This window comes from Rosa chinensis, chromosome 1 (genome assembly GCF_002994745.2).
Source record: "Rosa chinensis cultivar Old Blush chromosome 1, RchiOBHm-V2, whole genome shotgun sequence".
NCBI lineage: Eukaryota > Viridiplantae > Streptophyta > Magnoliopsida > Rosales > Rosaceae > Rosa > Rosa chinensis.
The window spans coordinates 51,140,419-51,272,912 of record NC_037088.1 but is presented as its reverse complement, the minus strand read 5'-3'; the positions used below and the strand labels follow the sequence as shown (position 1 = coordinate 51,272,912).

The 132,494-nt window shown below is 37.0% G+C and overlaps 6 protein-coding genes, 2 long non-coding RNA genes and 1 pseudogene across 10 annotated transcripts; 6 read left to right on the top strand and 3 right to left on the bottom strand.

Annotated features, from left to right (window-relative positions):
* The first annotated feature begins 6,275 nt into the window (after positions 1-6,275).
* LOC112181962 (abscisic acid receptor PYL3) lies at positions 6,276-9,326 on the top strand. The gene is made up of 3 exons (XM_024320366.2): positions 6,276-6,754; positions 7,343-7,558; positions 8,564-9,326. The coding sequence occupies exons 1-3, from the start codon at positions 6,632-6,634 to the stop codon at positions 8,777-8,779; spliced, it is 555 nt and encodes a 184-aa protein (XP_024176134.1). The 5' UTR covers positions 6,276-6,631; the 3' UTR covers positions 8,780-9,326.
* Positions 9,327-9,578: 252 nt separating this feature from the next.
* LOC112181961 (pentatricopeptide repeat-containing protein At4g01030, mitochondrial) lies at positions 9,579-12,763 on the bottom strand. Its single transcript, XM_024320364.2, has one exon. The coding sequence runs from the start codon at positions 12,514-12,516 to the stop codon at positions 9,787-9,789; it is 2,730 nt and encodes a 909-aa protein (XP_024176132.1). The 5' UTR covers positions 12,517-12,763; the 3' UTR covers positions 9,579-9,786.
* An 18,699-nt stretch (positions 12,764-31,462) lies between these two features.
* Positions 31,463-35,372, top strand: LOC112181954 (chitinase domain-containing protein 1). Of its 2 annotated transcripts, XM_040517186.1 has the most exons (9): positions 31,463-31,794; positions 32,039-32,112; positions 32,674-32,754; positions 32,856-32,940; positions 33,274-33,371; positions 33,561-33,648; positions 34,130-34,478; positions 34,620-34,844; positions 35,224-35,372. In XM_040517186.1, exons 1-9 carry the CDS (start codon positions 31,525-31,527, stop codon positions 35,229-35,231), a joined length of 1,278 nt encoding a protein of 425 aa, XP_040373120.1. In that variant the 5' UTR covers positions 31,463-31,524; the 3' UTR covers positions 35,232-35,372. The 2 variants fall into 2 exon arrangements, with proteins under 2 accessions (XP_040373120.1, XP_024176126.1); XM_024320358.2 differs by lacking the exon at positions 35,224-35,372 and having other exon boundaries at positions 34,620-35,091.
* Positions 35,373-35,554: 182 nt separating this feature from the next.
* LOC112181953 (rhodanese-like domain-containing protein 4, chloroplastic) lies at positions 35,555-39,166 on the top strand. Of its 2 annotated transcripts, none has more exons than XM_024320357.2 (8): positions 35,555-36,338; positions 36,989-37,091; positions 37,181-37,267; positions 37,682-37,756; positions 37,870-37,944; positions 38,222-38,302; positions 38,467-38,700; positions 38,825-39,166. In XM_024320357.2, the coding sequence occupies exons 1-8, from the start codon at positions 35,704-35,706 to the stop codon at positions 38,870-38,872; spliced, it is 1,338 nt and encodes a 445-aa protein (XP_024176125.1). In that variant the 5' UTR covers positions 35,555-35,703; the 3' UTR covers positions 38,873-39,166. The 2 variants fall into 2 exon arrangements, with proteins under 2 accessions (XP_024176125.1, XP_024176124.1); XM_024320356.2 differs by having other exon boundaries at positions 37,682-37,765.
* Positions 39,167-39,740: 574 nt separating this feature from the next.
* LOC112181952 (histone H3-like centromeric protein cnp1) lies at positions 39,741-43,418 on the top strand. Its single transcript, XM_024320354.2, has 8 exons — positions 39,741-39,981; positions 40,101-40,129; positions 40,532-40,574; positions 40,695-40,742; positions 40,870-40,994; positions 41,505-41,579; positions 42,732-42,807; positions 43,160-43,418. Exons 1-8 carry the CDS (start codon positions 39,918-39,920, stop codon positions 43,213-43,215), a joined length of 516 nt encoding a protein of 171 aa, XP_024176122.1. The 5' UTR covers positions 39,741-39,917; the 3' UTR covers positions 43,216-43,418.
* An 85-nt stretch (positions 43,419-43,503) lies between these two features.
* LOC112181951 lies at positions 43,504-93,582 on the top strand (annotated as a pseudogene).
* Positions 93,583-98,144: 4,562 nt separating this feature from the next.
* On the bottom strand, positions 98,145-99,891 carry LOC121051085. The gene is made up of 2 exons (XR_005805067.1): positions 99,858-99,891; positions 98,145-99,046 (listed from the first exon to the last, which is right to left on the bottom strand). It is a non-coding gene; the product is annotated as an uncharacterized LOC121051085 (long non-coding RNA).
* A 22,565-nt stretch (positions 99,892-122,456) lies between these two features.
* LOC112173281 (MYB-like transcription factor ETC3) lies at positions 122,457-124,369 on the top strand. Its single transcript, XM_024310889.2, has 3 exons — positions 122,457-122,766; positions 123,129-123,216; positions 123,973-124,369. The coding sequence occupies exons 1-3, from the start codon at positions 122,709-122,711 to the stop codon at positions 124,163-124,165; spliced, it is 339 nt and encodes a 112-aa protein (XP_024166657.1). The 5' UTR covers positions 122,457-122,708; the 3' UTR covers positions 124,166-124,369.
* Positions 124,370-127,006: 2,637 nt separating this feature from the next.
* Positions 127,007-129,213, bottom strand: LOC121051087. The gene is made up of 2 exons (XR_005805072.1): positions 128,962-129,213; positions 127,007-127,194 (listed from the first exon to the last, which is right to left on the bottom strand). It is a non-coding gene; the product is annotated as an uncharacterized LOC121051087 (long non-coding RNA).
* Positions 129,214-132,494: the final 3,281 nt, after the last annotated feature.

Genomic DNA, 132,494 nt, shown 5'->3' with positions numbered 1-132,494 from the left:
TAGTGTGAGTCTTTTCATGCACACGAAAGAATTTAGATGTTGCAGCATTATGCATGAGTGACTTTAAAAACATAATATGATTAGACATCACTTACAAGGCATTTACATACCAACTCCAAATACCGTAAACCCTAAATCGACAGTGTGTACGAGAATCAAAAAACGCTAGGTAGTGTAATTTTAACCACCCTAAAGACAATGTATTTTAGTAATATGCATATGACTTGACCTCAAACAATTTGAAATTGGGTGCAGGGTCTAATATAAATGCCCATTAATTAGGTCAAATAGAGACGCCAAAAGCCACATCTAGGATTTTTTTTTTTTAATTATGTATAAGAGAATGTCAAAGAAACATGAAGATTAAAAGCTTTTATCTCATTATATGACCTCACTTGCTAATACTCCACACTAATTAACATTCCTTAAATATTTGCTAAAAATTGCTATTATCATCATCACCTTTTTCTTTTTGTTAAGTATCTTCATCACTTTTTTATATTGTAAAATTGCTTTCTTGAAGAACCAAAGAGAAAAAAAGAAAAAGAAAATGAAGAAACAGAAATGGTCGAATTTGAGTGACTGAGTCCACATGCTGTGACAAGGACCTCAGAAACAAAGCAATGTTTTTTTTAACGGTCATAATTGATTATTGGACCGGTCTTAACCTAATTGCAAGGTCAAATTAATGCTTACTTCCATCTGTGTTCGTTGAATACTTACTTCCATCTGTGTTGTATGATTCATTGTATGTGGAACTGTGGATAGTCATGTGTCATGTGTTCTTCCATGGATATGCACACAACACGTGATAAACTTACCAATAACTTTTTTTGTCCTGTACGAAAGTCGTGAACCTCGAACTCTATATCAATCAAAAGTGCAACGTTCTATTTATTATATAAAAGAAGGGTTTGATTGAAATTGTTTTTCTTTGAAAAAGTTTATGCAGTCCGTAGCACCATTAGATATGAGATTTTTCTTCAAAAAGCACTAGCAAGTAATTTTTGGATTTGTTTTTCTTATAATGTGTTTGTTGTCTCGTTTCTATTTACCTAAAGATAATGTATCTATAAATCTGACACTTTTTTCTTTTTTTTTTGAGTGGAAGGCTACATAACTTCTTAATAATAATAAAGAAAATTATAGTGCTAGCATAGCAAGATGTGCATCACATACAGTAAAATCTCGATAAATAAATGTTCCATAAATTAATAATCTCAATTAAATAATAAGTTTCTCCAGTGGTGGGACTAGTATATATTACTAAGAACCTCGCTAAATGTATAAGATAATTATTTTTCTAGACATCCTCAAGGACCCAACAAATATATAAAGTAACAATTAATGAAATAAATGAAAGAAATATCGCAAAAGATATTAATGATTGGTTAAATACATATAAAGAAAAGTATAAAATATTCAAAAAAATATTAATTAAGTAACTTTTTACATTTTCTATTTTCTTAATTTAATTATTTCTCAAAGTATCATTTCATAGCTGTTTTTTTTTTTTTTTTGAATAGGAATTGATTTCATTAGTAATCAAGCCATAAAGACATGTCAGAGTCTACCAGAACTTATATAAGTAAATTGGTTGACAAGAAACTAGAAACCTACCTAAGCCAAACTAAACTCATTGAATTTCTAAGGGAAGCTCGCTGAAAGCAAGCCTAACTAAGCAGGACAAACCTCACTTTCAAAGGAAAAATCAATCATCTAGTCTACTTTGCTAATACGCAATTGTGGTACAAAAATCAACTAGAAACATCTTAGATAATCATATAGAGATTAAACCCTACTTAAAACAAGACTTGCATCCAGAATGTCTACTGATAAAAGAACCTAGAATAGAGCCAACTCCTTCCCCTTAGGGTGGAAGTTAGTACCATCTTCAGCAACTAACAATCTCGACAACAGGTTGGTCTTCTTGGTATTCTTTGTGTTCTACTTGTTCTGATCATGATCCTTCTTGACCGTTTTACTTTTACATGCAGTACCATATGGCACATTGTTGAGGCTTCTTACAGGACGACCATGCTTTCTTTTTGGTTGATCATGAACCCGAACATGTGCTTCAAAAAGACCTATAGTCACTGCATCTAGGTTTTTTTTTACCCACATTCAAACTAAGATGTAGCTTTTTGGGAGAAATAATTACCTCATCACCCTCTCGAGGGCGACACTGCCCGGTGATGGGTGGTACATCCTAGCGTGGCTCCTCAAGGTCCCTGATTTGCATATGTTGTCGAGCCCGGTGTATGTTCACCACAAATTGTGGCAGGAAACCTTTTGGAATAGAATGGGGGACTTAGGCCTAGAATACTAGGGTTTGACCATGCATCATAACCCTAGCTGCAGCAGCACTCGTCTCCGGTCCTCCACGCAGCACTACTAAGGCAGAAAGAGGTTCCACCGTACCCATTAGTCCCTCGACCTCCTCCATCAACTCAGGCCCAGAACAAGGCAATCCGACGTGAATAACAAGTCCACACCGCCTAAACATCTTATCATACTTGAACTGAACTAGAAACTAAACGTCGTCCTCCACCCAGAAACGACGCTTAAGCAGCAGCGGCGTTGCATAGTCGATCTCAACCTTCATTCACAGCACTCTGGTCCGGAAAGCTGCCCGGTCAAACTCCATAAAGTCCCCGATCGTGCTGCCAATGAGGCGCATGATCCGCTCAGATATGAAGGCCGAAGGAACTACCATCAATGTCATCCAATATGATGACTTCTGCAACGGTACTGTCATCACCGGGCTCACCCCATCATAATCCTCCAAGGCAATCGGGGCTCCATTGAAACCCCAAGGTCCTCTCTTCCAAACCCTAGTTCTGTCCATCGAGTCTGAAAATGAGAACAAAACACAATTATCCTCTCCAGCTTCGTCAACACGAAGTGTGCCATTGATCCTCCACGCTGACCTAAACATTCCCATAAAAGAACGGCGTGTGTACTCCCTTGCAGTTAGGAGTTTTCCAAGCATGAAAACTTCCGGCTGTTGTAATCCTTTGGATGGACACAGGTCGACAGACCATTTCCCTTTCGCAATGACAAGGAGGAGGCAAGTCGTGCTGCCATTGCATCAACAAAGGCCATTCTTGTTGAAAGTTTCTCACATATGCAAACTAACCCTATGAGAAAGCAGAGTTTTGCAGCTTCTGGTTTAGCAAAAAAAAAAATAATAATAATTAAGTTTTCATGTTTTTAAATTCGTTTGCTTTTTCCTTATGTCTACTTCATCCTTAATTTATTGCAATGCATGCATCAAATTGGTTATAATTTTTCATTTTGTAGTCAGTAGTTATTCAAAGTTATCAATGCTTGAAATGTTTGTTTCGAAAAATATTAGGTATAACATAATTGTCATTTGGATCTTGATTATCTCCTGTAGACAACATAATCAAATTAGACTATGTTATTAGACAACATAATCAAATTAGACTATGTTATATAATTCAACTAGTCAAACAAAAAAGAAATATAACCAACTAGGAATAACATAGAACTGTCTCTAAAGTAAAAAATATTCATTTACAGATAAATGAATAAATTATTTATTTATCGATAATATAATAACCCTTCTAAAGTAATAGTTATTCATATACCCTATATTATTCATTTATAGAGATTTTACTGTATGCCACAATAGTATGACACAATGGTGATACAGCTTACTAAACCATCTCAGATCTCACCATTTAAAACGATCTCGCCTTTTTTCAAAAAAAAAAAAAAAACGATCTCGCCTAGTATATAAGTAATCCCTCCACTAGACCGAAGTTCCCTAGTGTTGTAAGTACATGTGCAAATAGACTCAAAGATTTTAAAGGAAAAAAACCATAAATTCGGATCTTCAAACCAAACATTGTTATCAAAATGCTGGATGAGTGATCGCCTCAAATTGAATTCGCTATCGCATTTTTCTGCTCATAATTCCATTACTCGATTTTAAATTTAGTTTATACTTCAAGAATTTACGTGTGCCCCTTTTAAGGGAATATTAAAAATGAAGGAAAGAATCTAAATTCAAAATGTGTTGTTGTGTATTTATGAGTGAAAATAACTGATATCACGAGAAAAGGATCGACACACTAGTAGAGCAAGTTGCATTTGGGGGTGGGGTTGCATGAACGAATGGGATGAGAGAATAAGTTAGAAAGTGCATGAGCAAAAAAAAAAATCACAAGATTTATAAAATGTAAGGAAATGACAAAAAAATATCTACCCAGAAGAAAAAGGTTTGTTACTTATTGCTAAAGTGACTCATCTTTCTTGTTTTTAATCGATTATCACATGGCAAGTGTGATTGAGAAAAGCAAGCAAGCATTACCTAAAAACGAGATTGAAGAGAAGCAAACCTTAGTAGATGAAAATAGTCGCACGTCTTTTCTAGTGTTCCAAAGGAAGACGGTAGGAAAGGTTTTCTTTGCTGTATTCATTGAATTCTATTTCTAGGTAAACACAAAAGGATAAACCAGACAATGGTGATCCCATGACTGAAGGGATCGAACGACTCTCGATCATTATCTTATCTCAACGACAATGCAACTGTCTTATCTAACTACATTATCTAATTAGTAGTCTTGAGGCTTGCTTGAAATTACTTCTAAAAAACTTAAAAGCGCTTTTTAAGTTTGCAAGAGAAGAATTAGGAGACGGCTCCAATATTGCTTTGGTGCTCTTATCTTAGGTCCATCCTAAGGGGGTGCATCAAAATTAAATTGTTTGAAGAATGACATTATCTTTGCCCGCTCTATTATGTGACCGAGCTTTCCCTTACGGGTTCTAAAAAAGTTACTGATTAGTTATAGTCAGTTGATTCTTCAAAGAAACACACCTCTCCTCAACGCAGCAAGCTGAAGAAGGCCATACAAGATGAATGACATGGTTTTGAGTGATTGCATCAAGAGTGGAGGAGGTCGGGATGTCTTTTCCATGCTCCATGTTTGTGTTATACATCCTTTAGTGCTTTTGGGTTGTAAGATGTCGATAACAGTTGGAACGTCCTCACAATAATTTCAACCAGTACCTAACGTTGCTGGTTTCTTGATGCAAAGGATTTACTGAAAGTTATTCAATGAACTGTATATAACTACAATTGAAATAAAATCTTATAATCTACCATGATAAATCTATATCAACTCGGAAAAGTCTCTAAATTTCTATATTAGATAAATCTACTGGTACTTGACCTAAAAACGCACAAGTGGAGATTTTTTTCCCATCGCTCTGCCTAAATTGGTAAAATATGAATTCTTTTTATTTTATGGAATCTAGTAAATTCAATAAAACGGTCATTGATGGTAGCAGAAGCATAAAACGGAAGGATAAAATGTTTATTGAGTGTGACAGTCGAATAAATGGTTCTATCCTATGTATCAATGTAGTGTTTCTTTACTATAACTTTTTGTGTACCTGTAGATGGTTGCGGAAAGATATGTAATGATCATTTTGGCCTTATCTTTATATTAATGAAAATGTATATGATGTTTTACTAAAAAAATTAAAAAAATTTATCGATCTCTGATAAACACTATACCGACCTTCAATAAACTCCTTACTGATCTCCAATAAACACTTTTCAGATCCCAATAAATTTTACAGATCCTCAGCCAACAATGTTTGGACTCCTATGTTTTGTCCTTTAAAAAAAAAAAAAAATTAAAATCAACATTCACATTAGAAAATTCAGAAAAAAACAAATATTTTGTGAGAAAAAAAGTTCAATGTTTGTCATTTTGGACAATCTCCCAATAAAACGAAAACTCTTGCGTATCACTTTCAGTGATAGAAGGGATATATTGACCTCATCCACTCCCAATTTGCAATTGTTTTTTTTTTTTTTTGTAATCCACCAAGGGAGGTCATTGTTTTGCTAGGAAGTCTATTTATTTATTTATGATGAACTTTCCAAGGAAGTTTATACAGTCATGATCTTGATCAACTAAAATATTAAGAAAGATGATCTGGAACAGTCATGGCAAGCAACTAAGGCAAAGCAGCCACTAGCAATCTAGCATCATCTTCCCCCCAACCCCACTTCCCAAAATTTTGACTTTAAAAACCATCCACTTGCTGGGTTGCAAATACAAACAAAAGCCAACAGTGGCCGTACCCACTTAGGCCTAAAAGAAAAGCACCCAAAAAAAGAAAAAGCACCCCACTACTAGCCCACCAACCCAAACCAATGGTAAAGATTGGATTGTCACCACCATCCCCCATCACCAACAGGTAACCCCCTCACCCTAAACCAGAACTCCAACCAACAAGATAAGCTGGAAAATGAATAAACCAATAGGTAATCGCAGCTTTGGCCTTTAAAAAATTGCCATTGTCGGTGGAGAGTGGACTCCCTCTCTCTCCCTCTCTCTCTCTCTCTCTCCCTTCACAGATTTATGATAACCCGCCAAGCTAAGCTTAAGGTGAGCTAAAGCTTGTACCTTTTTTTACACCAAAGCCTCTCTCTTTCGAATAATAAAAAACAAATAAAGGAAAAGGCTTTTTCACTCTTTCCTCTCTGGAAGTCTCTCCGTTTTGCTGTTTTGGGTTCTCTGATACCTCCTCATTTGTGGGCAAAGGAAGAAGCTTTATTGGGAGATATTGAGAGATTTGGGTTATCAGAATGAGCAGCGTTGGAGGTGATTCAATGGAGGCCCAATATATAAGGAGGCATCACAGGCACGAACCCAGAGAGAACCAGTGCACTTCTGCTCTGGTTAGGCATGTTAAAGCCCCTGTGCATCTTGTAAGTGTTTCTGTCTGAATTGGTTGAGTTGTGGGTGTTTTGGGTGGTGTTTATTTGTTTGACTTTTGTTCAAGATAGGATTTTAACGATTTTTGGGTTGTCGTTGACCTTTGGAGATCTGGGTGATTGGGGGTTGTTTTGAGCTGCTTTTGGTTCTGGGTTTTCTTTGTTGTGGCTGAATTGGGTAAGTAATCAGCTTCTTTTTTTTGGGGGGTATTCGATTTTGTTCTTGGGTTTGGGGTTTGGATTCAACTGGTTTGGTCTGCTTGTGATTTTGGAGGCTTGAACTTTTGGAGAATTGAATTTGAAGTAATTGGTCATAAAATTGCTTGCTCTTTCATTTTGCTGTGGCTTATCCATTGGATAACTGAAAAGTGAAAGGGTTCTTTTACCATTTGTTTCCTCACTTCTATGAAAAGTGGAACATGTTTGGTCTGTATCATTCCTTGGACTTTGGACTTTCTCAGTGTCCAAACAGATTGTTGATGCTTTATGGCATAGACTAGTTCAAATTTAACAATTGGGTTTCTTGTTCATGCCGTATTTGTCTTGGATTGGCTGTTGAGTTGAATTGGTTTTCTTTTTTAGGTATGGTCATTAGTCAGGAGATTTGATCAGCCCCAGAAGTACAAGCCCTTTGTTAGCAGGTGCATCATGAAGGGGGACCTTGGCATTGGGAGTCTTAGAGAAGTGAATGTTAAATCTGGGCTTCCAGCAACAACCAGCACTGAGAGGCTGGAGCTTCTCGATGACGACGAGCACATTCTTGGCATCAGGATCGTTGGTGGTGATCATAGGCTCAGGGTAAGTAGTCTTCTTGTCTCTATTCCCTTCTGATGTGGTCTTCCTTGTATCCTCTTTATTATATAAAGGGAAGTACTCGTCTTTGAAAGAAATATTTTAGAAGCACTTATAAGTTAGCTGCAATCTGCTTTTACTCTTACAGTCTAATGTGTACCATCGATGGCTATAATAGTTTGTTGATCGGTTAAAAGTAAAACCAGTGGTATGCATGGCAGTACTGAAGTAGAAAACTATTTGGGTAGAGATTTTAATTTTGTTTCTGTACAAAAATAGTAACAATAGTTTCTTGAATTGCTTGCTTGGATATCTGTGCTTTCTTTTGAATATTATCCATTTGGGGCTTAGGGTAATCTTACTTTTGGTCCTGACACCCTTATCATCTGGGGCTAGAGTGTGGACTATGAACTTTAACCCTTGTAGGCTTGTAATGCATAAAACTTGGCAGCAAAATGACGCTTTGGTTACAGGTAAATGACATCACTGCTCATTTGCATGGTTATTCCGAACTCGTGGAAAATGAGGTTTACTGCACCTTTCCATGCTTGGAAAAGTGGTATTTCATAGTTTCACTTTCTATTTCTGGAAAGAGTAAATTGAATATTAATAGGATACTAGGTACAACAGCTTACAGGTGACAGCCAATCATACAGTCTTCAAGGGGGACGCATATTGTATATATGCTAGGCCCCATTCATTTAACTCACATGTTACATACACATGGATGATGTATACAAAGTGATATGTGGCCCCAAAAAATGGCAGATACCTGCAGATTTGTACATTGTTGACTGGCCTAACTATTCTGAATGTGTCTGGAAATATAATCGGAAAACTGTAATTAAGAGAAGAAAGAGTTGTCTGCTTTAAAGCATCTGGGCATCGCATGTAATAAATATATAGATGGTTTATATTTCTCTTTTCCCCTTGAGATTTGAAAAATCATTTTCATTCTTGTAATGTTATGTGGTAATTTCAGCCTCATTTAGATGATCTTGAAACTTGCAGAATTACTCTTCAATTATTACCGTCCATCCTGAGGTTATAGATGGGAGACCAGGGACACTAGTTATCGAATCCTTTGTGGTGGATGTGCCTGATGGAAATACCAAGGATGAGACATGCTACTTTGTTGAGGCCCTGATCAGGTGCAACCTCAAGTCTTTGGCTGATGTCTCGGAGAGGATGGCTGTCCAGGATCGAACAGAACCTATCAATCATTAGCGGATTTGGGGGACGAAACAGGAGCGCAATGACTATAGTTATACCGGTTGTCGTTTTTGTCTCAGATGCTGTGTAGAGTTAGTAGGAGCTTTCCTTCCATTCACAGAAGTTTTGGGAACATCGCTGGTTTTTGCATTTCTGACCGATGAAGATCCTTCTCTTTTCCAACTGCTCTTGGATGGTCTGTCTTACACTGAAAATGATCCTTGTGGTTCGTCGTACTTGTGTTTGAAGGATGGACTTGTAGGTTGTTATAAGCTCTCCATAATTGGAAAGGGAAAGTTACTGTGAATTTTATTTTTTTCATGGTGGTTTTGTGCATGGTGGTACAAATGTTAGTATGACTCTGCTCTGTAAAAATTTGTCTTGGCAAAGAGATGGTATCTATGGGCTGGGGTTTTCATCTTGTAGTGCAGGAAGGATATTCAGGAGAAGCACCACGCTGCTTTGTTGTTTGTTTTGTATATACTTGTGTATTTGTATTCGTATTTGTATTCGTATGCGTAATAAATTATTGTAATTACTCTACGTCCGTTTTTCTACCGACTGGATTACAATTATTGTAATTGCTCAACGTCTGTTTTTCTACCTACTGGATTACAACATGTTGAAGTTTAATAAAATCAGATTCTTTCTTACATAAATTCATTGTTGTGGAGGGGGACTAAAAATATACACTGTACAATTTTGTGAAACATGAAAACCACAGTATTCGTTCTAGTTCATGTTGTGAACGACTAAAACTAAAAAACTTGGATGTACGATTCGTCAAAAGAAAGAACTCGCATATATGAGGGCCTTCACTGGAAACATGAAATCCATAATTTGATTTCTGTTCGTGCTGGTCAGCCATGTGTATGCTCCATGTCTATTAACAACTAAGTTGTTGAAACTTCATACAGGTGAAAGAGCAATGTTTAAATTTGACAAGCGCTGAACTCTTGCTCATAAGTTGTGCATCTGTTGGGGTCAAACTCTCATCTTATGTGCCTTCCTCTTAGCTGTCTTTACCAGCAGTCATTGCAGGTGCACTTCCCTTCCCTGAAGTGGTGAAACCGAGTACCATCCTTGAGGAAAATCTCGCATTTTCGCACCACTGAAATGTATTTTGCTGCAGTATGACAATCAGAACAGACCCTTGTGTTATTAACCACCCTGATAGGTTCTCCATTTTTCATCTTCATCAGTCCATAGGTAATGGCCAGTTTCTCTGTGTGACTCAGCAGCATCTTCTTCTTCTCTACGGCATCAATGTTTTGATGTACACAGCTAATGTCAGGCTCATAGCCTAATTTCTTCATTTCGGAAACCAAATGATACAATTCAAAATATATTTCTCCCAAGTCTGGATGAGGTTTCCCTTCTGCGCAGAACATATGGATTTTCTGATCAATTTGTGTCCAGCTCCATACAGGGCTGTGTTTCACCCCTACTTTCCTCATCAAATCTTTAAGGCGTTCGACATCCACCCATCTGTTTGATATAGAATATAAGTTCATCATCAAGACATAATTGGCTGGATTATGAGGTTCCAACTCAAAAAGATTCTTTGCTGCAGTCTCTGCAAACTCCAAGTTCTTATGGGTTAGGCAGGAGGCAAGAAAAGCACCCCATATAGAGGCGTCCGGCTTTAATGGCATCGTTTGAATAAAATCCCAAGCTTCATCAAGATAACCAGCTCTTGCAAGAATATCTACCATGCAAGAGAAATGCTCAATAGTTGGAGCTATGTTGTAATCTGTGCTCATACTATCGAAGAACTTCCATCCTTCATCGACTAAACCTGAGTTCTTGCAACCAGAAAGCAAAGCTGTGAAGGTTATAGCATCTGGCTGCAGACCAGCTCCGCGCATTTCATTGAAAAGAGAAATGGCCTCTTTTGCAGAGCCATAAGTAGCAAATCCCATAATCATGCAATTCCAAGAAGCTAATGTCCTGTTTTTAATCATCCTAAAGACCTCATAGGCACTTCTGAAATTGCCTGCCTTGCTGTACATATCGACGAGTGCTGTGGCTACAAATACATCCTCAATGAAACCTTTCCGTATGCTGTGACAGTGTATCTCTTCACCCTTACGCAACAAAGATAGTCCTGCACAAGCTTTAAGTAGGCTGGATATGGTGGCAAAGTTTGCCCTGATACCATCTTCTTGCATTTGGAGAAAATACTTGAGGGATTCGGCATGATTCTCATTTTGTGAACAACCTGATATAAGAGCAGTCCATGAAACCACATTAGGGGTTAACCCTGAACTTTTCATCCGATGAATTGCTGCTATAGCTTCCTTATGGCGACCCTTCATTGCATACCCCAAAATCAAACCATTCCATGTCACCAAGTCCGGTTTGATTCCTTCTTGACTCATACTGTTTAATAGCTGTTCAGCATCTTCAAAAAGACCCTCGAAGGAATACCCTGATATCAAGCAATTCCAAGCAAAAATGTTTTTGTTCTTCATGTTATCAAAGACACTTTGAGCAAAGGACAAACAATTATTCTTCACATACATGTCTACTAAAGAAGTTCCTACATAAACATCATAGTCGAGTCCATTTCTAATTACAAATGCATGAATTTCTTTCCCATGTTTCAACAAACACAATTCAGAAACTGCTTGAAGAACACTAGTAATGGAACTTGAATTTGGCTTGAACCCGGCATCTTGCATTCTCTTCAAGATGGCAAGTACTTCTTGATACGAGCCGTGAAGAGAATGACCGGACAAAAGGCAATTCCAAGTCACAATGTCCGGCTTGACATCAGACAACTCCATTTCATAGTAAACAATCCAAGCATCATTCAAGCAACCAAGTGCAGTATAAGAAGAGATAATCGAGTTCCATGACGATAAGTTATGATCATTCATTGAATCAAAAACAGCTTTAGCTAATTCTAGCCTGTCATTTCTGGAGTACATGCTAATAAGGGAATTGCATATTGACAAATTCGATTCTAATCCCCATCTTAAAACATACCCATGAATTTGCTTTCCTTCATTGAGTGCTCTCACTTTCCCACAAGCTTGAAGCGCATTGATAATCGTAGCACTATTGGGTTTAGCAAATGACAGCTGCATATTACTGAACAATTCTAGAACCTTCACCCATCTCCCTTTCTTTGAGTTGAGCTTAATAACCTCATCCCACAACATATCTTCTTTCTTATGCATTTCATCAAATAACTGGTTCGAACTTTCTATGCCCAAACAAGTCCCATAAAAATTAATCAATGCACAATTCAAATATACATCCAAATCAAATCCCTTTTTGATCAAATAAGCATGCATTTCCAACCCAAGCCACAACTCCTTCAAATTCCCACAAAGTTTCAAAACAAAACCAAGAACTCTGCTATCAAACACTACTCCCCTATTATGAAACTCAAGAAAGAACTTGAGAACATCTTCTGGGTCATTCCCATATCTTCTAAACTCTTCTAGAAAAGGACTCCATGGAAGATAATGTGCAGAACCCACAAAGAAAGCCATTGCAGCTGACCTAGAATCACCAAACTCCAGGTAACAAGTGGCCAAAGATTTTGCCTTTATATCCATTTTGTTGTTGTTGGACATTTTTATCATCTGGGCATGGACTGCTTTCACTGAACTCAAAGTCTTGAGCTCACCCAAATGACCCAAGTCATCCAACAAGGTAAGGGTTGAAGACAGTCTAGGCAAAGATGTTGGCTTGGAGCTTAATGGGGTTTGAAGGAGGTGAGATGGAGCTAGTTTGGCCATGGAGGTGTAATAGTTGAGCCAAGAAAGCCAAGTAGTTAGGAGAAAATTGGAGGGCTTTCATTTGGAGTTTAGTATTGGATAGGGTTCATTCCGTTGCACAATTCTGTTGAACCGGCACGGTCAGACCGGGCTAAGCCGGTGAAAGCCCTTGTAGTGCCATTGTGGCATTGTGCCTTGATTTTGATGGCAGATATTGCTAATTTTTTTTTTCTTTAAATTTTGCTAATCAGCCAGATTTTGTGGTAGGAGGGCAATGATACAGGGCCTCAATGAGGCCTAAGATTATTGGCCTTAAATCTTAGATGTCATGTCATGTAAGCAAATATAAATTTTATTTTTAATTTCACATAATATATTTTGTCACATCATACTATTTTTTTGATTTTGTCACAGAGAATCCAAAGGCTTCCTAGGCCAGAGATAAACCCTTTCGGCGCATGTGAAATGCTTCAACTGTGCATTGCAGCGCAGTGCCACATCATACTATTGCAACACTAGTTTTACCCTTTTATATTTCCTTTTAGATGTTAGGAGGTGAATCAATTACATTAATGAACTTAATTAGATAACAAAAAAATTATCTATTCATTTAAGAGATATGTCTGCGAATTATTTGACCAATATTTTTCTTCATCTAATTAAATTCTTTCCTATAATTTTTCTTTCCAAATAGCATTAATATATTGAATTAGGTGTCAAGAAATAGGCATTAACTTTTCTTTCCAGATATTAATTAGTTTCATCCAAAAAAAAACAGCATTAATAAATTGAATTTGGAAAATACCTATGTCTAAATTAAGAGGTAAGAAAAAATTGTTGCATCATCTACAATTTAAAATTAAGGGAAAAAAATAATAATAAACTCGAATATAACGTTTAAACCCTAATTGCATAAAGAGAAAATAATGAACAAAAAAATATATATAATCATATAAATATGTATTTTTCACATTACATTTTTAAAATTTACAGGAATCCAACAAAGGTTGAATTCATATACATGTGTTATGCAAACCCATTGATCAAATGTATGTGCAAATCTATTGATTGAATTACATGTTTTTTCTATTCTTGATTGAAGTAAAAAAAATTGTTGTTTAAATTTAAGCATGAGTGCAATGAAAAGAAAAAATGAATAAAACAAAGCCAAAAAAGAAATATATATATATATATATATATTTTTGTTTTTAGAAAAAAAGTCAAAAGAGTTATTAGATTTTGAAATGATCAAAAAGTCTTTTTTCTCAAGAATTACATGGCATGATTTGATAAATATGTGAAGACATGACATGACACCTAAAATTGAGGCCACAAATCTTTTTCCCAAAAGATATATATTCCAAGTTTTGTGGTCCTCCAATCCTTTTTTTTTTTTTCGTTTCTTTTTTGGTTTGTTAAAAATTTGATGCAAAAGAACTTTTATTAGTTCTCTGAGGTTTTGTGGATCTTCACTTTTCTCGTACGGTTTTATATGCTTATTATGCAAGGAAAGTCTAACGAGCATCGTTATATATATGATATATCCACTTGTTGCCCGCCTTTTCTTTTATCCTTTTTAGTGTAAAGATAATAAGATAATTTTATTAATAATTTGTTAACACTTGTACAGAACCTTCCATTAGCAAAATACGAAACCACTAGCAAAAGTAAAAGTACTCAAAAACATTTCACCTAGATCAACAACCACCACGATTCATTGAAAAAGTAAGAACACAAGGAATTCGCATGAACTCATGAACTGAAAAGATAAGACTTTAGGAGGAAGTTAACTTTCAATATAGAAGTTTCTCCTCCAAATTTTTACATCTTTTCTTTTCATAAAGCTAGAATTAATTAATTATTATTTTTGATCAAATAGTAAATTTCCATTAAGTTACTTGGTCCGGCCATTACAACCAGTCGGGCAAAAGCAGACCTTACTGCGAAAGGCCACAACCCTACAATCAACTAGATCCTCTCAGCCAAGACAATATCCTCCAGCTATGGAGGGCATGCTTCTTTTCTACTTCTAGCTGGCCAGTGAGCAGCATGAACGAGAATTAATATTAATCATCCTCTAAAAAAAAAAAAATTTAGGTCATAATCTGTATTTCTGAAACTTCGAAATTGTAAATGGAGAATACCAATATATGGGGTATTTAAAGAGTATGTCCCAAAGAAACCACAAACTCTGGTAACACTTTGAGATTGATATGATCAACAGAATAGAAAACCATTGGTCGTCTCCCAGAAAGATGAAGCTTGTGCTCGATCAAATTATTGATTTACCAGCCCTGAGATTTGTACTTCTTAAGCACAATTCATCCCAGCAAGGCGAGGAAATATAACTGTGCTTTTGTATATTGCACAGGCCTACATATCATGGTTGCTGCTGGTGCCTCATATATTATCTGTAGGTTGGCTGCCATTCATGGCTGGAGTTGCAGAATCAGTTCACTGATAGCTTCTTTGCCGTGCTGAAGAAAGCGTGTAATTAACTTATCAGCAGAGTAAGTGTTGCATTCACCTTCATATATATAAAGATATGCATGCATATGAACCATATATGACATCTTTAATTCTTAGCATTGGTGATTGAGAACATGCATGCACTGAAACGCAAAAGCAAATTAGAACAAAGAAGTTCTTGTCTAGTAATATAATCCTTCATATATCAACTAAGTAATGCAAGGTTATGAAAGTGAATGCAAATCTTACAAATATTAAAACTGCTATATACATGTATTTAAACAAATTTGTTCTTTAATTTGTATATAAGAACTGGGAAAGGAAAAACCATGACGGCCTGAAATTCTGCAGTAGTCTCCCCTAGCTAGCTAGAGATCGATCAAGGCACGCCTTGTCCAGACCCCCTCCAATGACCTCCGGCTCCATCATCTCACTTGGTGTATGGTGCCCACACACCATAAGAGGTGGCAAAGTCGGAAGCCCTTGAGGGGGAGGGAAAAGCCAATGCCTTGAGGTTCAACTTCATCTTCATGCACAAGCTACAGAGAGCTCTCTAAATTCTTGCTGCTTTTTCCAAGTGTGAGTTAATCACATATATATAGGCTTATACATATGTTTACACGTGTGTGCAATTGTATGTATGCGCCGGTAATGTATATTTTCTCACGAATTGTTGATATATAATTGCGAGAGATAATTTATATATAAATCCGACACATACATTAATTATTGAGGAAATTGTAGCTACGCAGGAAGGTGACATCTGTGGCACTTGATATGAGTGGAACAACAAGACATTCCTCTTGATTTTCCCATGAGGGTCTCTAAAGCTCATATGGACAAAAAACAATTGTCAATTGGAGCCTTTGTATATTGAAGATCGAATAAAGCGCGCAGCATGTATATTAGGCATATATCTCTAAACATAAAAGGAAAAATTATTTCTCAAGCAGTTTTCATGATCAGTTGAAATTCCTAATGCATGTCTTAAAATTTTCTTTAGTCCAGTCGCCATCAGTTGAGAGTTGACTACATATATCACTACAGATTCATATATATCTTAATCAAAATCTCGGATGAATTCGATCTGCGAATATATCCAGCTTAGAAGTAACTGATAATGTGTTTCATATACTGTAGAAGTAGAACAAAGCACTAACATTCTTAAAGAATAAGAAGCAGAAGAAGAAGAAGAATATATTCTGCGATCAAATCTATATAAACAATTGGAATTGAAGGACCTGTATCGTAGGTCACACATCTCCACACAATGACACCAAAGGCGGTTTAAAGATTGCACGATGTGCCGCATAGCACCTCTTCAGTTGAACGTTGAGTTAAACCAATTGATTTAGTCAAGTAGTAAGAGAAAGAATGATTAGTGGAGAGGTTTAGACACGAATAAAGAACAAATTACTATTTATATTATATTAACCTCATTATCTTTTATTCGGGTTGGACTTTATGATCATGACGCTCTACCTACTTGGATTACTTCAGCTATTTCATATCAGAACAAGTGATCGAGTGTCATGGTTCATGGGTAGAATCGAGTTATAAGTGTCATCAGTCCTGGGTAGAACCGTAGTAGATATATATATAAGTATGTTACTTAGATTATCCTTTTGTTTCATTCGAGTTGTAGTGTACTAGAAACCCTACCTACTTGGATTAATTCACCTTGTGTTAGCATCCATGCATCCGGCCATAGAGCTTCGACAATGAAGATCATCGAGGCGCCTAGGCCACTTCAAGATGGTGTGGGAGCTACAGAAATATAGGATAGGTGGCAAACGTACATGCATTTGGAAAGTACGTACATATAAGCAAAACAAAAAACTACTAATAACAAGTTATAAGGTCGTTATACGAGTAACATGAAAAGGTAAAATAATTGTTTTAATCCTTCGGAGGGAGATTGTAGCAAATTCTCTCCTTTGAATGAGAGGGATGAGTGCCATGGTGATTTTTCAGTTCATTGGAAATATTCTACGTATAATTGTTTCTCAATGGCAAGCATTGTTGTATGTCAAAAACTGTTATGTTGCTGCGTAGCATTGGCGCAAATCCTCAGGCCCTTAAGTAAGTTGATCTCGTTATTCAAAAAAAAAAAAAAAGGTACGTTGATCTCGGAGGAACAGCAAATTCTTTTCAAAAACTTATGCAAGATTAGAAGGACATAGAGGCTTCCCCGTTTCGGAGACCAGACTGAAAGCTTCAAGCCCTTGAGCAGCTTCGCCTCTTGACAGTGCATTATGGGTAGCATAGTTTTGTTAATCCTCGCTTTCTAATTAAGAAGTCCAATTAAGCCTTGAAGCACCCAACCTAAAGTTTTTAATTTGCAAAGCATGCACGCTCTGTCAATTACAGTCAGTCATGATCCTCAAAGAAGGGAAAGCTGGAGAAGCATGTTTGGTAGCAGTAAGGGCCATAAATTGGCTAAGGGAAATGGAGATCCAACACGAACGGCATCTGATTAAGTAGCTCCAGAATCTGCATTCAAAAATTACATCAACTCCATGCATGTGTTAATTTAAGTTAACCATTTTGGCATAACTGTGAGGCAATTAAACCAAAAAGGAAAGGGATTTTGTCCATTTACCCCATTTCTAGGGATTTTTTTCCCACTTACCCCATTAAGTTTTTTTAATTCTCTCTTACCCAATACACTCTAAGGGAGTCTTCCCTAATACCTTTTTTTTTTTTTTTAATTTTTTTTTAATACCATTTTACCCTCACTCCCTTGTTACTTAGAGAGAGAGAGAAAAAAAATAGAAGAGAGAGAAACCATGGGAGACTTCGCCGGAGCCCGTCACCGGCCGCCGGAATCCGGTCACCGGCCGCCGGATTCCGGTCACCGGCCGCCGGATTCCGGCCAACGTTCGCCGGATTCCGGCCAACGTTCGCCGGATTCCGGCCAACTTTCGCTGGATTCCGGCCAACTTTCGCCGGATTCCGGTCACCGGTCGCCGGATTTCGGTCACCTACTGCCGCCCACCGGAATTTGCTGAAAATCTCACCGGAAAGTTTTTTTGCCCCCAATAGACATCTATTGCCCCCTAGTAGATGGGCAATAAACCTCTATTGCCCCCCAATAGACGTCTATTGCCCCCTAATAGACGTCTATTACCCTCCAATAGACGACTATCAGCCATGTATTGCCCCCCAATAGACAACCATCAGCCATGTATTGCCCCCCAATAGACGTCTATTACCCCCCAATAGGACTTTCAGTTGCTAAAATGAGAACTAATCTCCAAAAATTTAGACAAATAAAACTTTGATTACAGAAAAAAACAAGGAGATTACATAAATTCAAAACGTCTATTGCCCCCAATAGCCGTCTATTGCCCTCCAATAGATGTGTAATAGACGTCAATTAGAGAGCAATAGACATTCAAAACGTCTATTGCCCCTCAATAGACGTCTATTGCCCCCCAATACAACTTTCGATCGCCGGAATGAAAACTAATTTTTCTACATTAAACAAATAAAACTTCCATTAAAGAAAAAAAACGCAGAGATTACATCAATTCAAAACGTCTATTGCCCTCCAATAGACGTCTATTGCCCTCCAATAGACGTCTATTGCCCTCCAATAGACGTCTATTGCTCCCAAATAAAACATTTTTTTTTCTTTTTTCTTTGATTATAGGCCTCCTGCCCCATGTTATCTATTAAAAAAAAAAAATTGTTGTCCAAAAAAAAAAAGGACGTCGTCCAAAAAAAAAGGAAAAAAGGAAGAAGAGCGGTCGATCTCAGACGGAAAAAGAAAATTGCAGAGGGATACAGTCTTCGTCTCCGACAAAGAGTCAACAGAAGATCCAGATCTGGAGGTTTTTGGAGGTTACTGGGCACCCAAGTCAAAAGCCGGCGCCGGTGACTCGGATTTGTGACTCCGAAACTTGCTTAGCAAGAACGAAAATCAAAAACGCTAAACGCACCCGTTGCGTCCTCTGAACGATGACGGCGTCGATGGTGGTGTTCTCGTTATTATCGGGGTTGATGATCGGGCTGGACTTGAGGCTCTTATAGGTTCCGTCGGCGTCGGGTGTGGCTTGGACGCGGCCGCGGAGGACGACTAGCTTGGAGGCATCAGACGGCTGCGGTTGGTCGGAGTCTTCGTGGATAAGGGAGCGGAGATCGGAGACTTTGACGGAGGGGGCTTGGCGGATCTTGCGGAGGGCGGAGGTGGTCTGGCCGGAGGTGGACTTGCGTGCAATGGATGCGTCGGAGTAGGATGAGGGGGTAGGCGAGTAGGGGTAGCGGTCAGGCTTGCTCCGAGCATCGGAGCTGGAGTTGCGGTGGCGTCCGTACGACGGAGTTCGTCTCATTTGATTTGGGGGTAGAGAGAGAGGGAGAGAGAGATCGGAGGAGGGGAGAGAGAGAGAGAGATAGAGTGATGTCGTGCTGGAGGTGGATACCGGAGGGAGAGGGAGGGAGAGAAGCTTGTAATTCTTTAATTAAGTTATGGGCAAAATAGTCATTTTCCTTAAAATTGGGTTAGTAGGAATGAAAAACTGTTGCTGGGGTAAGTGGGAAAAGTTTTGCTCATTTTGGTGCTTTTGGGCAAGGACCCAAAAGGAAAAGACAATTAACATTTATCAATTGTGATGGCTCAATCGAGAAAATATAGGCTATTTAAATAAGAAAAATGATTGCTTAATTAAAATTCATAGAAATTCTTAGATAGAATAGGCGTGTCACATATGACATAACTAGTTAGCTAGTACGACTAGCCAAACATGTTACTTTGTCTCTCAATTGTATTATGAAACTAGTCATGTCGATCACCCCGTGTCGAAAGTCTACAATTCAATTGCCAACTCATATTGTTTATTTAATGAGAGATTATTCAGCGCATCGCCGTACACTTGCACCAACATAAATGAATGGTTAGATTGCATTAAATACACTTTTTGTTTATTAAAAATAAAGTTGATAATAAATATCAAGGGTTGAGATTATTTTATAAGTGTTGGGTCACTTACACCGTCGGTGCATAGAATAATTTCCATTATTTAATTTGTCACATTATTTGACCTAAAAGTCTATCATATCCATCTTTAAATCGACGGTTCCTACTTATTCTAATCTTTACGCAAAAACAATTAATTCTAAAAGTTCTAATAAAAGGCGTGCACCGTACCGCATCAATAATGGTCTGATCACAGACTGTGCGGACTCCTATGTGCTCTGGCGAGGCCTCGTTAAGCTTGGCGTGAAATACCAAGAGATCCTCACTGCAAGTACCTCACTGATTACCTAATTTTTGTGCAGCATTTAGTCGTACAGTAAGTTCAAGCTGTTTTATAGTATCAATTAGGTTTTATTAATCAGGAAATGCATGAAATGATAGGAAATTTTAGTGTTTTAACAATTTTGTGGCTTTGTTTCAAGCTTTTCCTAGAGGATTTCTCAGCAGCCAATCAAACAGAAAATTTGATGATTTATTACTGTGTTTTGTTGTGTCATTTGGGAAATTGATTTTAGGTTGTTCTTGAATTGTAGTGAAATTGTTTAAAACATTCAGCAAGATGCAGTTGTCCCGGAAAATATATACGACTTGCAGACACTATACTTATCCTATATTAGCTCACATTACTCCATGGTATGTCTTATTGCTGTTTCAAGGTTAAATAGTCAAATTTTATTCTACATTTCTACCCCTTGATTTGAAGTTGCTGTCATGGGATGATCTGATTAAATATGGTTGGAATATATTTGCAATGTCAACACCCTTTTCATATTACAGGCATGAACCATGCCATAATATAATATAGCTCTTTTATAAAGGATAGCTAGATTGGAAATGTTGTTCTCTGCTGATTGGTGTGATACATAAATAATTGACTATATATAGAATGATGATGATGATTGATCAGCCAACGTCTTTAGAGGCAGTACTAGCCACTCTTAGATAATCAAGGAAAAGAAGGTATTTCCATGTAGCTAGGTTATCTGCTATTATATTAGTGATACACAATGACTTTGAAGAAAAAAAAAAAAAAAAAACGTCCAGGAATTAATTTTCTGTAACATGAAGTTGACAGGTTATCTGCTGAAAAATTATCGAGAAACTAGACTGGGTCTAAATGGAGTGCTATAGGAAGCTTGTACAGGTCTTCAGACTTCAGTCTATATATGTTAAAGGAGATTGCATTCTCTCATAGCATTTAATGATCTTTGATACTCATGTATATCCTCTCTAGTCTCTATTGTTATGTTTCTTTTCAATTGAAGAAAAGAAAGTGGAAGTGAACTGCTATATAAGGTAGAGGAGAGAGGCCTGTATAAACCGGGACGATATGGCTAGCATTAAACACTCCCTTCAACTTCTTTTAACAGCTTTTATTCTTTTTTCAATGCAATGCTCTATTTTCATTGAGGCCACAAAATCCAACTCTGGTTTTAAGAATATCACCGTTGCTTGCATTGCGGAGGAGAGGAAGGCCCTTCTTAAACACAAACAAGGCCTTAAAGATCCTTCTGGTCAGCTTTCTACTTGGGTTGGGGAAGACTGCTGCAAGTGGACTGGGGTAGGCTAGCTGTAGCAACCCAGGCAATGTTCTCAAGCTTGACCTGCCCGCATTCTGCAGTGGAGACTACGATGATCCTATGTGGGGATGCTGAAGTGGTGAGTTAAACCCTTCTTTGCTTAACTTGACATACTTGAATTACTTGGACCTCAGTGCTAGTGATTTCAAGGGAACTCCCATTCCAAGTTTCTTAGGTTCACTCAAGAAGTTGAGGTACCTTGACCTCTCCGCCTCAGGTTTTGAGGGGATGGTCCCTCCTCATCTTGGGAACCTATCAAACTTGCTGGTCTCTCAGCATACTCAGATATGTGGGTTTCAGATTTGAATTGGCTTTCTGGTCTCTCTTCCTTGCAATACCTGAATTTGGAAATGGTGAACCTTAGCAAGGCAACAACTCATTGGCTACATGCTGTTAATATGATTCCTTCGCTCCTAGAGCTGCACTTGTTTGACTGTGAACTTCATGGCCTCCCTCAAACTCTTCAACATGTGAATTTTACGTCACTTATGCTCATTGACCTCTCATCCAATGATTTCCATTCTTCATTACCCGAATGCTTATTCAATATAAGTACCCTTGTGACAGTAGATTTCTCTGAATCTGAATTTACTGGCTCCATTCCGGAAAGTGCACGGGAACATAACCATTGCAGCCTGCAAACTTTAGACCTCTCATATAATTCTCTAAGTGGGGAGATAAAGGAACTTGTCGAGTCTTTGTCCAGATGCAGTAATGGTAGCTTAAAAGTGTTGGATTTCACTTTAAACAATTTCAATGGGCCACTGCCTCATTCTCGCGGAATGGAAAGGCTGGGAAATGAAAGTTGAGTTGATCATTTCCTATGTTTGGCACACCAAAGGAAATGAACAACTTTCCTACATGAAGGGAAAATGGATCAATTACACACTCTAAAGATTAATTTAATGGTTGTTATTACCAAATTATCCAAGAAACTTTTGAATCTTGAATTGTTTATGTTTTGATAATAAGGATATTATTGGAAAATTGATGTTACATACTTTCCTAATCATGCACAAACCAAACATCAGAAAGGAAAGTAAAATACATTTTCTGATTTCTTTCTTTCTTGGTGTTTCCAAACATTGGTAGGGAAACTAGTGGGAAATTTACTTTTCCATGCTTATGAGAAAGACTAAGGAACCAATTTCCTTTCCGGCAACCAAACGATAGGTTCAAAGAAAACTCTCTCTCTGGTCCTCTTCCGGGCACAATAGGAAATCTTTCACATTTGCAGGTCCTGGACCTTTCCTTCAACATGATGAATGGAACCATTCCAGAAAGTATTGAACATCCACACATTTATATTTTTTAGATCTCTTGGGGGGTTCACGGGAAGGCATTATGCCTGATCGAAATTCATGTTCACAATCTCTCTAGTTTAACAGATTTTTCATTCTCTTCTACAAGTAGCTCTTTGGTTTTCCACACAATGAACCTGGATTGGATTCCTCTCTTCAATTGACTTTCTCTCATGATCAAAGATTGCAAACTGAATCCCACATTCCCAGCATGGCTCAGATCTCAGAGATCCCTCTATAATTTAATGCTATCAAATGTTGGAATTTCAGATACACTACCTGATTGGTTTTCGAGAATTTCTCCACATTATTACCTTTCACTTTTGGACCTTTCTAATAACCAACTTAGAGGATAGCTTCCCACCTCAATAAATTTTGGTTTAGGCGCACTTGTGAATTTGAATAACTTCTTAGAGAGTTCCCTTCCACTTTGGCCAAAATGTAACACAACTTGGCTTGGCGAGCAATAGGTTTTCCGGACCAATCCCCTTAAACATTGGCCAGGAGATGTCAAATATGGAGACCCTAGATGTTTCTAAGAACAATCTAAATGGTAGCATTCCCACTTCCATAAGTAAAATGAAGATTTTGACTTCTCTTGATCTCTCAAGAAATTATTTATCCAGAAATATCCTCAGAGATTGGAAGGGTTTACAAAAGCTGAATACCATAGATTTTTTCGATAACAATCTATCTGGGAAAATTCCAAATTCCATGTGCTCAGAAATACCATCACTTCACTGGTTGAGAATAAGCAATAACAATTTTTCAGAGGAGATTGAGCTGTCCTTGCGAAATTGTACAAAACTGTTTACTCTTGATCTTAGAGGGAACAAATTCTCAGGGACTTTACCGAAATGGATTGGAGAAACAGATCCCTGCATGCATCCTCATATCTACTTCTAGGCGCCAATATGTTTACTGGACATATTCCTCAACAAATATTTGTCCTCCCCTATCTTTAGATTTTAGACCTTTAATATGTTTATTGGACATATTCCTCAACAAATATGTGTCCTCCCCTATCTTTAGATTTTAGACCTTTCTCAAAATAAATTATCAGGCTCAATCCCCAGGTTGGAAGAATTAAAACACATGGTTACTGTTGGGTGTGTGGATCCGATTCCACATAGGATAAGGAATTGTTAATCCTTGATCAAAGAGGAGTTTTGATTGTTTCCTACCTGCTTACATAATCCTACTTGGTAATGGTTTCTATGTCTATTGGGAATAGGTTTCCAATGTCTTATAGGGTCTGGTTAGATATCTATAAATAGGGGCATAGGTTGTAGTAGTAGATCAAGTCTTTGAAGCATTAAACAGAGAGAGCAAGTGAGGTTTTGAGAGTTGGTGAGAACTTCTTGTGAGAGACCCTTGTATTCTTGTTCGTGTATTCTTCTTCTTCTATAGTGAAACCCAAGCAACCCGGGGACGTAGGCAAAGTTTTTTGCTGAACCTCGTTAACAAGTCGTGTTTTCTTTCTCGATCGTATATCTATATTGTTTTGCACTTGTCTGCTTCTGCAAGAGGAATTCTAGGTCAAATTCCGAACAAAGTGGTATCAGAGCTTAGGCTCTAGAGTGGAAACAATGAGCTTAGAAGACATTGAGAAGAGGGTCGATAACTTCGACGGTAATGACTTTAGCCTATGGAGGTCACAAATCGAGGACTACTTGAATATGAAGAAGCTTGCTAAACTTTAGAGGGCAAGCTCCCAAAAGATATGAAAGAGGACGAATTTGTCGAGATGGATAGGATGGCCCTTGGAGCCGTTCGACTATGTTGAAGGAGATTTGTTATCAAGGAGACTACGTTGAAGGGGATGATGGATAGTTTGTCCAACATGTATGAGAAGCCAAATGTCGTTCAACAGTTGTACTTGATGAGGCGGCTTTTCACTTTGAAGATGGGTAAGGATATATCTGTTCGCCAGCAAGTTGGGATAGTTGGTGATATTATCGAGCAACTAGCATCGGTGGATGTTAAATTCGACGAACACATCAAAGCTTTGGTGTTGTTGACTTCCATGCCTTCGGATTGGGATGTGACTGTGAACTCGATTTGTAGTGGAGCTGGGACTACGAAGAAGCTGAAGTTTAATGATGTGCGTGACATTCTTCTAAATGAAGAGACGCGAAGACAAAATAACCTTGAAGATCCTTCAAGTTTTGCGCTCTCTATAGAAAATAGAGGTAGAACGTTCAACAAGAACTCAAACAACAATCGTGGAAGGTCCAAGTCTAGGGCATCAGGAAAAGGCTGAAGCATGTCCAAGTCAGGAAAGTGGTCCAATGGGTGTTGGCATTGTGGGAAATCTGGACATGTCAAGAGAGACTGTAACCAATGGAAGGAGACAATGAAGATGGCAAACACAACTGAGTTTGATTCGGATGCACTTATACTAAGCGTTACTGAAGCTCCATTGGAGTCATGGATCATAGACTTTGGAGCGTCATTTCACTCAACTTCACAACAATAGCTCATGGTGAATTACCGACGTGGTAATTTTGGCAAAGTGTTTCTTGCTGATGGTGGAGCCTTGGAGATTGTGGGAAGGGGTGATGTGAAGATTTCACTGACAACTGGTGGAACATGGACCTTGACCAATGTTAGACACATACCGCGGTTGAAGAGGAATTTGATCTCTGTGGGTCAGTTGGATGATGAAGGATGTCACACTACCTTTGAAAAAGGTACGTGGAAGGTGTGTAAAGGAGCTATGGTGTTAGCTCGTGGAATCAAGACATGGACACTTTATACGACCTTGAATATTGAGAACAATGAAGGCACTGCGATCGTTGAGAAAAATGAAGATGCATACTTATGGCATCGTAGACTTCGGCACATCAGTGAGAAAGGTATGGGCGTGCTTCAGTCGAAGGGTAAACTACATGGTGTGGACTCAGTGAAGATTGGGCTTTGTGAAGACTGCATATTTGGGAAGCAAAAGGTTGTTAGTTTCTCAAAGGTTGGCAAGGCACCAAAAGATACGAAACTAGAGTTGGTTCATACGGACGTGTGGGGACCTGCACCGGTGCTTTCGTTAGGTGGCTCAAAGTATTATGTGACTTATATTGATGACTCCACAAAGAAAGTATGGGTTTATTTATTGAAAAATAAATGGAAAGTATTTGATACTTTCAAGAAGTGGAAGGTGATCGTAGAGAATGAGACCGGGTCGAAGATCAAATGTCTGAGGTCGGATAATGGAGGTGAATACTGTGGTAATGATTTCAAAGAGTATTGTGCAGAGAATGAGATTAGGATGGAGAAGACAATTCCCGGAACTCCACAGCAGAATGGAGTAGCTGAACGTATGAATAAGACTATGAATGAGCACGCAAGGAGTATGAGGATACACGCAGGATTGCCAGACATGTTTTGGGCTGATGCGGTTAATACTGCTGCTTATTTAATTAACCGTGGACCATCAGTACCATTGAATCATCTCCTACCTGAGGAAAAATGGAGTGGAAAAGAGATAGGCCTATCGCATTTAAGAGTGTTTGGTTGCATGGCATATGTTCACATTGAGTCCGGTGCGAGAAGCAAGTTGGATCCCAAGTCTCAAAAGTGCATATTCATAGGCTATGGCGGTGACGAGCTTAGCTATAGGTTTTGGGATATGCAGAATAAGAAAGTTGTAAGGAGCAGGAATGTCATCTTTAATGAAGAGGTGATGTACAAGAATAGGCAAGCAGCAGAGCCTAAAAGTCCTGTAAGAAAATATCGGCAGTTTGCAAGGTTGGAAGAATTGTCAAATGAAGATGTGTCTAAGGGAAATCAAGGGGAGGAACGACAACAACAAGAAGCTCTTGAGGTCGCATAACCTGAAGAACAAGTTCCTAGTGATGAGCCAGTGACACCTCCTTTTGTGCCAAGAGTATCATCAAGAAGTACTAAAGGAATACCAGCTGATAGATACTCTACTTGTGCTAACTATTTTCTATTAACTGATTGTGGTAAACCCGTGAATTATGATGAGGCAATGCAACATAAAGATTCTGCTAAGTGGGAGGGTGCCATGCAAGATGAGATGGACTCTCTCATGTCCAACAATACTTGGGAGTTAGCTAAGTTACCAACAGGTAAGAAAGCATTGCATAACAAGTGGATTTACAAGATTAATCAAGAAGTTGATGGGAGCAAATGTTACAAGGCAAGCTTGGTTGTGAAAGGTTTTCAGCAAAGGGAGGGAATTGATTTTGATGAGATCTTTTCGTCGGTTGTGAAACATACCACAATCGTGGTGGTGCTTGGTTTAGTGGAAGCTGAAGGTTTGTATTTGGAGCAGCTAGACGTCAAGACTGCTTTTCTTCATGGTGATTTGAAGGAGGTCATATACATGAAGCAACCACAAGGTTTGATAGTACCTGGTAAGGAGGACTTGGTATGCAAACTGCAAAAGAGCCTTTATGGCTTGAAACAAGCCCCAAGACAGTGGTACAAGAAGTTTGATGCTTTCAAGTGTGGAAGTGGCTACACAAGATGTCAATCCGATCACTGTTGTTACTTCAAGAGGTTTGACAAATCTTATATCAATCTTTTACTGTATGTAGATGATATGTTGATAGCTAGGGAAGACTTCAATGAGATTGAGAAGTTGAAGAGAGAGATGTCAAACTAGTTCGCGATGAAGGATTTGGGTGAGGCGAAGAAAATCTTAGGTATTAAGATTATCCGTGATAAAGTGGCTGGTACTCTGAAGCTTTCACAAGCGGAGTATGTTGAGAAGGTGCTTAAGCGATTCAATATGGATGAATCGAAGGCTGTAGGAACACCGTTGGCGGCTCACTTTAAATTGTCCAAGGAACAATCACCCAAGAGTGAAAAAGAGAAAGATTATATGAAGAATGTACCTTATACATTGGCAGTTGGATGCTTAATGTATGCTATGGTGTGTACTAGATCCGATATTGCTCATGTAGTTGGAGTTGTGAGTAGGTACACGAGTAATCCAGGAAAGCAACATTGGGAGGCTGTGAAGTGGATCATGAGGTATTTTCGGGGTACTACTGATATGTCTCTTTGTTTCAAGAGAGGTAGTGCTGAACTACAAGGATATGTTGATGCAGACTTGGCAGGAGATCATGATACTTGTCGGAGTACTATTGGTTATGTCTATACTATGGGTGGTGCTGCCGTATCTTGGGTCTCAAATTTGCAAGGGCAAGTGGCCCTGTCTACAATGGAGTCCGAGTATGTAGCAGTCTCAGAGGCTGGTAAGGAGATGGTGTGGCTAAAGGGTCTATTGGAGGAATTGGGTAAAAAGCAAGAGAATTGTGCATTGCACAGTGATAGTCAAAATGCAATTCACTTGGTAAAGAACCCTGCTTTTCATTCAAGGACTAAACACATTCCTATGAAGTATCACTACATACGAGAACTGGTGGAAAATGAAGTGTTGCAATTGTTGAAGATTCAAGGAAGTGAGAATCCTGCTGATATGTTGACTAAGTCTGTGTCAATAAGAAAATTGAAGCTGTGCTTGGCTTCAGTTGATCTCAAAGTTTGAAGAAGGAGATGTTGGCTGTGATAATGGGTTTTGTGTTGGCTATGATTGAAGAGTATTGAAGAATGTTAGCTACTAGCATAATCGGCTCCAAGTGGAAGATTGTTGGGTGTGTGGATCCGATTCCACATAGGATAAGGAATTGTTAATCCTTGATCAAAGAGGAGTTTTGATTGTTTCCTACTTGCTTACATAATCCTACTTGGTAATGGTTTCTATGTCTATTGGGAATAGGTTTCCAATGTCTTATAGGGTCTGGTACGACCAGTTAGATATCTATAAATAAGGGCATATGTTGTAGTAGTAGATCAAGTCTTTGAAGCATTAAACAGAGAGAGCAAGTGAGGTCTTGAGAATTGGTGAGAACTTCTTGTGAGAGACCCTTGTATTCTTGTTCGTGTATTCTTCTTCTTCTACAGTGAAACCCAAGCAACCCGGGGACGTAGGCAAAGTTATTTGCTGAACCTCGTTAACAAGTTGTGTTTGTTTTCTCGATCGTTTATCTATATTGTTTTGCACTTGTCTGCTTCCGCAAGAGGAATTCTAGGTTGAATTCCTAACAGCTACATGCCTGAGCTTATAGACAACAAGATCCAGCAACTTGATCTTGAACACATGGACTTAAGGGTGAAAGGAGTGAAGTATGAAAATACTAGTGATCATCTCTTACCACTCGTAAATAGCATAGACCTGTCAAGCAACAATTATTAGGAGAAATACCACAAGAGATGGCAAATCTCTCAGCCTCAGGTAGCTTGAATTTATCTCGGAAGCAATTGACTAGAAACATACCAGAGGCTTTTGGAAGCTTACAGTTGCTAGAAACTCTTGACCTATCAATGAACCATCTCTCTAGTTTACGACTTCACTGAGGAAATTGAACTTGTCTGGGTTGATTCGATCAACTCAACAATTCCACACCTTCAATGACCCGACCATATATGAAGGAAACTCAAAGACTTTGTGGCCTTCAATTGCCAAACCAATGCTCAACAACCAAGAATGGGAATGCAAAAGATGGAGTGAAGATGAAGATGACGATGTAGATGAGTCTGACAAGATATGGTTCTACATGAGCACAAGTTTAGGATTTATGAGCGGGTTTTGGGTTGTTTTCGGCAGTTTGGTGATAAGGAGGTCTTGGGGACATGCTTGCTTCCATTTTCTTGACAAATGAAACAAAGGATCACTTTGGTACTCAGTGAAGTTGAAGGACATTGAGGTATTGTTGTGTAAGTGGAAAACTTATAATTTTTTGTTTGTCTTTCCTTTATTGTTAATGTGGTTTTCATATAGAATCAAGATTGAAAGACTCCATGAAGATGGTAATTTTGTTGAAATAGGAATTCATTAAAATATTAGTGATTACAATCATTTAAAAGGGCATCCTTATACATCCGGGAGCAATAACAAACCATACTTGACTTTCTAACGAATGCGAAGCATGTTTTGCTAAACAATGTGCTACTTTATTAGCCTCACAAGGAGTATAGAGCACTTTAGGTCTAACTTACGCCTCAATATCTCTTTGACTTTCATGAAGATGGTAATTGATTGAAGATGAACTTCACTTCATTAATTGTATATAGTTGAAGTGAGTGTAAGGCTTGAATGAACTTGCTTAATGGAATTGTATTTAGTTTGTTTTCTTTGTATATATCATTTATAATGTAAATCATGGATCCAAATTCATGAGAGAGATGTGAATAGTGACTTTTAAGTACTTGCTGTTTTTCTCAATTTAAAGATGTTTAGAGTATCTCCAACAGTAGGAATTATTTTGTAGTTAAAATATAACTAAAATTGTGAAATATAGTTATTGATTTAACAATGTTGCTCCAGCAGTAGTAGCTATTTATAAATAATATACTATATTTTATCCAATCATAAACTGACATATGGACAAAAGAGGAGAGAGGAATATAACTTTTGCTTTAGCTATGCATGATTCTCTAGCTAAATATAGCTAGCCAATTTAGCTAAAACTAAATTTAACTTAGCAATAGCTAGTCTGTTGGAGTTGAATTTTGCTTTAAAAATAGTTATATATAACTAAAATTTGAATTTAACTAGTCTGTAGGAGATGCCCCTTATGATGCTTATCTTTTATGTTTCCTGACAAAGTGTATACTTTTTTGTTCATATTGTGTTAGAATGCAAATTGGGGGTGAAGAATGAGATGAGATGTATCATTATTGTGATTAGTAGTTTTATTTAAATTTTTATCAATCAATAATTTTAGAGAGATTGTGAATGATGAATGTAATTCTCAAGTCTGGAAATCAAACCAATCCGACTTTAAGTGTGAAAAAAAAAATCAATTTTGAGTTGAATTTGAACTTAAAAAAAAGAAACCTTAGTCACCTTTATATTGGCTAGCTTTAGCTGGGTTGTTAGCCTACTTTGTAGCACGTTACACTTTGATCAGTTTAGTGTGATGTGTGACACTGTGACATGTTGTTCTACTCAAGAATGCATTTGAATCAATAAAAAAATTAATTATAGATATAAAAAAATTACAAAAAAAAAAAATTGTGCCGTGGGTGAGAAGCTCTTGACAAATGCTTCAGTTGTTTTTGTAAAATTAAACAAATACTTTTAAATCTTTGAGAAGTAATTTCCAAAAGTCCATCGTCCTTTTGGCCGCGGTCAATAAAATCTGATTGGTGGACGAATCGGGCCATATGACGTGGCGGCCTTACTTAAAAGTTTCTCCGATCGACTTGCCCATTAGAAGAAGCCACTTCGGTCTCGTTTGGTTAACAGAAAGAAAAGTAATTCATTTGTCTTTCCCATGGGAAGGGAAATGAAATTTTCCAACAACTTTCTATTCTGATATTTGGTAAAGTAAGGAAAGTTATCAAGAAAGTTGTTAAAAAGTTTGTAAATAATGTAATAAAATAATATGTTATGAGTAATAAATGCAATGAAAAAAGGGGGAGTGATTCATTTGAGATTTGGAAGGAACAACTTTCCTCCTTATTTTCCATTCCTTCAGGAAACGATTTCATTTCCTTTTGCATCTAAAATGCAAGAAAAGATGATTTCTTTCCGCGAACCAAACGTTTGAATACTACGAAAAAAATAACCCTTTAAGTAAGACACGTGTCTAAGTTCTACTATAGCAGGTCGGACAAATCTACCCGACCCAAAATCTTCTCCTTCTCCTAGTTCTGAGTGACGACGCTAATGGCGAAGAAAAAAGACCGCCGAGTAGTGGCGCCGAGTTCCGAACGCCCCAAAGACCGAGCCGAACCGTCGCACCAACTCGCCCACTCAGCCTCATCCTCCTCAAATCGGAAGCTCGTAATCACCTTCGTCCTCTTCTTCGTCGTATCTTCAGCAATCTCGGTACTCGTGTACCGCCTCAATTATGCTCCGATCACAGACCGGATGGAGTCCTACGTGTTCCGGCGAGGCCTCGTTAAGCCCGACGTGACCTACCAAGAGATCCTCACTGCAAGTACCTCACTGATTACTTTAGCTTAATTTCGAGCTGTTTTATAGTATCAATTAGGTTTTGTTATTCAGGAAATGCATGGAGTGATATGAAATTTTAGTGTTTTAGTAACAATTTTGTGGCTTTGTTCTAAGAATTTTCTGATTTCTCAGCAGAAAATTTTGATAATTTATTACTGTGTTTTGGTGTATCATTGTGAGATTGATTTTAGGTTGTTGTTCTTGAATTGTATTAAAAATTCAGGAAAATGCAGTTGTTTCGGAAAATACGACTGGCAGGCACTATACTTATCCTGTATTAGCTTACATTACTCCATGGTATGTTTAATTGCTATGAGATTCTGCTGTTCTTTTCTATTTGAAAGCTTGGAAATCAAATTTTTATCTCGTCTGTACTGTTTCAAACCAAATACAGAAGGAATGTTCTTTTTCGGGGTTAAAAGACGTTATTTTGTAAATGACTTAACATGTTTGGAACAGAAATATTTAATAGCAGAGTTGAATGTTAGTTGTTTTGCGAATTGGAAACATGAGTGAAAATAGATTTAACATTTCAAACCTGATGGTAAAAGGATGTGGAATTCAAAATTTTGAATTGACTGATTCATTTGGTTCCAGACACAATGTTAATCTGGTTAAGAATGTAGTAGCGTTTGAACTGGTCCATTAGTTTTTCTTGTGTACAAAGAGTCATTTTTGGTCTAGTTTAGATACTATATTGTACTCTTTTATTGTTTTTCATAGTATTTTGGTTATGAAAGTTTGATTTTCTGTGACAACCTAGGAATATGGTTAGTACAGCTGTGTTGCTCGTGATAGATATATTTGCAAAACTGTGCTTGAAGCGTATGAACTCCTTTTCCATATGAATTTGTGCAGGAATTCTAAGGGCTATGATTTGGCAAAAAGGTTTAACTCCAAATTTACACATATATCTCCAGTCTGGTATGATCTGAAGAGGTATGCTTCCAGTGTTCTTCGTTTGATGAAGTGAGATGAGTAGTTGGTCTTTTCCCTAACCTATAATAATGAGTATTATATTCCGTCCGTTTCATGACCAGTCAAGGGACCAGCTTAATTCTGGAAGGCAGACATAATGCTGATATTGGGTGGATCTCAGACCTTAGAATAGCAGGAGACGCTTGGGTATGGAAAATAACTTATTCAACCTTTATGACCCCCAACCCCCCAGACATTCAATGACATATTATCAGCTTTCATATCCTGTAAGAATACTAGAACAGAATAGAAATCAGTCGTTTTCTCCTTATTTGCTTTATATGGAGCTGTAGCTTCAATGATTGAGAAATTAATTCAGTCAGGCATGTAATGAACTTGGACAGGTCCATTCATAGATTTTTGATTAGAAAGAAATTTAAATTTGTATTCCATGACATATTGTCCCTATTTTGCAGTTGAGGCACACATTAAATCTAAATGGATCAGTACTCTGATTGATAATCCTCTATACTGTTATAGGTATTGCCTAGAATTGTTCTGGAAGCTTTTCCAGCAGAGCTGCTTACAAAGAAAAAGCAGAGGAATAAGGCTATTGATCTTATAGTAAGCGAGTGCAAGTAAGCCTCCCATCTGACTATTTTCTCATCTTTATTTTTTTCAAGATATCATTCCCTGAATTGGCATAATTGGCTTCCAAGCGTGTTGGACATCACAGGCCTCTAATTATCTTGCAGTCTGTATTCTGTACCAATGTATAGTTCAAGTTCCTTCATATTTATGTAATTTGGGGCCTTCTTTCTGTCTAGGGAAATGGGCTATGATGGAATTGTGCTGGAATCTTGGTCAAGGTGGGCAGCTTACCGTGTTTTGCATGATCCAAAGATGCGGAATTTGGTAAAGGCCAACTTTTTCTCTTCACCTTTTAATAGTTACAATTCCTTTGGTTAATCAATCAAGTAGAGTGACATGTATGGCATGTTTTAAAAACTGTCATTTTGTTGAATTATTTTCACCCATAGTGAAGCCTTTCACAATTTCAGTCGTACATTGTTTACCCTTCTTTATTCATTTCAAGTTTTGCAAGTAACAGAACTTTGATCGAATGCAATCTGGTTGTATTGTTGTAAATCAGAATCTGCTTTGCTATCTGAATTTATACATATCTGGACACAAAGCAGGTAGACAACTAGACATACAAAAAGATCTTAGCTTCCTTTGAAATCTCTGTTTACAAGGTTTATTACTGGATAACAAGATTCTGTCTTGCTATTCAGCAGTACTGTTTGCTAGAAAGTGAAACATATATCTCTTCTTGCTCTTTCAAATATGTAAGATCTAATTATCTAAAGGAATCTTTATTGTTTTGCTAGAATAGGCATTAAAGTTTATAAAAGATCTTGGAGATGCACTGCATGCTGTGACTTCAGAGAGGAACAATAAGCACCACTTGCAGTTGGTGTATGTTATAGGCCCACCACATTCAGAGAAGCTCCAAGTACATGATTTTGGACCTAAAGATCTTCATAGCTTGAGTGATGCTGTGGATGGATTCTCACTTATGACATATGACTTCTCAGGGCCTCATAATCCAGGTCCCAATGCACCTTTGAAGTGGATCGATTCCACCCTCCAGCTGCTTCTTGGTACCAATAAAAACAGTGCTCTGGCCAGCAAGATACTTCTCGGCATCAATTTCTATGGAAATGATTACATCCTCTCAGGAGGTATTCTATTTCTCTTTCCCTTTGCATGTTCAATTCCTCTTGTTGATGGTTTTGAAAAATATCTTATTTGATTTATCATTTCTTAGTGGATTTCGGTTTATGAAGACAGTACTCTTAACTTCTATTAACAATGCAATGCAGGTTCTGGTGGTGGTGCTATCACCGGAAGAGATTACATCTCCTTGTTGGAGAAGCACAAGCCTGCATTTCGATGGGAAAAGAACAGCGCAGAACATTTGTTCTTCTACACTGATAATGATCATAACAATCATGCTGTGTTCTACCCATCGTTACTGTCAATTTCCATGCGGCTAGAGGAAGCTCGTAAATGGGGTTGTGGCATCTCAATATGGGAAATTGGGCAAGGTCTGGATTACTTTTACGATCTTCTATAAAACAGTCCTCATTCGACCTTCTACTTGTAACATATTTTGATAATCTTTGGTTCACCTTTTCTCTGCCGTAGGATAACAAAGTCTAGTTAGATATGAGAGTCTGTGACAATAGCTTGAAGAATTCTTAGAAGATTCTTAATAGTAGGACTAGGCCTTTCTATGCATCTTCAAGTACCGACAGCCATTTGGATTTCTAATCTAAAACAGACCTTAGTTTAGTGTAATGAGTAATGAGTAATGAGTAATGAGGGTGATGCCTATACGTTCTCTGAAAAGTTGGGTTTTTTTTTTTTTAACTAAAACGAGATTTCCTTTGGCGCCAGTTTTGATGTTGGAATATAATTTTACAGAGTGGTGAAATATGATTAAGGTGAATCTACCTTGGTTTAAGGATTCGTATTATCGCGAAATCTCTAGCAAGTACCACTGTACTGCTGCGTAGCATGTACTGGAGTCTGGAGACTTTCACTTCTGCGGACTTCTTTTCTCAACCACACAATGTACGAGGCAAAGTCTTGTGCTTTCAATCAACAACATAATTTATCAACAAACCTCTCAATCCCTAACACTACGTGTCATGCACCGAATGGCCAAGTTTCTCATCTTGCATGACACATCATCACCACCCTCCCACCCAAAGACCAAAAAGACACCAGCCAAGTTGCACCCACTGAACAAGCTAAGGCTTGTAGAGCCTTGTATCATCTTAGAATAGAAACAAAAAAATTCTGCGTAAACCCTCCATCTCTCATGGTGGTTAAGGCTTTTCCATCACTATTCTGAGACCCCCCACAAAGCCTTTCTGTGTTTTTGTCAAGTAGAATTATGCTATGGAGGCCCTCAATGCAGCAAGCTTGACCCCTATATCAGTTCTTGGTGACAGAAAAAAAGAACCCAGAAAATTCCCATCACTGCCCTCCATTTCGCTACCCAAGTTCTCAAGCTCCACTAGCTTTAGTGCTAAAGCTTCACAAGAGGGTTCATCTAAGAGCTTCCATGGTGGACTATTGCTTTTGTCTTCTGTTTTCAATGCTGGGATTGCCAAGGCTTTGACATATGAAGAGGTATTGGGGCAGTCAGTGAGTACAGCAAATGGAGACTTTGATTCAAGTGGAGCTCTTGACAATGTTATTAGCTTTGTTAATGACAACCCTGCAATTATAGCTGGTGGGTTTGCCATCTTGGCTGTTCCGTTGGTTTTGTCACAGGTGCTAAAGAATCCTAAGCCATTTGGTGTTGAATCTGCTAAGAGTGCTTATGCAAAATTGGGTGAAGATGCAAAAGCATTTCTTGTTGATATAAGAGCACCAGGGGAGATAAGGCAAGTGGGTAGTCCGGATATCCGAGGTCTGGGAAAGAAGGCAGTGCCAATTGTTTATAAAGGGGAAGATAAGCCGGGCTTCTTAAAGAAGCTCTCTTTGAAGTTCAAGGAACCAGAGAATACTACATTTTTCATCCTGGATAAGTATGTGTCTTCACCCAATTTTACAGTTTTACCTTTTCTCATTCTTTATATATCATGTCTCTCAATAACTTCTGTGAATAATGATTAGTTAAAAGAGAGCTTCAATAGAAAATTGTTTTTGTTTGGCTTTCAAAGCAGTCTCAAACGCTACTGAATGAAATGCCTGGTATTGAGATAACCAAGTCAGTACATCATTTTCAATCGAATTATGTAGGGATGATCTTCTTTATAGGGCAAAAGAATAAAGCAATTCACATAACCACCTTTTTTGGAGAAGAAACTAGTAACATAGAGTAGAATATTCATACGATACAAGTCGGTTCATAACTTAAGATCTTGGTTTTCATACAATTTTAAAAAAGTTGTCATCCGCTGTCACAACAATGTCAACCTTCTGAGTTCTGACAAGCAAGCTGAATTGGATAAATACAAGCGAATACACAATATGGAAAGAAACTTTTTGTTGACATTCCATTTTTAGTTCCATCATAAACTGGATTCTGATTATAGTTTTCTCAGTTTGACTCCCTTTTGCACTTGGTTTGCAATCTTGCGATAAATCTGTTACTTTCTGAGTATCTGACAGAATTTTTGGTATTTCAAAAGCCAATATATGAAGCTAATGTTGATAAATTTCTGATGGAAGCCAGGTTTGATGGGAACTCCGAACTGGTTGCTGAGTTGGTCACTGTAAATGGGTTCAAAGCTGCTTATGCCATAAAAGATGGTGCAGAAGGACCCCGAGGATGGGTGGTATTTCCCATTTCCTTTCGCTGTTACTCTTTATATTTATATAAGTCTTTATCTAATTGTATTACTTGACATGGATTATCATTTTGCAGAGTAGCGGCCTTCCTTGGATACCACCATCAAAAGCACCGAGCGTTGATTTTGGCAGTTTAGCGGATACTATTAGTGGTGCTGTCGGAGTAATTCTCTTGACTTTCTTACATGGGTTGATTACTTTATTTTCAAATATAATGCACAATTGAAAATTTATTACCAAAGTCCGTGAGCTTGGAAATTTAGCATATGCTACTAGTTATGCATTGAAGTAATTGACATCACTTGCATTGGTTGGGTGGTATAATTTCAATTGAACTATATCATATTGCTTGCTAGTCGATCATCTAATTAAACTAGAAGGTGCATACTCACCTAGCTTTTCTTTCAATCAAAATGGGCTAAGCGAGTCATTGTCAAGTAAGATGAGTTGAGACGAACATAATTATTGGTTTTTCAGTGAATGGTTTCTTAGTTTTGATACTGTTTGCAAGAATATTTAGTGTCGCTTCATGCTTTTAGCAGGATCTTTATATAGCTATGTGGTCAATTATGTGCAGGAGGGCTCAGGTGCCTTGTCTGTTTCCCTTGGTATTGCTGCAGCAACCGGGCTGGGTTTATTGGCTTTTACTGAGGTCAGGCTGGTCAGTCTATTGCATACTGATTATTCTCTTGTTTTTCCTTTTTCTGTGACATGGATTGTTGTAGGAAGAGTTTTCAAACTGACGTTTGCTCTGTATCTTTCTAGCTAGAAACAATCCTCCAACTTTTGGGCTCAGCTGCACTAGTACAGTTTGCCAGCAAGAAACTTCTTTTTGCCGAGGTAAGTTTTCATTCCTTCACTTTCAAGAAGTTACTTGAATGGAAAGTTTTCTTTGGTGATGAGTTCTTTCCTCTGAAGTAACTCCTATCTATTCTTATCTAATTGCCTGCCGCTTGCTATACCTCTAGTTAGTTATAATACCAGGCTTCAGTCTTTAAAATTAAGTTATTCTTGTAGAGATGAACATTATCAGAACTCCTTTATCATAGAGGATCCATTGTTTTTTAAGTCCTCTATTTTGAAAACTAAGGATTAACATGCAACTTTTCTCTGACAGGACCGGAATAAAACTCTACAAGAAGTGGATAGTTTCATAACCACCAAGGTTGCCCCAAAGGAGCTTTTGGGTGACATAAAGGTATAAGATTACAAATGCGGTTTCAACATTTTGAACTGGTTCTTGACTTAACCACATGATATCCAAGTAATTTTTTTTTTCTTGTTTGACAATTAGCATACACCAAATTCTATTATTTTGCCTCAAATTACTGTCTTTTTCCTTGTGTCTGCCTTGAATTTCAGGAAATCGGAATAGCTCTTCTACCTGTACCTGTGATTAGCAAGGCTCTTCCTGCACCTGAAGAGGCAAGTCCGGCCCCCACTGCTGCTGATACTGGAGTGAAAGCAGAAGCTGCACCGGAACCTAAAGTAGAAGCAGCTGCAGAACCTGCCCCTGAGATAAATTCCGTTCCCAAAGCAGAAGTTAAAAAAGAATCATTTCCTGGGATTTCAAAATCCCTTTCTCCATTCCCCTATGTAAATTCCTCACTTTACTTGTTACTTAAATTCCTCATATTTGGCTTCATCATTTTCATGTTTGCTTCTTTTGTGGACAAATTGAACAAGCCTTGCACTGTTTTGTTTCGTTTTCTCATTGCAGTATCCAGATTTCAAGCCTCCAACATCTCCGCGCCCATCCCAACCCTGAAGACCCGATTGTATTATATCTCACTGTCGTTCTACAACAGCATGCCGTTTGTCCAGATTTTTCCAAGCTTCGCTATAAGTTGTGCAACCTATGCTCCTGTTACTGTGTTACCTGAAACTTTCAAGGCTATATTTCTCTGATAAAAACACTGCAATGAGTTGGATAGCAAATAATTTTCCATTTCTTTTCTTTCACTGCTTATATACCCTATTTGTAACCAGTGGATCTTTTGTAGATGTGATTCATGTATTAGTTATGTTTGGCTTTACTATAAGCAGTACATCCTTGGGGTTCTGGGAATGGAACTCTGGCGTTTTTGCCCCACCACTAGCCTAAATTACTAACCTAAATTCTAGTTAAAACAACTAGAAAAGTATATATTTACCCCACCACTTTCAAAAATTACTCTACCAATGTTTTTTTTTTCTTTCCCTCATATCTTAACCATTAATGAAACTATCATGATGAGATATTCTCAAATAAAAAGAACGTCCTGAAATAATCATCTATTATTGATGTGCGTTGAATTTACCCCCAACAGTCAGCTCAAATTACCACATCTCTTTTATCTAAAGACATTATTACTTTCTATCTCGGCTTAAATTACCACATAACGGTAATAATTTTAAAACTCACCCAGCCCAGAATTCAGAGGGCTTCCAACGGTAACAAACACCCCACACGTCAGTCTCACGTAGTCTTTGGAGCTTCAGCGCCTCCCACTCTCTCACCTACCCTTTTTACCGTTACGAAGCAATCCCCAAACGCCGCCGTTCGGTTCCGGACGAAAAGCCTAAGCGGGAATTTGAAATTCTATTTCTGTTTTCGGGGGCACTATTTTAAATTCCAATTTAAAAAGAATTAACCATTGTTTTTTCTGTGTCTCCGATCGGAAATGAAAGCACAAATATAAAACCCGAAAATCTGAAATTAAAATCAAAACGAAAAATCTGAAGCGCTCTCTATCCATCTCTTTTTTCCCTCTCTTTCTGAAAAAGTGAAAACCTCACTCTCTCACTTGGTTTCTGTTGCTTGAGGCTCATCAATGGCGAGGGTCAAGCACACAGCTGCCAGGAAAGACCGGATTAAAACCGCTCGCCGGCAACCAGGTCTCTCTCCCTCTCTCTCTCTCTCTCTGTGCTTGAATCTGTTTCTGTTGAGGATTTTTATATTTGCTCTGTGTGAAACCCTAATAATTCTCTCTCTCTCTCTCTCTCTGAATCTGCAGGAGGCTCGCCGGCGCCGGCGCCGTCACTGGTACTCTCTTTTCCTCTCTATCTCTCTCATACTTCAAATTTGTCGTTAGTAATTTCTGATTTGGCTTTAGCATGCTTGTTTCTTTACTTGGAATTGGGGGGAAATTTTGAGGGATGTTCATGAAGTAGAGTTGACTGCAAGTCAAAATTTTGAGGAATATAGTGTTGATTTTGGTATATTTTTGTAATTTCGTTTCTGATTGAAAATTAGAACCAGGAGGTGACCTAATTTCTAGCTTGGGAACATGGAATTAGAATTGACCTAGGGGAGTGTTACTCCATTTCCTAAAATTAGATCAACAATACTTATCAAGCTATCTGCAATGAGGAAAATGCAATATGTTGATTTTAATTAATGTTCCTAATTTCTTTGGTTTTTTTTTTTTTTTTTGATAAATTGAAGGGACCTTCTGGAAGGCCTGGAAGGCCGAGGAAAAGTCCGACAAGTAAGTGCAGTTTCACTACATATTTTTCTGATTGTGTATTTGTTTGCTGCTGATGGCAGTGGTGGTGGATGGTAATGGGACTAAGTTGAGTTTGAATGATTGTTGTGTTTACAACTGTAGGTCCAGGATCACAGAGGCAGGGGACACCTAGGAGGAATGCCACAACAGGTGAATAGACTTTCATTGTTTACTTGTATGTTATTTGCTTTCATTTGTTTCAATCTGATACTGGTGGTGGTAATGGTGGTATGGGAAATAAGGTGATTTTGAATGATTATTGTTGCTATATGGATAGGTCCAGAAGCACAGACACAGAGGAAGAAGAGACGTAACAGGCCAGGAACTGTAGCTCTTCGGGAGATTCGTCACTTTCAGAAGTCGGTGAAGCTGGTTATCCCAAGTGCACCTTTCATCAGAGCTGTAAGTTCACTAACTCACTTATTGATGCATATAAGCACTTGCACCCACACATGTAAGTGCTTTTGCACGATACATGAGCCAGTGAGCCACATCCAGCAAGATGTTACAGATGGAAGAGAAATGTTAGGTAGTGTTAGTGATAAAAATTAAATGCTGCACCAGCTGTTTACTTGGCAATTTTTCTTTTTAAAATCAGAATGCTTATCTGTTTTGCCATTATGGTAACCAGTTTTGGTGGCATTCTTCTTATGATGTTCTTTTGGTTGTCAATATAGCCTGCATACCAGTGGACCTTTACATCTTTGCAATATACTGTAAAATACCCTTGTTTATGATTCCAGCATTCGTTACACTGAACTATGTATGTAGTGAGTTTAATAACTAGTGCTAACAACTTACTAGCCACTAACTAGGCTTTGTTTATGATGCTAGAATTTGGTCAAGTTCTCTGCAGTAATTATACTAGTGAGTTTGATTGCTCCATGCCAACAATTTTGTCGTTCATTGTAGGTCAGAGAGATCACCGGTACCTTGTCTAATGATGTTACGCGTTGGACTGCTGAAGCTTTACAGTGTATTCATGAGGTGAATAACTATTTTTCTTCAATTTAATGGCAATTGACCCTGGTTGAATGTCCACTTGCATGTAACAGAACAACCATGCCATGCTACTTTTCTTCCGCTGTACTCTTCAACTCCATTATTTAGATGTCTACTTTCTACTTTCAGTAAATCTTCCTAGTCTAAGTGTGGATGAATGATGCTATGCCGTATCTGTGAACAGTGTCTATAAAATAAATCACATGCTTTCCGAGCTGAATATTCCATTTTTTAGGTTATTTTATGCTTTATCAGACGATAAGATAAAGATAAAACTCTTGTGCAAACCCAAGATTCTACAATTTCTTGTTACAGCTCCTATCCAGCGTATTGCTAAATAAGTAAAGCCTATCCAGCGTATTGCTTTGGTTTGGTTGCAGGAACACTCCTTTCACTATCTGATTGGGTTTCCTATAATGCTTAATTGCATTCTGTCAAGATTTCACCTCCAATCTACACTCAAAACAACTCACTCTATAACAGTTTAAATAGAAGGAGAAGATGTAAAGCAAGAGAGAATTAGAAATGAGCAAATGGTGCACTTTATGAAATTTATTCAGCAGCCCACTTTTAGATTAAACACATTGTGAGTTACTGTGAAATAAGGCTCGAGCCTTTTTCACCAGAATATTACAATTTTTTACAAGTGCATTTTTCTTTTTTCTTTTAGAAATTGCTCAAGCAATTTTGAACAAGTTATGAGTTACTGTGAAACAAGGCTCGAGCCTTTTTCACCAAAATATAACTTTACAAGTGCATTTTTTTTTTCTGTTAGAAATTGCTCAAGCAATTTTGAGCAGAAACTCGCAACTCGCTGGAACAATTCAAGCCACAATTGCTTGGTTGATTCTCAGCTGCCTTTTTATATTGAACAAGTTCTGAGTTTCTGGGAAATAAGGCTTGAGCCTTTTTCACCAGAATGTTGCAAGTGCATTTTTTTGTCAGAAAGGGCTCAAGCAGAAACTTACAAATCGCTGGAACCACAAAAGCCTGAAACTGCTTTGTTGATTCGAGTACTTAGCTACTACTAAGCTAAGGGTGGTTTAGGAAGTTGCCATTGGCTTTAACACATCGAGTACTTACCATAAATTATTTGTCATATCTATTTTTTATTTATTTATTTATTTTGTCTTGTAGGCAGCAGAGGATTATCTAGTTCATTTGTTTGAAGATTCAATGCTCTGTGCAATTCATGCAAAGCGTGTTACTCTTAGTAAGTCAGACTAGACATTTAATATCTGCTTACTAATTTTTTAGTTCCCTGCTGCTATGTTATATTTGAGTTTTGGCCAATGCTTGTAGCGATATATGACCTGAACTGGGAGACTTATGTTCTCTCAAAGCTCTAAGATCCATGCCAACTTTCAATTGACCTGGAATTTTCTTTGTTCAACAAAGAAGTGTTAATCTGTTAGAAGATGAGGAATACGAAAATGTTGTTTATCTGAAATAACACAACGTTCTCCATTTCGCATGCTGTGACCAGTTATTTACTTTGAAGCTGCAGTTAGTTGACCATGGTATTGTAATATATCATAACAAACATGTTTCATTTTTTTTTGCAGTGAGGAAGGATTTTGAGCTGGCTCGTCGTCTTGGAGGGATAGGGAGGCGGTGGTGAGAGGATCATAACCAATGCTGTAATCACTCTGATCATCACCACTAGAATCACAGTTAGAATCAAATGACTTGTTCTGACAGTAGCAGTATGTTGTACTTAATGGTAGGGCTATAAATTGTAATGAATGGCTAGATTCATCTATATGCTGATCTGGATATCTATATCAGATTTAAACAATAGTATTTTATGGATACTTTCAGTCAGATTTTGATCTCATTATTCATGTATATGAATCCCAACTGACATTGGGCAATGGGATGCTCGAAGATTTAGTTCTCTTGGAAGTCTGGATTTATGATGCATTTCTGGGTAGGAGGGGAAATCAGTCTTTACCTTTGGGCCAGGTTCTGATATCTGTCAGTGCTGTGGGCAGAAGGAACTGGAGAAATGATTAAGAGGAAGAGGGTATGTTAGTGCAGAGTCTCTTCTGTTCCATTTATTACTTTTCTTTTTCATTTGATCTCATTGGGGATAAAATCAGCTGTCCTCAATACACTATCCCTATTCTGTCCCCATGCATTCATTGGTCCATTCTATTTATAGTGGCAATCTCATTCTTGTTTCTGTTTACATTGTTGCTTCTTCCTTTTCTTCTCCTGCTGAACATGTCTTCTGTCAGAGTCGCAGTTATATTTACCAAAAATAACATAAAGCTAAAACTTGAAAATAGAAATGCTATCAAGCATTGCTAAGAAAGATTTTCAACTGCGCTCTGATATGTTCAAATCAAACTATATGTTAGTTGGTAACCCAAGCCATAGACAGGGGAGAAGCTCGATCGACCTTCAACAAAAGGGTACTTGTACCTGAAACCAGCATTGGTGTGTAGGTCGAGAAAACCTAGGGATGCAAGAGAGCCCTCTCTAAGGAACTCCGCAAATTAACTTGGTCTCTACGGTTAGTTATTGCTTAGGGTTTTTTCTTTGGTTGTTGTCTTGTCGAGTACGTTGTAAACAAGAATTGGGACTATTTGAGTGTGTTTGGATGAGGGAAAAAATGATGGAATTTAATTGAAAGTGAGGATTTCATAATTCCTAAAAGCCAATTCTCTCGTTTGGCATTATCAGATTAGAAATTTTAAATTTCTCTGTGGAAAAAAAAGAAGGAATTCGTTATTTAAATTCCTCACTTCAATTTCCACCAAAATATGTGTCATTTACGAATTCCTTTGCAGTATTCAATTTTTATTTCCAAAACAAGATTTTTTTTATACATTTTATTTTTTTATTTGTTTTAAACTTTCTTAATTTATACATTTCAAATCCTAAATAGATACAACCAAACAACAGAATTGCAATTAATGGAATTTTAGATTGATGGAGTTAAAGAACCATTAGGCCACTTGCAGTGATTAGAAAACCCTGAACCCTATTTCTATTTCTGACCCCCTCCCAACTTGTTATTATTCTACAGATGCAGATCTTTGTGAAGACGATCACAGGGAAGACCATTACCCTTGAGGTGGAAAGCTCTGGTACTATAGACGATGTAAAGGCAAGGATTCAAGACCAAAAAATGTTGATCTTCGAGGGAAAGCAGCTTAAGGATCGCGAGGCTTTGGCAAATTATGATATCCGAAAGGATTCAACTTTGTATCTCCTCTTGGGAATGCAGATTTTCGTTAGAACTCAGACCGGGAAGAGAATCCGTCTTACGGTTGAGAGCTATGATAAAGTTCACATGGTCAAGGATAGAATCCTAGATGAGTTAGGAATCCAAATAGAAGTGCAGAGGCTGATCTATGCTGGGAAGCAACTGGGGGATTGGCGTACCCTAGCTGATTGTAGCATCCAGAATGAATCAACCCTAGACCTTGTGCTCCTTCCCCATCCTCCTCGGAGGATGCAGATTTTTGTTCAAGCTGATCTGACAGCTACTAATTAGAGGATCATCATCCTCGATGTGGAACTTTTTGATACAATTGAAAATGTCAAGGCCAAAATCCAACATAAAGCGGGCATCCCGAAACAACACCAGAGGCTCTTCTTTGCTGGGAAGCAACTGGACAACTCGCGTACTCTGTATGATTATAACATCATAAGAGGAAGTACCTTGTTCCTTTAGCTTCGTCTCTGTGGATTTTGAAGGCTTCCTACTTTTGTTGTTTTAAATATTGATCACAAGAGCGGAGCTTGCAGAAACTATATGGGCGAGCTAAAATTCCAATGTTGCATTGTACAATATCTTTTCCTAATGTTAAAAATCTTGAAGGTGGTGTGGTGGTCGAAGATGTTAGTGTGAGTCATCGTTCCCTATTAGGAATAGACTACAAGGGAATATATTGTTGTAACTACTTACCTTATATATGTTGTGTAGTACAGTAGTACACAATAGTTGTAGTACGATTGTAACTTGTTTATATACGCCACAGAATGAGTGTAATAATATATCAGAAATTTATTCTCTCAACCTCGTTCTATTTTGACTTGGTATCAGAGAAAAGATCCGAGAGGACTTTGTCTCTTTGTTTTAAATTTCAGACTATCATCATCGTTTGTCTGCACCCCAGGCGTCCGTCAAAGAACGACCAGTGTCTTCTTCTTTGACTTCGGCGACATCATCTCCAATTCAGACCCCATCGTCTGCATTAGACAAGACCCGCTGGTTTCCAGATCTTTTTCGAACCAGACCCATCGGTTTTCCAGATCCGGCGTCGCTGCATCAGATCAGGTTCTTCAGTTCCGGCGTCGCTGCCCAGTTCACGGCAGCACTGAGACCGATCCAGATCGTCGACCCTCCTCGGTTCAGACGACTCCGATCCTCTTCGGTTCGTTCTTCTTCGAGTTGCGTCATCCTCCGCCACTTCCAGATCGATCGATCTCGATCTCTTCAGTGAGTCAACCCGCCTCCATCAGTGAGTCAACTCATCTCAACTCGGTCAACCCATTCAGCTTAGTCAACCAGGTTCCAACAAAAAACAAAAAAAACAAAAAAAACAAATTTGTTGTTACTATTTGTTTGGAGACGTCTGTTATTCTTATTTCCGCTACGCACTTTGGGGTTTGTGTATTTTTCTATTATATTATTGCAATGGGTGGTGATGATAGTGAAGGTCAGAGTTCTAAGACCAATGAGGTCCATAGGGTTGAAGTCTCTGTCAAGAGCTCAGAAGGTGGTTCTTTTGGGGGTACCAAACTCACTGGTACCAATTTCCGAACATAGAAGAAGATTATGTCTGTTTATCTCTGTGGGATACACAAAATGGGGCATGTGACTGGAACAATCAAGGCTCCTAGTGAAGATGATGTGGATGCCTATGCTAAGTGGGAAGATGATGATGGGTATGTAATGTCAATTCTATTTTGAGCCATGACTGATGATGTGCTACAGATGGTGGAGGAGTGTGAAACTGCTGAGGCGATATGGAAGACGTTGGGAGATCTCTATACAAATGAGTCTGATTTTATACAGGTTCATGAATTGATGTGCAAAGCTGCTAATATGCAACAGAATGGGCAACCAGTAGCTGCGTATTTCACTAAGCTCAAGAATGTATGGGCTGAAATTGATCAGAAGCATCCTTACAAGATCAAGAATCAGGAAGATCTTGTGTGGTACCAGAAGGAGAAGGAGCTAGAAAGGGTTCATGTTTTCTTGAGAGGACTTGATGAGAAGCATAATAGTGCCAAGGGAGAATTGCTTAGAACGACAGACCCTCCTAGTTTGAACACAGCTTTTACATACATCCGCAAGGATGAGTCTCAGCAGGAAAGTGTCAAACATGCACAGGTTGAAGTATCTAGCCTAGCCATTCAGGCCAAGTCGCCGGCACCTCTCCTTCAGCAGCAGAGTTCACCCCCAGTTCATCAGCAAGGTTTCCCACAAGGCTTCCCCAACCGCCCTCGTCCTCAATGTTCTTATTGCAACGACCTTGGGCATGTTTGGGAGACTTGTTGGAAGTTGAACCCACACCTAAAACCTAAAAAGCAAGGTTATCATCCTAAGGAGAAAGCAGCTGCTGTTCAATTGGTCCAAGAACCAGATTTCTATGGAGTGGCTGGCCAAGATCATCATACCGCATGTGGAGCAACTCCTACAGCCTCTATAGCTGGTCGAGGTAAAATTGGTTTGGCTTTAAAGGTTTCTAACTTTGTTGGTTCTGATACATGGATTATTGATTCTGGTGCCTCCGATCATATGACTTATGACAAAGCATATTTTACTGAGTTGTCTTCCCCACCAGTGTCCTATGTAACCAATGCCAATGGTGAGGCTTTTCCTGTGTTAGGGTCAGGGTCAGTGCGTATTACTCCCACTTTAGAACTTCATAATGTGTTATATGTGCCTGACTTATCTCATCACTTGATATCTGTCCCCCAGTTGAACACTGAGTCTAAATGCTCTGTAACCTTTTATCCTATGTATGTGATTTTTCAGGATCTTCTCACCAGGGAGATAGTCGGTCGGGGGTATTTGAGGGGCAGGTTGTTCCATCTGGATTAGACATACGCAGGAGAGAAACCAGGAGCACAGTCCCGAGCCACTTTGACTTCGAATTCTGATAAGTTAAGTGAAATTTGGTTATGGCATCGCCGTTTAGGGCATCCATCTTTTAGTCTTATGAAAAAAAACCATGCCTACTCTGTTTATTGGTATGGATGAGTCAGTTTTACATTGTGAAACATGCATTTTGGCCAAGAGTCATCGTGCTACTTATTCTCCTAGTGTTTCTAATAAAAGTGTTATTCCTTTTGAGTTGATTCATTCTGATGTTTGGGGACCTTCTAGAGAGCCCACTGTATCAGGTTTGAGATATTTTGTGTTGTTTATTGATAATTGTACGAGATTGTCATGGGTTGCTCTTCTTAAAACCAAAGATGAAGTCTTCCCTGCTTTTCAAACATTTCGTAATCTTGTTCAAACACAATATCATAGCACCATTAAAATCATTCGTTCTGACAATGGGGGAGAGTATGTTAACCATGTGTTCCAAGAGTTTTTTAAAACCCATGGGATTGTTCACCAAACCACGTGTCCGCAAACACCAAAACAGAATGGAGTGTCCGAGAGGAAAAACCGTCATTTACTTGATATGGCTCGTGCCCTTCTTTTTAGTGCTCATATGCCTAAGTATCTTTGGGGCGATGCTATACATGCTTCCTCTCATCTTATCAATCGTCTTCCATCCAGTGTCCTCCAAATTCCATTTGAGGTTCTCGCCTCTCATGTCTCATTACCTTCATTTCATAATCTTCCAGCTCGTGTTTTCGGTTGTGTTGCTTTTGTCCATGTGCAAAAAAACCAGAGATCTAAGTTGGATGCCCGAGCCCTTAAGTGTGTGTTTGTTGGCTACGGAGGCTATCAGAAGGGGTACAAGTGCTATCATCCACCAACCAGAAAGTATTATGTCACTATGGATGTTACTTTCTTTTAAGACATGAGTTATTTCTCCTCTTCAGATACAGCTCTTCAGGGGGAGAATTCATATTTTGAAGAGGTATATCATAGAGAGGGGGATAAATTAGAAGGAGAAGGAGAAGCCACACAGCCAGGAGGTATTTTGACGGATCCGGTTGAGACTATTAGCTCGCCGCCTCCAGCAGTAGAAGCTCCAGACATCCAAGCACCAGTTTCCATCACTCAGAATGAGGTGGAAGATACAACTGCCCCTCCTGCCATCACTTCTACCCCTGACCCACAGCTTCCTGGTGCTTAAGATATGTCCATCCACTGATACTAGTAGTAGTGAGTCTAATGTTGAGCAATATGTGTTACCACATAGGACCACTCGAGGTCAATCAGCCAAAAGATATGAACCTACTCTTACTACTAAATCAAAATACCCAGTAGCAAACTATATGTCCACTAGGAGGTTGTCTAAGTCATATGAATCATTTGTGAATCAAATATCTACTGTATCAGTACCTAACAAAGTGCAGGATGCATTGAGGGATCCGAAGTGGAGGAAGGCTATGGATGAAGAGATGGAGGCGTTGCAGAAGAACAATACTTGGCAACTTGTGCCTCCACCACAAGAAAAGAAGGCTGTAGGTTATCGTTGGGTGTTTACTGTGAAGCATAATGAAGATGGATCAGTGAATCGATACAAAGCACGCCTTGTAGCAAAGGGATTTACTCAGACGTATGGTATAGACTATGATGAAACTTTTGCTCCTGTTGCCAAGATGAATACTATTCGGGTTCTGCTCTCGTTCGCTGCTAGTTTAAACTGGCCACTCCGACAGTTTGATGTCAAGAATGCATTTCTTCATGGAGAGTTAGCCGAGGAAGTGTACATGAGCCTTCCACCGGGGTATGTAGTTGCTTCTCCTGGTGATTTTGTATGCAAATTGAGAAAATCTCTGTATGGTCTCAAACAGTCACCTCGTGCTTGGTTTGGAAGATTTTCACAGTTCATGCGGAAGGTTAGTTACAGGCAGAACAACTCAGACCATACCTTATTCCTCAAACATCAACAAGGGAATGTAATAGCTCTAATTATTTATGTGGACGATATGGTAATCACTGGTAATGATACTGTTGAGATGGATAGACTACAGAGACAACTAGCCTCTGAGTTTAAGATGAAGGACTTGGGTGAGCTTAAGTACTTCTTAGGAATTGAGGTAGCCAGGGGGAGAGAAGGAATCTATCTGTGCCAGAGGAAGTATGTTCTTGACTTGCTGACAGAGACAGGTTTGTTGGATTGCAGACCTATTGATACTCCTATTGAGCAGAACCATTGTTTAGCTGAGTATCCAGATCAGGTGCTTACTGATCGAGCTCGCTATCAGAGGTTAGTTGGGCGCTTGATTTATTTGGCTCATACTAGACCAGATGTTGCATATGCAGTGAGCGTGGTGAGTCAGTTCATGCATAATCCGAGTGAGAGTCACATGGATGCTGTTATGCGAATTCTGAAGTACTTGAAGTTAGCTCCAGGAAGGGGAGTACTGTTTTCTAAACACAACAACATTCTTGAGGTTTGTGGCTTCACAGATGCAGATTGGGCTAGAAATATCACAGACAGGAGGTCGACATCAGGTTACTTTACCTTTGTGGGAGGTAATTTGGTTACATGGAAGAGTAAGAAACAGAAAGTTGTTGCACGTTCTAGTGCTGAGGCCGAGTATAGAGGTATGGCTCACGGAGTGTGTGAATTGTTGTGGCTGAAAAATCTGTTACGTGATTTGGGTTTCAAACTCAAAAATACCATGCAGTTGTATTGTGACAACAAGGCAGCTATTGACATATCACAGAATCCAGTACAACATGATCGTACTAAGCATGTGGAGGTTGATCGTCACTTTATAAAGGAGAAGCTAGATGCCAAAATTATTAGCTTTCCTTTTGTTCCAATTGAAGAGCAACTTGCAGATGTACTTACCAAAGGAGTTTCCAGGAAGGCATTTAATGACTCACTAAGCAAGTTGGGCATGGTTGATGTATATGCGCCAACTTGAGGGGGAGTGTTAGTGTGAGTCATCGTTCCCTATTAGGAATAGACTACAAGGGAATATATTGTTGTAACTACTTACCTTATATATGTTGTGTAGTACAGTAGTACACAATAGTTGTAGTACTATTGTAACCTGTTTATCCACACCACAGAATGGGTGTAATAATATATCAGAAATTTATTCTCTCTGTTGAAGGAAAACCTAATTTGTGTTTAGCCCAAACTCTAGGTTACTTGACCTAGTGGTAATAGGATTTAATTAGAAGGATCTAGAATCCTAATCAATGTAGAATTACTTTCCTTGTATGATTGAGATTCTATGCATTGTAATCCTCTATATAAAGAGGCCCCTATTATCAATGAGAATACACAGCAAATTCAGTTTCTCTACAACACGTTATCAGCACGAGCCCTAACCCTGAAACCCTAAATTCGTAGCCTTCAAATCCCAGAAACCTCAGCCGCCCAACTCGAAGATCTCAACTCCAGTAGTCCGAAACCGGCGGTCCCATCCCCAGAACCGGCCGGCAAACCACCGAACCGGCCACCGGAAGAAGCAAAAAGTTCCCCTGCCCGGTTCAAAGCCTTCCTCACCACCTCCAGCAGCCTGAAGCCCAACAACCGGACCCGACTGACGTCATCCTTGCGTCATCCGCATCCACGTCAGCTGCCACGTCAGCATCAGCTCCACGTCAGCAATCCGGTCAACCCTCCGGTCAACCACCGCCGGCCACTTTCCGGCCAACTTCCGGCCACTTTCCGGCTACTTTTCCGACCACTTTTCGGCAACTTTCCGGTGACTTTTCCGGTCAGCTACAGTACTTTCCGGCAGCTACAGTAAAATTCCGGCAACCACTTTTCCAGCATCTTTTTAAGGTAAACTTTTCTAAAAGTTCCCGTTTTTGTGAAGTTTTTTAATTTCTTCTTCTTTTCTCGGGGACTTCCAAAATCCCTTCTCCTACCCCCCTTTCTCTACATAGGGGAGATCAAATAGCCGAACTGTGGGGGTTCGTGCTCACTCCAAGCTTGGAGCTTGTAGAGTCCTCCAAACTTAGAGTTTGTTGAGAAGAAAACGATCGACCACATACATCGTTGTTTCGATCTAATCCAAAACCCCTCTTGGAATTGGATTTTCTTAGAAGCGACTACGCTCAGAAAATCCCTAATTTCTTGGAAGCGACTACGCTCAGAAATTTAATAGTTTTTCGTGGTAGCCTTTTCGCTCCAAAACTAACCCTAATCTTGTGTTGTTTTTCAGGATGAGTAACCTGAACAAGTTGAACTTCGTTCCACTAGAAACAACTGGCGCAGGATACCATAGGTGGGTCTGAGATGTGCGCCAACATCTTAAGGCTGATGGACTTCTGGGAGCCATCCAAGAGCCTGGTCAGAACGTGCTCTCCATTGAGCAAGCTACTGCTTTCGAAGCAAAACAAGCTAAAGCCATAATTCTCATGACAAGGCACATGAATGACGCGCTCCAAAATGAATACCTCAACGAGGAAGACCCAAGAAAGCTATGGGTAGAACTTGAGCAGCGATTTGGCAACGTTCATGACTCCCTGCTTCCTGATTTAGAAGTGCGATGGCATAGCCTCCGCTTTTGTGATTTCAAGTCTGTGCTTGATTATAACTCGGAAGCTCTTCGTATCAAGTCTCTGATGGAGTTTTGTGGCCAAGCCATAACTGATACGATGTTGATCGAGAAGACTCTCTCTACCTTCCCCGTCTCTGCATTGATGATTTCAAAGAATTATCGGATTGATGTAAATGCAGGACGTATCACAAGGTTTCATGAGCTCATTGGCGCCATGAACGTAGCTGAAAAGCACGACAATATTCTTGTGAAGAACTATAATGCTAGACCCGTGGGAACTAAGCCTATTCCGGAGTCTAACTATAGTCGCGCCCCCAATGGAGGACGCAAGGAGCGAAACCCTAAGGATAGGGACAATTCTGGACATTCTGGTCCATATGTTCGCCCTAAAGAGGAAGGAAATCGCCAAGAGAGGCATGCACGGAACCGTGGAGGTCAACGTGTGAAGAGAGAGAGAGAGGCAGAGCCTCCGACCATGGTGGTAACGCCACCAAGAGGATAGGTCGTCCAAATCGCGCCCCAATAGCGCCTCGATCAAGGGAGCCTGACCATAATGATGTTTGTTTTCGATGTGGATCAACTGAACATTGGGCCAAATCATGTACAGCACCCCAAAATATTGCAAACGCATACAAGACGTATCGTGAAGCAAGGGAAGCAAATTACATGGCATAAGAAGATCAAGATGGCGATCTAGATCTAAGGGTGGAAGACTACAAGGATCAAGACCCAGAAACTGGCGATTTTGATTAAGTCTTTTTATTTTCCAAGAGATGTAGGCGATTGCCATATTACTTTTTATTGGATTAGATTTTCTTTGATAATAGAAACAATGATGTACTCCGTTGGCTTATGAATAAAATTTCGAGTTCTTTTCATTATGACTCAATTTTGATTCTAAGCATATTACTTTGTGACTACGATGGCTAGGCCATCAATATTAATTCAAGGACATGGAATAGCCCAAGTTCACCTTGCCAAAAGGCACCTTGATTATTGTCGCAAAAGCCCTCTACGCTCATAGGGAAAATCACACCTATGAATAGCCAACGAATTCCATGCGAAAATGCATGTAGAGAACGGAAATGAGTTCCTTTACATTACCTCTAATGATTGCGAACAAAGGCGCATCTTAGAGAAGTTTATGTGTCGCTCTAGTGGACTTTATGTCACTATTCGAGCTATTAAATCCAATAAAGTTATGAGAGAAGATCTCTTGGATTTATACACATATTGGCTTTGTCACGACAGGATAGATCATCCTAGTCATGATATGATGATCCGTCTACAAAAGATTTCACACGGACATCTTTTCTCTCGAGCGAAATGAAGCATGAATCAAAAGTTAATTCTTAGACTAAGTGTGACCGACGCTGCTGCCTAGGGCACCGCCTCCGTCCACCACCAGCCTAGGGCTGGCGTAGTCCCTATCCATGACTCCATGGATGGCGTCCATCATGGTGATGGCGCCCTAGGTGATGCTGCAATCACCAACTTACTTCACATAGCGTTTCGAACGCTCAGGCCTAACCAAAATACTTAATGGTTGCTTCTAAGGCCTCTCGCTCGTTTTACAAAGCCCGTTCCTTAGGGAAACTAGGACTGAGACCGTCCTATGCAAAGGATATGACAATACTCATTCTGTTCTTACAAAGAATCCGTAGGGATTTTGTGGATTGATTCAACCAACTTGCGGACGTTTAAATATCTCATGATGTTGGTTGACACGCAAACACACTGGTCACGTGTTGTGCCATTGTCCACTTGTAATGCTGCTTATGCTACACTCCTAGCACATATCATACAACAACGGGCTCACTCCCCGAATCATCCTATTTAGTCAATTGGATTTGACTATGCTAGAGAGTTTACATCGAAAGACTTTCGATGGATATTGCAATGGGCTTGATGTTGGACATCACATTCCCATGTACACACCCAATTGGTCTCGCAGAAACGACTACAATGGTAGTCCGAACATTGGTAATGCGCACCAATCTTCTTACATCCGCTTGGGGTGATGCAATATCGCATGCAGCTATGCTAATTCGTCTACGACCTAATGCCACTCAATGTACCTCTGCGTTACAGCTAGTGACTGGGTACACGTCTTTTGTACTTACGCACATTTGAGTGAGCCATTTTTGTGCCAATTGCGCCGCCACAGCGCTCTATGATGGGTCCTTACAGACGAATGGGCCACTACGTTGGATTTGGGACTCCAACAATCGTCCGCCTCTTAATGCCCTTGCAAGGCGATCTCCTTACCGCTAGATTTGCGGGTTGTCACTTTGATGAGACAGTCTTCCCATCGTTAGGGGGAGATAAGAACACGGATGTTCAGCAGGAACGACAGGGATTGTCGTGGCCTGTCCCCACTATGTCTCATCTCGATCCCTGTCAAAGTGACGAGATCACACAAATATGCTGCAAACATGCCTGCAAGGAAGGACGTCCCTACGAGAGACGTAGCGCCACCCTACATGGAGGTAGGCATGGCGCCAATGCCAAAGAAAGTGGCACTCTGGCGTTACAGGCCATGGCCCCAGCTAGGATGCGTGGGAGGCCCGTGGGTTCGAAGGATACATTGGCACAAACCAATCCTTGAATCATCGACACTCAAAATCCGTCTCATGAGAATCTTCCGGGTTACGGTTATCGTTGGGGGACGCCTCAACGTTAGAACCTATTCCTGAGAATATAGAGCTCTATGAAACTTACACTAGTGTACATGAGACGTGGGATAGAAACTCCATCAGAATTGATGATGTAGTTGCGTATTTTGTTACGCATGAGTCTTTGAGTTAGATGATATCGAACCACGCTCCGTTGATGAATGAATGCCAACGTAGAGAGTTTTTGGCCTAAATGGAAAGATGCGATCCAGGTTAAGATGGATTCTCTAACGAAGAGGAAGGTTTTCGAGCTAGAGATGCCAACACCTCCTAATATAAAACCTGTTGACTAATGGGGTCTTCGTTAGAAAGCGTAGTGAGAAAAAGAGATGGTAATCTCGCCTTATGGCGCAAGGCTTCTCACAAAACGCCCTGGAATCGACTACGATGAGACATATTCTCTCGTAATGGATGTCACTGCACTCCACTACCTTGTCAGTTTGGTAGTTTCCGAATAACTGAACATGCAGCTTACAAATATGGTCACTACGTATCTCTATAGGGATCTAGATACAGAATATACATGAAGGTTCATGGTGAACTTCATTTATCCAAGTCAAGTGGCTCTAGACCACGGAGCGCGTTTACAAAGAGGTTGAAACGCTCACTAAAGTGACTACTTGATTGGGAAGGGATATGCCCACGCGTTTCTATGACAAGTTTTGGATTCTATCGCGGTTCATGTTGGACATGATCTTCATTAGAAGCCCTTAAAGAGTTAAGGGAAACCGCTGAACACTTGAAATCCGTAGTTTGAGATGAAGGATTTTGGGAGAACACGATTATGGCTCGGTTTGGAACTTGAGCATCGTGTCGATAGATGCTTAGGCATTTTGACAAGGTCAAGCCTTCGAGCACCCCCATGATTGACCGTAGTCTTGATCCTGAAAAGGATCCTCTTCGTCGAAAGGATGATGACGAAGATGTGCTAGAGGCAGAAGTGCCTTACTTAGTACAATAGGCGCATTATTGTACTTATCCCAATGCACAAGACTGGACATCTCATATGTTGTGAACTTGTTAGCTAGATATAGCTCTGAGTCAACGCGACGCCATTGGATTGGTGTAAAAGATATCTTTCGATATTTGAGATGTACGATTGATATGGGCTTGTTATATCCCTACAAAGAGATGATGGATTCGGATCCATCACACACCAGGTACGCCGCCAACGCTGGCCTGCGTTCTCTATCCCCATCCCAAAACGACATGTGTTTTGGAAGGTTTTGCTGATGTTGGGTATCTCTCTGACCCACACAATGGTCATTCCCAAACTGGTTAAGTGTTCACCATGGGAAAAGACCGTGATATCTTGGAGGTCTACAGAACAGACCGTAGTCGCTATATCTTCGAACAATGCAGAGATCATTGCTCTTCACGAAGTGGTTCGTGAATGTATATGGATTGGATCCATAATTACGCATGTTCGAACAATTGTGGTTTGAAGTCTACCACAGATGAGCCTACGAGCATTTAGGATAATGCTACTTGTTTTGAACAAATGAGGCAAGGCTACATCAATAGCGATAACACCAAGCATAATCAGCAACAACAGACACTCCTCGAGATCAAAGTGAACTAGGTTCGATCTGAGGACAGTGAGGCAGACTTGTTTACTAAGTCATTGCCCAATACCACGTTCGAGAAACATGTGGCAAGAATTGGCTTGCGGAAATTATCTGAACTCCCATGATCGTAGTCATCAGGGGGAGGTGCAGACATCAGGGGGAGATGTCTACATGTTTGTCTCGAATCGTGAAGGGTGTGTTGTGCTCTTTTTCCCCTTCGACCGAGGTTATTTTTGTCCCACTGGGTTTTTGTTACTCGGCAAGGTTTTTAACGAGGCAACGAGAGAAGCACCGTGTTTGGGCAACACAAGGGGGAGTGTTGAAGGAAAACCTAATTTGTGTTTAGCCCAAACTCTAGGTTACTTGACCTAGTGGTAATAGGATTTAATTAGAAGGATCTAGAATCCTAATAAATGTAGAATTACTTTCCTTGTATGATTGAGATTCTATGCATTATAATCCTCTATATAAAGAGGCCCCTATTATCAATGAGAATACACAGCAAATTCAGTTTCTCTACAACACTCTCAACCTTGTTCTATTTTGACTGAAGATTTATGCTTAATCAGTTTCTTACTTACGTTTCTCCAAGATCCTTGGTTCAATATATGGATGTGTTGTTTAGGCTATTTAGCTGGTTAATATCCCCCAGGTTGAGCTGGGAAAGCTTTACTTTTAGCTCCGCTCCTGATTGATAATTACCTATTTAGGTGACCATGCACAAAGTATTCATTTCTTTTGGAATGCAGATTTTTGTTAAACTTTAGCTAGACCGGGAAAGAGAATCATTGATCTTGAGGTTGAAAGTTCCGATAGAATAGAGAATGTGAAGGATAAGATCCAAGATAAGGAGGGTACTTCACAAGCAACTTCGATCTCTGAAAACATCGTTCTTGTATAATAAGAGGCTGGCCGGTTTGCCTTTATCTTTAGCTAGCTCTCACTAGGGATGGAGATTTTCATGAAGACCCCGTCCGGCAAGACCATAACTCTAGAGGTAGAGAAGATTGATGCGATAGGGGATGTAAAGGCAACGGTTCAAGACCAGAAACTGCTCATGTTGTTTGATAAACAGCTTGACGATGACATGACTTTGGCAGACTGTAATATCTGGGAGAACTGTACTTTACGTCTGGTCTTCCGAATGCAGATCTTTGTCGAAATCCAAAATGGGAGGACAATCGCTCTTGAGGTCGAGAGTTCTGATACAATTCACAACGTGAAGGAAAAAATCCAAGAAACTGAGGGCATTCCACCAATAAACCAGAGGCTTATTTTTGCTGGGAAGCAACTTGAGGATGGGAGGCGAACTCTGGCTGATTGTAGCATCCAGATTGAGTCTACCCTTGAGCTTCGTGTTCGAGGATCGATACATGTTTTCGTTAAACAACTCGGTGGGAAGAAATCATGTTTTGAGGTTAGGAGTTGTGATACAATTTGGAGTTTCAAGAATAGAATCTATGCCAAAGAGGGTATCCCAGAATATGAACAGAAGCTTATCTTTCATAATAAGCAATTGGAGGATGGAAGTACTCTTGCTGATAATAACATCCAGAATGGAACTACTGTGTTCCTTGTGCATGAATTTGGTGGACCTACTGGTCAAAGTCATTGGCGATGGTTATTGGGATCACGTAGACTTTCATGCTTTTTAGTATTTAGTATTGAGTATTGACGCTCCCCCGTTAGTCATAGACTGATGGACATTTACTTTTACCAGATTTGTAATAGAAGTCACAATACCATTGTTATAGACAATTTTAGTAATAATTCTTGACTATAGAAGTCTCTGTAGTAGATGATTTAGTTATAACTAAATCTACATTTTATGTTCTTAATTAGATAAAACTTTGAGTGTCACTGTGTTTTCAGGCCACAACGTTGTTGCATCAAACTGTACCTGTTGTGACCTGTTATGGGGGATACATCGGGGATAGAATACTTAATTACAAAAATCGCCCTTTATAATAACGATGGGTGGCCATTCCGATTTTGATCTGTACATGTACGTGTTCACTGTTCTTTAGTTACGATCATTATGATCAATCTATCATTTGATACATATCTAATTTTTTTTTTTTTTTGAAAAATAGATAATTTCATTAATTTATCCATGATTAGAAGAAACGTACATCATATGCTATCTTACAACAAAATCATAAATGGCACAAACCGCCAAGCAGTATGATAGGAAACCCTGATTGCAAACAAATGAGCTCACAACATAACTCCCTTAAATAGTAAATGAAGTCGCCTAGAGACTTCAATTGGAGTACAACTAGAAAAACTAAAAATTAAGCCGACAAAAACCCAAGACCATTTGCACGCAAAAAAAATAAAAACTAGGTTAGGGCGAAACCCACTAGAACCACTAGAAAATAGATGCTAAACAAACTAGATTTAAGGCCCAAACTCCAGCCCAATCAAAGATGGATCAGCAACCCACAAACAGACCAACAGCTCCTACGCTTGCATCACCTTCGCACCATCCCTGCCGAACAACTGCCGTCGTCGGAGCAAAGCGTTACTGCAAAACCGTCGTTCCATCGATCCAAACCAAGCGCCACCTCTACCATGATCGATCCGAACAGATCCTCCTCGCCTTCAAAACCCCTACATCTGACCTGCTAATGAAACATGGGAGAAGCCGCCCCACTGCCCAACTCAGGAACCCAGTCCGACCATTCTACCATCTCCAGACCAATCAGCAAAAACAAAACGCAGACTTCGCTGTCTGCTGCGATCGCGTCCACTATCCTTGACCAAAGAACTTGAACCTTAAACCTCCCTAGTACAACGGCTAGAATCAGTCAGTTCAGCGTTGACTGACGCTACATAGATGCCCGTCTGGCGACGACATCCCAAGGAAGTGCCACCGGACGAAGATTGGAGATCACAATGAAACTTTCAATGCATGCAGCGCGTAGGGTTTCTAGAGAGAGGTTCTCTTTGATGCCTTTATTTGATACATATCTAATTAAGATGTCTGAACATACATATATTAAGATGGGAAAATTTTATTAACACATTACAAAATACTAGATACACATCTCCTACTTAATATACATTCTATTAACTTATTTATTTTAACATTTTACTAGATACAAAACCCAAACTTCCTAAATTATCCTCATTCACAATACACAAGACCTATTCACTAAAAACACATTCTTTTTTTATATATTCCATTTTAACTTGAAAAAAATATATATTACATTCTCGATAAGAACAAGTTCTTCCTTATTCGATGTCCTGCCTATATATTTTATTATCTCGAGAGGATTCTTCCCTGCTTCGAGGAGATAATCTCTCCTTGAACAAATTTCTCCCTGAGCAAATCTTTCTTGAAAGGGTTGATAATGTGTTGGTGTGGCAGGATTGATGACCGGGAAAGGGTTGATAATGTGTTGGTTTGTTTTAGCAGGTATATTGGTATGAATGAACATATTCTAGATATCGAATGTAGAAGAATCTCGCGACATCGCATGAGCAGTTGAGTATAGTACTATTATGCCTCTGTTGTGTGAAGAAAGTAAAAAACTTGCGAAGCACGCACGTCAATCACCTTGCCTGTGTGAATTGAACGAACTGACAAGTACAACCATCTTGTTCAGAGATGTTTTAGCTGGTAGTGACCCAGATTTTGATGCTCAGGTAGAATTTTGAGCATTCAAAAAAAAAAAAAAGGATTGAAAGGATTCAAAGAGGCCTGTAGAAAAAAAAAACATTTATCTCGTAACTAGATCTTGCTCTACGAGATATTTCTCTCTAGACAAGAAATATGCTCCTTTACAAAATATTTTCTCCTTGACGAGACATTTCTTCCTTGAATATGCTCCTTAACAAAATATTCCCTCCTCGATGAGATATTATTTCTTCCTTAACAAGAAATCTTTAGGAAGTAGCATATTAGGTATTCCCTTAGAAACTGGAAACCGGCGACCAGTCTTAGGGCAATCAAGAGCACCCTTCTTAAGAACAAGCTCCAAAAGGGCATGACGGAACTTTTGCAAGAAATCCTTAGAATCGAGCTTAGTTACTCGGTTGTTGGTTTTTAGGATAGCAAATCTCAATAATAATAATAATAGACATTGAAACTAAGCGACTATATAAATTGATAAGCACTTTAATCACATCCTTGTTAATGCACAGAATGTTTGATCATGTAGTGGTCTAGTGGATATGTATGAGTTACATATACTTCTTATATAAAACATCAGTAAAGTTGTATAAGCAATACACTATGCACTAAAGATCCAACACCTGACGTAGAATTAGCTAACATCACGTCTCCCATACTGATCATTTAAGAGAAACTGACCATTAAGTGCCATTAATAAATGAAACTAGAAGAAAATCTCCAAGGACAAAAAATCTCCAATCACACACTTCCTGCAAAGAAAATACTCGGTATTGCAACCACAAAAGGCATACTTCCAATAGCTTGACCATGATGACTGGGCAGCATCCATTCTCCATCACATAAAAGTTGACCAATAGTCAGAGACAGTTGTTGAGCAATATCTTCCTCCAATGGCCATGTTAATAAAATCCAATGATACTTTCTCAACATCTAAATATAGGAAAACTATGAGTACAAAGAGGATCAAAGAAAGACTCGTCCACAACATAAGACAAAAGCCAAGGTAAAAGTAAAATCATATTGACTATGTTCGCTTCCTGCAATAGTCATAAAAAGAAGCAAGAAGCTTTCTCGATTTGAGATCAAAAGCACCCAACTCTATGATATCTACATTACTTGCAGGATCATCTAACAAAACAGAGTTCTCATCATTTAACAACAATTGAAATTGAAAACCTAAATTTCATAGTAGATAAAATTCAATTAAAGATGGAGAAGAAGAAAAGTCATACCTCAGTTGAGGGTTGAGAAACACCAATATCGGAATTCATTACGCTATTGATAATTTTTGATAATTTTCTTTATAACTATGGATGTTCATTGATCAGTGTCGTTAACTGTTTCTAACTAGGATTCTAAGTTTGTTCATTCACGTCATTCACGTAAACGAGAAGAAAACTCTAAAGCAGGATAATATATTCCAAATTTGATTTACATGTCTCTTTTGGTAATTTAACATACCCATAAAATCTGATGTTGGGTGTATGAATGTATATTTAGTATTTTGTTATGTGTGAATAAAATTTCTCATTCAGATGTTGTTCTTGATTGATCATATTGTGAGGATAAAAAGTTTTGGTTTAGTTGCCTTATCTGTTTGCCCATTTAGATCTTGTTGAGTGGTACCTTAATGCAATGAAAAAAAGAAAAAAAGAACTAAACCCAAAACCCCTGAAAAATAAATGAATTGGCATAAAATGGAGAAAAGCAACAAAAAAACAAGGATGTAAATTAGAAATTTAGCTTCACAGCTGGCATCGTTTTTCTCATTGGGTAACAACCTTGTTTTTGTTAACTTGGTAGGGTTATTTCTAAAGGAAAATGATTTGTGGCCTCAATGAGGCCTAAGATTTATGGCCTCAATCCTAGGTGTCATGCCATGTCACCTGCACACATCACCTATTTTTTAAATCATGCCATGTAATTCTTAAGTATAAAGACTATCTTATCCTTCTAAAATCTAATGGCTCTAAATTATTTTGGTTTTCATCTAAAAATAAAATATATTATTTTTTTTTCTTTCTTTTTTTTCTCGTTATATATATAATTATATATATATATATGTTTTTGAATATATATATATATATATATATTTATAATTCGTCAAAAAAAATTATATACAAATATGTGTTTGTGTGTATAAATATATATATATATATATAATTCATTACAATATATATATATATATATATAAATTATATACAAATATGTGTCTGTGTGTATAAATATATATATATATATATATAATTCCTTACAATATATATATATATATATATATGTGTGTGTGTGTGTATATATAATTCATACAGAAAAATTTATATATATATTCGATGTAGAATTAATATGGTATAAATATATATATATATATATATATTAATGTCATAATTCTAACCCACAAATTTTTTTTTAAAAATTGATTAAAAAAAAAGTCAAATTTAAAATTGATTCCACAAGAATGGAAAGAAAATATATTAATATCTTAATTATAACCCATCAAATCAGGTAAATTGAAGTAATATTCAACTCTTTTAATAAATGAATTTAATAAAATTAATGGAAAATTAGTTACCTTACACTAACAAGTTAATTAGAAAAGTCAAAAATTAAATTGGATCCACAAAAATGGAAAGAAAATGTATTGAAATCGTAAATAAAACCTATGAAATATGGTAATTGAAGAGGTAATTAAGAAAATATCATTAATAGATTGAATTGATGAAATTCTAGATTCCATCATTTCAAAATTTCTTGATAATTTAATATTGTCTCATCCAAACGCAGCGTTAGGAAGTGTTCCTTAAAGGTCAAGTGAGAGACTTCATTAATACAACTGTTCGTTTATTTTTACATGAAAAAACAATCATAATGTTATTAATACTATGTAGAAATTCAATGAACAATAGGTGTATAACACAACAATAATCAAAGAAAAAGTGCAAGTAAGGAGGGTGTAAAATAGAAGTCATCGTCCACATTAACATTAAGGTCAGCTAACATGTCTTACACAAACAAATAAGTAATAAGCAGCTAATAATGAGCCAGTAAAGTTTACTGGGGACTTTTCCCTAATGGCATATTTACACTGAAATAGAAATCATCATCCACACTGAAATTTAAAGTCAGCTAACATGTCTTACAATAACAAACAAGTACTAAGTAGCCAACGATGAGCTAGTAGAGTTCACTGGAGACCTTTACCTAATGGCATATTCACACTTAAATAGAAGCCATCATATACTGAAACTGAAAGAGCTAACATGTCTTGCACGACACAAGTAAGTATTAAGTAGCCAATGATGAGCTAGTAGAGTTCATTGGAGACCTTTACCTAATGGCATATTCACACTTAAATAGCCATCATCTACTGAAACTGAAAGAGCTAACATGTCTTGCACGAACAAGTAAGTATTAAGTAGCCAATGATGATCTAGTAAAGTTTACTGTGGATCTTTGCCTAATGACATAATTACACTAAAATAGAAGTCATCATCCACACTTAAATTTAAAGTTAGCTAGCATGTCTTACACGAACAATAAGTACTAAGTAGCTAATAATGAGCCAGTGAAGTTTATTGCGAATCTTTTCCTAATGGCATAATTACACTAAAATATAAGTCATCATCCACATTGTCTTACAGTAACAAATAAGTACTAAGTAGCCAATAATGAGCTAGTCAAGTACAATAACAAATAAGTACTAAGGTACGACCTGAACGGCGAGAGGTCTCAGCATTCCAAGCACAGAGTTTAGGGGTTAGGGTTTTATTTTTGTTGGGTTTAGGGTTTTATTTTAGGGTTTAGGGTTTTATTTCAGGTTTCAACTTCCCAATCAATTTAGATATCTAGGTTTCCAAACGAGAACATTATTTATTTCTTTTTAAATTTCCTAGTAAGGAAAACTACTCCAATAAAATAGGCCTAACGTAGTGCATAATTTTCCATCTTCTAAACTCAGGTCATTTAATTTTCATATCTTCTAATATTCATTAATTGCTTCTTTCAATAACCATTTAGATTTTCTTGCTGGGTATGTGTAAAAGGTTGGATCTTTTCTATGCAAATAAGATATATGGTTGAAATTCTTGTCAGTTGACAATGGCGACCAAAGCAAAATTAGGATGAAAATCAAATAAATAAAAAATTCTAAGAGTCTCAATTAATAGAATTTATAATTATTACAAATTTAGAGGTCCCAATAGAAAAACTCTATTTGAAGCAGTTTGGGAAATAAATAAGTATCACGATGGCTAATGAAACTCATAAATATGTACTTCTTTCTATTGCTAACGAAATTCATAAATTTGTAGTTCTTTCTGTTGCTTTTTTGATGATCTCATCCTTGATCTCATTGTGTTGGCTTAAAATAATTGATGACGCTATCTGAAGTCAATATTTGTCGGTCATGTCCTGCATATGTGCATAAAGTTAGAAAATTATGAACAGTCATTTGGAAGCGTAAAGTAGCATAATCTTCGTGTTACCTTATTGATCTCTGTGGTCATTTTACCATACCATGACTCCATTATTTTAATCAACAATACTCCACAATCCCAACTGAAAATTAACCAAACTTAAACATATTAGGTCTAAAAAATTATTCATGTTACATATGAATCTACATAGATGTATGAAACTAAACTTACGTATTTGTTTGCTTTACGACCTTCGCAAGAGGAATTATGTCGGTGGAGTACATCTTATGATCGAAGATTACCCCTCCGAAATCTTTAGATAGCTCCTCTAGTATAATCAACTGCAAGATAACAAAATTGAGATAATTATCAATTCTTGTTAATCTTCCAAATTACGAAAAGTAATCAAGATGGTCAACACTAGTGCACCAACCACTCCATCTATGATTTTATCGAGTCCAGGCAACATTTTGTCAAATAAGGAATCCAGTATCTCAATCCTGTGCTCCGTCAAATTAATAGTAAAAGCCAACCAATGCGAGTGCAAGCATATTGGAAAAATCAACTAGAAGCACAAACAAAAATTAGTTCAAAATAAGAAAAAAATTAAACTTAGAACTAAAAGTTACAAATACATATAAGATCTGTATGTCATACCCATTTGCAATTGAATATATTATAGCCACATCTGGATGGACGACATTGTTGGGAAAATAATCTCTTTGCGTCACGCAACCTTTGTGATGGGGTCTTGCTGTTCTTTGGAAGTCGCCTGATGTATTGGCCATGACTCTAAAAATAAAATAATATTTCATAAACATTTAAAAAATAAAATGCAGACCATATATACATATACACATAAATAAATAAAACTAACCGCGAGGAATGTGAGAAATACATATCGATCATTAGTCTCTCTGTCAAGATTGATCAGCTTAATATACATGTTAAGCACCTGGCTACCCAACCAATTTGAGCCTTGAAGTGTCGCAATCTCATTGCTATTTATGGAATACCCATCTATGCAAGAAACCAATTCCTTCTTCTGTACTACACTTTTATCGAATACGTAATCAAGTACTTGTCTTTCGAGGATGCTTATGCTTGGTGTCTTCGTAAATTCACAAAAGTAATGAAGAATAACGCTTATTAGATTATATCCATATGTTAATATACTTCAACTAAAATATATAGAGGAAGTAAATACCGTTTCATTTGTTCCACATTGCTTTCCAACTTCTACAGAGCCGATAGATGAGTTTGGTATAACAACTGAGCTTACCTGTTTACACGAAAGAAACATACATGAAACCTTCTTAAATTTTAGACTAGTTACATTTCATGAAAATCTTGGAAGTATAATTGTGAACTACAAACATAATTGAAACTTTTTGAAGTTTTAGTTTAGCTTACCAGATTTAACAATTGTGAGAAACTGCAATCATCAGTTGACATGCTTATTGCATCTGGAGCGACTATATAATCAGCTCCAATGTTATATTGCATCTTCACCTAATTTAAAATTAGAAATACCTTATATGAAAAAAAAAAAAATATATATATACAGCTCCTATCTAGAGCGAGGCATCGCTTTGAAATTTCAGAGCGAGGTTAGGGTTTAGGCAAGGGCGGAGGCACTAAGGGGCACACTGGGTCACGGGACCCAGTAAACTTTTTTGACCAAATATATATTATAGTGATACTGCTGGTGCAACCTTGGAATGGAAATAAACTGTAGGAGGCAATAAGGTAATCACACCCATTGCCAACCCATGAATTAAAAGCCATAATTAGGCTGATGTAAGCAACTCCTAAAAGGAGTAGTTAAAATGACCGAGCTCCTTCCAAACAACAACTGTCCAAACCATGATTCTTAATATATTATATATATAATCACTAGTAAACATTAAATATATTAAACTAGCATAATAATTTAGATGGGTACTATTTCTTGCTCAGTACTCACAGACTTGCCCTTGTGCAAGTCCATTATCAACAAAAAAATAATAATAATAATTATCTATTGACATGTAATTTATGCATATATATATATATATTATGGTGAGTTAATTTTTTATGAATTGTTGTAGTCAATTTGTAGTTTCCATAGCACCTCTCCTCTTCATTCATGTATAAAATTTATAATTCTCAAAAACAAAATTTTCTATTTTATTTCATATTGAGAAATACATTTTTAATGGTATAAATTATAAGACTAATATGAAATCTCATTGTTATAGATATAAATTTCAATTAGAGAATTTTTATATTATTATTATTATTTTATTTTGTGCCCCAGTAAGTTCTAAATTCTGACTCCGCCACTGGGTTTAGGGTCACTTTTCGGTCGCATATCCACATCTCAACCGTTCAGTTTTTAGGTACTAATGTATAGATCATCTCTGCAAAATTTCAACGAAATTGATGGTCTTTAGGGTATCTTACTCGCTTAAACCAATGGACGAACTGAATCTGTCCAACCTGAACCGTACTAGCTTTAAGGCAGTTATCAATGCCTTAACGACCATCAATTTGGCTGAAATTTTGTAGAGATGATCTATACATTAGTACCTAGAAACTGAACGGTTGAGATGTGGATATGCGACCGAAAAGTGACCCTAAACCCTAACCTCGCTCTGAAATTTCAAAGCGATGCCTCGCTCTGGATAGGATCTGTATATATATATACATACATATATATAGATATATTTGTATATGAAAATTATGTCATCCTATAGAATAAACTTACATTTTCAAATCCATGTCCTGAAAAATTTGGAGACATATTGTTACTGTCCATATAGAAGTTGGAGTTTGCCTATTACAATAAACAAGAAAAAATAATTACGAAAAGTAATATACTTGAAGATAATTAAACAAAAGCATTACATTTGGTGGTGTAATGGGATGGCCACAATTGCTTAATGGAGTAGACTCGACTATAAAAGCTGTAGAGTTGATGTTGCTCGGTGTTTCGGGAGGATCATAGTCATGTGGTGGTGTAGAGTTCTTAACTCCAGTATCATATGCATTCTCATCTTCTACTATCTTTCTAGAACGCTGCAAAGAAATATGGTTAACGATTAATATGTAGTCTATAAATAACTTTTCAGATTCATAATACAAATTACATATGTGAAAGCTGAAATACCTTATTTGGCATTGTTGACTGTGTGACTTTCCTCTTGTGCCATCTTTTCTTTGCTTTTTGAATTGCCTCTTCGGCTCTGGAAATCTTTCTCTTGAATGTTGGACGACCTACTCGTTTCACAATTTTCGGATCAAGAATTTTTTTGGTTGGTATTGGTTCTTCCAATGATGGTGTTCCTGTAGAGGGATTCTCCTTGGATACCGGCTTGGACTGAAGCACCTTCGCTTTTAATTCTTTTATACCTTGAAGAACAATGTCGGTTAGCTCCTCACCTTCAACAAAGTTTATAAGGTCATGGAATGCTTCCAACATTTTATTCTGAAGGGTCCTCACTTGTTTAAATTTGGAGTCATCATAACAACCTTTTATGAAACTATACCTTCTCTTCAGATTTTTCTTCCATCGTGTCAATACATATTTACTTGAAACTGTCGCCAACCCTCTTTGAATCAATACACTGATTATGTGTCTACACAATATTCCTCTAAACTCAAACAAACGACATGTACACTTAATGTCATTCGAATCTTTATCAAACTCAACATAGTGACATATAGGACCCTTGTATTGCAGCTTCTTCTTCAATGATGCTTTCAAAAGTACTTTCTGTTTTCTTCCTTTTTTCTTCTTTTTATAGCGAGATTCCATGACTGTGTGCATACAAAGTGCACCTTCTTCTTTTGCAGGCCATGAGTTACAATACACATTTGCCCTTAACTCATCCTGAAACTCTTTGAATTTTGCATTTGTATAAGCATCTCGAAATTGTTTCTCAAACTTGAAACCACTAAATGGTTCTACACCTCTATACAACGTATTAAATTCTTCTTGCTCTTCCTTTCAATCTTATCTGCCATGGCTGCTCCATATTGTTCTACAAAGATTTTCAAACTGGTTGTCGACTTCACATATTTGTCGAAGTATGAATTAATGCTTTCACTTCGTTGCGTAGTTGACATTCCAGCCCAAAATGTATCTTTCAAATATATAGGAACCCATCGATGCCTTTCTTTATACAACCCATCTAACCAATTATCTCCATTGGGAAAATATTTCTCACGCATGGATGTCCATTCTCTCTCAAAGTCATCAATAGTTAACGCTTCATATACTGCATCAGTCATAATAGTCTTTATCTCCTCGTATTCTTTTTTGTAACCCCTGAGTTTTTTTGGAATCTTTTCCATAATATGCCACAAGCACCATCGATGTTTAGCATCTGGAAACACAACCTCAATAGCATTTTTCATTGCTGCACATTGATCAGTAATTATAGCATTTGGAGATTTTCCCTTCATGCATGTCTTCCACACCTCAAATAGCCATATAAATGACCTTGTAGTCTCATCACAAAGCAAGCCACAACCCAATAATAAAGACTGACCATGATGATTTACTCCAACAAAAGGCGCAAATGGCATATCATATTTATTGGTCAAGCATGTCGTGTCAAATGTGATAACATCTCCGAAATCTTCACAAGCTGCTCTACTCCTAGCATCAGCCCAAAAGAGGTTCCTCAGTCGACCTTCTTCATCAAGATCCATGGAATAAAAAAAGTTGGGATTATTTTTTTGCATCATAATGAAATATCTATGCAGGGCATCTGCATCACCACTCTGAAGTTTCAATCTTCTTCTCTTGTCAATGAAGTTTCGTGCATCTCTTTCGCTATATCCCAAATTTGCGTATCCACCTTTTTCAGTCAGTATAGCATGATAACTTTTGGATTGTCGAATACCAGCATCTTCATTAAAACAAAACCTATCTTTTGAATGTTGATCTAGTTCTCTATATTGCCTTATACGTCTGGCTGTTGTTGGACACAATGGATGATTATGCTCTAGACATACTGTGGTCAAATTGTACTCCCCATCTGACTTAAGCACTGCTCGGATACGCGCAAAACACCCAGTTATCTGTGAAGATATCGGCTCACTTTCTTTAGGGGATTTACCTCTCAATGCTCTTGAACATACAAGCTGGACGTACTTAATTGCTCCCTCTTTTTTGGGGTTGGATCTTTTTCTAATTGCCCAACCTGACTTCTTAGCATAATCTTCACAATAATCATACAAACCATCATAAGAATTAAATCTCATTCCTCTTTCTGGAATATCTCCATCATCTGATTCAACTTCGTTTGATATAATCACGTCATCATCTTCCTTGACGTAGCAGCGTACTTGTGAGGTATCATTTCCATCCATTAGTTCTAGTAAGAGTACATCATGAACAAAAAGATTATCACCAGTATGTGTAAGAGAAAACAAAAAAGATTACATACCTTCCTATGGATGTCGTTGACCAAGCTTTAGTTTGTAGGCTCTCTACTTTTTCTTTTGTTCTTTTTTTTTCCTCTTTTCGAAGCTAGAGTTTAAATGTTAGATTTGAGTTTATTATTATTTTCTTCCTTCCATTTAGATTATAGATGATAATTATGGATGCTATTAACACGGAATATTTTTCAAATTCAATATATTAATGATACTTTCTTACCTATTCAATCACCAGATTTTATGAGTTAAAATTACGATCTAAATACATTTTCTTTCCATTTTTGTGAATCCAATTTAATTTTTGACTTTTCAAATTAACTTCTTAATGTAAGGTAAATAATCTTCCATTAATTTTATTAAATTCATTTATTAAAAGATTTGAATATATATTTATACCATATTCAAATCCTTATATAAAAATTTACCAGAATTAATTGAACTTCACACGTTAAATTTGACTTTTTATATAAGAATTAATATGGTATAAATATATATTCAAATCTTTTATATATATATATATATATATTTATTTATACACACAGACACTTATATGGAATTATTATTAATATATATATATAAATATGAATTTTTATATAAGAATTAATATGGTATAAATATATATTCAAATCTTTTAATAAATGAATTTAATAAAATTAATGGAAGATTATTTACCTTACATTAAGAAGTTAATTTGAAAAGTCAAAAATTAAATATATATATATATATACACACAGACACATATTTGTATATAATTTATATATATATATATATATATTGTAATGAATTATATATATATATATATTTATACACACAAACACATATTTGTATATAATTTTTTTTGACGAATTATAAATATATATATATATATATATATTCAAAAACATATATATATATATATAATTATATATATAACGAAAAAAAAAGAAAAAGAAAAAAAATAATATATTATATTTTACCAAACAATATTTTTTTTAGAGGAAAATCAAAATATTTTTTTTTCTTTTAAAAAAAATAATTTAGAGCCGTCATATATTCAACAACATATATATATATTGACGAATTATGGATAAATATATATATATATATATATATTCAGAAAATATATAAATATAAATTTTTTTAGACCAATTATATATATATAATAAAAAAAATATATCTTTTCTAAAAGAAAACTAAAATAATTTAGAGTCATTAGATTTTGAAAGGATAAGATAGTCTTTTTATTCAAGAATGACATGGCATGATTTGATAAATTAATGATGTGTATATGTGACATGGCTTGACACCTAGGATTGAGGCCACAAATCCTAGGCCTCATTGAGGCCCTATATCATTGCCCATTTCTAAATTCCTTCTCTTTTAGCTTTTTTCTAATGTGACTTTTCACTCTAAACTTTTCCCCATCAAAGACTAAATTGAAGACTACAAGCACACAAAAAAATCCACCTCTAATTTTGCTTGTGCCTGAAACTGTGTGATCATGATTGTTGTTTTCACGAAGGGATATTTCCCATTTGCCCCAGTACGAGCGAAAGTTGCCCGGTTACACAACTCTTTGCTGTGAAAAGACATCGATGTCCTTATCTTTTTGAGGAATTCCTTGCTTGTCTCAAGCTGAATGTTATTTTGGCTTTTTCTTGCCTCTTGCCTCTTGGATGGCTGCTTCGTTTCTTCTTGCCAGTTGCTGAGAAAACTATGTTGAGCTGTTCATCTTGATCTTCTTGCTTGAGAAATGAACTTCTTGAAAAGTGTAAAGCTATATCTTCATGCTTGAATCTTATCTTCTATTGATGTAGTGAGATGATCGTCAAGCTTCCATCATGTTTTCAATGTTGTGGAGTTCTTCATCATCGAGATTATCCCAATAATCAGCATCACTTTCTCTCACTTGTTGGCTCTCCTGCTCTTCTTTATACAATAAATCATACACTTCTTTAGTGGTTGTGCTCATATCAACAGTGTACAGCTCTCCTGGTCGTGGTACTCCATCCAGGTGTTCTCTGGTGTAGATATTTAAAGCATTGGCTTGGTAGATTAATTGCAGATTTGTATCATCAAAGAAATCATCTACTACAAGCTGGGCTGCACGAAATTTGTGAATATCCTCCACTGTTGGTGCCACATCAATTGTTGGTAAAGGAGGTGGCTCTATATAATTACGAAGTGATATGATGACTAGGTGTCTGGCTTTATCATGATATAGACTGGTTCTACGGGGATATGAAGGAATGCTAATTATTTCTAATCGGATAGTACTATAACCTAATCCTATACTTCCCCATTGCTTAAGATAATGAGATATGGCATACTTAGGGTGATAGGAGAATGACTCTATATGATGTTCATTTTGGACATAAAGACTTTTTAACACTCCATGTTCCATTAGAAAACCTGGAGTAACTCTAACTCTACGATTATCATGCTCAATGTACATTTCACCAAAGTCTCTCATATTAATAGTAGCTAATAGAATATAAAATCGTGCTTTTTCTTCAGGGTGAGAAAATGTATCATGACAAATGACTCCTATACCAGGTTGAGGATGAGATATAAGATTAAAGAGACAATTCTGGATAGCTACTTGAAGGGAAAGATGCTTATCATGCTGTAACTTGAAGATTTTATCTTTACAATCATGAGGTAAATACGAAAACCTTTCTTTTGCTAGGGCTTGTAAAAAGTAGGGATTTTTTGTTTCTCTTTCTAACAGAGATGCAGGCCAACTACTTTCTTCTTCTTGCTTAATAAACTCAACTGTTTTCTGATAATTTATATTCAGTGTACGAAAATGATCAACTACTGTATCATGCTCATTTTGCAAATTATAATACAATGCATTCAAATTATCATGCTGTGCTTTAAGGTGATTATATTGTGTCTGAAGTCTAGCATATTGTGCTCTTGACTTAGGATACTCTTCTTGATATCTAGCAAGATCACAATTATTGGCTGAAAATTCCTGCTCAAGTGCTCTAATTAATTTTTCTTGACCCCTTCTCATATCCATAGCATTTATTCTAATATTCCAAAAATTATCTAATAGAACTTGTTGTCTAGTCGATAATGATGCTGTACTTTTATATCTAAAGAGTGGATTTCTAATTTCTTGCACAGTGTAGCCATTAAAGTTGTAACTAATATTTGCTGATCTTGCTGTCATGCTTAGTGTATTACCACTTTGAGATGGCACACCACTTTCTGCTCTTTGAGTACTAGAAGATGAAGGCCTGAAAAAGTCCATACCTGTCAAAGAAGAAGCCGAGATAAGATATCTGCAAGTGTATTATCAGCTCCTTTTATATGCTCAAATTGTGGCCTAAATCCATTTCCTGTAATACAATCTATAAAATTGACCCATCTTCTAGCTGCTTGTTTATTAGTAGTGATTTTATTATAATGAGAAACAATATTTTGACAATCAGTTCTAATTGTAAATATTTCATTATGTAAGAATAAAGAAAATGCTTCTAAAGAATTAATTATGCCTAATATTTCTAAATCTGTGGCTGGTAATCGAGATTGTATGTCACTAAATTTACCTGATGCATATCTACAAATTTGCTCATCAGACTTTGGTAATTCTTTAAACTTTTTCTGATATAAAATTCCTGCCCAACCTAATGCTGATGCATCTGTTTCTACTATTTTGTAACTACTATCTAATGGTAGTGCTAAAGGTTTAAGTTGTGTAATTTCTTGTTTAATTTGTTGAACTAACTTAATATCTTCTGTATTAAAGTATTTCTGACCCGTTTTGCTAGTCTTACTATGTAAAACTGCTATTTTTCTTCCTAAATCTGGGATGAAACTTCTAGCATAATTTAATAATCCTAAAAATGCTTGTAACTGCTTTTTATCCTCTAATCGATCTGGAAATTCTGTAACCTTCTTAGCTATATGTTCCTGCAATTGAATAGTTCCTGACTTAATATATATTCCTAAAAACTCTATATCTTGTTTTTCTAAGTCTATTTTATTTTTACTAATAATGATACCATTATCTATAAACTCTTGCAAAATTATTTCTAAGTGTTTTCTATGTTCATTTCTATTTTTGCTATGTATAAGTATATCATCTACATATACACTACAAAAACTATCATACTTCTTCAAAAGTTGATCCATTTTTCTTTGAAAAATAGAAGGTGCATTTTTCAATCCAAATGGCATGACTAACCATTCAAAGTGTCCTTCTGGACAAGTGAAGGCTGTCCATTCTATTGATTCTTCAGCTAATCTAATTTGCCAAAAACCTGATTTACAATCAAATTTACTAAAGTATTTACTCTCTTGAATCTTATTTATTAACTCATCTTTATTAGGTAATTTATAACTATCTTCATAAGTATTGTCATTGAGTCTCCTATAATTATAAACTATTCTAGCTTTACCTCTTTTTAGTTCGGAATACTTTCGAACTACAAAGGCTGCTGACCTATGTCTAGATTTAGAAGGTCTAATTACTTTAAGGTTTAATAACTCTTTTATTTGCTGCTCAAATTCTTGTTTATCCAATAAATTACAAGGCATATCTGCTGTTTTAATAGTTAAATCTGGGTTAATTATATCTAATTTTGCTAAAATCTTATTTTTATTCCAATGTAGTTGGGGATCTTCTCCTATGATTCGAGTATGTTCTGCTAATTGTAATAATTCTTCTAATGTTTTAGGTCTACCTATTTGTTTCAGTTCTACTAGAGCTACTTCTCCTATGTTTGGATACTCAAGTTCAAAGATTGATTCATCATATTCTATACTATTCTGCTCATCGACATTGTTATCTAGATTTTCTTCTTCTCTAAAGCTATTTTCTCTTGACTCTTCTATGCTAATGCTATTATAAGCTTCTATCAAATTACTTTGATCAGTTGTAGTTATACCTTTCTTAAAGAAAGTTATATCCGGAGGTATATACAAAAATCCTTGTAAGCTTTTAAGAAAGTTTAATCCTAAGATAAATTGATAAGATCCTACAGGTGATATAAATGTTAAAGGTAAGGTAAATAATTGTCTTTCTATCTTTATAGGTATATTAGTCATACAATGTGTTAAGTATACAGTTCTAGTATCGAATTGTGATACTCTAACTGGTTTAACTAGTTTTTGCCTAAATTGTGTTGGTACTAACTCTTCCTTTATGACACTCTTAGTGCTACCTGTATCTATCATACCTATTATTTGAATCTTATGTTCTTTAGATAGTTCTAACTCACAATTAATAGTTATTAGAGAACTAGTTTTCTGATTTTCTCCAATGTTTTGCATATTAATTTCTTCGTCCTCTATTGAATTTAGCTCTAATGTTTCATTAGTATAACAAGGTTTACAAAATATTATCTTGCTTGTATAATATTTTTCAGCTACTACTTTCTTACATTTACTACATTCTTGAGGCCAACCTAAATTAACATATTGAAATTCTTCTTGTTCTTCCTCAAACATACATATATTTTCATCTAGTTCACTATCTGAATTACTAGAGTAATCTGACTCTAATTCTGATTCGGATAACATATCTATGCTATTTATGCTATAAATGCTTGCACTATCACTTAAGTTGTCTAAGCTATATATTGACTCTAAGTCTTCATCTTCTTCTAATTTAAATTGCTCAATTAATTGTACTTTTTCTCTAGGTTGTTTTCCTAACTTAGGACATTTAGGTCTAATGTGTCCTACCTCACCACAAAAATAACATTTACAAGTACTCTTATCTTTTGGTGCTTTGTATTTTCTAATCCAAGGTTTATTGGTTCTTTTCCTAAAGTGCTTAGGAATGTATTTTCTCTTCCTAAAGGTTCTTGAAGGTTGTATGTCAAAGGTCTTATGTTGCTTATATGATCTATACTTCTTCCTATAGCTCTTTCTATATGGTCTAATTTTCTTATTATACTTATCTTTCCTATGACAACCATATTGCTTAGGTAAATCTATATTCTTACAGCTCATGTAAAATTGTTTTCTAATTTGTCTCTTTGCTTTTAGTTGTCTACATTCTTCTCTTAATATATCATACACATGTTGTGTTCTAGGTCCTATTGCTATATCATCTTTTCTAGGGTGGTTTTGCCATTCTCTCCATATTTTTTCTCCTATTGGTCCTTTAATTTTAGTCATATATGTATTTAATAAATTTATGTCATTAATCCTACCTGTTCTTCCTAAATATTTAAAGAAATCTGTAGTATATTCTCCTATGTATTGCAAATCACAAATTTGTAATTGCTCTAAATTTCTTATTGCTCTAATTTGTTCTTGTTCGTTTCTACCATCTAACCTATTATGATCTAGAAACTCATACTTAATAAGTTTAACAAAAGTATCTATATTAAAAGTTTCTTTTGCTGCTTGATGTTGTTGTGGATTTTTTACTTTCCATGCTTGAAAGAAATCAAATACCATTCCATCTAAAGTATGTTCAAAATAATCTAACATATCAGTTGTATTACTAAAATCTAACATGATTGCCGCATGTACACATCCTTTCTCCCATCTTTCTATTGTTTTTTCCCAATCTTGTGGGTCTACATGATCTATGTTTAATATATTTCCTGCTAAGTTTACATGTTCTATTCCTGAATAAGGTATTCTATTTCTTCTAGGTCTAGTTTCTTCATAATCATAAGTTCTACTATTTTCTGCATAATGTTCTCTAGTTGGTCTTATATTTTGTTGATCGGTTCTACCTACTCTTGGTTCAGTATGGATTCCTGAAGTTCCTGTTGAACTAGTTTCTTCTACAGGCATACATTCTACTTGTATTAACATATTGTTATAATCTTTTTCTCCTAAAATATGTTCTAATCCTATTTTTAATATTAATTGCTTCAGTTCCTCATCATTTAGTCTATGTAATCCTAATTCATAAGTTTTATATTTTTCTAAGTATTGTTCTTCACTCAAATTATCTATGTCTTCTATTAATTTATCTACTATGTTATCAAAATTATGTTCAATCATATTGATTTCTAAATTATCAAAAGCCATATTAATTTCTGCTTCACTTTCTAAGTCGTCCACATTTTCTATTTGTCTATAATTGCTAAACCTTACTGATGCTTCTCCTAAGTGATTTTCAAAAATTTGTGCTTTATCAGGTTGTTTATTTTTTGATCCATGTAAATTAGGTAATAACCATTGAGTTCCTTCTAAAAAACTATTATCTACTGGTTTTGCTTCTATCATATTAACATGTTTACTTCCAAAAGTTTGTACTAAGTTTTGGAATTCAACATTAAACTTATAGTTAAATTTGTCTGACACTTTTCCTACATACATTAAACTAACACTTAAGTTTTTAAAATCGCCTTTCATATTATAATTTTTTGTTCTAATGCTTACCTTAATATATTTACTAAATTCTTTAATATTCATTACATAATTTGGAATGCAACCTATAATTGCTAAGTTTGTGCTAAGGTCTACTTCAGCTGTTGCTATGGCTGCTTGTTGGTGATTATCCCATCTATCATCATATATGTATACTAATGCTTTAGTTCCTACTTGTGCTCTAGTTAATCCTGCTATTCCGATTAATATAGTTCCTATATGAATTTGTGAATAGTTTGATTTTCTAAGTTGTTCTATTGCAGAATTACTAAGTAAATTTAGTATAACTTCTTTATCTATGCAACTTATTTCATATTGACTTATGCTACTTACTATGCTATTTCTATTTTCAAATCTTCCTAATTGATATAAATTATGTCTATTTCTTTGTGATCTTAAAAATCCATTTCTAAGAAAGTCTTGTGCTTCCTCTTCACTAGGATATATATCTTCGGTTCTTACTATTTCTTTTCCTTTTCTTCTAAAGAGTTCCATTTGCTATTATCAAAAGGGTTTATTTTTCTTTTTCTTATATTGCTTGTGCCTAATGTTAAATTTTCTAATTTAGTAACTAATGATGGTAGTAATGATGCTGATGTGCTATTTAAAAGTTGATTAATTTCTACTATTTGTTCCTCTATGTGATCTATTTTTTCTGCTAAATTTATTATCAATTGGATAATAATATTATTTTGCCTTATGGGAATATTATTACTAGGAACACTTGTTGTAAAGTCTGAAAATCCTATTGGTTCTTCTTCTAACTCACTAACTTCTTTTAATGCTTTGATGTAATTATTATTATTTCTAGAATCATTCATTAAACTAATAATCTATCTATTTTACTATGCAATTTTTCTACTTGCTCTGTTAACTCTTTTTGTACTAATTTAATTTTCTGTACTTCTATTTTCAGCTGTTCTACAATTTCTAAGGACTGCAATTCTACTTGCTTCGGCTTACTGTCAATGATGTCTACAAGCTCTTTTATTTCTTTTCTACTAGGAAACCTTTGTATATTTCTATTATTATCTTCTAGTTGTGATTGTATAAAACTTAAATTTTGTCTAATTATTTGTAGGGAATTTTTTTGAAAATAATCTAATACTTGCTGTAATTTCTGATTATACTGACTATGTTCTAATTTTATACTTTCTGCTTGGCTAATTATAAGGTCTATGACACTATTAATTAGTGGATGTTCTTCACTATGCAAAATATGCTTATTATTCTTCTGTGGAAAATAACAAACTAAAGTATTCTGATCTAGAGTAATTTTACGTTTTTGATGCTCTGTAATCTCTAAATTAAGATAATCTATCATAAAACAACAACAGATTTAAATATATGTAACAAACAGTTTAGATTTCAAGATAACTGAATCGTCTATTGGCCTCCAATAGTCGCCTATTGCCCCCCAATACAGGGTCGGATTGTACTGACTCTTAATTACAGGTTCAAATTTTTCTTGTTTTCTTACTAGGTGTGTTTATGACTTCTGTCCTCAAGGTACTTTACTGATATAACTATACTATTATAATGCTAAACTAGGCTCTGATACCAAATTTAAGGGGGTCTGTCCTAACTACACATATGCCAAAACATCTATTAAAGATTGAGTCTTGAACATGGACAAGAGCTTAAAACTGCATACAAAGCCAACCTATTGGGCCAAACAAGAGCAGAAACAGAGGTTCTTAGACTCAGAGGTTCCCTGACTAATTTTATTAGTTATCTTGGCATGCATGTTAATTAAAACAGGAATCCTTAAAGATAATATGATCGTCCGTTTAGCAATATAATAGCATAATTATCTCAGTGTTTCCCTATTTTGGACTAGAAGTCTACTAAGAAAACCGGAAAATAAAAAGTAAGATGAACCTACTTGAACGTGCTAGTACAAACTGTACAGTCTTCTATGGAGTTGCAATAGAAAACACTGGTTGAATGCTAGTTTGCTTCACACGAACATGAATAAAGTGTCACCACAGCTACTGCTAATCATGAACAGCTACTGCTCCATATTACAGCTACAGATTATTGTTGTGGGTTATGTATGGATGAATGTGGTGTTAATAAGTAGAAAGTATATGAACAGATGATATTATGAACAAAGGGCTTTATTGATACTGAAAGTGTTTACAAAGGAAAGCAATGGGTACTGAGATTTTTTCTTCTCCAACGTACTCCATCTGCTATCTATTCTTCCTTCTTATACCAGCTCTAGCTGGCTTTGTACAAGATTACGGTGGTGATTGCAAAAACAAGTGGAAGAAGCATGCATAACTATACAAAACAGCATGCAGAAATAAACAAAAGCCCATGCAAAAAGGGACAATAGCTCTTACGCAAAGAGCTTGCTGACAAAACTACAAATAAAAGCTATAAAACTATATTTTATTCTTTCTAGGCTTGCAGGCTGACCCACGGGTTTTCAAACATGAAGGAGACAAACTCCATGTGATGGTAAGGACAAGTGATGGTGCAGATCCTGCTATGCTCCTCCTGTACCCCTTTTCGGTATTTTGAAAATACTTTGGGTGACTGGGAATTACCCCCCTAGAAAATGTGTAAGTGGGAATTTCCCCTTTCACGAATCTATTATGATTTGATCTAGAAAGTTCAACCGGACACACCTATGACCCACCCACCAATGACTAGCCCAAGCCCAACACGCTATTTTGATAAAAACCGTCGGACAAGAATATCACATTAGGGATTCTTTCTTGGTCAAGGTATGGTTTCGTCGTTTCTTTCATATTCTCAACTTCCATGAATTTTGCTATCTAGTACGATGAGTACCATAGATAATTCACTCATGTTTTGTTGTCTTACTATTAAATACTATAGAAAGCTAAAGACTTATACACTTGTATCTAAATTTTTCTTTCTTGTGGTTTCAAAGCTACTCATTAACCTTTGGAATTTAGATAGTCGGCCTCTTTAACAGCAAAGAAATGCCTCTCCACTTGAAAACGTACAATGAATACCATCCATTGAATGTTGTAATTTCAGTTGTAAAAAAAAGCACTATTCGTCAATAAATTTCTCATGAATTCCAAGTAGAAGGGATTCTTCATGTTCCTAGAAGCCGGTGGGACGTACAAATTACCATAATTGCTATAAATATCTCACATGTGGCTGGTATAATATCAGATTTTCTCACTTAAGGAACAATTTTAAGGGACTATGAGAGACAAATGCATCTAAATCACATGTATTAAATATAAAAGCAGAAATTATAACAACTTAAAACTGTACATTTATTTTTAGCCGTCAGATTCACTTGTCCGTCACAGTCCCTTAGGTGAGCAGGCCTTGGTATAATATCATCAACTCTCGCTCAATATTATCTCTTAATATCTCTTTCTCTGATCTTTTTGCATCTTGTTCTCCATCCGTTTGTCAGGTATCTAGAATCCTAATCAATGTAGAATTACTTTCCTTGTATGATTGAGATTCTATGCATTGTAATCCTCTATATAAAGAGGCCCCTATTATCAATGAGAACACACAGCAAATTCCTCCCAAATTCAGTTTCTCTAAAACACGTTATCAGCACGAAGCCCTAACCCTGAAATAAATAGCCAAACCCTGATTCAAGAAGCTAAAAACCTTGAATCCGAATACAAAACCTTGAAGTCTTTCTTTCCTCCACCTCACACCTTGAAGAACTCTATCCCAGGAGTCCAGAACCGGCAGCCCCACCTCAAGAACCGGCCGGAAAACCACCGAACCGGCCAACGGAAGCTCTATACACCTAGCAGCAAATATTCCACCGGTTCACCATCTTCCGGACCTCCGATTTCCACCAAATTTTGGTCGCAGAAGCCTCTCAAGTCAAAGATACTGGAACCGGAAGAAAAAGTGAGAAAACCGGCCTAAAAGTGCGTGAACCGGCCGACTAAATCTCCTGCAGAAAACCGGCAGAAAAGAAAAGAAAAAAAAAAAAAAAAAAAGGAAAGGAAGCCCAGAAGCCCAAGTCCACGGTAGAGGCCCACTGACGCAGGCCCACTTCCACTGCCACATCAGCACACTGACCCACTGCCACATCAGCAAACAGGGACCCACTGCCACGTCAGCAGGTCAACGGTCAACAGTCAACGGTCAAAGGTCAACAGTCAACTATTTTCCGGCGACTTTTCCGGTCAGCTACAGTAACTCCGGCAGCTACAGTACTTCCCCGGTAGCTACAGTGAATTCCCGGCAACCACTTTTCGGCATCTTTTTAAGGTAAACTTTTCTAAAAGTTCCCGTTTTTGTGAAGTTTTTCAATTTCTTCATCTTTTCTCGGGGACTTCCAAAATCCCTTCTCCTACCCCCCTTTCTTCTTCATAGGGGAGACCAATAGCCGAACTGTGGGGGTTCGTGCTCACTCCAAGCTTGGAGCTTGTAGAGTCCTCCAAACTCAGAGTTTGTTGAGAAGAAAACGATCGACCACATATATCGTTGTTTCGATCTAATCCAAAATCCCTCTTGGAATCGGATTTTCTTAGAAGCGACTACGCTCAGAAAATTCCTAATTTCTTGGAAGCGACTACGCTCAGAGATTTAATAGTTTTTCGTGGTAGCATTTTCGCTCCGAAACTAACCCTAATCTTGTGTTGTTTTTCAGGATGAGTAACCTGAACAAGTTGAACTTCGTTCCACTAGAAACAACTGGCGCAGGATACCATAGGTGGGTCCGAGATGTGCGCCAACATCTTAAGGCTGATGGACTTCTGGGAGCCATCCAAGAGCCTGGTCAGAACGTGCTCTCCATTGAGCAAGCTACTGCTTTCGAAGCAAAACAAGCTAAAGCCATAATTCTCATGACAAGGCACATGAATGACGCGCTCCAAAATGAATACCTCAATGAGGAAGACCCAAGAAAGCTATGGGTAGAACTTGAGCAGCGATTTGGCAACGTTCGTGACTCCCTGCTTCCTGATTTAGAAGTGCGATGGCATAGCCTCCGCTTTTGTGATTTCAAGTCTGTGCTTGATTATAACTCGGAAGCTCTTCGTATCAAGTCTCTGATGGAGTTTTGTGGCCAAGCCATAACTGATACGATGTTGATCGAGAAGACTCTCTCTACCTTCCCCGTCTCTGCACTGATGATTTCAAAGAATTATCGGATTGATGTAAATGCAGGACGTATCACAAGGGGCTGAAAAGCACGTAGCTGAAAAGCACGACAATATCCTTGTGAAGAACTATAATGCTAGACCCGTGGGAACTAAGCCTATTCCGGAGTCTAACTATAGTCGCGCCCCTAATGGAGGACGTAAGGAGCGAAACCCTAAGGATAGGGACAATTCTGGACATTCTGGTCCATATGTTCGCCCTAAAGAGGAAGGAAATCGCCAAAAGAGGCGTGCACGGAACCGTGGAGGTCAACGTGTGAAGAGAGAGAGAGGCGGAGCCTCCGACCATGGTGGTAACGCCACCAAGAGGATAGGTCGTCCAAATCGCGCCCCAATGGGGCCTCGATCAAGGGAGCCTGACCATAATGTTGTTTGTTTTCGATGTGGATCAACTGAACATTGGGCCAAATCATGTACCGCACCCCAGAATGTTGCAAACGCATACAAGACGTATCGTGAAGCAAGGGAAGCGAATTACATGGCACAAGAAGATCAAGATGGCGATCTAGATCTAAGGGTGGAAGACTACAAGGATCAAGACCCAGAAACTGGCGATTTTGATTAAGTCTTTTTATTTTCCAAGAGTTGTAGGCGATTGCCATATTACTTTTTATTGGATTAGATTTTCTTTGATCATAGAAACAATGATGTATTCCGTTGGCTTATGAATAAAATTTCGAGTCCTTTTCATTATGACTCAATTTTGATTCTGAGCATATGACTTTGTGACTACGATGGCTAGACCATCAATATTAATTCAAGGACATGGAATAGCCCAAGTTCCACTTACCAAATGACACCTTGATTACAGTTGTCACAGAAACTCTCTACGCTCTTAGGGTAAATAGTACCCTATGAATAGCCAACTAATTCCATGCGAAAATGCATGTAGAGAACGGAGATGAGTTCCTTTGCATTACCTCTAATGATTGCGAACAAAGACGCATCTTAGAGAAGTTTATGTGTCTCTCTAGTGGACTTTATGTCACTATTCGAGCTATTAAATCCAATAAAGTTATGAGAGAAGCACCGCGTTTGGGCAACACAAGGGGGAGTGTTGAAGGAAAACCTAATTTGTGTTTAGCCCAAACTCTAGGTTACTTGACCTAGTGGTAATAGGATTTAATTAGAAGGATCTAGAATCCTAATCAATGTAGAATTACTTTCCTTGTATGATTGAGATTCTATGCATTGTAATCCTCTATATAAAGAGGCCCCTATTATCAATGAGAACACACAGCAAATTCCTCCCAAATTCAGTTTCTCTAAAACATATCTATTATTCTTTCCTTCATTCTATAGTTGTATTATTATGAGATTAGTCTTTATTAATAAACATATTTAATATTTAGAAAAAATACTTATGTCAAAACAAGGATATAATTTTTTGTTTCATTATTTTGACAATATAAAAGAAAGCATTGGTGGAATTGTCATGAGATTTTAAATAAAAAGGTCTCATATTCAAATCTCATCATTGTAGTTTTTTAATATTTTTAAAAACAAAATGAAATTTTGTGTTTGTAACGGGCCGGCCCACAATATGTCGTGTTCGGGCCGGGCCGGGCCGGGCCCATTAATGGCTCGGGCCGGGCCAATGGTCCAATACTCTTAGGCCTAGCCCGACCCGTTATTCTAACGTGCTCGGGTCGTGCCGGGCCGCTTTTAAGCTTGCCGGGCTCGTGCTTAGTGGCCCGTTTGCCACCTCTAGTGGTGCTTGATCGACCATATATGGTTGTTCACTTCTTCCATTATTAGTTTGTCTTTTATGTCAATCTATTACCCGTTTTTTGGAAATACTTGAAAATTTTTGACCACCAAGTATTTTGAGGGAGTAAATTGTCCAAGTATTTCCGGAAAGATCCTAATTGTGTGTTTGATATCATAGTTATCTCATATATCTTGGTAGTGATAGGAGCATTTTAATGCGATGTTTTAATAGTTATTTCCTCATATTTTACTTAATTATTTCCTTAAATAAATCAGTTTTAATTTAGTTTTTATTATCCAGGTACATTGGAATAAATGACAAGGAAATGAGCTGAAATGAAGAAATGGAGTTTTCCTGGTCCGACTAGGAATCCCAGTCAACGCAGGAATCCTGATGAGGAGAGGAGTTCTGATGGCACTAGGAAACCACATGGCTTGAAGATGACGTGAGAGATATTATGGGAGATTAAATCTGATTTTTGCATGGAAAATGATGGAGATAATGTGAAAATCAAGGAGATTACGTTGAGAAAATCTTGGGAGAGTTTCATGGGATTGTGCAACAAGAAAAGGCTCAAAACAAGTCCAGATTCGTTCCTTAATTCCCTCAAGATATGTTGGCTGAAATTAGAGAACAAAATCTGCAATTTTAATGTGAAAATCAAGAGAAAATCAAGGGGAGGATATTAAGGATAATGTCATGGAGAGATTTAAGGGAGAAAAGGTCCAAAACAAGTCCAGATTTATTCCTATTTTCACTCAAGATTATTTTGGCCGAAAATTAAGAGAAAAATCAGATAAAATCTTGGGAAAATCAGCAATAATATATTTGGAAAAATTATGGAATTATTTTGGAGCTTTTTGATTGGTTGAGTGACATGGCAGAGCTGACGTGGCATTATCTGATTGGTTAATGCTGTGTGGATCAATCTTGAAGACTTGGAGACTAAGTTGCCATCCTCCTATAAATAGGAGCATTCTCTACACAACCATCACACCATCACACCAACCACCACCACAACACACCTCTCTCCATTAGAAAATAAACATTAGAAAAATTCTCTCCATTCTCTAGTCTTCAGAAACTCTGCGTCTCAACCAAGGAGGAGGAGAAGTCATGCAATACATCAAGATCCTATCCGCCATCCACCCTTGTGTCGTCCCTAGAAGATTTCTTGCTTTCAAGGATCTTCAAGTTCTTCGTCTCAAGGCTTCGTCATCCATCTTTCACGGTGTATTTCATACTTTTTTTTGTTTTTCCTTTATTTGATTCGTAAAGTTATGAATTCTAGTTAACATGATGTTAACGTTAGAGATTGAGCGGTTCTCTAGTTAGCATAAAGAATGAGAGAGAGAGAACGACACAAGCGAAATATAGTGGTTCGTTTCCCGCCTTAGCGGGAAACTACGTCCACTTGAATGTTGTAGTATGTGTGTTTGGGATTACAAAGTGTGTAATGGAGTGTTTGAGTTGTGGGAGGAGGCATTCCTTTTATAGGTGAAGGAAGCCATCTCCTTTACATTTTCTTAGATGTGGGATGACTAAAATCACTATTCTAGTCTAGAGAAGCATATTGTGGAGGCAACTTGGCAAGGCCGGGAAGGTGGCTTCCCGGCGACGGATTTGCGACTTCCGGATACCGTGGCGTAGCTTGAACATAGGGCTACACGATGGATGTCGCGGTTGGGCCTTGCCATGTCTCGTGGATGTCCCAAAGTGGGTGTTACTTATGCTTGGTGATGTAGTAAATACTCCATATTGTTGGAGGTATGTACACATGACGTTAAGGGAAAAGTTTAAAGCCCATTTATATGTTTTGAAATAAAGTTGTGATTTCTTTATGTTGATTTATATGTTGCTTATGTGAGATTGCTTGATTGATTTTGGATTACAGAAAACTTTTGCATGTTTGTGTTCTTTGGTGGCCAACTTAGGATATATGCATGTAATTGGAGCTAGATTTAAGTAGTAAAGGCTTTGGACAAAAGTCGAAATCAATTAAGGAGGATTGCAAATAGGTGAACTTATTCATAACTAGGTTGTGCACTTTGGTTGACATCCTTTCTTTGTTCTTAATGCGTTGAATGTGTTCTTGATTAGCTAGCTTTCTAGACTATGATTGCATGTTCAATAGGATTGATTTAGGTGCTTTCACCTAGATTAATTATTCAAGGAAAGTAAAAAATGGGAAATCGTTTGCTTTCTAACGTTTCACATGGTCAATTTCTTTCTCATGACATAGAAGATCAACTATAGGAATTGTGATTGGATTTCATTCATATGATTGTGGATTTGATCTTTGTTCCTTGCGTTCCACCCCTGTATATATGTTTTTACATTTTCTTTATTTTATTTCTTTTAGTTTTTAATTTAATTTTGTGTTCACTTGTATATATTTCTATTCTTTGTTTTATTTTTGTAAATAATACTTTATACTTATTTTAATTCTTTATTTGTTTTTGCAATTACAAGTGTACCCTCAATCCCCAGCTAGAACGATCCCTACTTATTCTATACTGACAACTATATTTTACAGGGTTAAATTATGTGCTTGTCTTTGAGCGTATCAGGTAGCCTTGATTAAGTGCTTGACATCGATGATAGTTATGCTTGAAGTATGGGAACTTTAATTATTGGTCAAACCAATCTAAGGAAGCCATGTCGAGTTTCTTTCTTGTTTTACATTTCAACTTGCCAAGTGTTTGTTCGTGTTACTGATTCTTAATGCTAGTTGATTATTGAGTTAATTACATATAAGTGCATCTTTGAATATTTTTTTAGCCATAAGGCCACCAACTAGTTTTTTCCCTCATAAGGCCACTTGATTAAAAAATGTGTTATATTTTTGATATTAAAAACTAACATATTTACATAAATGCCACTAGAGTATAAAATCAACAATCATTTTCTCTCTCCTCTCCGGCGAGGTCTCCGGTCAACTCCGGCGGGTCTCCGGCCAACTTCCGGCGAACTCAGGCGACCACAAAAGCTACTGTCACTAACACCAAAAGCTACTGTAGCTAACAACAAAAGCTACTCTGATGAGATTCCGGGCCACCTCCTGAGAGATCACAAAAACTACTATCACTAGCAACAAAAGCTACTGTTACTAGTAACAAAAGCTACTCTAGTGAGATTTCCGGCAACCTCCGGCGAGATAACAAAAACTACTATCACCAACAACAAAAGCTACTCCTTACCAAAAAACCTATGCTCTCAAAAACAAAAAGCTACTATCTCCACCAACAAAAGATACTGTCACCAACACCAAAAGCTACTCTCATCAGTCATCAGCAACAAATGCTACTGTCACTAACACCAAAAGTTACTGTCACTAACACCAACGAGCTACTCTCACTAACATTAGAGAGCTACTAACATAGGTACAGAAAGCTACGATCACTATGATGGAAAACAACTATAATAGTTACAAAGAGCTACTGATTTGAAAAAATAAAGCTATTGACATTATCTTGAAAATATACTAACATAGACACATAAAGCTACTATCACGATATTGAAATGCCACCAGAACAATTACACGGAGCTGCTAACTTGAAATAATGAAAATGAAAATAGAAACTATTGACATCATGTTGAAAAGATACTAACATAGACATAGAAAGATACTATCACTATGTTGAAAAGCCGCTATAATAGTTATAGAGAGTTGCTAACTGCAACAAATAACATACAAGAAATGGTTCATTATTCATCAATCAAAATACATCACAACACCATCAGAAAACAGAATTCAACCACAAAAACAAAATACAAACCAGACTATAACACCATCAGAAACATAGATACCATAAGATCAAAATTGAACAATGAGACAGAAAATTAAGATCCAATTTCATTACCATAACTCAAAACAATACAAAAGCTACTCAGAAATCAAAATAATTGTAAAATTCATAGTAATTGTCCAAATCAAACCAAAGCTATCAAACTGAATGAAAAAAACAATACAGGAATTTCTGCCATTTCCAAAAACAGTAGCAATACATTATTCAAAACACAAATCTATAAGAAAATGAAGAAATTAGCACAACGAACCATAGAACGATCAATTCCGGTGAGCTATATTCCGGCGACGTTGTCCTCGTGCGCGGAGACGGTGAGAATCTACTCCGGCTTGTCTCCGTTCGGTTCGGCTTCAACTGAGAAAGGTGATGGAGATGGAATCGACAATAGAATCAGCGATGGCGTTGAGGAAGGGTGTTGCAGGAGCCAAGGCTGAGATCCATCGTGCATTAGAGATCCATTTCGTGCGTCCGAGATCTAGTCGCAAAAAGGCGCGTCTATCAGGGATTCAGTTCCAGTCGCCGACGTGATGGTGGAGAGGAGTGTTTTGTCGGAGAGAGAGAGAGAGAGAGAGAGAGAGAGAGAGAGAGAGAGATGAGAATTGAAAACGTATCAGTTCTATCAAAAAAGAGAGAGAGAGAAGGTTGAGGGCAAAATAAGTATAGCATAAAAAGAAGCTGATGTTTTTGTGGTCTAAAGTGGCCTTATGTGTACAAAAAGATTTAGGTGGCTTTATCACTAATTAAAGTTTTAAAAAGACACTTATATGTAATTTTTTATAATGATAATTAGACGTCAAACACACCTTATGGGTGTGGATAATTACATGAACAGTTACAAAATGTGGAGAAAACTTCTCCACATTTTTTTAATTATTTTTTATTTATGTTAATTTCTTTTCTTTCGTTTTGTGAATTGGCATTTTTGTCCTTTTTGAATATCTATACTATTATTAAGACAAGTGAGCTTGCTCTCCAAAATTGAATTTTTTTTACCTATTTAACCTTTATATATTAAAAAAACTATGAAATATTATTAATCAATAAGGATAATATGGTAAATTGTAAAATAGAAAAAAAAAACAGAAAATGTAGTAGTTGTACGGAAAGTTTTTCCACTGCCTTTAATTTCTCTCTACACACATAGTGGGTGGGCCCTGCTAGTTTCAGTTCAAGGGTTTTTAAATATTTGAGAAATATTTTGGTAAAAAAAAAAAATTGTTTTAGTTGACAAAATCTCTTCTTTTAATAATATTATAGATTCTTATTTAAGCAAAAGAAATTTTTTTTTTGAATGTCATGTAATTTTTAAAAAATGGACACTGCAAGTTTACAACCTGTAAACACAACAAAAACGAGAACAACATAGACCAAGTCAAAGACATCAGTTGATCTATTATCGCAAGCGGTTAGGGCTGCATGCGGATTGGATCGGATCGGTTTTGACTCCAAACCATCTCTACTCCAAAATAAGCGGTTTAAACATATTAGATAATCCGTTATCGAAAAAAATAAGCTTAATCCGATCCAATCCAATCCATTTAAAGATGGTTTGGTTCGGTCGGTAAGGCGGTTTTAACCTATACAGTATTAACGTTTTGTTTAAGAAAAACTCATAGTAAAATACTAAAACTCAATCTCAATAATAAAAATTTAATAATCAAAATCCAAAACTAATATTCAAAGAACAAAATCCAAAATAGTTTCAAAATTTTGTCAAAAAAAAAAAAGTTTCAAAATGATTCACTTATTTGGTTTTAAGCCTTTGGGTCTAGGATTCAATATGATAGTATATCATTTTGAGAATCAAATTATAATTGGAGATTTAGAACTTACTTATAAAAGACTACCCACAAATATATATATATATATATATATTATGTATATAATTTTAATTTTTTTCCTATTATATTTAATACATACCGGTCGGTTCGGGTTTCACGGTTTAAGTAAAAGAAAAACCAAACCAAGCTAATTCATAAAAAGTTTGGTTCGGTATTGAACCGGCTTTCTTATTTGAACACTAAAAAACCTTAACCAAACCATATTTACTGGTCGGTTTCGACCGGTTTGTACCTTGTTTTGCACACCCCTACAAGCGGTTGGTCAATACTGAATGTATTTGATATATCTTATATAATTAAGCCAATTCTTGATAGAGTGGTTAAATTTTTAAAATACTATATATGCCCTCACATAAAATAGATATTAATAAATGAGAGAATTGTGTCAATTACAACTATATAGATTTATTAAAACCCAGCATGATCAAGGCAAGTAAAAACGAGTATTACCCCCTCATATATCAACAACTCCTGATCTTAAATGAAATTTCAAATTTTGATTGTTCCCCTAGTTTTGATTTATTTCTAAATAGCATCGCTCTAAGTCTAACTACTAGTCGGATTTAAAAAAAAAAAAAAAAAAAAAAAAAGTCTAACTAGTAGGTTCCAACTACTGGGCTAACGGTTAGGCCCAAATAAAAGCGATATAACCCGAGAGGTCCAATACATTACCCGAGATCCTGACAAGTGAAATAAGACCTTCAATTGAAAAACTAACCCACAATTTCACTTTAACTGTTTCCATTTTGAAATTCAACTTTTCCTCCATCTCTCACTCACTCACTCACTCACCTCTTTCAAAGCTTCTGCTTGTCAATCAGGTACCATCATTAAGGGTTTTCTCCCGAATCTCTTTGCATTTTATGTTTTGAGTGTTATATTTATAGTTGTAGCTACACTGATCTCCATTCTCCCTGTGTTTAAGGTTTTTTTGCTCTGAATGTAATTTGATTCCTTACTCACTGCTAGAAATGTATCATTAAGTTGATCTAGCTATCACTTGATTACTTAATAAGTCAATAATGCCTCTATGCTTGGCTTGAAGAATGTTGGGAAATGAGGGCATTGTAAACAGAAATTTGTGTTACTGCTTGAGTCATTGAATTTTTGCTTAGGTTTTAATATGCTAGTTAAGCTTCTGATACCTGGCTCTATTTATGCATACTTGGCAAGAAGACTGCAAGATAGGCCACCAGATAGGGGTTAGAATGAAGTGTATAAAGTTCTTAATTTGATTTCTGGCCGTCGACATTACCAAAGAACGTGTGAAAAGAATATGGCATGTTTGATGAAATAGAAATTTAGTTCGCGTTAAGATTGTCTTGCTATCGTCACAATGGTGCCTTCGAAGTTGGCTTGCTTAGCTATTTGGTGACGCAGGGTTTAGCTTTTCATTGAATTTTGGTTAATTACAGGCTTTAATCAATATTTCAAGTACATGCTAAACCTCCTTACTATTAAGTTAACCTTGTTATAAACTGGTATAGATTGTAAGTGCAAGACCAAAGTATATACCTTTATTGAGTTTTATATCCATTGAGCAAGCTAACTTTGGTTCTTTTTGTATGTTCTAACAACTCTGATCGATGGAAAGCCATTTACATTTAGATTTCCGCATCCTACTTGTTTTTCTGTTTCTGATATGAGGTGATTAATAAACTAGAGATTCTTGTTAGAAATAGGATTAAATACTGTTCACTCCCTATACTTATAGGGTTTCATCGTTTCAGTCTCTGACCTTCGAATTTCACCTAAAAAGTCCTTGAACTCTCAATTTCCTCCCAATTGGTCCATGCAGTCAAAATTTTCTATTAGAGTTGCTGAAAAAGTCTATTATGCCCTCACTTACTTTTTTTTTAAAATTTATTTTTTCTCTGTTTTATTTCTTTTTTTCATTTCACCTCTTGAAGGTCTGTGGATTGGAACCATCTTGATGAGGAGGTGAACAGAAGGAGGCGAAACAGCCGGAAGAAAAAGAGGTAAAAAGAAAAAAAATAATAAAAAAATAAAAAAAAGAGGCAGAGAAAAATATATATTTTTAAAGTAAATGAGGGTATAATAGACTTTTTAGTGGAAGATAACGGAGTTTTTGACGGATGCTTGACAGTAGGGACCAATTGGGAGGAAATTGAGAGTTTAGGGACTTTTTATGTGAAATTCAAAGGTCAGGGACTGAAACGATGAAACCCTATAAATATAGGGAGTAAGCAGTATTTAACCCTTAGAAATACTACAATCGCGTTGTTCTCTAATGCCTTCTGGGCCTTGTTTTTTTTCATGTGTAGAATTTACTTGAGGTGATTAATTTGTTGGCTTTGGGTCACCTAGACTCTATGGTGGGCATTTGTAAATGTGAACCAATCAAGTAGCTTTGGTCTTCCGGGTAAATTTTGGCAAGTTCAGTGCAGTCTGTGGGTGCTAATGAGTGTATGGCTCTTGAAACTTGGTGAATTTAGAGATTGTGTCTCATCAAATAAAGAGTGATTACAAATATTGTGTTGCAGTGCATTATAAAGGATTCAGATTAGTGACACAAATATCAACTTGCTGTGATTCAATATATAATCTAAATTTTAAGCTCTCTTCTAAAAAAATGTCCAAGAATCCTTTCAAATATTGCACAGAAAAAACATGCAAGAATTGAAGGAAAGGGTCCTGAAAGTAATCAGTAATACTAATTTGCTTCTCATTGTATATTTATTTGTTAAATTTTTATTTTGTTTAAATGGTTTCAATATTGTAACTTTGCAGTTTTGAATCAAGATTATGTGCTTCTGTACATTTGATTATATAGTACAGTAGCTATGGATGTGGTGTACCACAATTTACATTTCATCTTAGTCTTAAAGCTGCTTCCTTGAAGTTACATTTATATTTTAGATTAGACAAGTATACTTTCACTCCAAACCTTTGCCAATTTGACTAAAACTCGGAAATCTGGTAATTGAGGTTCTCTGTCCATCAGCTTCTAATAGTACCTCCTCTGCTCTACATCTATCTCTGCTTGCGACCTCTCATCTTGTTTTTCATTTACAAAGTGGCCAACTTTCGTTAGTACTTTGACTGGCAAGACCATAAGCCTTGAGGTGGAGAGCTCTGATACCATAGAACATGTCAAAGCACGGATTCAGGTGGAGAGCTCTGATACTATAGCACATGTCAAAGCATGGATTCAAGACCAAAAATTGCTTATGTTTCACGGAAAACAGCTTGAGGATGGCATGACTTTGGCAGATTATCATATCAGGAAGAGATCTACTTTACATCTTGTTTTCGGAATGCAGATTGTCGTGAGACATCAGAATGGGGGGGAGATCAATCATTCTTTTTGTTGAGAGGTCTGATACCATTCATGATGTTAAGGCTAAAATCCAAGAGAGAGTGGGTGTCCCACCAAGTAGACAGAGGCTTATCTTTGCTGGGAGGCAACTGGAGGGTGGGAGCACTCTGGCTGATTGTAGCATCCAGAATGAGTCTAATCTCGACCGGCCTTCTGCTTCCTCTTCGGGGAATGTGTATCTTTGTCATACATCTCGGTGGTTAGATAACCATTCTTGAGGAACTTCGGAGTTCTGATCCAATTGGCAGTGTCATTGAAAAAATACATGATAAGGAGGGCATCCCACCACATGACCAGAGGCTTCTTCTTGGTGGCCTGCGACTTGAGGAAGCACGAACTCTTGCTCATTATAACATCCAGAATGATACTACCCTGTACCTTGTGTTTCAACATCGTTGATAAACTAGGACTGGATTTCTGGACTGTTGATCACTTCATACTACTTTTACTAGCTATTTGTGATTTGTTTCAGTTATGACCAACTTGTGGCAAGGATATATGGTATGGAGTCGAGTCGAGGATTATGATTTTAAAATCGAGAACCATATATTATCACTTGATTTGGCATACATATTTTCTTTTTCTTTTCCTATTTGGTTGTCTAAGGTACTAAGGCAGTGCTCTTGATCGACCATACACGATTCTTCATTTCTTCCCATTATACTCTTTCCCTTTTACATCAATCAGTTCTAGGGGTCATCATTTGACCCTTCGGCCCTAAGCCCATCCGGCCCGGTCCTTGCATTAGGGCTGGCCAGCCTGACCTTTTATGAAATAGGATAGGGTATGGGCCATACAAATGAAGCCCGATTCGGCCCTTTAAACCCTAATAATTTTTATTTCTTTTTAAATATGTTTCTCTTAGGCCCATTTCGGCCTGACCCTATTTGGCCCAATCAAACAAAATAATGTATTTTCTTTTGTTTCTATTTGGTTCTATTCGGAAGGCCGGCCTGACCAGGTCCTTTCGGCCCTAAAGGCTCAAGTCTTGGGCGGATAAGGGTTAGCATATTTAAGTCCCAGCCCTGCCCTACATTTTGTTGACTTTGACTAGTCCCACCCGACCCTAAGCCCTAAAATTTAGGGTAGGGTTGGCCTTAGCCCGGCCCATGATGACCTTACATCAATCTATAATCTATTATCGATCTTAACGGAGGTTTGGAAATAAAGAAGATTCATTCTTGCAACAACGCGATTCGAGCTCTCTTCTCAGCCAACGGAAGTACTTCTTCTAAGTCAACTCAGTCCGCGACTACGGGGAGATGTAACAGTTTTGGTCTCTAACATTGTTGCTGACAGAGCAACGAGCGAGGCTGACGGTCGTCCCTGCTCGACGGGTGGGTCTTGCAGTCAAGCTCCCTTCTGCCTTTGCACTCGAGGGCCAATCTCCGTCTGGCCCGAGCTGACCGACAAAATATAGGGTCGAAGAATCACCCAATATATTCCTATAGACCCTCCTAAGTGGTTACTGTATTTTTTTGATTCCTATATATCCACTACTGCATTATATGATATAAGAATTACAATACAGACGTGGTGATCAGTTGGAACTTTGATTATTTAACATCCCTTTTTTGATTGACCTCCTACTTCCTTTAATTCGGTCTCGAGTTTTAACGGAGTTATATCAATCTATCATATTTCTCTTTTATATTAATCTATTATCTGTTTTAACGGACGTTTGGAGTTTTGAGGCATACTCTAGCTGATAATTATAACATCCAGGCAGAGGCTTTTCTGCTCCTTCTGCATATATTTAGAGGTGGATGAAGTGTTACTATTATTAATTTGACCATTTATACGTAGCTTTATGATAGTGAGATTAGGATTGGAAGAGGAAGACTACCGTCTTTATGATATTGTTATCATATGTGGATTTGAAATATTTTTTTAACTAAAATTTGAACTAATCATCCAACTGTAAATTCAAAAATCATCATAGAGTTCTCATTAGAAAAAAAAAAAAAAAAAAGTGTTATATTAGAATCAAAGACTTTTCTGCATGACTGTTGCGATTGGCATATATACAATGAATCCATTCCACGAGGAAAAGAAAATGAAGCGTTGAATTACAAAAATTGCGGTTCTGTAAATTCTTGCTGCCATTGTTTCAACACTTGTATTTACCTTCCTTCTTTCTCCTCATTTGGTTTCTTGGCATCTTCAAGTTACATAGGGTAATTATTTACATCAGATAGCTCAAATATGATTTTGTTTTTCACATATTTTCTAGGAAGGTAATTAAGTTTGCATATGCTCTCGCTAATTATGGTTGTTCTTCAAATGGTTTAGTTTTGTGGAACTTGACACCACTTTTTATTATTGATTCCTCTAACAGAGATTAGTTGGCTTTTGCTAATTTTTCACATTCATTAGATGTCATAATTTCACAATAGGTTTGGTTTGGTCTGTTGAGAATATATACATCCCACATGGGAAAAATGGGACATTGCTTGTGAGTTTATAAGAGTTTGGGTCACTTCATCCATTGCCAATTGATTTTGGATGTGAACCTCAGATAACTTTATCATGGTATCAGACTGGGTACGTTATCCCATGTGTGCATGCCTCATGGCCACACGGGCTATACGTCACCTAAAGTTGTCCATGTGTATGGCTTGAAAATTTGCCTCACGTGCGGGAGGCGTGTTAAGAATACATACATCCCACATTGAAAAATGGAATAGATGATGCTTCATTTCGGGGACCGAAGTTATTCTTAATTGATCGATCGATATAAAAAATTTTGGAACTGGGATGACCTCTGCATAATGGAATAGACAACCGGTACCTACTGCAACAGAGGGCCGAAGTTATTCTTAATTGATCGATCGTATGCTTGTGGATCTGTGCTCAACTTATTATTGTTTTGTTTCGTACGATTATCAGTTCAAATCTCTGGCTTGAAAATTTGCCTCACGTGCGGGGGGCGTGTTGAGAATACATACATCCCACATTGAAAAATGGAACAGATGATGCTTCATTTCGGGGACCGAAGTTATTCTTAATTGATCGATCGATATAAAAAATTTTGGAACTGGGATGACCTCTGCATAATGGAATGGACAACCGGTACCTACTGCAATAGAGGGCCGAAGTTATTCTTAATTGATCGATCGTATGCTTGTGGACCTGTGCTCAACTTATTATTGTTTTGTTTCGTAAGATTATCCGTTCAAATCTCTGCCGCCAAAAAGAAATAAATAAATGTATGATCGTTATGCTCCATATCAATCTTACAATTCTTACAGTTAGATATAACTAATAAATACGTACTCACAATGATCATATAGGTATATATATATAAGGACCAATTGCTGTTTCAAAATCTTGTCTTGAAACTTTGAATATATTGAAGTGGTGCAATTAATGGCGGAGCTAGGATTTTAAAATAGGGTGGGCTAAAAAAAATTTAATAAAAATTTACTAATGCTTTAAATTATTTTTTTTTCCTAAGTTTACTAGTAACATGTTTTATTTTTTCCTTACATTAAACCACATCATATATTAAATAATCAAATAGCTAACTGATCCAAAAAAATCAACATATATTATAACGTTTGATAGAAATTCTATAACAAAAGTCTAAGACAAAAGAACATATCTACTCAAAGTATTAGCTTAACTAACCATAAACGCTCCACAAAACTCGGACGGCTCTTGGTCTAGGGTTTTTCGATTTTTTTCTCGTTCGGCGGCGCTCGTCGGCGCTGGTTCACCATTTTGGGCTGCTGCCAGACGGGCTCTTGAATGCTAATGCCTAGGCGGCTTTTGGTGGGGGAGTTTTGGCTCGAAGGTCTGCTAGAATGGGTGGAGGTGGAGCCTAGATCTTTTTTCTTAGTAGAGATCGAGTTGTACAGAGGCGGTGGGTTTGGTCATGGGCTTCCAAAACCTGTGGAGCAATCTTCATCATGGGATTCCCAGAGCTGGAGGAGGCCGTGGCTATGGCGAAGTCAAAGCAGATCGTTCGTGGAGGCGCGCTGGGCTTTGGTGGTCTGGTTGGATTGCTGTGGCAGCGTGGATATGGGGGATCTGGTCAGATCGGGAGGGCCGGAGTGACTTGTTGGTTCTGGGCAATCTCGTGGGGTGGTTGCAGCGGCAAGTTTCCTGGATGGTGGAGGTCGGCTGCTACACCGAAGCTGTGCACAGATTTTGGTTTGGAGGTGGTGTTTGGGCTAGGCTTGGGGCACCCTTCTCTGCTGGGCCGTGAGCCGGACTTCCTCTCTTGGAGTTGTCCTTTTGGGCTTTTATTTTGGGATGGGGTGTTTGCCCTAGGTCCATTGCTATGTTTTAGTTTATCTAAATATAATAATTTCCTGTTTAGGAACCTATGCACTTTTTGTGCACTCTATGTACCTCTAGCGCCTCTGGAGTAGTACCGAAAGAGGACTCTCGCTATGTCTACGTACTTAATTGTCTAATGAGTGGGTCTCTAGCTACGTACCATTGTGGATATTACCACTAACTTCTTGTATTTTGCGGAAGGGTATGTACCGGCTATTCTGGCTTGTGATGCAATATATTAGCACCCGTTTTGGGTTTGATTAAAAAAAAAAACATATCTACTCAAATTTTATCTTGTACTCTTGAATAGAACCAAAAATCTTTAATTATTGAATTTGTATTATAATTCTCAACCAACTCTTATTCTGACTTAATTTACCTAAAAAAAAGCAAGCTTTTTATGCGAATATGTCTTTTAAAGTAGAATAGAAAATAAAACACAACCAAATACTTCAAGCAAAGAAATAACATAGATATGACCCCAAAAAATTAACATATGGGCTAACTTTAGAAATTTGAAGTGAGCTACTTTTTAATATTTAATTTTTTTTAACTAAAATTAAGCTATAAATGAATGATTTTTCAAATTTGGGGTGGACTGTAGCCCAGCGGAGCCCGTGTGTAGCTACGCCTTTGAGTGCAATGCTTTGTATGCATGCATATATAGACCAGTACGTACACTGTACACAATAATTCACCCTTCATGTCAAAAGTAATACAGACATATATGCTTTGATTGACTTCCGATCTTGTTCCGTACCCACCTTGAAATTTTGTCTCAAGCAAGTTTTTTTTTTTTTTGGCAGTGAAAGGATCCTTTTTGTTAACTCACAAAGTATCAACACAAACTTACAACACAAAGACCCAACTATGGCCAAAAGTACATGAGCAAGGAAGCAAACAACAAAATCCAACAAGAAGCAAGCCCAAAGGCAACCAACCCACATGCAAGCCCAGCAGAAGAGGAGATTGATCGTGCCGTCGCCGCCACCAATCGAGCCACCGCGTGACACAGAAACGTCACAAGAGCTGCAACCAACAACTGAGAAGCCAGCCAAACCTTACTAGCGCATGAACAGAAAACCAGATTCCAACACCAGAACTCCATAAGCCAAATCTCAAAACCATACATAACATAACCATAACCCATTAGCAGAATGCCAGGAAGGAAAATTCCAGGCAGGAAGGTAACCAAAAGAAATAAAAAAGAGAAAGAGGATTCGAATAAGCAGCAGCGAGAACGCCGACGTGCTTATGTAAGGCATTCGATACAACGCCGTATTCGGGAATTCGAATCGGCAAACATTCGTTTAACAAGCTAATGGGTATGCAGTATGTGCACTTGAAACGTGAATAATCAAGCAAGTTATCTATGAAAACCCAAAAAATGTTGAAAGTTCTTTCATTCTCTAGCTCCTTCATTTTTATATATTTCATCACAAATTCTCTAAAAATTTCCTATAGCTCTCTGCCTTATACTTGTTAAGAGAATGGCCTAACAAGCTAAGACTTTTTCGCTGGAAGGATGACACTGGAGAATGGGCAGTGTGGCTGGGATCCGGATCCTTTTGATGCAGCTAAAAAGCAAGCGCATAATTTAACCCTGAAATGTCATTAGTAGTACGTAATAAATAGGGATCGTTCTATTCCGGGGATTGAGGGTACACCTGTCATTGTCAAACAATTAAACAATTAAAATTAAAACAAAGTATAATATTCACAAAGATATTCACAACTATAAACATTGTACACGAAAAGGGGGGATTTTGTTTTTGGTTTTTGGAAAATAAAACTAAGTTAACAAAACAATTAAAATGCAAAAACATAAAAATACGAATGGAATGAGAGAATAAAGATCAAAATCGAAACATATGATTAAAATTGACTCAAACCCTAATATTGTTCATCTAAGTAATGAGAAAGGAGTTGATCATGTGAAACATTCGAAAGCAAATGAATTCCCATTTTTTACTTTTCAATGCTAATTAACCTAAGCGAAAGCACCTAGATTAATCCTATCAAACATGCAATCAAACCCTAGAAAGCTAGTCAATCATGTCATGTTTAACGCATTACACATAGAGAAAGGCTATCAACTCAAGTGTACAACTTAGTATGGAAAAGTCCACCTAATTGCAATCCTCGTTAATTAAATTCGATCTTTGTACAAAACCTTTACTACTTTGATTCAAGTTTACACAAAACGAAAAGTCGATTTCATGTTCTTAAACCTAGCACCAATTATATCAAAACCCTAAGTGTTTGCAACCACATAAGATTAAAATACAAAAGTTATCTATAACGCAAATTTAATTAAACAAACCCACATAAGCAACTCTCGAATCACAATAATATGAATCTGAAAATTCTCAATTAATCATAAAAATTCCAGAAATTAATATTTGTTCAAACACATATGTCAACTAGTTCATAACCAACGAAATTCAAAGCAAAGGTTACAAAGGAGAATCGGATTACACCGTGAGGTGGAGATGGTGATGAACGATTGATGTGGTGGTCTCTTGAATCTCGAAAGCAAGCTTCAAGGTTGGAGATGGATGATGGATGCTCACGGCTATGCTTCTTCTCCCTTGGCCTTGCTTGAACTCGTGGAGATGACTAGAGGATGGAGAAACTCACGGCTATGCTAAGAAGATTTTCTGATTTTTTTCTAAAGTGTAAATTGTATGGAGGAGAGGAACCCCTTGACGTTGAGAAAGGGGTGGGTATATATAGGAGCATGGCTAGGGTTCACAAAGCAATCAGAATTTTCCACATAGCTTCAACCAATGATAATTCGCCAAGTAAGCTTGTGATGTGGTCCAACCAATCATAGAATGCCAAGTAAGCCTTGTGATGTGTTCCAACCAATCATAATTCTCTAAAATACCTCCCTAATATTTAATTGCTGAATTTCCTTGAAATTATTCTGATTTTCTTCATGAATTTCGGCTAACATTCCTTTAGGGAATTTAGGGATGAATCTAGACGCCTTTTTAGCTTTTCCTTGGTGCACACATATTTTCTTTCCTTAAGAATTTCCCTTGAATCTCTCTTGGCGTCACCTTCTTGATTATTTCTGATTTTTCACGTTGGCAATCACACCAAATTATTCCTCCAACAATATTTCTTGCCATAAAAGTCTCCCAAGAAAATCTCTCCTTGAAATCATCAATCAATCATCTTTAATTTCCACGTTGTCATCTTGTTTTTCCTTAAGTATTACACGGCAAATTTAATCCCCAAGGAAAATATATTTTCCTTTTTTTAAAAAAAACTCTTCCTTGATTCTCTCCTTGCCATGTCATCTTCAAGAAGCTTCTCGTTCCATTTATGAACTCAATTTAGCTTATTTATTCCAAAAACCTGAAAATAGAAGCTTTCAAAAATAAGAAATGGAAACTTTCTTAAACTAAAATGGAAACTTTCTAAAAATGGAAAATAGAAACTACAAAACGGAAACTTTCTACAATTAGGAACTTTCCCATTCGAAGAATGGAAACTTTCCTAAACAGAGTTTTATTAAGGAAATAACGCAGAAAATATAGGGAAATAACAGTTAAAATGTCGCATTAAAATGCTCCTATCAAATTCCCCCACACTTAGCTTTTGCTAGTCCCTTAGCAAAATCACACAAAGACACACACTAAGACTCAACGAAAATTTAAAGACTCAACCAAACGAAAATTCTATTGCCCTTCAACTTTTTGTCTCAGCAATCTCTTACTTTCACAACACCAAGATTAGCACTTAACCAAGAGTCAATGTTTAAGCATTCGAGAGTTAATTGAAACACATAATTTACACATACACAAGTAGGACTTGGTTGTAACAATGGTGATGGGTTCTGTCAAGCATGTTTCAAACAAGTTTGATTCAATCCTCACAAGGCATATCCACTCTTTCTTCTCTCAGAATTCAAGGCAATGCTTAAAAGCTTATACACTCAAGTATATGTGAAAGATAGCAAGTATATCACATATTATATGAAACGAAAGCACATGCATACATTTTTCTTTTAAAGATCTCATGAAAGGTACCAACTACTTGCACAGATGGACCCAAGCCATATGTTCAACTCTTGTAACTCATCTCCACATCAAGGGCTGTCCCATCTTAAGGATCAAGAAGGTCTTCTCAAGGGTTGTAATGGGGCCATGGCTCAAGGTTTAAAGAAACGAAGGGTAAGGAATTTTAACAAGGTGTCCTAAAAACCTAGTAGAGCTCATGTAAATGTAGAGACTTCTAGAAATCCACCAAGTGTGCAAAACGTCATAATCCCATAGAGGTAACATAAAAGGCCTAATGTCTTCATGTTCGGCCCAATCTTCACTCTAAACTTCCCTTGAATTCTTGTGAATTGGACAAAGGCCAAATTTTCCAATAGTGGGCCTTCAATTCAAAGTAAACTCCAAATCCACCAAGTATGGGGGACTAAAATCCATAAACATTTTTTTTTTAGCTTTTTCTTTTCTAGCCGTACTATATATTATTATTATTATTTTTTTTCATTTCTTTTTTTTCGGCTTTCACAAATTTTTTTTTCATGGACAAGTCTACCCCCACACTTGAACTTTCACCTCTTCTCAATCTTCATTCTCAATGCCAAATCCTCAAGTAAAGTCCCAAAAGATAGCTCCACTAAGTTTTTAGAACAAAGGGTAGGAGTGTAGCTATACTAAGGTTCAGGGTTAAGGATTTTAAGGGTGATGAAAGAAAAGGCTTAATGTAGGCTCAAAGGGGTTTATCTAGGGGAGTCCCACGACGGGCACAATTAAGGACACAGGTTTGTTTGGCAATGGTGGTAATTCCTAGGTTGCCTCTATCCCTTCCAGAATCAGGGCCATGTATTGATATAACGTCTCAACAAGCACAAGAGCGAATTCTAGCATTCTCTAGTCCATCAAACTTAATCTATGGCAAGCAGTCAATCAAAATGAAAGAATAATGAGATCATCAAAACGTCGCCAAGAAAATTAGAATATATTTTTCATTTCTCTCCAAGAAAAAGGGACATGGGCTCAAATATCTCACATGGGCTTTTATAAATCAAAACTCATCTTAACATGCTCATATTCTGTACCAAGGTCACGAAATCCATATACACTACTCATGCATACATTTTTCATATATCTCAATTAACCAAAGAATACCATTTTAGAAATCATCTCAATTTTGTGATCCTGTTTTAATCATGATTTCAGAGATATAGAATCATCCTAGACAGTTGAAAGGGCATCCTAAGACTCAAAACAAAAACAAAAGCAACGAAAATTTTTAAATTTTTGACATTTTTCAATTTTTTTGTATTTTTCAATATATGACTCAAGATAAAAGTGTAAATCCCTTCCCCCACACTTAAATATTGCATTGTCCTCAATGTAATCAATCATAAGCATGCAATGAAACAATTAAGCATATAGGAATGGAATTTACGAAAAGACTACAAAAATAAAAGAGAAAATTATAAAGTAAAAGAAATAGCGAAAGAGAAAGCAAATCTGTGTTATTGAAGACTCCTTCACAGCTGCTTCTGAATTAGGTTGCCTCCCAAGCAGCGCTTGAATTTAACGTCTTTCAGCCAGACGGTACCTCCATTAAATAAAGTTAGTGACTATAATTAACAAAGAAATACAAAAAAAAAATATAAACAAGTATAACAAGTTAGTGAATTACAAACTACAAGTAATATTAACAAGTTAAGTACACAAGTTAACAAGTCAGTACATAAGACACAAGTTAAGTACACAAGTGAGTAAAAAAAAAAAAAAAAAAAAAAAAAAACACGAAAAATATTTACACAAGAGTTTTTTTTTTTTTTTTTTTTTTCTTTGTACGAAAATACTTACAAATATTTACATTCTTTCCTTTCCTTTACAATTATTTTCAACACTTAGGTACGGGAACAGGGAGTCTCGATGTGCAATGGGACTGAAACAGCTACCCTTTTCAAGACTATGTTTAATCCAATATACCTTAGTGAATCACAATATTTTCGTTTGTTATATATATCATTGATATCAAATTAAATTCCAAGCGGTAAATCAAGAGGACGTGCGGCCCAAGTATAGTCGTCTAGACACCAAGTCTCTCCTACATCCTTTGGGCAACCTTACTGAAATGGCCAGGTAGGGGAGGGCGACCACGAGAGGTAGAATCCATTTTGGCATGAGCTACTCCCACATTGTGGTTTAGGCCCATTTGTAAGCACTTCTGGATTCAAGAACCTGTCATGAGCGTTGTCCCCTTCCTAGACACCATCCCACATAGGCTATACTTACTTGGATGAAAAAGATCCTAAGTGTGAAGACAGTTCAATGAATGTTAATAAAGGCCGCCCTCAACCTTAAGGGACCTGGACTAGGTACCAATAAGGGGTTTAGGCCAATATTAATAAACACGACTTCACCTATTCCTTCTTTAATTTACAACTCACAATTAAAATTTGTATTCAATAATATAAATAACAACCTAAGTAATTAATTAACTAATTAACTAATTAACTAAAAAATTATGAACAATTAACAAGTAAATTTTTTTTTTTTTTTCGAACACAACATATAAACAAAACAAATATTCACATATTTAACAAGTGATTTTTCAATCCCCGGCAACGGCGCCAAAAATTGATGCAGCTAAAAAGCAAGCGCATAATTTAACCCTGAAATGTCATTAGTAGTACGTAATAAATAGGGATCGTTCTATTCCGGGGATTGAGGGTACACCTGTCATTGTCAAACAATTAAACAATTAAAATTAAAACAAAGTATAATATTCACAAAGATATTCACAACTATAAACATTGTACACGAAAAGGGGGATTTTGTTTTTGGTTTTTGGAAAATAAAACTAAGTTAACAAAACAATTAAAATGCAAAAACATAAAAATACGAATGGAATGAGAGAATAAAGATCAAAATCGAAACATATGATTAAAATTGACTCAAACCCTAATATTGTTCATCTAAGTAATGAGAAAGGAGTTGATCATGTGAAACATTCGAAAGCAAATGAATTCCCATTTTTTACTTTTCAATGCTAATTAACCTAAGCGAAAGCACCTAGATTAATCCTATCAAACATGCAATCAAACCCTAGAAAGCTAGTCAATCATGTCATGTTTAACGCATTACACATAGAGAAAGGCTATCAACTCAAGTGTACAACTTAGTATGGAAAAGTCCACCTAATTGCAATCCTCGTTAATTAAATTCGATCTTTGTACAAAACCTTTACTACTTTGATTCAAGTTTACACAAAACGAAAAGTCGATTTCATGTTCTTAAACCTAGCACCAATTATATCAAAACCCTAAGTGTTTGCAACCACATAAGATTAAAATACAAAAGTTATCTATAACGCAAATTTAATTAAACAAACCCACATAAGCAACTCTCGAATCACAATAATATGAATCTGAAAATTCTCAATTAATCATAAAAATTCCAGAAATTAATATTTGTTCAAACACATATGTCAACTAGTTCATAACCAACGAAATTCAAAGCAAAGGTTACAAAGGAGAATCGGATTACACCGTGAGGTGGAGATGGTGATGAACGATTGATGTGGTGGTCTCTTGAATCTCGAAAGCAAGCTTCAAGGTTGGAGATGGATGATGGATGCTCACGGCTATGCTTCTTCTCCCTTGGCCTTGCTTGAACTCGTGGAGATGACTAGAGGATGGAGAAACTCACGGCTATGCTAAGAAGATTTTCTGATTTTTTTCTAAAGTGTAAATTGTATGGAGGAGAGGAACCCCTTGACGTTGAGAAAGGGGTGGGTATATATAGGAGCATGGCTAGGGTTCACAAAGCAATCAGAATTTTCCACATAGCTTCAACCAATGATAATTCGCCAAGTAAGCTTGTGATGTGGTCCAACCAATCATAGAATGCCAAGTAAGCCTTGTGATGTGTTCCAACCAATCATAATTCTCTAAAATACCTCCCTAATATTTAATTGCTGAATTTCCTTGAAATTATTCTGATTTTCTTCATGAATTTCGGCTAACATTCCTTTAGGGAATTTAGGGATGAATCTAGACGCCTTTTTAGCTTTTCCTTGGTGCACACATATTTTCTTTCCTTAAGAATTTCCCTTGAATCTCTCTTGGCGTCACCTTCTTGATTATTTCTGATTTTTCACGTTGGCAATCACACCAAATTATTCCTCCAACAATATTTCTTGCCATAAAAGTCTCCCAAGAAAATCTCTCCTTGAAATCATCAATCAATCATCTTTAATTTCCACGTTGTCATCTTGTTTTTCCTTAAGTATTACACGGCAAATTTAATCCCCAAGGAAAATATATTTTCCTTTTTTTAAAAAAACTCTTCCTTGATTCTCTCCTTGCCATGTCATCTTCAAGAAGCTTCTCGTTCCATTTATGAACTCAATTTAGCTTATTTATTCCAAAAACCTGAAAATAGAAGCTTTCAAAAATAAGAAATGGAAACTTTCTTAAACTAAAATGGAAACTTTCTAAAAATGGAAAATAGAAACTACAAAACGGAAACTTTCTACAATTAGGAACTTTCCCATTCGAAGAATGGAAACTTTCCTAAACAGAGTTTTATTAAGGAAATAACGCAGAAAATATAGGGAAATAACAGTTAAAATGTCGCATTAAAATGCTCCTATCACCTTTAAATTGAGTTTTTGTACGGTTAGATAAATTTCGTGTAATCCTAATCCTTCGTATCATCTAATGGGTAGTAAAATAACCACACCGTCTTAATACAACTCATACAATTTTTCATTCCCAAACTATCCTTTACGGGAGCTTAATACCACTTGAACAATATTCTTTATCACTGACATTAAATCATCCTAATAGAAAAAGATTAGCCATAACTGTCCTAGTCGCTTCTGTGAGTTTTGCTCGCTTATTCTCTGAAGAATATATTCTGGGCTTCAATGGTAAATATTCCATTGTTATATCAGTAAATCAATCATGAAATAATACTTTCATTTCAAGCATAATTGCAATACAATCAAACGTGGCTATAACTGTATAAAGTCCCCCAGCGATTAAATCAAAAGCCAGAGATTGAGAATTATACTAAGACCAATAGAAACCAATCATCTCAGAGGTGAAACTACTGATGCAAATCAAAGAGCAGAGGAAATTAAATGGGTAGAAAACAATAATCGGCAACTGCTAAACCCATACATATATGCCATTGAAAAGGGGCAATGACCAGATCGAAGTCTTTCATGGAGAACAAACAGAATTAATATCAAACTCTAAGATTTAAAATTGAAAACCAAACGAGAAGGTTTAAATCAAAATCGTAATCACCAATTGAAATCTAAAAAGCCTATTTATCATGATAGGGAGGATAAACAGAGAAAGAGAGAAGAGGAGATCAGAGAGTTTAGCATGTTCTTTCTTTATTCCTTGTTTGCATCCCCAGTTCTTAAAAGGATTCATGGCGCTATTTCTTTTCTTTTCCTTTTCTTCTTCTGATGGAGTTAAGGAAACGTCGGGGACAGTTTGGGAAGAAAAAATTGTTTGAGTAATGTTAAGTGAAGGTGTTGCTTTACTGGCCATTAGATGATACGAACGATTAAGATTACACGAAATTTATATAACTTTATAAAAACTCACTTTAGAGGAGCCGGATCCGTGTAGCTGATTATGAGCTAGTAACATCCAGAAAGAGCTTGCCCCGCACCTTGTGCTTCGCCACGTCTCCGCTTTTCGCGGATGAGGCTAGGTGATGTTTAACAGGAGATAAAGTCAGTTTTCACCGTACTCAATTTAACACTTTACAAATATAGACCTTGTGAATTAGGGTTGCAATAACTAGCAGGCTATCATGTTGGTTAAATGAAGACCTATTTTGTTTACGTTTGATTTCAAGATACTTCAGTTTTGTTCGTATTGCTTCGTAGCTGGTGGGTTCTAATGATAATGCCATCGGAAATGTGGTTTAATTGCACAAAGCCTGCGAGATCCACCAGCAGTCCTGGCAATGGTTCTAGGATGAACGTGAGAGCAAGTTCACCGATGTAGTTTTGACCGGGCACCAGCAAGGATTGATGATGTGTTGACCGGGCAAGGGGAAAATCATCCCTCCACCGGCCTAATCTTGCCCAGCCAAGGTTTGGCTTTCCTTGACCGAGGCCAAGAAAAAAGGCAAAGCCTTGACATATTTCCTGACCAAGCTCGCCAGCTGCCAGCTCGGCAGGTACCTATCGTGGTTGACATCAGCGTGTTGTGTGGTGAGAGAGAGACACGACGAAGGACGATGATCAGATTGGGTCTTATTTGCTCCGCTTGGGGGCAGCGGATGGAGGGGCTGACGCCATGGAGCGGTTGGGCGAGGCGAGGAGACCTCGGGGGCACCGGGACGACCGTGGCCGGAAGACGCTGGAGGAGGGAGAAAAATCCGGGTAGGGTCGGACGAGCCGGGTCTGGGGGAGCGCGAGAGAGAGAGAGAGAGAGAGAGAGAGAGAGAGAGAGAGAGAGAGAGAGAGAGAGAGAGAGAACCGGAGGGGGGGAATGAAAAAAAGAAAAAATTTCGTCCTTTGAAACAAAAGGGAATTTTTTTTTTTGCTATTTATAAAAAATTTCTAGATTTCAAAATTTTCATAATAAATTCATACGAATTCCGAATATTGCGTTCCGTATATGCACGAGATCGTATCGATGAGCTCTACAACTTTTGTGAAGGAAGTTTTCCCAAATTCCGAACGTATAAAAAGTCAATTTTCACGACCCCCTAAATAACGTTTGTTTCGAAAATAAAAATAGATTAGAAACCGAATTTCTCGTACAACAACTAAATAACGTTGTATTGTACTTATTCCTAGTTTTTCATTTATGTAAGAAAAACAAAGGATCGAAACCCATGTCCAGTGGCAGTGAACAGTTACTTGACTGGTCGACACCTTGACTTTTTGACCTTGACATTTCTTGACTACGGGTGGACTTGCTCTGACGGGTTCATTTTGTGACTGCGAGATGAGAAAGACGTGGGTTTGGGAAGAAACAGATGCGAGGAGGGAAGAGAAAGTGAAAGAAAATTGAGGGCAAAAAGGAAATAATTTATATAAAAAGAAGAAACTGACATGTTTTGCTTTCCCTATGCTATTTTGATATAAGGAAACTATTAGAGTTCGCCACTTGTCCGAATGTGGCTCACACACACTCAGCTGAGTGTGTGCCTAGCACTCCCCATAAACTTATAATGGTTCATTTATGCATTCATCTAATTCATATGGTTTCTGATGAGACCACAAGACAATGAAATTTTGTCTTCTATTTCTTCGTGGTAAAACTAGGATTGCTCTGAATTCTAAGAAACCACAATCTAACCACTACCAATTAGAGATAGAAGACGAAAATACCTAAGATAACTGAAAGCCAGATATGGCTATTGAAGCTGAAGCAATGAGATGCAATACACACACACACACGCTAGCTAGCAGCTACAAACTTTTAGGTGTGGAAGTATAGTCAGCTTGATCTTCCTTTGCTCTAGCTAGCTCAAGAATAATAGTTGGCTTTCACTTTCAAGTGTATATATGTAGAAGCAGATTGTGTCTATCTTGTGGTCCTCTGCAAATTGTTATAGATTATTATTGGGTTGCATGTATATATACAAGAGATATCATCCACTCAATCCAAACTATGCTCCACTACAAGTGTATAATGTTGATGTTTCTTAATATGTACTATAGATGTTCAAGTTGGTCTGCTAGTCCTTTTTGATCGATCGTTGTCCCTCCCTAAATAGTATCTGTCTTTAATTTACCGTCGGCAGAGCTAATTTGCCTAAGATGTATGATTATATATGAACCAGCTTGGATTATCGAGGAGTGATTGTGAGAGTACGTTTAGCTACATTTAATATAACACATGGGGCATGTTATGTTGTCTGATTTAAGTAAATTTTTTACCAATCGTTCAAACATTGTAATTCCATTGATCTCATCTCATCTCATGCATATATAGTACATTAGAGAGATCTAGGGTAGATAATAAGTTATAAGACTCTGAATATCGAGTACATAATTTTTTGTTGAACAATTAATAAAAGAGTACATAATTACTTTTGAAATTAGTTCGGGTCCTATAGTACCAATAAACGTACATAGGCAGAATCTACTCAATCAACTCGTCTTTAATTTACTTTGTTGCTGGTGTACATCTTTATGTCAGTTTAGATTTCAACCATTTTGGCTACGTACTTTATGCTGAAAGTAGTAAAACTAGGGTTTGAGGAATTTGATTTATTCTGAGAGGAGGAAGATGAAGTTGTATTGCATTAGATGGTGATTACAAACTGGGATTACAAGGCTGCTCTTATACAGAATGTCATTAACTGTGCTTACGCTGTTACGCTCTAAGCAACCTCCTTAACTAATTCTTGCTGACTAACCAGATTAGGACATCTGTCACTACTGCTTTCTAACAAACTCACTCTTTTCTAACAACTTACTATTAGGAACTGTTATTGTTGACTGTTGACCGTCACCATTCTTACATTTTGCTTGTTTTGCATGTCACGTTGTTAGGCTCGATACTTTGCTACTATAAGATTAAATATTGTGATATCTCTGGATCTTGTCTCGCCTAGTTAAATATGTACATTCGGGAGAGTGGGAGACGAGGAGATCGAGGGTTCATATATATTCGAGTAAGACTAAGAACAGATAATACAAAAGGGTACGTATACAATCACTTTTGCTATAGATCTTATAGATCTTATTGGGTCATTTTTGAGGAAATGTACGTCTAACTAAAGGGGAACCTATCTTTCGTCCTCAATTAACAGTGTTTTTGCTCTTTGACACAACAATTGAAATTGGAAACAGAACTAGCGTTAAGTACTAATTGGTACCAGGATAACTGGGGTAGTGGGGTAGTTTCATTTCAAAGTTTAAGGATGCATTACTGTGTTATTCAATATTTTCTTCGCACAGGGTAATTAATTTGTTGACTAGAGTTGATCCAAAAACAAGAAAGAACTGTTCCAAAATATTCTCTGATTGGAAATGGTCCAACTGGTCTTTCTTTCTTCCTGCTCATTTGTCATGTTGAACAATAGCTAGTATTGAAGATCGAAGAAATACTGCTATAGTTCTAAATTGTTTAGTTATATGTTATAGAAGAAAAAGTTATTCTCCTTTATCAATGTTTAGATATGGAGAATCCCTATCACAATCATAAAGGTATCACAATCATAAAGGTATATCAACAATTGGTTTATATCTTGATGTACGTAGGAAATGCACGTGAAAACTAAGAGAAAAGGGCCAGTGAGCTAGCTTAGCTTTTTGCTCATGATGAGCAGCAAAGTAGTGATAACAATTACTTTCCAGCAAAACAATCATGACAGTTGGTTAAATAATCATATTGCTCATCATGAACTAGTGGTTGGTACTGGAGCTATATATACTAGAGCTGATTTTGATTCCTCTGGTATGAAATGAGGGAAATGGACAAAATTAGTACCTGCGCGCAACAGGGTTTTAAAGCTGTTTGAACCAGTAGGAAAAACTCTTAGGTGAGAATTATTTTTGGTGGGAAGAATAGTTAGCTTTCTCTTTCACTCCTTTGATTTGCTCGATCTAGTTGTATATATCCATATAAGCAACTAGCTAGCTTGTGGACCTGTGGTTCATGTATCGTCTAGTGTTGTCAGAATCTTTGCCCATCTAAACCGGGCTTGCATCACTGTAATGTTGTATGTGATGATGTTTCCGCTTCCATATATCTGCATAACTGGTAGGCCTGGCTTACATGCGAGCGGTGGTGTATGATCCATCCGTACGTAGTCTTGTTCAATCATCGATCGATCTGAGTAATCTGCTGGATCTTAATCTAATCTTGATATTGATTTTCCATGGTGAAAACTACTTCTAGGAAATTCTCTATAGATAAGATCCTTAAAAGATGTCCCATATATCTCATCCTATCCATTTCAGTTTGCCCTTCAAGTGTTCTTTAAAAGATATGCGTCAACCAACTATTCTATATTTACGAGAGTACGTAACTTCTAATGGATGAGTTTTAGCAGTAATATATCTATGTAGCTGAGTTGCGCCAAACCAAAATCATGAGAATTACTCCGGTATATAGAATCTCACTCAGCTAGCTAGCTTGTCTTTAGTTTGATACTTTGATGCTTATATGTTTCTTTTTCTTTCTTGTTTTCTTTTTGATAGTTATATATTGGCAAACGAATCAGTGCCAAAACAAGATCACTAAAGCCGACCGAGTGTGTAAAAACTTGGAAAATTAACTCATGAAAAAACTAAAGAGCCGGATTTCATATCAGGATATGAATGCCAAATCCAAATCCGGAAACAATTTAGATTCCTAGTTTAGATCCTGACTCGACCCGGATCCCACACCAAGCACCAAAAACGGAGCCACCTGTTGAGCTACCAACATATATTACAAGAGAAAATGTAAGCGACAACCCAAAGTTGTCGTAAAATGTCTAATCGGAAGCCACACAGCGCACCACCCAATAGCAGCCCCACTAAACACGCAGGAGCACAAAAAAGTACTACAATCCCAAGCGGATCAGAGAAACCCAATTCGAAGCACCATATAGGATGCAATAAGATACCATTTCTAGTAAAAATTTTATATACTTTGGAAAAAAAAAAAAAAAGTCAGAAGGGTCGGAATTATGGGACACACCATTTTATAAAGAGAATTAGGCAAACATCATATTGAAAAAGTCGGTGGAAAATCTACTTATGGAAGTATGGGATAGAACAACACTATAAACCACAACATGTGGTCGAGTTGTTAAGAGTTTCCAGGTGTGGAACGCTCACACTCGGGTTCGAACCTTGCCAACGTTGATTGGAGATGAATCTCAATATATTCTTAATGGCCGGTGGGAGAAAGCGTTCTGACATGAAGTCTCGGTATAGATTAGTCTCTTAGTCTAAGACGCATTTGAGGAACCGTGTGATCTAAATAAATAAATTAATTTAAAAAAAAAAAAACTACAACTACTACTACTATATAATGTGAGATAATGTACTAATTAATGATGAAAACCAACCAACTCATCCCCCTCTCCATCAGGAAAATTAAATACGTACAATCTTATCCGATTAAAGTGGTAGCCGGCCGGCTAGGTAATTTCTTGAATTCATATTGTTTCCTAGATTTTGGCCCTTCATAAATGTGAAATATCCCACATCTGGACCCTTAAACATAAATGTGAAATATCCCATCTGGACCCTTAAACATAACATATTGAAAGTAAGCTAAACATTCCTATTTTTATGCTCTTATTAGTGGAACAATTTCTGTATATGGTGGATAACCATTTTTAGAAAACATGTGTCTTCATGGTCCTTCTGCAATCCTTTCAACAACAACAAAAATGGTCTTTTTTAACTGCTTTTTGCTGCAGTTTAACCACATTAGAGCATCTTTAGCAGACTCTTTATCTTGGCTCCTTAGCTATTTTGGAGAACATGTTTAGCTTTTTATTAATTTTAGCACCTGCACCAGATTCCTAAGTGGTTCTCTATTTTAACTTTTAGATATCTCGCTCCTAAATATAGAGAGCCTTATCTCGCTCTGTATTATTTTTGTTAATTTAAAATATTTCTTTTAAGTAATTCTATTTAATTTATATAGATATATAAACTATTTTTTCTTCATTCAATAAATAACATAAATTCAAATCTAGTTAAAATAGAGAGAACTAATGCAGATGTATTTTTGAAGTTGCCAGTCAAAATGACTTTTTAGCTACTTTGGCTAAAATTTGATTTAAAAAATGGCTGGCATTAAAAAAATGATCTTAAACCACATATTGTTGAAAAAAAAAACATTGGTTTGTAAGACAATTTTTTTTTTTAATAGAAATTGATATGATTAGGATCAATAGCCGGCAAACTGCCAATGGCTAGAGTCTGACTGTACTTACAACAAGATAGCCGGCAAGAAAATCCGAAAACTCTATTCTAAGCAAAATAGACTCATTACAAGTCGATGATAAGCTCGCTAAAATTAGCGAACTTATAAACAGAGAAACTCCGTTTCTTCTAAGGCAAAATCATTGACTAGCATCTCCATTAGCCAGGTGCGCAGTTGCGGTACCAACAAAAAGTCACTTCCTAGCAAACAAATAGGAGCACCTCCTTATTCATAAGCCGCTTGAAAAAACGCCAATCTTATTCCAGATAATTACCAACTCCCACAAAAGTCATGATCCGCAAATGATTGGTCATGGACCATATATCAGCCCAACTGCCCAAGAAGGTCCACCTCTGAGGCTAGGCCCACTCTCACCACTAATTGATAAATGAGGGTGCCAAAGCACCCTCCCTACTGGCCCACAACATAGGGCCCAACAACTCAAACTTGAGCCCGGGCCCAAAGACCCAAGCTCAAACCTGAGCAAAGTGAGTAGAAACCCTAGTATACTTTTGCTCATCCATCACCGCCGCCGCCAAATTTTCTGGCGGCCGACCACCTCAACACTACATCTCCGTCAAGCTCCGGTTCCTCAACCTCCCTTCGGCAACAAAAACAGTCAGAACCAAGAATGATTCCCTGCCAAAACTGGCTGATCCGGGCACGTCGACCAGCCCTGGTAGACGATCAAACCCAAATCGCCCTGCACAGCGGTCGGAACCAGGGAGATTGAAGCCGATCACCTGCACAAACAATCCCGATGCGTACTGCAATCCAAGCCCGGCGTGCACCAGATCTTCTACGCTTGGTGGCCCGCCTTGAAACAAGACCTCAACGACGAGAAGTCCCGTCCCTGCCAGGTTCGATGGAAACCGCCTTCTCTTTCCCTCTGCTCAGACTCTAGGGTTTCTAGAGCTGCTAGACTCTTTTTTGCCACTGTCCTTGTTTGTAAGACAATATTGAAATAGCGTCATTTGTGATAATTAAATAATATTTTCAACTACAATCTGACTTTTAATTAATTGATAAATCTTGAAAGATGATCAACTTAAGAATTTAATGACTCAAATCTTTGGACAACGACTCCTATGAGAGCCTTTTTTTATTTATTATTATTCGAAACCGCAAACATTTAAACCTTTTTGTGTACATATATAATTATGCATGTGTAAACAATTCCATTGGCGCCTTTAAAAACCAAAAAAAAAAAAACAAAAAACAAAAAAACAATTCCATTGGCGAACAAGTAGGAGTACAAAAAAAAAGGAGCAATGATATATGGCCTCAATGAGGCCTATGATTTGTGGCCTCAAATCCTAGGTGTCATGCAATGTAAGCAAATACAAATTTTATTTTCAATTTCACATAATATATCCGGCCACATCATATTACTGCAACACCAACTTTATCCTTTTATGTTTCCTTTTAGATGTTAGGGGGTGAATCAATTACATTAATAAATTTAATTAGGTGACAAAAAAAATCAGCTATTAATTATGTATTAATTTAAGAGATTTGTCTACAAATTCTTTGACCAATATTTTTCTTCATTTAATTAAATTCTTTCCTATAATTTTTATTTTCAAATAGCATTAATATATTGAAGGGATATTGAATTAGGTGTCAAGAAATAGGCATTAACTTTCTTTCCAAATATTGATTAATTTCATTAAAAAAATAATAATAATAATAATAGAATTTGAAAAATACGTATGTCTAGATTAAGAGGTATATGTAGCGACCATTAATTATCATATACAATCTTTTTTTTTTTTGAGGTAGGGCCAAAACGGCTGCCCTTATGCCATAACCATTAATGAAACCATAGAATACAAATGGGGGACATAAAGCCTAAACCTCAAATCATAATAAGCATTGAGAGAACATTCCAAAATAATATCAGAAGTCTCTACTAATATTGTGTATTCTAATACGCACCAATTAGCAAAGAGTGCACAACTGGCTACTCTATTTGCTTTACAATTTTGACGACATACCGGAAAGATAATACTCACGCGGAGCCATAATAGACTAATAATACCAACTTCCTACTATGTTGCCACCGAAAAATAAATCTGGTGACACTTGACTTCATTATGCCACTAGGAGGCTGCAACCATTTGACAATGCAAGAAGCTTGCTGTTGTCCTAGGCCAGACACGGCACTCAAGGTGCATAAACTGGGACAGCGTCCACCTCGCCCTACTAACCTATAATAGAACATTATTAAGGGCATAAAGCCACCTAAAACTAAACAACAAATAATAAGCATAAAAGAAAAAACAAAATAATTGGGCCTAGAAAGAATTTTCTGGCCCAAGTACCATGAGGCCCAACAAGAGACCCGCACGCTGTCAGCCATCGGTGGGAAAATTCTTGTCATCGCACCTCTTCCAGAATCCCCGTCACTCCCACTCCCTGGCTGCCAAATCCCGACATCACTTGAACACCCAAAAACATATCTGAGGTGGCCCGAAACTGACAACAATCGCCAGCCGCCACGTACCCTTCCACTGGCCAATACGAAATCGATATGCGATCAAATCAGATCGCACCCCTGCAGTCCAAACCACCACCCAACCAACCCAAAATCTTCTTTCATCGTCATCGATATCCACAGATGGGAGAGATCCTACAGCCCCGCCTGCATTCCACCACCCTTCCTCTGCTTATCCCTCTCACCAACATGTCCAAGCGACATTGATAAGGCCGGAATTGAAAACCTTGCTGCCATCAACGTACTGCCTCCACTTTGACCACCACTGTTCCACGAGGAATCACCACAGGACAACAAGTCCTCTTTGGCCAGTCCGACGACGACGTCCCAAGGACGCGCCGTCGGACCAGGCATGAATATACAATCTAAATATAATAAGAGAAAATAATAATAATAATAATAAAGTCAAATATAACGTTTAAACCCTACCTACATAAAGAGAGAAAAAAAAAAGAGAGAAAAAATGAACAAAAGAATATATATAATCATATGAATATGTATTTTTTCACATTATATTTTCAAAAATTACAAGAACCTAACAAAGGTTGAATTCATATATATGTGTTATGCAAATCTATTGATCGAATGTATGTGCAAATCTATTGACCAAAATATATGAAATTTTTTCTATTCTTGATTGAAGAAAAAAAATTGTTGTTTAAATTTGAGCATGATTGTAATAAAAAGAAAAAATAAAATAAAAAAAGCCAAAATAATTTTTTTTATTTAGAAAAAAGCTAAAATAACTTAGAGTTATTAGATTTTGGAATGATAAAATTATCATTTTCTCAAAAATTATATGACGTGATTTGATAAATAGGTGATGTGTGTAGATGATATAACATGACACCTAATATTGAAGCCACAAATCTTAAGCCTCATTGAGGCCAAAAATCTATTACTTGAATAGGGCTTACAACTTAGAGTGAACAAAGTAATAAGACCAAATTAAGTCGACTTACTAATTAACATGTTCTGTTGCTGAGACTAATGGAAAACCAAAACGTACGTATGTCGACTATGCTTTTGAATATGATGAGTTCATCTATTTAATGGTTCCGATCCATGGTGTATAGGTATCGAACATTTTTTTTTTTGGTCATAATTATAGGTATCTAACACGCATGTTATATATCCTATGATATTCTGATATTGCAGAACCGTCATGTTTCGTTGTCAGGGTACTATTACATTTCATCACATAGTGATATAATTGTATTATGCATCTTGTGAACTATGGCTGTGAGAAAAATAATGAGAAAGATTTGTCTTTTACAATCCAAACGGGTGAACATCGTGCTTTCTTTCTCGCCAAGTCTATATGTGTACGTATATATCACATCATATCATCACGAATAATCACAACAGATTACAGGTTTACAGCAACGACAGATTGGTAGAAACAGAACGAGCATATATGATTTCCAGTAGTTCTGTACTCTACGACCTTCCATATTTTCTTCTTCTTCTTCATCCACCATTCTGCTTTGCTACACGAGCAAAGTCAAAGACTCGAAATACTAAGTGCTGATCTCGATCATATGTGATTCTGCATCAGTGAATCGAATAACTTGCATGCTTAATTTGCTTTGCTCCTCGATCCTCATGCACAGTAAAACCGTAATATATACGTGATGACATTCCGGATGAGGTATGTTATGTGTACACACACACAATGCATATATGCATATATATATATATATATATATATATATATATATATCCTATCCAGAGCAAGGCATCGCTTTGAAATTTTAGAGCGAGGTTAGGGTTTAGGGTCACTTTTCGGTCGCATATCCACATCTCAACCGTTCAGTTTCTAGGTACTAATGTATAGATCATCTCTGCAAAATTTCAGCGAAATTGATGGTCGTTAAGGCATTGATAACTGCCTTAAAGGTAGTACGGTTCAGGTTGGACAGATTCAGTTCATCCATTGGTTTAAGCGAGTTAGATACCTTAAAAACCATCAATTTCGCTGAAATTTTGCAGAGATGATCTATACATTAGTACCTAGAAACTGAACGGTTGAGATGTGGATATGCGACCGAAAAGTGACCCTAAACCCTAACCTCGCTCTGGATAGGATCTGTATAATATATATATATATATATATATATATATATATATATATATATCAGGTTTTAAACAACAACTTGATGGTTTATTGATTCGGTTGTGCCACACTTATATATTCTCTAACAATGGGATTGTCAGGTTGCAGACAATAGATGAGTTATGCATCAAGCTCGTACTTGAATTCCTCGTGGTTTCCTTTATAAACTCTTACGTTGATAGAAAGGGTAAAAATTAATGGAGTTATCTATGATACTATGATAGGTATCGTCATATACGACTTTTACATTCAATTGAATCAAAATTACAATTTAATTGAACCAAATTTACTATATGACAATAAATTCACCACATTCATTTTACATTATTTACATATAATTGAACTAAACTACAGCATCAAAAACAAATTTGTTTACAAACTTGGAATAAGGTTGCATGTAACTACCACTCTAAAAAATTAAGATTGCACAAAAAGAGACGTTCCCCAATAATCACAAATTTGATGTCACATTTATAAATGTATGTATGACATATATGTATGTAATCCAGAATTTCTCAAAAAATTAGCAAAAATCATCTTAGGCATTGAATTGACATTTTGTGACCGACAAGCGAGTTCGTTTATTTTTTTTAGAGAATAATTTTTTGGTTAATTTGGAGGACATTCACATCCAGTCCCAACACTGGATCGTACTTCTCTTCTCGATTTCTTAAAACTGGCCTGACATAAACTGGGATCACCATTGGAAACAAACCACCGAAAACCGGCTAGTGACAAACATGCAGTTGCTCGTTCTTGTTCGGATAAACGTCCTGTCCAAGATTCGTGGTTAGCTAACTGCGCTACAACAGTCGGAATCGTTGCCCTAAAAACACCAAAACTCTCCAAACAAGAGTATCCTCACAACTTCACCACTCCAGTCGATTTGGAAATCCAAGGAAGAGAACAAACTCATCGAGGATCTTCTATGGTTGGACACGAACGGGGAGATCGAAGGAAACCTAGTAAAGGTCTAGGTTACCAAATCATCAACCCGTTACCCACATATCCCCGACCTTTTGCCCTAGAATATCATATAGAAGACAAATCCATACATAAACTCAACCCCAGCCACCAAAGTAGCTAAAAACGCACAAGCATGTTTTTGCCATACCAAAGAGGAGAGATCATGATGATTCCGTGTTCGATCGAACAAAGCCCAACATTGGAAGAACACTAACCTTGCCCACCTTCAGACACCAAACAAGCGAACCTCCTTTGCTACGCGGCCTACGCCCGATCTTCTTCAACTATAAATCAAGAGGGAATTTATGCAGTTGCCCAAACCCTCATCGAAAACAGGATAACCTTAGACACGTCCGAGAGGCCATTATACACTGCTATAGAAACTATAGCTCCTTCATTGAAGTACATGCTGTTACCAAGAATATTTGCCCTACAAGGTGGCTAGCAAACTAAACCTAAAAGCGGCCACCTTGAATTCTTGAATTGTGACACTTTTGGAATCCTATATACGTCTCATTTTTTCCATAAACCTCGACACCTTGAAACCTTCGAAAAGAACAACCTTATTGCATAATCTTCGAAACCAAATGGATCATCATCAACAAAAGACATAAAATAGTATGTGAACGTGCTAAAGAGTAAACCCTACGTTGGAGAGGAAAAATCCCACATTAGAAAAGTGACAAAAGAAAATATAACTTATAAGTGGGTGACTCTTACCAAACTATACCAAGGTCTTTTGTGATTAAAACCCAACACCTAATGGGTGGTTAAGTTGAGACAGTATCTGTACAATGATGGACCACGAGCCCCGCTTGTCGTTGTTTAACATGCATGGTATCAGAGCGGGTCGCTCTTCAATTACGTCACCATTATGGACCCAGATTTGGGATGTGACCCGATTCCTAATGTGGAATTGGGTTTGTCAATTAATTCCACGTGCATACCTACTACCTAAAACTAGGTTGCACGTGAGGTGGCGTGTTGAAGAGGAAATATCTCACATTAGAAAAGTGACCCAAAAAAATATAACTTATAAGTGGTTGGCTCTTAGAGCATTTTTAGCAGACTCTCTATTTTGGCTCCTTAGCTATTTTAGAGAGCATGTTTAGCTTTTTATCAATTTTAGCAGCTGCACCAGACTCCTAAGTGGCTCTCTATTATAACTTTTAGCTATCTCGCTCCTAAATATAGAGAGCGAGATGAGGCTCTCTATAATTTAAAATATTCATTTTGAGTTATTTTATGTAATTTATAAGTGGTTGGCTCTTACCCAATTGTGATTAAATCCCAACACCTAATGGGTGGTTGAGATAATATCTGTACAATTGTGGGTCACAGGCCCCGCTTGTCACTATTTAACATTCTCTAACCATAAGAGAGAAAGAGAGAAGACGCTTGGAGGAGAGGAAAACAAATATGCATATGCACGTAGAAAAATAAAAATTAAAAGAAATACTGTACGTACAAATTCATCTTGCATGCACCTCCACAAAATGGTCCAATTTGTTCAATGCTATTGATGGACACCCACAGATAGACTAACCAACAATTAAGTCCCAATCTTGGTCTCATCTAATGACCCCTTGTGCTTGTCATCTCCATCATTCTCATTTGCTACTTTCAATTAATTATTTGCTTCTGGAGTTTTCAAGTGATATACAAATTTTAAATTAAGATGAAAAAACATGTTAGCGTCGGCTAGCCACCTTTAGATACGAGGCCAAAGATCTGAGAACTTGAAAATGTGGAAACTTTCAAGCAATTCATGTAAGTTGAAATGTGGAAAGCAGCCTACACAGATCGAGTAGTATTAATTTAGAATATGTAAAAGCTGCCAAATGTGAATTATAGTGAGCTCTCTTTGAGGCAAACTACAAAGGTTTTTGAATCCATGTTCTTGTTCTCGCAAAGATCCAGAATAAAATCAAAAGAATAAGACATGATCTTAAAAGTAAATTTGGCTTTTTGCTCTTTTTAATTTGACCTTTCTAATTGTCCTACCAAACATTCATCCATGCAAGAATCTTATCTAGGGCTCAACCTATAAAAGCTGTTTGAACTAAATCATGAATTGTCTACATCCCTAAATAACTATAAAGTCATGCACAAACCTTATTAGGATTTTTCACTTTTTATCAACGTCCTCTACAAATTTCAACTTTTAATTATGTAAAATACTCTAGCTTTGGATAATGGATTACCCGTTTAATCTTTCTCTTGGACTTATATGACTTGCAATTCAAATCAAATCTGGTCTTTAACTTGTTCAACTCCTCATAATGTTTCGTTTTCATGATTCATACCCTAATTTTATCCACACTTACTTTTTTGCTTGACCCCATACTCAATGTCGTTAAGTGGTAGCTGGAAACTGAAAAGGTGATTGATACAACAGCAGGGTGTTATACAAAGTAGAAAAACTTTCTTGACCGAGATGTAGGTACTTCAAATTCTCTCCAATGAGAAGTTTTAGAAAAACATATATTAATGGCTTTGACCAATTAGTATTATTAACGTTTTTCCTAAAATTTTGTAATTCAAACACTCTTTAGAGCGGTAAAAGAAATAGTTATTATTTAAGTACTTTCATCTTACAACGCAATCAAAGAAAAAATTAAAATTTAGTTTGTTCAATACAATTCAAGTTCTACATAAAATCCACTAAAAAAAACTCATCTCCCCAAGACAAACTCTAAATATTTTTGAGCTCTTCTTTTTAAAAGAAAAAAAAAATGTTGTAACTATAAAAGTAGCCCAACAACCCCCGGCTTTTTTTTTTTTTTTTTTTTGGCCAAAAACAAACAAATTCCATTACAATTAGCTAGAAGTACAAACCCAACAGACTGGGTTGTTGGAATGGAAACAAGCTGAAATGAAATACATACAAAGCCCCGGCTATTTGGGCATTGGATAATAGATTGACAACATATTCAAACATTAAGTTGCCAATGGATGTGACACAGAATGAATTGTTTTGGACCCAGAAAATATAGAATAAAATTTGAGAAGTATTTTGATTAAACTTGTTAGTTATGTTCTTAGGGAATTGGATTTTTCAAAGATATTAAAGACTTGGAGCAGTCTTCTTTTACCTGATGGGTATTTATGTGTCTCTGTCAACATGGCAGGTCCTCACTACTCTTTAATCCCTGGACCCTATATCAATTAACTAGCTAATCTAAACCAACATCCAATTAAGCAATAATTAATGATATCCTTGAGTACTACTACCTGGAGCATAAACATCCCCCTATTTAATTCCTTTAATTGTGATTTACATTCCAGTTATTTTGGTACCGATTCTGAGACTTGGCTTGGGTGTTTGACACCTCATCATGGACAAGTGGACACATCAGCAGTGCCAACTCCATTAGACCATTTTACCCTGAATTGTACCTGGTTTTGTGGCTTGATGAAGGGTATTTATGTCTTTTGAAGGAGAGCCATGAGTGGCTTCAACAAGCCTTTGACCTTGTAAACAAAGTTTTATGTGGACTAAGGGTGACAACTACAAGTCAACATAATTTTATTTTGTTTGTTTGGTAGGACCTGCCATTCCATATTTCTTCCTCCATTGCTCTTGCTCTGCTTTCTTAGCGGTTCAAAGATGAGCCAGCTCTTCTCTCAATAAGCCATTTAAAACTGAGCCTGTTTTTTTTTTCCTGTCGAAAACAAATTCCTCTTGGGAAACTATTTAAAACCCAATTCTTCCCCCTTCTAATCTTATCACTCTAAAAATTCTACTTGGGTTCCTCTCCCTCCTCTCTCTTTCATCTCCCTGTGTTTATTCTCAAATTGGACCAACTACTCCAAAAGTGCTTGTGGAAAAAGCTAGCAGCTATGGACGTCAAACGCCGCAGAAAACAAGCCAAGACTAGCAGCAGTTCCTTCTCGGAAGGCAAGTTTCCATCACTGCTTTCTCCTTTCTCATCACTCAAATCAAACTTCTGGGTTCATCTTCTTTTTGCTTAAACTTTAATGGGTTCTTCTTGTTTCTGCTTAATTTATAATGTATTCTTCTTTGTTTGCTTTATCTCTGTTTAGTGTTTTCTGGGACAGGTTCTAACCTGACCTCTCCAAATTTACTCTTGTCTTTGAATCTTTCCTTGATTTTCTGCATATAATAATTTGGTACCCCATGCTACATCATTGCTGGTCCATATGGTTTCACCTTTTTTTATTGATGAATATTTCTATGTAACTGTTCTCTGTCTCTCTCACTCTGTTTCTCTGTGTTTGCATGTATTATAAATATGGCAGAGGTAAGCAGCATTGAGTGGGAGTTCATAAACATGTCGGAACAAGAAGAAGACCTCATTTGTAGAATGTACAAGCTCGTCGGAGACAGGTAAAACTTAACGATGACAAATTAAACTTTTTACTTGCACGAAATTAGTGCCCCCCTATCAGTCCTTTTATATATTTCCGGTTTAAAATGGGAGTTTTTTTTTTGGGCCAAGTAAAATGGGAGTTTTGAGGGTTCCTTTACTTCTTTTAGAAATGGCCGCCTTTAAATTAGGGATAAGAAAAAATGTCGTTCTTACTAGTGCATTACGATGATACATGTGTAACACCTGAGTCGTCGTTTTGGTAGGTTCATTAATGTGATACCGTTGCCAGGGAACCTTCTTATCGTATTGTGATACTGATAGCTAGGGGGCAGCAATGTTTTGCTGTTTAGCATTCTATAGTTTCTAAATTTGTATACACGTTCATCAAATAATGTTTCCGTTATTCAAGATAAAACTAGCTCTAGTGTTTTTTGTTTTTTTTTTTTTTTGGTCAATTAGCTTGTGTTGCTTTCTCACTAAAAGACATCCACGGATCCACCACCTGACTATCATTATTATCTAGTTGCATCAAAGTTATTGTCTTTCTTCTACTCATAACTTAATTTCTCTTTTAAGTTTTAACATAGATGTGAATACATCAACATGATTTGGGCACAATTCTTTGTGCAAAAAATGAGATTATTTCGGGACAATATAAGCAGCTTATGAAAACAATGCAGTTTGGTCTTAATTGACCAGTTCATTAAACTTAACAAAGTGCCTAATCAATTAAATTCGTAGAATGGTTTCTAATTGCAATGTGTATAGCTCAGGTGGGGACTTATAGCCGGGAGGCTTCCGGGCCGGAAAGCAGAAGAAATAGAGAGGTTCTGGTTAATGAGACACGGAGAAGTATTTGCAAGTAGAAGAAGAACAGAGCAGGAGAAGTACCAGCAACCCCAGCAGCTTAGTAATAGCAATAACATGAATAAGTCTACTAAGAATAGCAGGAGATACAATTCTTGATCCTGATCAATCATCATCATTGGTTTTCCTTGTCAGTAGTAGTAAACAGTAGGACTTAGAACTAGCTTAAAGAAATTTAATTTCTAATTCATGTCTCTTTTTTTCCTTTTTGACCACCTACCTATGTGTGTTCACAAGGCAAGGTAGCTGGGACTTTACCTCTTTGGTTAATCTATTTAGACTTATTACCTCTCTCTCCCCCCTTGCCTCTCCATCTCTCTCTGACACACTAACCCACATGACACAAACACAAGGAAAGACAACATTGGAGAATGATTCAAAGTAAAGATTTTGAAGTAGATCCCCTTATGTACTTGACATTTATGACCTGGCCTGTATTGCTTGTCTCCTTCTCCTTTTAGACCAGTTGATTGGTCTCTGTCCTCCATCTCTTCCCAGCTTGAATTAATTGGTTTCATACAGAGTCTGTATCATAATCGTTCTTGCAGTAGAATTTAACATCTCCAACCACCCTCTTCCCCACAAACCCAAACATCCATGTATTTCAAAATGTAGAGGCAACTCCCTCATCATCCCATCTTTTGATCAAATTAATAGGTGATGAACCTGTAAAAGGGTTAAGATCATTTTAAGTTTTTTCATTCTACCTTCTCATTAGCTAGTCACAAAATTAGCTTCACGCTACGCATGACGAGATAAGACCTTACACACGGTCTTGACGCTGTAGAGGAAATGATATAATAAATTATTAATTTTGAATTATTTTTAACTTAAACCTTGCAGTAGCCATGTTACCGCATGAGTTTAAAGACCCATGCACTGTTTGTTAATGGTAAATTGGTAGCCAAACGTGGTACGATCGCGAACCAGATCGGTAATTCCAACGATCCCATATTTACCCAACATCAGGTCTGGTGTTCTTCAAGAATCAAGACTTCCTCGTCGGCAGGATCTCTGAAGAAGCTTATATGCTATTATCCCGACATCTCAGCAGAAGCTTCTATGGTTTCTTTTCTATGAATAATAGCATTTGAGTCCTAAAGAAGATACTGACACTGACCAAAAAAAGAAAAGAAAAGAGAAGAAGATAATGACTACTCCGATGGAAAAACGAAGATAATATTTAAAAGATTTCTATTATAAATCCTTATTACCTCTACTATCTAATTTTACTTGTTTACTCTTGCAAATTGATGTGGTTTTTCTAGTATATGTATGAGAGATATTTACGTAAAAATGTTATGTTTTGATTATCTATTTCTTATTTTTTTTATAATTATACTATCATATGTAATCTATTTTTGATTAAAATTTTAACTAATATATCCTAGCGTACCACCTACCATAGAGACTCAAGTACCGTGTACCTGTACCACGCGTGTACCCGTACCACGTACCCTTACCGCAACGACCCGCGATGAAGGTAACACTGCATAATACTAGGAACACATTGTTGAATAAGTGAAGTTCCCGATTTAGGGGCGAGTGCCCCCTTCCTTCGACTTTTGTCATCATTAGATCGATGTATTTACTGAAATCATCGATCACTATCCGAAATAACTCACTCTCCAGAATTTTTTCGAATTCAGAGAGACAATTACGTTTCCGAAGTACGATTTGTAATCAAAGCCATAAACACACAAAATGATTAACAAGGCAAATTTCCCGAGCAATAATATCGATTGAAGTGCATGGGACCTCCTTTATCTTCAGGTACTTGGCTTTTCTGGTGTCTATAGCGGGGTAGATGTATTCCAAGGTGACCTGCAGGTCATAAAGCAAAGCAAGGACATGCATGCAGGAACTCTCCAGGTATAGCTGATATCCTAGCCTCAGCCCTGAAGTATCCACCAGTAATCCAAAAAGCAAAGCAAAGCTAGTGCCTGTACGCACTCTGGGATCTCAAGAAACTGAGACACTGCCCTCGCTTACCTCTCTGACCACTCAGTCACTCACCGTGCACAACGTCCTATTTGACAATGAAAACACACGGTTCCCACCTCCCATGCATATCCACAGTGTCCTGCTACTCTAATCTGGAAATCCAGTTACGATTGGTAGGGTAAGTTGTATTTTAGTATGGGTTAGGTTCAGAGGTTCTTGTTTGCATTACCTCATTATGTAATATATACCATAAATAATGACTAATATAACGAATCTCTCGGCTCCGATGTGTCAATATTCTGTAATACTATAGAACTTTTTGCTAATTTAGTTGTTTTATGGTAGTTGATTTGACTAGCATTATTATATCGTTACATTGATCCTATTGTGTTGAAAATTATGTTCATGCTTTAATGACTTGTAGTTATATTGAGGGTTGTTTATAATGCTCCAGAATATTGAAATTTCAAAGTCCAAAACAGTTAGACTAGTTTTTTTTTTTTTTTTTTTCTTCTTCTTCTTCTGAAAATGAGTTAGATTAGCTTATTAAACTGTGAATACTTTGTATCTAACAATTTCCAACTATGAAATTTCAATATTCTAAAATAACGTAGAGTACTTTTTCAGTTGTTTTGATTTTGTTCCTCATTTTTTGGAATTTTATGTGCTTTGGTAGGAATAGTTTTGAAAAGGTTGTCCACGGAGTCATTTTCAACCTCAGACTACACCAAATTTTTTTTTTTTACATAGAAGTTGATTGTTATTCAATAATCAACAGCCAAATGGCCAAAACTTACATAAGAATTCCGGCAAGAAAATCCAAGCTAAAGCAAACTAATTAACATCATTGGGAAACTCACAATTAAGCAAGCCTATTGTCACATCCCATCTTTTTTTTTTCTTTTTCTTTTTTGAGATGCAACTCATATTCCAATCATGGAAATAAATTTCCGAAATTGAAATGTGAATAATTGGAAAATAACGACACTCAACAAGTTTCCAAAATTGAAACACAACCTTTATTAATTACAAAAGGGGTTTACATCAACAATTACAACAAAAGGTCAACTATATTCCAAGTTCTTGTCTAGGAACCCAAGCATGTTTAGCAATAACACACTTGTATATCACATTATTAAAAACACCCTTACAGTAAAATAACGTCAAACTTATTTATTCGTCACCTGCAAAATGATAAAAGGGGTGAGCATACATTGCCCAGTAGGAGAATAAAACCTCTTTGAAGATCATAGTTAGAATAGCAACAATGAATGGATGCAACTACTATCTATTCCCGATAATCCACATTGCAAAATCAACAGAGTCTACATGTCCCATACCATGTATTTTACCACGAAGGTGACTCAGAGTATTCAACAATGTGAACTAACCCCCACCCAAAATCAATCCCCCTAACCCTCTTTTGCTAGTCATCTTGTCCATTCCCCTTTCACCAGTCCCGGATTATCCTTTCAATATTCTATACTAAGTGCACATTAACAAGTGGGCATACCTGGGATCTGGTACCAGTTGAGGTTATCGACTCAACTACGCAAAAGATAAACTACCAGCATACTTAGTCCAATAGCATATTCACATTACCATCACCACCCTTATACTTCATGTCGTACTGATGCATCAAATACTTTGAATATATAAGTGTATTCACTATTCAGCCATTCCAAACAAGCAGAAACAGAGAACATAAATGCATACAATCATGTAAACAACCATCCAATGCAATCATGCAATCATGTAAACAACCATCCAATGCAAACATAGAGGCTCTCCAAGTTTTTCCCCTACCTCGATCGATTTTCACGTTAAGTATCCGGATGAAAACAAGTTCCTAATGCAAGAATAGAATTCATTAGTTCCACACACAAAGAATTAAAGCAAAACTCAGCTAAAATATTTTGAAAATCTGAGCAGTGAGTTATTTTGACCAAAACAGGTTTTTATTTGACAAACTGAAATACTGCAATTTCTTGACCCAGTCACCTTTACGTTAAAAACTGTACAAATCTGTTTAAAATCTGTTTTCATAGTCTTCTAACGATTTGTAGCTGACATCCTAAAGAAACTCTTGGAGTTTGAATCACCTGAAAACAATTTTTCTAGAATTAGTTATGGATTTTTAAAGTTCAGCTACAGTCCCACATTTTTCTGCAGAAACTGCTACTATGTGCTAACCTCTTCTGTTTTAATGTACTTTCTAAAACTCCAATTTGTGTAAAACTTCCGGTACTGAAAATAGACATTCTAAAGTGTCAAAGAAAAGAAACCACACTTTCAACAAGGCTTTAAAGGATGAGTGAAGGCTTTCTAAATTCAACTTAAAACTGCATATGTTTCCTACTTGGTTCTTGACTCTTCTAAAGTCAGATTCTATTAATCTATGTCTTCCAAAAACTCTAATAACTAAAGGAAACAACAAACCAGATGCAAAGTGATTTCAAATTCTACTTTGGATAAATTTAAAGACCAAAGATATAAACTATTTTCCAGAAAACTAGTGAAATCAAATAGAAGATGAGAAAATAATTAGTACTGTTCCAGTAACAACAACTTTATTCCTAACTGAACTTCATATCTATTGCAACTTCTTCTGTCATCATGAATCCCCAGGTCTTATAATAGCCTATGGATATTTAAAGCAGAAACATAACCCAATTTTCAAATTGCATATATTAACCATTAGAACCAACAAAGAACTTTATCAAATCAGAAAAAGAATCACACCTGACTTTTTACTCCTCCACTTCTAAGATACCAAAACTCTCTTTCTCTCTCTCTCTCTCCCTTGTTTATCTATGTATCTAGCAACTCAAGGAACTGTATGGAAAGCATAGATGGTTCAGCCTATTTATAGTGTCTGGAAAGGAGTGAAAACGTAGAAAGCAAGATAGGTCTAACAGAAGAAAAATTGGATATTCTAATTGAAATCTTACCCATAAAGGTACTAGACTTGCCACCTCCATATTTTTAGAGTTCCAGCTCCTGATTCCAGGGTTTCCAGCTCTAGCTTCATAGCTTTGAGGAATTACCAATTTTGAAACTTGATTTCCAAGGCTGTTGACACCTCCTACTTGCCCATGGCGGCGGCTATGACCTTTGTACTTTCCTAAGGCGGTGGATAGTGTATTAGATGGAGTAGAATTTGAAGGTGAGGAAAGCGATGAAGAGAAGGGACAAAGCCTTGAGTTTAGAACGTTGTTTGATCTAGTTTGGTCGTGGAATTTCTTTCTATAAGCTGTTTAAGCCACTTGGGTTTTAATTTTGGGCCAAATACTTTGGGCTACACTCTATTTACTTAAACCCATAAATAAGTAAAATCATCTCTACACTATATATATATTATTGTGCTAAACTATTTGTTTATATATATATATATATATATATATATATAAACAAATAGTTTAGCACAATAATTAAAATTAAACTTATTTTTCAGAAAATGTTAAAAATTTTAGGTTGTCACACCTATCCAAGCATGACAAAGCTTCGCCTCCTACGGAAAGAAATCATTCAACTAGCCCTCACTTACCAATCACGCAATTGTGGTACAAGCAAGGAACTAGAAACATCATAGAAAGGCTGATAGAAACTTGGTCATACTCACACAAGCTTAAAACCCTCGCCAAAATAACGAAACAATAAGCAGCTCCTTCCCATCCGAGTTGGAGCTTAATTCCACATTTGCAGTATTACCTTTTGCTTCAGGAGTTTTAATTCGGCGTCTAGAATGATGACCCTTCTTCTTTGGAGCTAGCGCAATCGAGATCGGGACCTCCACCAACTCGTCAAGCTGAAATTCCCCAGGTATAATTGCTAAACTAGGCTTGAAGCTCTTCTTTTTTACTCCTAAAGCCAACTTTGGGCCATTTTCAGAACCCAAAGCCAACTTTGACCATTTTCAAGAAGATCCAGGCCCAGCAGAAAGCCCAGAAGATCCCTCCTTCTCAGCCATGCGGCCTAACCCAGAAGATGGCTGCCCAGTCAACCCTGTGGTAAACCCTAATTCAAAATTAGGGTTTCCCGCTTTTTTCAGAGCAGCCAACTCTGCAATTCATGCAGCCACCAACGCCGACCTATCCATTGTCATTGAAGGCAGCACCAAAGCCATTTCAGCTGCCTTCAATGGCAAACCACTTCATGCCTACACCGTCTCCTTCCCCGCCACCGCCGCCACAGCAGCTTGCAGTTTGGAAACTGATTCCAACCCTAAACCCGCACAGCCCGATTCCACTGCATCTCGGCCCGACAGGTCCAATGACGCCTCCGCCTCCAGTCGCTTGTCACAGATCCCACTGCCATGACCAAAGAAACCACACGTTACACAAAGCCTATGACACTTCTCATAATGCAGCTCCACCATCACCGAGACTGTCGGTGAAAACTCAAACAGCCGCTGCGCCTAAATCCTCCGGCGAACATCTTGAATCACCCGAATCCTCTGGACCAGGTCCTTTCTCTGCACCGCTCCCTGATCAACCTAAACAACATCCCCCAACACTTGTCCGATTAGCGTTAAAGATTTCGTTACGCATAGTAATGCGTAATCCCTTTACCGCCATCCAAACCTCAAAGATATGCAGCGACGCCGCATCAAGAGCAGAGATGTTGTCATAATCAGGCAACAACATCATGAAGTTATTGTAAAACCATGGACCCCCAGCAAGGACCCGATTCTTTACCTCCCTTTCCTTAAATTGGAAAACGAAAATGTCCTCCTCCTCCTACCCGATCAAGACTTTTTTCTTTAATCCCCAAACATTGGAGATCGCCACCTAGAATGACAGGATCACCACCACCTTCTTAGACAAAAGCCAACCACATAGGTAGAAGAACGAATCATGGATAGCATCCTCTCCTCTAACAAGGCTCACAATGGCCTCCTCTGATAGTGTAGGATGAGTCATCGCTCTCTCCTCTGCCATCACTAAGCAAATCACGATAGGTTGGACGGCTAGGGCAAAGAAACCCTAGCAGAGCAAAAGTAGTCTGGATTTCTCAGTACACCAAAAATGTTAAACTCATGCACGTATGCGCTTTTTGGTGGACATTGTGGGTGTAGTTAATATGTGAAGCCATGAAGGGTATGTGGTTTTAATTTGATCAAACGAGAAATTCATTTCGGGTGTTGTTAACATTGTCAGGATACTAAATGAGCGGCAAAACAAATAGGATGTTGAAAATTTTAAAGAAGTAGACACTGACGTGATTTTTGTAATTCGGTCGAAATGTTCATTTGATATAATAGTTAAAACTTATAATTTGCGTGAACTGTGAATGGACAAAAATTTCTTTTGCTATAATACATATTATTCACCAACAGTGAGATCTAAGAATTGGTCGAGAACTTGAACGCCAGTATAACGAATCGCACCAACCTTCTTAATTCTGACATGCGTGCTATTTTTATTAGAGTTTTTATATTAGAACCTCTAAATTTACTCACTTAACCTTCTATGCTTTTTACACCTCGTATCAGATTTTCAAATACTAAATTACTCATTAAACCTCACTAAAGTTCCTCAGATAGCCTCACTCATATAATTTACAAACAAACTATTATCTTTAAAATAAAAAGCTTAGTCATTACCCTAAATTTGCATACAACATAAATATCTTTTTCAATAAAAAAAAAAATCAAACACAAGGTATTGAGTTTTAAAAATTAATTTTTAATCAATATGAACTATGCTGTGGTTTTTTTTTTAAACTTTTTTTTTTCGTTTTATCTGTGCAAAAAATAATGAAGATTAATTATTTTTTTCTTAATGTTTATTTTATTTTCTCTATTTTCTGTACCTCATGATTAATTATTTAAATTTTTTTTTTTTTAATTGCCAGCTAATTTTTTTTTTTTTTTTACAAATATAATGGATAGACTTAGATTTAGGTCATAATATGGTTTATTTTGTTTTCCCTCACCAATATGCGTTCAACATGTATATCATACATTTTTATGTCACATGATCTTAATCATAGTATTAATTGTTATTAAATATATATGAATGCTTTAATGATTATGTAGTGAAATTAGAAAATGAAAATAGATAAGGAAAATATATAATATTATTGAATATATTGGAAAGTCTAGAGAAAATCAATATTGTTTTAGGGAATCAGAAATTGAGAGAAAATTGCTGTGTATTCTCATTGATACTAGGGGTTTCTTTATATAGAGGATGACAAAGTATAGAATCCGAACCATACAAGGAAAGGTAATCATACATTGAATAGGAATATCTAGATCCTTCTAAACCCTATTATCATTAGGTCAAGTAACCTAGAGTTTGGGCTAGACACACAAATAGAGATTTACTTTAACACTTCCCCTTGTGTCGCCCAAACGTGGTGCTTCTCTCGTTGCTTCGCTAAAAACATTGACGAGTAACAAAAACCCAGTGGGACAAAAATAACCTCGGTCGAAGGGAAAAAAGAGCACAACACGCCCTTCACGTTTCGAGACCATACA

Coding starts and splice junctions, on each gene's coding strand:
- LOC112173281 (XM_024310889.2), top strand. CDS start 122,709: ATGGACGTCAAACGCCGCAGAAAACAAGCCAAGACTAGCAGCAGTTCC. Junction 122,767..123,128: donor CAGCAGTTCCTTCTCGGAAG/GCAAGTTTCCAT, acceptor TAAATATGGCAG/AGGTAAGCAGCATTGAGTGG. Junction 123,217..123,972: donor TACAAGCTCGTCGGAGACAG/GTAAAACTTAAC, acceptor TGTATAGCTCAG/GTGGGGACTTATAGCCGGGA.
- LOC112181953 (XM_024320356.2), top strand. CDS start 35,704: ATGGAGGCCCTCAATGCAGCAAGCTTGACCCCTATATCAGTTCTTGGT. Junction 37,766..37,869: donor CTTTTACTGAGGTCAGGCTG/GTCAGTCTATTG, acceptor GTATCTTTCTAG/CTAGAAACAATCCTCCAACT. Junction 38,303..38,466: donor AGCTTTTGGGTGACATAAAG/GTATAAGATTAC, acceptor CTTGAATTTCAG/GAAATCGGAATAGCTCTTCT.
- LOC112181952 (XM_024320354.2), top strand. CDS start 39,918: ATGGCGAGGGTCAAGCACACAGCTGCCAGGAAAGACCGGATTAAAACC. Junction 39,982..40,100: donor AACCGCTCGCCGGCAACCAG/GTCTCTCTCCCT, acceptor CTGAATCTGCAG/GAGGCTCGCCGGCGCCGGCG. Junction 42,808..43,159: donor TGCAAAGCGTGTTACTCTTA/GTAAGTCAGACT, acceptor TTTTTTTTGCAG/TGAGGAAGGATTTTGAGCTG.
- LOC112181962 (XM_024320366.2), top strand. CDS start 6,632: ATGAGCAGCGTTGGAGGTGATTCAATGGAGGCCCAATATATAAGGAGG. Junction 6,755..7,342: donor TTAAAGCCCCTGTGCATCTT/GTAAGTGTTTCT, acceptor TTTCTTTTTTAG/GTATGGTCATTAGTCAGGAG. Junction 7,559..8,563: donor GTGGTGATCATAGGCTCAGG/GTAAGTAGTCTT, acceptor TGAAACTTGCAG/AATTACTCTTCAATTATTAC.
- LOC112181954 (XM_024320358.2), top strand. CDS start 31,525: ATGGCGAAGAAAAAAGACCGCCGAGTAGTGGCGCCGAGTTCCGAACGC. Junction 33,372..33,560: donor CTTATAGTAAGCGAGTGCAA/GTAAGCCTCCCA, acceptor CTTTCTGTCTAG/GGAAATGGGCTATGATGGAA. Junction 33,649..34,129: donor ATCCAAAGATGCGGAATTTG/GTAAAGGCCAAC, acceptor TTGCTAGAATAG/GCATTAAAGTTTATAAAAGA.
- LOC112181961 (XM_024320364.2), bottom strand. CDS start 12,516: ATGGCCAAACTAGCTCCATCTCACCTCCTTCAAACCCCATTAAGCTCC.